Source organism: Marmota flaviventris, chromosome 8, assembly GCF_047511675.1.
Source record: "Marmota flaviventris isolate mMarFla1 chromosome 8, mMarFla1.hap1, whole genome shotgun sequence".
NCBI lineage: Eukaryota > Metazoa > Chordata > Mammalia > Rodentia > Sciuridae > Marmota > Marmota flaviventris.
In genome coordinates this window covers 125366048-125510226 of record NC_092505.1, presented here as the reverse complement: position 1 = coordinate 125510226, position 144179 = coordinate 125366048, and the positions used below count along the sequence as shown (strand labels likewise).

Below are 144179 nucleotides of genomic sequence, written 5' to 3'. Positions count from 1 at the left end.
CCAACCCACTTCCGCATTTTGACCATTGCAAATAATGCTACAAATATGGGTGTACAAATATCTGTTTGAATCCCTGACTTTTTTTTCTTTTGGGTGTGTACTCAGAAGTAGAATTTCTGGAAAGTATGGTAATTCTATGGTAATTCTTAATCTTTTAAGGACTCACTACACCTTTTCCTACATTGGTTGCACAATTTTACATGCTCACCAGTAATACTCAAGGGTTCAGTTTATACATATCCTTGATAACCCTTCTTATTTTATGTTTTTATGATAACATTCCTAATGGGTATGAAGTGGCAGCTCATTGTGGTTTCAATTTGCATCGCCAAATGGTTAGTGATGCTGAACATCTTTTCGTGTGCTTATTGACCATTTGTGTCTCTTCTTTAGGGAAAAGCCTATTCAAATCTTTTGCCTATTTTTAATCTGTGTTGTTTGTTATTTTTGTTTTGGAGTTGCAGGAGTTCTTGAAGTATCAGAATAGTAATCCATTATCAGATACACGATTTGCAAATATTTTCTCCCATTCTGTGGTTTGTGTTTCCACTTTGTTAATATTGTCTTTTTTTTTCTCCCCTTGCAGTACTGGGGCTTGAACCCAGGAGTGCTCTACCACTGAGCTACATACCAAGCCCCCCCCCCGTTTTGGGGTGCTGGGGATTGAACTCAGGGCCCTATGTGTGGGAGACAAGCACTCTACCAACTGAGCTATATCCCCAGCCCAGCCCCCCCATTAAAAATTATTTTTAGTTGTAGATGGACACAATACCTTTATATAGTATTTTTTTATATTTATTTTTTAGTTGTACACAATATCTTTATTTTTGTTTACTTATTTTTTTAATGTGGTGCTGGGGATCGAACCCATGCCTCACGTGTGCTAGGCAAGCACTGTATCACTGAGCCACAGCCCTGGCCCTTTTTACTTTTTATTCTGAGACAGAATCTTGCTAAATTACTAAAGCTATCCCTGAACTTGTGATCCTCCTGCTTCAACCTCCACAGTCATTGGGATTACAAGTGTGCGCCACTGTGCCTGGCATTGACATGATCTTTTTTAGGGGTGTTGAGGGGGAAACAGGGATTGAACTCAGGGGCACTTGACCACTGAGCCACATATATCCCCAGCCCTATTTTGTATTTTATTTAGAGACAGGGTCTCACTGAGTTGCTTAGCAGCTTTGCAGTTGCTGAGTCTGGCTTTGAACTTGTGATCCTCCCGTCTCAGCCTCCTGAGCCACTGGGATTATAGGTATGTGCCACTGTACCCGCTTGACATGGTCTTTTTAAAAATTTTTTTGTAGTTGTAGATAGACAGTATGCCTTTATTTTGTTTATTTTTATGTGAGGTTAAGGATCGAATCCAGTGCCTCACACATGCTAGGCAAGCACTCTGCCACTGAGCTACAGCCTCAGCCCTTGATATGGTCTTTTGATCCACACATTTAATTTTTTTGTTGTTGTTGTTTTCACACATTTAATTTTGATGAAGTCAAATTGGTCTATATTTTCTCTTGCTGTGTGTGGGCTTTTGAGTTTTATCTAATAAATCATTGCCAAATCCAATGTAATTAAGCATTTCCCCAAGTTTTCTTATATATAAAAGTCGTTGATAAACCTTTATTTTGTGCTGAGAATCGAGCCCAATGCCTCACACATGCCAGGCAAGCACTTTACCATTGAGCTATAACCCCCTCCAAGTGAGTGCGCTACTGCTAAGCCCCAGCCCCAGCCCCAGCCTTCCCCAAGTTTTCTTCTACCAGTTTTATAGTTCTAGCTTTTACAGTCATGTCTTTAATGATTTTAGCTCTTACATGCAGGTCTTTGATCCATTTTAAGTTAATTCTTACATATGGTATAAAGTCAGGGTCCAGTTTAATTTTTTCTTTATTTTTTTGCATGTGGATATCTGGTTTTCCCAATACCATTTGTTGAAAGGACTGTTCTTTCCCCATTGAAAGGTTTTAGCACCATTCTTGAAAATCATTTGACCATATTTGTAAGAGTTTATTTCTAGATTCTCTATTCTATTCTATTGACCTATATGGTGTTCCATGTTATTTTAACTACTGTAGCTTTGTGTTGGGTTTTTAAATCAGGAAGAGAATTCCAATTGTGTTCTTCTATGTCTTCAAGATTGTTTTGCCTATTCAGGGCCCCTTAAAGTTCCACATGAATTTTAGGATGGATTTTTCTATTTCTTCAAAATGTTTTTGGAATTTGATAGGATTGTATTAAATCTGTAAATCCCTTTAATTTGTACTGACATCTTAATAACATTGTCTTACGATCCATGAACATGGAGTGTCTTTCTATTTGTCTTTAATTTCATTCAGTAATATTTTATAGTTGTTGGTTTACAAGTCTTTTGTTTCTTAATTAAATTTACCCCTAAATATTTTATTCTTTGTGATGTTATTGTAAATGGAATTGTTTTCTTATTTTTCTTTCCTTATTGTTCATCATTATTGTATGGAAATGCAAGTAAATTTTTTCCTTGGTTTTGAATTCCTTTATTAGTTCTAACATGATTTGGGGATATTTGGATATTTAGGTTTTTGGGTTTTTTTTTTTTTTTTTTGGTACTGGGGATTGAACTCGGGGGCACCTGACCACTGAACTATATCCCAAGCCCATTTTTCTATTTTATTTAGAGGCAGGGTCTCACTGAGTTGCTTAGCACCTCACTGTTGCTAAGGCTGGCTTTGAACTCACGATCCTTCTTTCTCAGCCTCCTGAGCTGGCTGGGATTACAGGTGTGTACCACCGCGCCCAGCATATTCAGGGTTTTATACATTCAAGGGCTTGTTGTTTGTAAATAAAGATAACTTCACTTCTTCTTTCAAGTTAGGTGTTTTGCATTTCTTCGTACTTAATTGCTCCGTTTAGGACTTCTAGTACTATACTGAATAGAAATGGCAAATGCAGCCATCCTTCTTTTGTTCCTGAGGAAAGGTTTTCAGTCTTTTACCACTGAGTATATTTGCTGCAGTTTTTCATATATGGCCTATATTACATTGGGATCGTTTTCATCTGTTTGTTAAATGTTTTTTTTTTAAATCACAAATACACTTGTGATTTTGATAATAAGAAGTTTATATAGATTACATAAAAGGTTCATTGACACTAGATTCACATTTTCTTGTAGTTTTGAAGCTGAAGTAATACCTACTCTCTACTGACATGCTTTTTAGAAATTGTCCCCACCTATAATTTTTTTTAGTTGTAGATGGACACAATACCTTTTATTTTATTTGTTTATGTGGTACCAGGGATCGCACCCGGTGCCTCACGCATGCTAGGCAAGCACTCTACCACTGAGCAACAACCCAAGGTCAACCACATCTATTAATTCCTTTAATTCTCATAATGGCTGTGTAGAACAGTCTTGTGCTGCTTAATGATAGGGATATATTTTGGGAAATGAATCATTAATCAATTTTGTGATTGTGTGACTATCACACAGTGTGCTTACACAAAGCTAGATGATATAGCCCGCTACACACCTAGGCTATGTGTTATATACCATTGTATATGCAGTCCATTATTGGCCAAAATGTCACTATGGGTGCATGACTATAGATTGTTATCCTCTTTTTAGTAAGGAATCTGAAGCATAGTACGTGGGTGTTTTGAGCAGAGGTATGGTAGAGTGGTAAGTAGTGATGGAAAAATAATTAATTGGTGGAAAATAGATAATTGTGCTTATTGTTGGTGCAAGTAACTTGAAGACTAAAGCAAGTACTTGACCTTGAATTTTGTAAAAAAAAAAAATTTCCTTCTTATTTCGAAGTTTGTAGTTTTGTGCCTTTTTTTGTGTGTGTTGTTGTTGTTGTTTATACTGGGGATTGAATCCAGGGCACCTAACCACTGAGACACATCCCCAGTCCTTTTTGTTTTTCATTTTGAGATAGTCTCTCTAAGTTGCTTAAGGCCTTGCTAAGTTGCTGAGGCTATCTTTGAACTCAAAATCCTCTTGCCTCAGCCTCCCGGAGCCACTGGGATTACAAGCTCTGCCACCATATCTATCCTTGTGCCAGGTATTTGAGGCTGATAAAAGAGAGTATGAATAGTCCTGAAATGGGGTATCACTGTCTGCCTTCCCATATGGGTGTACAAACCAATTCTTGGTTGGTTAGCCTGGAGTGCTATGAGTACAGAGCTTTGTATTTGATTATGATAGAAAAGTTGGTGATATTGATGGAGGAAACAAATATTTCCACATTAGTAACCAGGAATTCTGGAAACATATCCAGGGCTTTGAGGGATGTGAGTTGTTTGCTGAAATCAGAAAAGGGGCCTTCTTACTTAAATAATAAGCTCTGAGTATGTGGAATTGCAGACTGAAATATATTTAAAGATGTCTTCTGGTTTCTCTTTGTATGGAAACAGCAAAACATCTTGCCTTATTTTTTAGGTTTAAAGAGCATTTCAATGGTTGTGCTGCTCATGTCAACATGATGTCATTTCAAAAGAAACAATAGTTTGACAGGGCATGGTAGAGCATGCCTGGAATCCCAGATACTGAGGAGACTGAAACAAGAGGATCAAAAAAATATTAGAGCAATATAAATCTTAACTGAAAAATTTTGGGAAGGCATCTATAGTGGGCATTTCCTTTTTTTTTTTTTTCATCTGACCATTGCTATATGTTTCTTCTGGAAATAGACCCTTGCTTTTCTTGTGTAGAATGATGCTTCCCCTCACTCTTGGTCTCTAGACTAAGGTATAGGGTGGGGTCTTATGATTCAGAATTTGCCAATGAGACCCAATCCCAAGATTTTATTGGAAATCCTGAGAAATGAATGCCTGTTTCTCCTGGAATGGTTAGCTATGAAGACGTGTTAAGTTGAACACAGGAAAGCTGAGGAGGGCGATGGACATCACTACAGGAGGACAAACTCTTTGAAGTCAACAAACAGGAAAAGAGAGACTCTGCCTCAATGAAATTGTCTGTACCCTGTTACCCATCCACGGATTTTTCAGTTATTAAGCCAAATACATTCATTTTCTTAACTCTGTTTTAGTTTGAGTTTTTGACATGAAAAAGTCCTTAGTATTAGAGCACAAAAGAATTCCATCTATTTACTTATTTATTTTTTTAAATATTTTTTTAGTTGTCAATGGACCTTTATTTATTTATTTTTATTTACTTATACACTGTGCTGAGAATCAAACCTAGTACCCCACATATGCTAGGCAAGTGCTCTTCTACTGAGCTACAACCCCATCCCTATCATCTACTTAATTTTTAAACATATATTTTTAGTTGTAAATGGACACAATACCTTTATTTTTATGTGGTGCTGAGAATCGAAACCAGTGCCTCACACATGCTAGGCAAGCACTCTACCATTGAGCTAGTATCTAAGTGTCACTCAGAATGGCAGTTGTGCTAATCCCTAGTGTTACTCTCTCGAAACTCCCAGAAATCTTTCTCATAAAGTCAGTTTGTACTGTCTTTTTTCTCTTTCACATCCTCATAATGCTTCTTGCTCTCTTCCTCTTCTCCTTCCTTCCTCTAAAAGAAACATAAAATCTAGCTGAGTCTTGCAGATCAGACTCACCTTCTGAGGTTCCTTTTACTTCCTTATTCCTTACTAGATCAGCACAATTAATGCCTGTCTGAACAGTAAATGATCCTTCCTCTTAGAAAGGGTGGAAGTCTGGAAACTTATGTTAAATGTTCAGTTCTGGACTCATTTGTATTCAGAACAAATAGTATACTTGCTTGGACAATAACTATTTGTAAACAACCAAGGCTGGGGGTTCCTTTGGGTAATTTTTTTTTTTTAACCAAGATATTGCCCTTTAAAAAAAAAAATTTAGGGGCTGGGGATGTGGCTCAAGCCGTAGCGCGCTCGCCTGGCATGCGTGTGGCCTGGGTTAGATCCTCAGCACCACATATAAAGATGTTGTGTCTGCCGAAAACTAAAAAATAAATATCAAAAATTTCTCTCTCTCTCTCTTAAAAAAAATTTTATACCTTTATTTTATTTATTTATTTTTATGCGAAGCTGAGGATGGAACCCAAGGTCTCGCATGTGCATGTGCGAGGTGAGCGCTCTGCTGCTGAGCCACAACCCCAGCCTAGCCCTTTTTTTTTTTTTTTTTTTTTAAGGGTGGAGGAATACTCCAACTAGTCAAACCAAGTTTGTTTGCTTATTTTTACAAGGCTGAGAAATAAACAGGGCCTGGATTCAGAGCAAGTTGATATGCTTGTGTCCCAGTGCTAAGGACAACTTAACCAATGATCATTACTCATGTTATTGCCTACTTTTTCCTGTTTGGGAACATTATTTAGGTTTTCTACAGAAACACCTGAAGACTCTCAATCAATAATTGCCTCACTCAACAGCTTCTCCTTAAGCACATTTATTATAAGGTATGCCCCGCCCCTTCCCCCAGACTCTCTTAAGTGTCCTAAGACTATTAGCTCATTCAAAAGTGGCCCAGCTGCAGTTAGGAGAGCACCAGAACTTGCTCCTTAATGATCTTGATGTCTCCTGGCATCAAGAGGCATACAGAATTCTCTTATGCTCCATACTCAGAGGATCTCCAGCCCTTTTGTAAACACATTGGTTTACAAGTGGTCTGAATTCTATTCTTGGGTCTGTTCACTGTCTTTGGCACCCTTGAGTTAGGGGACGCAGTGGAAAACCACCTAACATGATGGCTGCTTAGAGCTAGAGAAACTGTCAAGATGGTTCTAGAAGACATCTCACCTTAAAAAAAAAAAAAAAAGAAATAGTTGAGGAAAGTTTAATAAAGGAACTATTTTAAAAAGCGTGGACAGGACAAGTTCATGGGTGCATGCGTGTAATCCCTGCAACTGTGGAGGCAGAGGAAGGAAGATTGCAAGTTTGATGCTAGCCTGGGCAATTCAATGAGACTATATCTCAAAATAGAAAATAAAAAGGGTTGGGGATGCAACCCAGAGGTTCAATCCCCAGGTCCAGGAAAAAAAAAAAAAAGGAGGATGAAGAGAAATAGTAGTGGAGTAGTGGTGGTGGTGGACAGAATGAAAGGAAACCTCTGGGAGCCATTACCAGCCCCAGTCCTGAAGGAGAGGACTCTAGGAGAGATCACAGGACTGAAGTACTGTCCTTCAAATGAACAACAGAGCACTGCTAGCAGAGTGGCCCACTGGTGGTGAAGGGACTGACCTGAATAATATCCTGCCTTTTGATCTCCTGCAAGTGCCTCCCACTTTCCAAAACCCACTGAAAGTCAGAGGACAGTTGATGTAGACCATAAAGGTGAGTCCTGAGTCACAGAGCAAGGGTGGAGGGTAGATCTGAAAGGACAGAGGAAAAATCAGCAGGAGCTATTTGTTTTTTCCCACAGCTAGCATGGTTGTTCAGGCCTCGTACTGTCTGTCTGGCCTACAGTTATAGCCTTCCTGCCTATCCCTTTGACGCATCTAATCCATTGCTTCGATGACCAGGTCTGTTTCCAATAGGCTGTATTCATTTGGCCTGGTACTGGGATATACAGACCTGGCTTGAGGAATTTGCTCTACTCAGGGATGCTGGAAGATCTTTCAGGAATACTATTTACCGTTGCTGGACACATTTTTAAATATCAAGGAGTCGTATTTAAAACACAAACTGTTGGATGGAAATGAACGAAGACTGCCTCCTCGGCTCCTTCTAGACGACGTCGCCCCTGCTGACAGGCTTGCTCCAAACTCGCTCTCTCCCAGGGTGTTGGTTACCTGTCTTAGACTCTCCACGGCACAAGTAAAAGTCCCCCACAGTTTAGGCACCAATCCCGGGCGCCCCCCGCGGTCTCCGACTCCCGCAACGGCCAGGGTGGGGGGTGGGGGCAGTGGAGAGCGCAGGCGCAGTGTCCGTGCCGGCGGCGCCCCTCTCCTCCCTGCGCCTCCTGGCAGCCCCAGCCGCGGTTTTCCCTGGCAAGTGCGCGGCAGCCTCAGTGGCTCCGAGGCTGCACCAGGCAAGCCGCACCCGGCAGACCGGGCTAGAGCTCAGGACGCACCTTCCTCGCCGCGACAAGCAGGTAATCGGGCTCCTGCAGCCCGTCGGCAGCAGCGAACTGACTGGGACCTTTGCCCTGTCTGCTGGGCAGCCCCACCGCGAGGGACTGGGCACGGACCCCGAACCTCACAACTCGCCTTTATCCCTGACAGCTAAGAGGCAGAGCTCTTTTTTGGAGGGGTAAAGGCTGGTCTGGGGCCGAAGCGCCCCGCCCCCTTTGTAAACCTTTGCGGGGTCTCTGTACCACGCCTGCGTGGGGTCCCGCAGCCCCAGCTCTCTGGGTTGCTCTCCTGGAGAACCGGAACACCGAGGGGGTAAGAGCAGAATTGGCTCCATCTCTTGCTCCCCATTTCCTGCCACCTTCGCAGGTGTTGGGCCCTCCCCCAGGCTCCATGATAAAGATAAGACACTATTGCTTTCCTTTCCCCCAGGAACCTACCCAAATAAGGGTGAGTCCCTGTGGCGTCACGGGATCAATTTCAAACACAATTTACAAAAAAAAAAAAAAAAAAAAAAAAAAAAGAATGGTTTTGGGAACACGGCCAAGAATTAGTATTTGCCATTTCTCTCTTATCTCATGTTCATAACTCTTGAACGCCACTGTATGTGGGTTGAGATTTTCGAGATAAATAAACAGTTTGTAGAAACCTTTTCCCAAGGAGAGACAAGAGCAAGGGCCCAGCTATGGCCGAGTGTGGAGACGGAGGCCCGGGGCAAGTCCGCTCAGCCTCATCTAGCCTCGGGGAGGAAAACAGGAATCGTTCCTGACGGTCCTCTGGGTGTAAAATCTAACGCCGTGTCACCCATTTGGCTGCATTTGAAAGGAGATGAGAGAAGCTAGGATCCCACCGGCCAGCAGGAAGGAACTCGCGTGGGGAGGAGGGGGCGCTATGCGGACCTGCCTCTGGGTCCAAGCTTTCACCTGGCTCGCAGTGGGGCGAGACGGAAAGAGTCAGTGGGAAAGGATCAGGAAATAGTACTGCACGGGGTGGACAGGGCTGGGGAGCGTGGGGTCGCGGCGGAGGAAGCGGGGGCGGCTCCCGAGCTCTGCCCCCAGTTCCTACTGAAAGGACTTTGACCAGGGTTGCCCGTGTCCGTGGTGCTGAAGTGCCTCAAGCGACCTCTTCGACTGACTTCCTGAGCCGCAGCCTGCCTTGTCTTCTAATCTGCACATTCGCCCAAAATAGTCCATATCCAAGATAGACTGGAGCCAGCCAGGCACTGAAACCCCTTGCAGATGGGTTGATACTGATTTGCTGAAGATAACACTGAAGGCAGATGTGGCTAACCTTAGAGGCTCATATAAAGCATGTACATAGCAAGCTTGATTACCTAGGGGAAAGTATACACGGGGAGCATAAACGCAACCCCCCAATATATACATATGGGCTACAGGTATGCATATATGTGTACATGCTCACAAACATAACACACTTCCCTCTTCAAAGCTATCACGGACCACAAGTCACACATTTTCCAGAACTTTTTGTAATCCATCTTTATTTTTGCTACCAGGTATTAAACCCAGGGGCTGAGCCACACCCCCACCCCTTTTTTGAACTTTATTTAGAGACAGGACCGAGTTGAAACTCTGTCTTGCTAAGTTCCTGAGGCTGGCTTTGAACTCGCGATCCTCCTGCCTCAGCCTTCTGAGCCACTGGGATTACAAGCATGCACCACTGTGCCCAATTCCATCTTTGTTGTTTGACACCTCTAGTGTTTCTGGATTCTGCAGTACCATTAATTTTTCATAATCATCTGTTCAAAATGCATAAAACCTATGGGTTCAAGTGCTTGGTATTTAGATGAGCAATTAAGTATATATACACATTAAAATTCCAGAGCAAAGCTAGTCTAGAGGGGCTCAACGGTAGGGCACCTGCTTAGGACGCAAGGCTCTGTGTTCAATCCTCAGTACCATTGAAAGAAGGGAGCAAGGAGGGAAAAGAGAGAGAGAGAGAAATAAGCAAATAAACCTGGACATGGTGGTGATAGTGCACTTTTCTAATCCCAACAAATTGGGAGATGGAGGAAGGAGGATCCCAAATCCCAGCCTAGTCAACTTAATGAAACGTTGTTTTAAAATAAAATTAAAAGGACTGGGGACATAACTCAGTGGTAGAAAAACCCTGGGTCCAATTCCTAGTATGATGAGTGGGGCTGGGGTTGTGGGCTCAGTTGTAGAGAGTTTGCCTAGTGTGGGGGAGGCTCTGGGTTCAATCCTCAGCACCATATAAAAATAAATAAATAAAATAAAGGTATTGTATCCTAAAAAATAAATATTAAAAAAATTAATACAAAAAATCTCAAAGAGAGCTTAGGCAAAAAGAAATAATGTTCAACCAACAATAAAAATTAATAAAAAAAGAAAAAAAAGAAATAATGTTGATTTTAATATGAAGAACAATATCTACATAATAATCTTAAGGAAATTTATAATATGAAGAAAATTGCTTATATATAATGCTTGTGGCTTCAAATACATTGGTGGTATATGGTTTGTGAAGTTCTTTTTTAAAAAAATATTTCTTAGTCATCAATGGATCTTTATTTTATTTATTTATATGTGGTGCTGAGAATTGAACCCAGTGCCTCACATGCTAGGCAAATGCTCTACCACTGCACTACAACCCCAGCCCATTTGTGAATTTCTTAAAGATTACATTTGTATTTTTCAAAGCATTGATATATATTTTTTTGTCAAAAAATCATGCTCATGTGGAGAAATTTAGGTAATGGAGAAATGCATAAAACCAGAAAAAGAACATTGTAGACAGATTTTCTTTTAGATGAGCACACATGCATTTTAAGTGGATCAGTTTCCTGTTAAATTTTCACTGTATAATTTATCATATTACTTTGTACATTTAAAATTGCAAGGGGGTAGAACCATGCTGAATGTTCTTACTACCATAAAAAACTTTTTTGAAAATTATGGTATTTGTAGAATTGACCAGAATAGCAAAAAATTAGATATGAACATTCATGATTATTGGATTACCTAAATAAATATGTTCTATCCACATATTGAAATATTATGCATTCCTGTAATAAACTAATTATCATAAAATTAATTTGCAATATTATGTGATCCTTATAACAAACTAGTTTTATGATAACTTGTTAATTAAAGGCTTGCATAATATTGCATAAACTAGTTATCATGAAAGAGTTTACTAAAAGGATTGCATAATATTGCATAAACTAGTTATCATAAAACTAATTTGCTACACAGATTGCATTTCACTATGTGAATAGAACATATTTACTTATTTCACTTAGCATAATGTCTCAAGTTTTATTCATATGTCGCTTATTGCAACACATATATACCCATTTTCTGTATGCCTTCATGTGTTGATGGACATTTAGATTGTGTTTTTGTGTAAATAACATCTTTGAACAAATGATTGTGCACTTGTTTGGTTATATTTCTAGATGTGAAATTAATGTTTCAAAGGGAGGTACTTTATTCTTTTTTGATATATTAATTTGTTCAATTCCTTATTTTTTTCTCTTTTGTATTATTTTTCTTAGCATCTACAACAGTGCCACATAAATGAATAGTCAGGGAATATTTATTAGAATAACACTCTTTCTAGATTGTGTTACAGAAAATGTATACCAACATGTACCATGATAAACACCGAATTAGTACTAGTATCCCCATACTCTCACCAAAATTAGGATTTATCAGTCTTCTAAAAGTGTTTCTCAACTGGCCAGACAGAAAATGAACATCCATTCATGCATCTTTTTGGCCATGTTTCTTTCTCTTTTAGCACTGGGAATTTAATCCAGGGGCCCTTTACTATTGAGTTATATCCCCTGCTCTTTTTTTATTTAGAGACAAAAACTTGCTAAATTTCCCAGGTTGAACCTGAATTTGGGATCCTCCTGCCTCAGCCACTCTAGTAGCTGGGATTACAGGCATATACCACTACACCCAACTAGTCATATTTACTTTTTATTTTGTGACTTGCTAACTCATATCTTTATGTTTTTATTGGTGTGCTTATATACTTTTTACTTTATAAGAGCTCTTTATAGTAAGGATTATATTACACTTGTAATATTTCTCATTTAAAAAATTTTAACTTTATATTTAGGTATTTTATACTATATGGAATATTTTGCATTTTACATACTAAATAGCTATATTTTCTTTGGAATTTCAGGCTCATGTATCTGTCTTTTTTTGCTTTTTTATTTTTAAATTTGCTCTAATTAGTTATATATGAACACGTATCTGTGTTGTATCCTCTATAATAAAAACTAATCTACCATATTTTATGGTTTTGTAAAAGAGATTACATTTTAAACTCTAGATTTATTCCTTCATTTCCCTTTTTAGTTAGACTTAGTTCATTGCTAGATATAACTCGATTAGAGATTCCTTCCTAAGAAATACTTATTTTTAGCCCATATATTCATAGTTACAACTTGTATGAGGAATATATATGTTACTTAGTTTGAATACTTTAGTGTGATGTATTTAATTTTTAATTAAATGAAATTTAATTTTTAATTAATGAAAGTATTTTTACTTAAAGTGCTGGTTAGCCTATAGTATTTTAAAATTATTAGTATTCATCCTTTTTCATAAGGAGCTTTTTATTTTTTATTTTTCTGCACTGGGAATTGCAGGGTGCTCTACCATTAAATTATATCCCCAAGTCCCCAGGTTCTTGCAAGATTTCCCAAGCTGGCCTCAAACTTTGATCCTCCTGCCTTAGTCTCACTAGTCGCTGGGATTACAAGCATAAGCCACTGCACGTGGCAGACAAAAGCTATTCTTTTCTTTCTTTCTTTCTTTTTTTTTTTTTTTTGTAGCTGAAAGAAAATGTGGTAATGTCCACTATTTAGCCACATTGGAATTTATGTCATTGAGGTTCTGAAAAAGGAGCCACCTACCCATAAGAATGTGTATATGTAAGTTTGGTCAAATGTCTTAAAAAGAAAACATTATTTTTGGTATCCATTATGAATCAAAATACCACCCCTTTACACTAAAGAATAGTTATTTAGGTATTGATGAACCATGTTATATTTTTTCCTGGGATTTAAAACTATCTTAGAATAGCTAAATAGGAATAATATTGTTGTTTTTATGGGATATGTTAAAAAATATAGCTAATTATAAGGAATGAAAAAAACACCAGAGTAGAAATTTAAAATGCCCTAGTGAGACAGTCTCAGTAGGTAACCACTACAAATATTTGTTTGGAGTAAATACTTCCAGATTATTAAATTCATAAATAATCATACATTTCATTGAATCTAAGATGTTATCAACATCTTAGATTATGTGATAATGTGCATCTTAAATTTAATATATCATATATAGGATCTTGATACATACTTTTTCTGTTATTTCTCACATAAGATATGTCAGTTCACTGGAATGTTACTAGAAGTTTTGAACTAATCAATACCCCACTTATGCACGTTTAGATTATAAATGGCTTTGGGTTAATAAAAACATTAATGTCTTGAACATTCTTTCAGTATACTTCATCCAATGATGTTTTTCCTTTGATGAATTATTTTAAAAATTTTTATAGTTGTAGATGAACAGCATGCCTTTATTTTGATTATGTTTATATGATGTTAAGGATGGAACCCAGTGCCTCACACATACTAGGTAAGCGTTCTGCCACTGAGCTTATGATGAATTATTATATGAAAATAATGAATTAAGGAGTATGCATATTTTACATTTTTATAAAAATTATCCTTTAGTTGTAAGTGGACACAATACCTTTATTTAGCTTTTATGTGGTGCTGAGGATAGAACCCAGTGCCTCATGCTTGTTAGGTGAGTGCTTTTCCTCTGAGCCACAACCCCAGGCCTCATTTTACATTTTTGTGTACATTAATTTCCCAAGAATTTTGTAACAATTTGTTTTGCAACCAATAGTACATGATTTTCTAGCTACTTTGCTTATTTGTGTTAGAAATAATCAGCCCTTTTCATTTCTCTCATCCAAGAAGCAAAACAGATAACTCATTTTTCTTTTATTTCTTATGTCTGTGTCTTTTACAGAAATTGTGTGTCTTTCTAGGTGTTTACATGTCATGTATGTTTTTTCTTTTGTGATTACCTATTCAGGGTAATCATATTGTATCTATCTAGTCACCAGTTCTGTTTCTGAACAGTCTCTAATAGGCTTTATCCGTTTGTGTTAGTAGACCTGTCCGACAGCTTGTCAGGAGTGGCTAGTATCAAGTGGAAGATCCCAACTGAAGAGAGCCCAACAATCACACTGATTTCATTTAATTAATGTGGCTGATACTTCTGTTTTAGCTATTAAAAGTGGGAGTTAGTGGATTCATTCACATGAGAAAATAAGACTTGGGGAGTGTTTTAGTTCATTCAGGCTGCTATAATGGCTGGTTTATACACAACAGAAATTTAGTTCTCACAGTTCTGGAGGCTAAGAAGTCCAAGATTAAGACAGCAGCATATTAGGTATCTGGTGAGGATCTGATTCCTAGTTCATAGATGTCGTCCTTTTGCTGCATCCTTGGGAGATAGAAAAGGTGAGAGCTCTGCCCTTGAGACCAGATCAGTTCCCCCTTCCAAATGCTTTCACATTAGGGATTAGGTTTTAACATATAAATTTACAGGGGAGGGGAACATAAACTTAAGAGTGGCAGGGAGGTTAGCCAATGAACAGATCATACATTATGTATTTGTTTTTTGCTTTTCTGCCATGCTGGGGGTTGAACCCAGGACCTCAGCCCTGCTAGTCACTCAACCACTGAGTTATACCCTCACACCCAAAATCATGAATTCGTAAAATGTCTTAACATAATTTTGAGTCTTTTCAAAGCAATAGATTTAGTAAAGTCATGACAATATGTACAGACACAATTATATTCAATAATCAAATGTCATTTAAATTGGAACTTACAAAGTTATGCAAGTTATTATGCAAATGATTGGCTGGATTTTTCACTATCTTTTAGCTTACCATTGATATTTACCTTCAGATCTCTCAACTCATCTCTGTAGTTATTGTATTAGTGTTAGCTTTTCTCACTGTGACCAAAACACCTGACAAAAACAATTTAGAGGAGGAAAAGTTTATTTGGGTCTTATGACTTCAGAGGTTTCAGGTGGCCAACTCCATTGCTCTTGTCCCAAGATGAGGCAGAACATTGTGACCAAAGGATGGAGCAGAGGAAAGCTGCTCACCTCGTTGTGGCCAGGAAGCAGAGATAGAAAGGGGAAGGAGCTGCAGGGAAAATTAAGGGCATGACCCATGCCCCGCTCACTTGCCTTGCCTACAGTTAGCACCCAGTCAGTCTATTCAAATTAGAATGGACTGATTAGGTTTCATCTTTCATGATCTAATCACTTCACCTTTGACTATTAACATTAATACAGGAGCAATCGAGGGACACCTCATATCCAAACCATAATATCTAAAAATCTAATGGTTTGTGGTTATAACAATGAGGATTAATTCCTCCCAAATATTAGGTGCTAAAAATGTCTGTGCTAGGGTTGGGGTTGTGGGTCAGTGGTAAAGCTCTTGCCTGGCATGTGTGAGGCACTGGGTTTGATTCTAAGCACCACATATAAATAAATAAACAAACAAAACAAAGGTTCATCAGCTACTAACATATATATACATATATATACATACATACATACATATATATATATATGTATGTATGTGTGTATATATATATATATATATATATATATATATATATATATATATTTTAAGTCTGGGTTTCCTGGCAACATGACTAGAAATATAATTTTCCACTTTGGGATTCGAATTTGTTGATGAGGGAAAAGGTGATAGCACTAATCATTCTAACTGAGCACTTTTTTTTTTTTTTTTGCTATGAAATAAGATTTTTATTTTTTTTTTAATTTTTTTTTTTTAGAAAGTAGAATTGAAATATTTATTTATCAAAATAACATGGTTAAAAATAGTCACTCATTCAACAAATTTGTTGAGTACCTAATATGTGCTAGACTCTGTTTAGGTACTAGCAGTTCAGCGGGAAGAAGACAGTTTAACATTTTCCATTCTTTTTTTTTTTTAATTTTTTATTGTTGGCTGTTCAAAATATTACATAGTTCTTGATATATCATATTTCACAATTTGATCTAACTGAGCACTTTTTTCCTGAACATTTTCAAAATCTGTATTGGTGATAGGAAGTGATCTGGTCACAAGGACAGAGCTCTCACTCTTTTCTTGCCTCAGACTATCTTGTGCCTTAGAACTTAAACACTGGTAAATTGCTATTCAGGTTGTTTTGGACCACAGCTTTATCTTCCTTTTTGTTTAATGTTCCTGCATATCTTGGCTATAAAATCAGGCAATATCTCCTTTCCCAACACTACTTTTTTTTTCCCTTTCTGCCATTCACCTCTTAGCAGTAGATTCTCCAAGTAGCAAAGTTATTGCCTTGATACTACTGGTCTCCTGGCCATTGAATGTGGGAAGGAGAATGATAACCACTTCAGTCCCTCTCCTTCTTCAGGTTTCATCCATTTACTTTCTGTTCTGTACCTGAGAAATACCCTGTACTTGGTAGGGAAATGTCAGAGATGAGCTGAGATCACAGAGCTTTTTTTCTTTTTCTGGACCAAAACTTAATTTGGCCTTTTAAATGTTATGTGTATGTATGAATGCATACACACACACATTTTAAGTTTTGAGCACTTACATAGCATGTTAAATTGTTTACTGTAACTTCCCTTAAAATCACTGCTGTAGTCACACATGCACACATACACACATATACATAGTGATCACACATACACTGCTGTATGTGTGACCACTATGCATATGTAGTATAAAACTTTATGTGCAAAAAAAACTTAATACTATTTCACATGTATAACTATATATGAACTCAACCACAAGCCACATCTTTACTAAAGTGTATTTAATTTTTTTAGAGAGGAGAGAGAGAATTTTAAAAAATATTTATTTTTCAGTTTTCAGTGGACACAACATCTTTATTTTATTTTTTTTATATGGTGCTGAGGATTGAACCCAGTGCCCCGCGCATGCCAGGCGAGTGCGTTACCACTTGAGCCACATCCCCAGCCCTATTTAATTGTTTTTTGACTATATAAATTTACTTATTTTGTATTTCTCTTTAAGACACCAAAGTATCAGCATCTTTGCTGGACTTTTAAAGAACTTGATGAAGGAAAGAAGAAATGTTTGGTGATCTTATTTTTCCATTTTTTAAAACTTTGGTTTCTTGGGGCTGGGGCTGGGGCTCAGTGGTAGAGCGCTTGCCTCACACAGGTGAGGCACTGGGTTCGATCCTCAGCACCACATAAAAATAAATAAATAAATAAATATATTGTGTCTATCTACAACTAAAAATAAATTTTTAAAAAAAGGAACTCTGGTTTCTGTGTAATTCTGGCTGAGCCTCTGTTGTAAGCAGGGGTGAAGATGTCCAAGATGAATGAATCTATTGAGGATGATGATGGACAACAGCCAGATTCTCATGATACTTTGTTAATTCTTGGATTCCTTTAATTTAGAGTTAGGAGATGCACAATGGATTTGGGCTGCAGAATTGTGACAACCAAACCTCTGCAGCAAAATTAATTAGATTCAAAACGGGAAGTCTCCATATAGGAGGGTGATGTTCTTCAAAGTAGGCCAGCATTTATTGGGTCTAGTATTGAGCTAAGACCTGGAGATACTAAGAAATGAGACAGATATAATCCCTGTTCTTGGAATGGTAACAGTCTATCAGGGGTTACCATTATATACACAATACCTAGAGATAGAGTATGTCAAGGACAGTAACAGAGCTCAAAAAAAAAAAAGTGTTTCAGAGCTCAGAGGAGGAACAGATCATTTAGTGAGAACCTTCTCCAAGTAGGTCACCAGGAAGGTTATAAACATGAGTGGGAGTTTGCTGGAAATTGCTTTGTTGGGTACTAAGTAGTTGATAGTCTCAAATTGCAAATGAATTGCCTTGTAACTTCCTTTTCTTTTTTTAAATATTTTTTAGTTGTTGATAGACCTTTATTTAATTAATTTCTTTATATGTAGTACTGAGAATCAAACACAGTGCCTCACACATGCTAGGCAAGTGCTCTACCACTGAGCCACTATCCCAGCCCCATAACTTCCTTTTCTGATGGTAAGAATCTGGCTCCCATTATGCTCAATATATTTTTTGTTCATCTTCCCTTTATGTAACTCTCTCCTGACCTACCAGCCACTTCCTTGGTCCCAATTCCTTCTCAGATTCACTCTGACTGCTCCCATCAGCCTTCTCATAGCCTTAAACTAAACAACTAGAAAGTTGTGGAGCAGGTATTCAAATCTTGAAGCAGTTAATTACTCAGTAGAGGGTCCTTTATTGGGTCTTCAAGCCCAAAGGGCATCTATTTATGAAATTGCTTCTGTGAAGATTCTCATGGATAAGAGGCCTTGGGCTGATGAGATGAAGGTTTAACCAAGCAGTGATGTGTCTTTCCTTAGAAGCCTAGTGGATCAAGGGTAGAGGCAGCCAAACACTGCCAAGAACCACATTGAGAGGATTCTCAAAATTGGTAAGGTTCAAGAACCAGACAATTAGCATTCATGTGCGACAAATGTTCTACTATGGTTTATTATATCAAGGGCACATTCCATTAAGATATAAACATATCACTGTACTCTGTTTCTAAAGAGGGAAATGTTGCTTTTGTTATCATCTTCTTAAATTGAAATTCTAGAAGTTGGGTGATGGTAGTGCTGACTTCATTTCCTGGTCCCGAAGATTAGAAATCTGTGCATGTTTTTGAGAACAGCATGAAGTCCATCTGTTCAGGTCATATTTTTCCACATTAACATGAAGATTTATGGGGTGGTAACTTATGTAAGAAAAGCCAATGATAATTATATTATATTCTTTGCTGCCATTTGGAATCTACATTATATTTTGGTTAGTCATGAAAATATAGTAACATATATACACACATTGAAGTCTTTCAAACACAACAATAAAGGCAACCTCTTTAGTTTGTGAAGTCTTTCACCTCTGTTTTGGTTTGGGTTCCATTCATTCAAATTTTCTCTTGTAACGTGGTCTGTTTATCCACAGTTTTCTTTCCCACAGAAGGCACAGAAATAAGAGCTACAGTTGGCTTCCTGGGTGACTATTCTATTCTGACTAGAATCCAGTGTAGTGATTTATTTTTTTCCTTTGGTGAAAATAGTTTTTTTTTTTCCTGACTTTAAATATGCTTATATGTAGAGAAAGTAAATACATGCTTTATATAGAAAAAAATAAAAAGAAGAAAATACTGAATAATGCATATACTTCCAGAAGTATACGTATACACACACAAATTGTTTTATATAAATAAAACCATACCATGACCACTCTTTTATACCTTTTGTTTTATTCATCAATATTCCATCAAAAGTTTCTTATGTAAATATATACTTACTCATGTATTATCTTTTTGGATATCTATATAAAATTACATTGATGGTTTTATTTAACTGCTCCCCCATTGATAGATAATTAGGTTATTTCCAATTTTTCATGTGTAAAGGAAACCATAATAGCCTTTCATGTACCCTTCCTGTACTTTACAATGACCTCCTTAGAAGCTGTTCCTGGAAGTGGCATGACTGGGTCAGAGAGTTCACAATTTAAAATTTTGATACATGTTGCTAGCAAAGTTAACCTTTGATGACATTACGCTTGTCCTTTATATACAATGTCCTTAAAAATGAAAGAACGTGGTAAAGTCTCTTTCAACTTTGCAGTAGCATTTACACACACACACACACACACACACAAACAAAAACTTATTAGTCCTATTAGACCACGTACTACATCTGTGTGTATATGTGTATTGTCCTATAGACATTACAGGAGTGGAGTAATTTTAATAAATCTAGGTATATTAGTTAACCAACCAAATATTATCATTTCATTCAAAATTTGACTTGTGGTTTGTTCTGAAAGAAGAGGGAATCTGATAACCATTTCTTAATGGCCTATCCTAAATAATTTTTTAAAAATATTTTTTAGTTGTCAATGGACCTTTATTTTTTACTTATTTATATGCAGTGCTGAGAATCGAATTTAGTGCCTCACACATGCTAGGCAAGCACTCTACCACTGAGCTAAAATCCCAGTCCCTCCTAAGTGATTTTTAATGAAATATGGCATATGGCAAGAGGTGACTGAGTTGTAATTTTAGTGATGTGTGTGAAGAATCAGTTATCACCAAACCAAACTAAATTTGTAAAATTTTGAACTAATTAATTGGGCATTTCCATAAATCTTGACCCCCAAGGAGGATTTCAGGCTTGACTTTCATATAGATAAACAGCAGCAAGAACAGGGTAAATGTGAGCAGGTGGAATATGTAGTGTTTGAGGGATTTTAGAACAGATTCTGTTGATCCTGGGGTGTTCCTTTTTTGTTCAGGGGTTGTGGAGGGTTGGAAATCTTTGAACTCAGCTGGGCTGTTTGATGCTCTCTCATAAGAGGTAAATGATAAACAACCAAGAAGTACAACTTTAACAAGCATATTGAAACAGCCCAGCAATTTCTTTTACATTTAATTAGTATCTAACCAAATTGGTTACATACATTCAAAAAAGATCATGAAAATAGAAAAAGGCATATTTTTTCCTGCCTCTCCCCTTTCTAGTGATGGCTTCTTCTCACCCTGAACAGATTCACCCAGCATAGCTGAATTTGAAGGTGCTGATTGACTGCAAACTGATTCTGCTTTTAAAAAACAACTTTATTTTAAAGATAGTAGGAAAGTGATATATTGTAAGTATGTGTTCATTGAGAATGGCATATTTTATGCAAATTGGTAAATCTACTACTTAAGAGATTAGAAAACCTCTTTTCTGGAAGGGGAAATGTCAATTATAAATGGTTAAAAACTTGCATTCCAGCAAGTTCTTAGCTGCCAGCTGACACATTCAGCAGTGTGCCAGGATGGATTTTAAAGCATCACAACATAAATTGCTCTGTTCCAAATCAGGCATCATCACCTTTACACAAGCCAAATCAACTGAGTTGTTTGAAAACTGCCACATAAGTCCTTTTTAACCTTTTCCTTTCCTGGTAATACAAGGTTTATGGTCTACTGAAGTCACTAACCACTGAGAACTGAGGATCCAGGCTTTGTATCTCAATGAGCAGGTTCAATTGCTTTCAGGATGATGGGAAATTGAATATGTAGCTTAGCTCTAACCAGATTGATAATTCATTTCTACCTCTCCTTTTCAATAGCTTCTGTTCTTCTTTTCTTTTTTTGAATCTTTTTCCTTATAGAGCTAGCTGTTGACTCTTTGCAGCTCCTGCACAGTTGATAGACAGCTCCTGGCTGTCCCTTCCCTAACTTACTGCTCTAGAACTGCCACCTGAGTCTCTAGCTCAAACTTGGGCTAGCCCTCCTATTTGGTGCATCTCGTCTCACTTCTTCTCCTTGCTCAATCCCATTGGGCCTCTCTCCTTACTTCATCTCATCTCCAAGTCCCTTAGGTATGATATTTTTTCCCCTCCTACAACCCAGCTAAACCCATTCTCCTATAGCTCAGCTCAGCCCAACTCTTCTTAGCCCCTTAGACCACATACTACTTACTCCTCCCAGTGTCCTCCACTCTGGAGTCCAGTATCACCTTTCCTAGTTCAACTAATATGCAGCCTTTGTCCCCAACTCAGCTGGTGACACCCTCAGCATAAAGCTAGCTCAGCTCCCTCAAAACATCCTTGACCCACACCCTCTGGGGGAAGCTTCTGTTTTTCAGTCCAGAATGAGTGTTCTCTCTCACCCAGATGACCCTTGTTTAAGCTGATTTTAGCTGAATGTGAAAAACTTCTTCAGCCTTGTGTGCCCTGAATTTTTTCTAACCTAGATCAAGTGAGCTGTCATCTAGTTCTGGTATTGTTGTACATCTGTTAAGCCCTGCAGGGAGCTATCCTCATAGAGGATGTCACCACAGACCTGTCACCAGCAAGGTACAGTGTTGATAGATTTGGATTAATTCATTCATGTTCCTCCCCCACTTCTTCTAAGCAAGAAAATGTATTTGCAATATGATTATCAAGGTCAGGAGGTCTGTCAGTGACTATGGAAACAAAAGTTAGCAATTGCTTCAGTAATACAGAGCTGCATCCTATCTAAAAACTGGACTATCAGGGTCAGAAAGCCAAAGCCAGATTGCAAAATGCAACAAGCTTATCATTTCTGACCCAGTAATTTTTTCTCAAGAACAGGAAGCTCATAGATAAAGTAAAAGACTTCATATTCCACTAATTTTTATTTTTCAGTGCTAGGAATCAAATCTAGGACTTCATGCATGCTAAGCAAGTGTTCATCCACTGAGCTACATCCAAAGCCCTTTCCCACTACTTTTTCAAAAAGACAGAGTCTTGCTATGCTGCCCAGGCTGGTCTCCAACTGGGACTACAGGCATAGGCTACCACTCCTGGTCTAATATCCTGCCCAATTTTTGAACCAAATATCAGTTTTCTATTGTCAATAATGTTTATATAAAGGTCAGAATTTGCTGGGCAAGGTGACTTTAATTCCACCTACTCAGGAGGCTGAGGCAGGAGGACTGAAATTTCAAGATTAGCCTCAGCAATTTAGCAAGACCCTGTCCTCAAGTAAGAAATAAAAGGGCAGGGGCTGTTGTTAAGCAGTTAAGTACCCCAGGTTCAATCCCTGATTGTGTGGGAAAACTCCTAGTTTATAGCCAATTTAAAATCCAATCTAAAATTATATCTTTTTCACTCTGAAAAATCTAAAATGTGTAATATAATCACTTCTGGCTATTATAAATAAAGTACTAAGTAATTAAGCAGATACTTCTGAGGTTTTTTTGAGGGGTACCAGGAATTGAACTCAGGGGCACTCAGCCACTGAGCCACATTGCAAGACCTATCTTGTATTTTGTTTAGAGACAAGGTGTCACTGAGTTGCTTAACACCTTGCTTTTGCTGAGGCTGGCTTTGAACTTGGCAATTCTCCTGCCTCAGCTTCCTGAGCTGCTGGGATTACAGGTATGCACCACTGCACCAGGCCAAGCAATCACTTTTAATATGGGACTTAATAAAATGTCATAATATTTCTGGTAAATAATCAGAAGACTTATCTTGAAGTATTTTGAAATAGACACTTTCCATATTTCATAAAACTACTTCAAATATGCTTACATTTATTGCTCTTAAGTGAATTCCAAGAATGCCTAACTCTAGCCACAAAAACATTTTGAAAATAGAAAAAAAGTAGTACAAGCGAATAACTTATCTTTAATATTCCAGATATACCCAACCTTTCATCCAACCTTACTCAAGTAATTTGATCCAATTCCATTGCTATTTCCTTATTTCTTCCTTGCTGAGTGGTTTGGGATCTGCTTCACATGACAAGGAGGTGTGAGTAATGGGGTTCAAAGCCTGTTTTCAGATTGAAAGTTTTTAAATTATTGTTATCCTTTATGAGGTGTCCCTCAAAAACTCCTGAGTTAATCCAGGATTGGTTAAAGGTGAAATCATTGGATTATGAGAATTACAACCTAATCAGCCCAGCCTAGTTTGAATGGACTATCTGGGTGGTAACTGTAGGCAGGTGGGCTGTACTTGGAGGAGATGGTTCACTGAGGGCGTGCCCTGGAAGTGTTCATCTTTCATTTTTTTAATTTTGGGACCAGTATAGAGTCTAGGGCAGGCCTCTGCAGACTGAAGAGTGGTTCCTTAGGGATCTGAAACAGTGTCCCCAGCACAGAATTGCAGTGAAGTGGCAAAGCTAACACTGTCAGGACAATAACAGAGGTGAGGATGGAAATAGGAGAATGAGTAGAGAGCCTCTGATAGCTGATAGCAGGATGGAACAAAGTTCAAGAAGCAGAGGTGGATTGCTGCAGTTCATGACTGAGTATTTTTGCTCAATCAATGATTATTAAATGTGCTTTGTGTGCCGCAAATACAAATACAAATGAAATTTCTGTTGGCTTCTTTAACACACAGGCTACAAAGGGGGCTGTGGTTTGGCCTATTCCCTTTAGATAGGCCTAAAGATATACTTACAGATCCTATACCTGAATCTGTTGAAGAGTGGACATGACTGATTAAAGGAGCCATCTTGGGCCTTGTACAACCCAGAAGTCTGGAGATATGCTTATAAATCCTGCTTAGCCTGGTTGTGGGAAGAAGTGGAATCAACTGTGATAGTTCTTGACTTCCTTGTGGTTCTCAGTCTTCTCAGAAGGAGCATGTGAAAAAGCAGAGGTCTGAGTAAATTTTAGTACTTGCTCCCTGTTCCTTCCCTCTTCCCCCTAGGCTAGATGGACCTACATGAAGATTTGAGTAGAAGTGATTGGGAGGTGGATAGGATGTGCAAGAGAGTTATAAGAAAATAAATTTTTCTTGACAACTGCATTTCCAGAGAATTATATAAATGATCACATAAGTTTTAAAAGGTTCCCTACTAAAAGATTGCTTGGAGGGCTGGGGCTATGGCTCAGTGGTAGAGCATTCAACTAGCATGCATCCGGCATTGGGTTCGATCCTCATCATCCCCTAAAAATAAAATAAAGATAATGTGTCCATCTACAACTAAAATATAAACATATATATATATATATATATATATATATATATATGAATCTTTTTTGTAGATGGACACAACACAATGTCTTTATTTTTATGTGGTGCTGAGAATCAAACCCGGGTCCCGCCAGTCCTAGGCAAGTGCTCTACTGCTGAGCCATAATTCCAGCCCCATACTTTGAAATTTATGAGAGAATATTGATTCATATATAATGCCTATCTAATGAATCAAACTGACCATAATACCACTGATCTTTTTTTTTTCCAGGTACCACATACTCAACTACTGAGCCACATCCCTAGCTTTGTGTGTGTGTGTATATATATATATATATATATATATATATATATATATATATATACATACACATACATACACAAAGCTAGGGATGTGGCTCAGTATATATATATATATATATATATATATATATATATATATATATATACACAAAGCTAGGGATCCTTTATATATATAACGATTGCTTGGAGGAATTATTCAGACTCTCAAATGGTGACCCTAAATCCTAATTTGTCACAGTTGATGTGTATTGTTTCAGTATACTGAGCTAAAAATGCCATCCATTCATCTTTAAGGAAATCCTATGTTACCAAAGTATGGTTACCAACCAAACCTGGCTGATTCTTTAAAAAAATCCATTCTAGTTTTCTTTTTATTTTTTGAATTTTACTATACTTTATTTTTTTAATGGATACAATACTTTTATTTTATTTATTTATCTTTATGTGATGCTTAGGATTGAACTCAGGGTGTCACATGTGCTAGACAAGCACTCTACCACTGAGCTACAACCCCAACCATCGTTCTAGAGTTCTTGATATAATATAGACTATTTTTTCCAAAACAATAACTACATCAGAACAAAATATAGGAAAATTGTTTACTATGAATTACTGTTATACACTATCCTATCAAGAAAATACTTAATAACTAACTCTAAAGCCATTAAGGATCACTGGAGTTGAGTGCTGTGGTGCATACCTGTAATCCCAGTGGCTCAGTAGGCTGAGGCAGGAGGTTCGAAAGTTCAAAGGCAGCCTCAGCAGCAATGGCGAGGTACTAAGCAACTCAGTGAGATCCTGTCTCTAGATAAAATACAAGAAAGGGCTAGGGATGTGGCTCAGTGGTTGAGTGTATGGTACCTGAAAAAAAACAAGATCAGTGGTATTATGGTCAGTCTGATTCATTAGACAGGCATTATATATGAATCAATATTCTTTCATAAATTTCAAAGTATGGGGCTGGAATTGTGGCTCAGCAGTAGAGCACTTGCCTAGGACTGGCGGGACCCGGGTTCGATTCTCAGCACCACATAAAAATAAAGACATTATGTTGTGTCCATCTACAAAAAAGATTCATTCATTCTCTCTCTCTCTCTCTCAAAGTATGAATGCTTTATTAACATTTGTATTAAAATAGTATTGTTAAGAAGTAGGAGAGGTTTATTGATTGATGAGTTTCATTTTTAAATGTTACATGGTATGCCAGTGTATCTGATGAAGTTTAGTTGTGGTAACAAAAATCCTTTAGCCTTTTGGATCAGAGATAGAATATAAGGAACCAAAAGTTACTAAAATCACAGGAAAATCTGGATTAGGACATTTCCAGTTTGACCTCCATGCATACTTTCTAGAATGCATGATTTTATTCTTTAAAATTTTTTTTTTAGTTGTAGATGGACACAATGCCTTTATTTATTTTTATGTGGTGCTGAGAATTGAACCCAGTGCCTCATGTGTGCTAGGCAAGCACTCTACCACTGAGCCACAACCCCAGGCCCACATTATTTTATTCTTTATTTCTAATCTAAATTATTGGTAGCATTTTATAAACTGTATGCAAGCTTCTTGTTATAGAAAGAGAACTGAGAGAAAAATCAGCATTTCTTCAATGCTAGTGACAAAGTCTGCACAGTATTTAACTAATGGAAAGGAATAATGTTAGTATTTATTGAGCACCTACTCTGTGCTAGGCATTAATCAGTGCTCTTGACCATCATATCATTAAATCTTTATTGACCATATTTTAACATAGTAATTTCAGCCTATCCTACAGATTAAGAAATTGAAGTTTTGGGGCTGGGGATGTGGCTCAAGCCGTTGCATGCTCGCCTGGCATGCGTGCGGCCCGGGTTCGATCCTCGGCACCACATACAAACAAAGATGTTGTATCCACTGAAAACTAAAAAATAAATATTAAAATTCTCTCTCTCTTTAAAAAAAAAAGAAATTGAAGTTTAGAAAAATTATGTAACTCAGTTTTAAAGTGCTGTCTGGTATGTGTGAGGCTCTGGGTTCAATCCCCAGAACCACATACAAAAAAAAAAAAAAATAGAAAACAAATATTATGTCATGTATGCACAAACAGAAATGATAGAGGCAAAATTCAAATTTGGTAACATCCAACCAAAGTTCTTTCTTCAATAACTACATCCAGCAAGCCAGTTCCTTCAGGTATTGAAACATATTTTACAATTCACTTTTTTCCTAGATGATACTTGAGGATGTAATTTTTAAAAACAAATGTTTTAGGCATAGGGGTGTAGCTCAGTGGGAGAACACTTGGCTAACATACATAAGGCCCTGGATTGAATTCCCAGGACTGCAAACTATAAAAACAAAAACCTCAGAAGTTTCACAAGGTCACAGGGGACTAGCAAGCCAGCAAATCATTTATTTCCCTGCAGGCTAAAATCATCTTGTCGATGTCACTTGACCCACATCTTTGTGATCCTATTTATAGATACTTCAGAAAATAAGAAAATTCAGGACTGGGGTTGTAGTCCAGTGGTAAAGTGCTTTCCTAGTATGTGCAAGGCACTGGATTCAATCCCCAGCACCAATAAAATAAAATAAATAAAAAATAAAATAAGGAAAATCATGGGTTTACCTGCAGGCAGTTGTTTTGTCTACACCTGTACTACGCTGCGGCTCTTCTGTCTGGTTTTCAGACATTGACAGAATGATGATATATAATTACCACAAACATGGTGAATTGAAACAGCATAAATTATCCTGTAGCTCTGTAGGTCAGAAGTCCAACATGGGTATCACTGGGCCAAAACCCACGTGTCAGCCAGCTCTAGGGAAGAATCCATTTTCTCCCCTTTTCCAGTTACTAGCTGCTGCCCTCAGTCCTTGGCTCACGGCTCCCTTCTACCTTCAGCGCTGGCAGCGGCAGGCTGAGTCTTCAGGTTGTATCCCTCTACCCTGGCTTCTGTTGTGCTCTGACTTTTCTATCTTTCACCTTTAAGGACCCTTATGATTATACTGGGTCAAACCAGATCATCCAGGATAGTCTCCCTGTTTTAAGGTCAACTAGTTTAGCAGCCTTCATTTCATCTGCTACCTCAATTCCCTTTGCCACACAAGGCAACATAGTCACAAGTTCTGGGAATGTAAAGGTAGACATGTTGGTTGGGTGTGGGCGTTATTCTGCCCACCAGGGATGGCTACTTTTCGGTATGGTATAGAAGAGCCCAGGCTTTAAAATAAGGCTGATCTGAACATTGGCTCTGCCATCAATTGGATGTCACCCACTGCCAAGTCACTAAACCTATTTCCTTGCCTTTAAAACAGGTGATTTCAGAGCTGGGAGTGTAGCTCAGTGGTAGAGCGCTTGCCTAGCACAGGAGGCACTGTGTTTGATCCTCAGCACCACGTAAAAATAAATAAAGATATTGTGTCCATCCACAACTAAAAAAAAAAAAAAAATAGGTGATTACAGGGCTAGGGATGTAGCTCAGTGATAGAGTCCTTGCCTTGCATTTGCATGACCCTGGGTTCAATCTCCAGAACTGGCTGGGGGTGAGGGGTGGGGAGCAGATTATAACTGTATACTCCATAGAGTTGTTTTGACCTTTAATTCTTTTTATTTTTTAAATATTTTTTTAGTTGTTGATGGACCTTTATTTTATTTATTTATGAACCCACTGCTTCACACATGCTAGGCAATTACTTTACCACTGAATCACAATCTTGACCCCTCTTTTGACCATTAAATGAGAAAATAAAGTTCTTAGCACATGTGTGGCCCAGAAAAGGTGCTAAATAACCTTAGCTATTATAATTAGACCCATAGTCAGTACTACCAATCCACATCCCAGGTGACTGGGAGCATCTGTGCTTGATATTTCTTGTGGTTTAATTTTTCCTTTAATTGAATGGTTGCCTTAAATCCTTCCCAAACCAAACAGTGTATTGATCCTAAATAAACACATAAAATATGAATGAAGATACTTTAGTTCACTTTTAGTTACAGCTATTTTTTCCCATTGTTCTCTGTCTAGAGAACAAAGAGGCAAACATGAATATTCTAGATTTCTTCTATTTTAAAATGGAAATCTTCTCCTGATCATAAAAAAATATTCAAATTCAAAGGAAAAACTAAGAAATCATTATCCATTCACTTTCACATATGTGGCTTTTCCTATAGTTGTGGTCTACCCTTGAATAAAGGAGTGGCCATAGTTGGTCATCCCATTTGCCTTTCAGCTTTCAAAAGGATGAAGTTAATGAGTGGTCTGTTGGGTTCAGAGCTCATTGTTACATCCATATTAGCCAGCCCTTGAAAGGGATAGCATAGAGCTGGGGATATAGTTCAGTGGTAAGGACTTACCTAGCATATGCAAGGTCCTGGGTTTAATCCTGGCACAATACACACACACACAAACAATATTATAAAATATTTAATGACATAGAAAAATGTGTATAAATAAGAAGTTATGAAATAGTATACCTTGTTCCATATCAATTTTGAAAAACAAATCCCTGAAAGAGTCAGTAGTTTTCTCCAAGAGGTAGGGATTATGAGTGATTTTTATATTCTTTGCTTTCTCATATTTATGATTTTTTATAATAATTATATATTGCTTTTGTAGTAGGAATAAGCAAAATGTCTTTTTCTTATTTAGAAATATGATGGTGGTAAACTACTCCTGAATCAGATGCTTGTTCTAAGCAAACCCAGATGTTGAACCTCTGGGAAGTCCTGATGCAGAGCCACTGTGGATTTCTGGTGTTGGGATTCACTTGACTGGGCCAAACTGTGAGGTGTACACTGGGAAGCAGGGAACTAGCAACTGAAATTCAGCCTGGAGATGCTGAAGGATGTGGATCACCAGTGTGCTTCATAATTGATTGCAGATGCTTCAATTTTATGTATTTATTTTTAATGCTGTATTTTATTTATTCTATTAATGATGAATATTTAAAAACATTTACAATATTCATTAAAATTTACTTGGGAAGAACAACTTCCAATTTTTTACATTTCAATATTGAGCAATAATAAGAGAAAATAGATAACTGTGATCAAAATTATTCTGTCAAAACATCATGCTTGATATTAGCATCTTTACATGCAATTCAGTTTTTGGTGTGAAGTTCTTTGGCTGCAAGAAAGAACATTTAGTTTACTTTACTAATGGGACTCTCTCTTTTTTTTTAATTGTTTTTTTTTCAGTTGTAGATGGACTCAATACCTTTATTTTATTTGTTTATTTATATGTGATACTGAGGATAGAATCCAGGGGCTAATGCATGTGAGGCAAGTGCTCTTCCACTGAGCCACAACCCCAGTCCCTAGGACTCTCTCTTAATGCTGGGAAGGCCTCTGCTTGGTATTTCTTCTGCTGTTGATTTTTAGCATAGTTATCTGTGATTGCATGAATGGAGTTGAGTGGAGAAGTACTCATCATGTTAATTCCAAATAAGAATACATAACCCATTCCTATAATAATAAGGAGGTGAACAGGTAACTCGACTGCCCAATATTTTGATGCCGGTAGGTTAAGCCTAATGAGTTTAGCCAACATTCAGGAATAAAAACCCAGTGATGGGGGTGGATCTCCTAAAAATCAAAGGGAGATCAGTAGAGGAAAGGGACCAAGGGGTGGGAGGTTAGAGGGAGGAGGGAAATTCTGAGAAGTTATATTAGTCAAATTATATTGTTACATTGTGTACATGTATGAATATATAATGACAAATCTCATCAATGTGTACAACTGTAATCCACCAATTTAAAATGTGGGGAAAAAAAGAAGCAGGAAAAATAAAATTGATGGTTTATAGATTGTCGGCTATAAGGTGGGTAGGCACCATCCATCAGTTGAAAAACTAAGTAAAACAAAAGACTGGGCTGGGATGTAGCTCAGTTGTAGAGTGCTTTTTTAACATGTTCAAAGACCTGGGTTTAATCCCCGGTAGGAAACAACAACAAAACCAACCAAACAACCAACCAAAACAGGACAAAAATAAATAAATAAACAAACAAATAAATAAATAACCTCCCCAGCAAGAGGGAATTCTGCAACAGTTTTTGAAATGGAACTGCAACACTGGTTCTTCTCTAGCTCTCTATCCTGATACCTAATATGGAAAATTTGGACTTTCCACTTTCCAAATTTTTAAAAAAATTTTTATTTGTTGATGGACACAATATCCCTATTTTTATGTTGTGCTGGGACCAAACCCAGGGCCCCATGCATGCAAGGCAAGCACTCTACCACTGAGCCACCACCCCAGCCCACTTTCCAAAATTTTATGAGCCCATTCCTCAAAATATATCAATTCTTTCTCCTTGCCTATTTCTTTTTCTTATTTTTTTATTTGTTCTTTTTAGTTATATATGACAGTAGAGTGTATTTTGACATATATACATGGAATATAATTTTCCATTATTGTGGATGTACATGATTTGGAGTTTCACTAGTTGTGAATTCATATATGAACATAGGAAAGTTATATCTGATTCATTCTACTGTCTTTTCTCTTTCCACCTCCCCTCCCTTCCCTTCATTCCCCTTTGTCTAATCCAGTGAACTTCTAATCTACCCACCCCACTATCGTGTGTAAGCATCCATATATCAGAACATCTCGTCTTTGTTTTTTGTCTTGGTTTATTTCACTTCTCCAGTTCCATCCATTTACCAGCAAATGCCATAATTTTATTTTTCTTTATGGCTGAATAATATTCCATTGTGTATATATACCACATTTTGTTTATTCAATCATCTGTTGAAGGGCAGCTAGATTGGTTCCATAGCTTAGCTACTGTGAATTGAATTGTTATGAACATTGATGTCACTGCATCAATGTAGTAATCATGTGGTATGCTGATTTTAAGTCCTTGTTGGTATATACCGAAGAGTAGGGTAACTGAGTCGAATGGTGGTTCCATTCCAAGTGTTCTGAGGAATCTGCTTTGCTTTCCAGAGTGGTTGCACCAATTTGCAGTCCTACCAGCAATGTATGAGTGTGCCTTTTCCCCCCACATCCTTGCCAACATTTGTTGTTACTTGTATTCTTGATAATTGCCATTCTGACTATAGTGAGATGAAATCTCAGTGTAGCTTTAATTTGTATTTCTCTAATTGCTAGAGATGTTGAACATTTTTTCATGTATTTCTTGACCAATCAGACTTCTTCTGTGAAGTGTCTGTTCATTTCATTTACCCATCTATTGACTGGGTTATTGGTGTTTTTTGAATTCCTTATATAATCTGGAGATTAATGCTCTATCTAAGATGTATGTGGCAAAGATTTTCTCCTATTATGTAGACTCTCTTTTCGTGTTCTTGATTGTTTCCTTTGCTATGAAGAAGCTTTTTAGTTTGATTTCATCCCATTTATTGATTCTTGATTTTACTTCTTGTGCTTTAGGAGTCTTGTTGAGGAATTTAGATCCTGAGCTGACATGATAGAGATTTGGGTTTACTTTTTCTTCCAGTAGGCACAGGATTTCTGGTCTAATGCCTAGGTCCTTAGTCCACTTTGAGTTTTGTGTAGGTTGAGAGATAGGGGTTTAATTTCATTTTGCTACATATGGATTTTCAGTTTTCCCAGCACCATTTGATGAAGAGACTATCTTTTCTCCAATGTATGTTTTTGGCGCCTTTGTCTAGTATGAGATAACTGTATTTATGTGGGTTTATCCTTGTGTCTCCTATTCTGTGCCATTGGTCTTCATGTCTATTTTGGTGCCAATACCATGCTGTTTTTGTTATATAGCTCTGTAGTATAACTTAAGGTCCGGTATTGTGATGCCTTCTGCTTCACTTTTCCAACTGAGGATTGCTTTGGCTATTCTGGGCCTCTTATTTTTCCAAATTAATTTCTTGACTGCCTTTTCTATTTCCATGAAGAACGCCATTGGAACCTTAATAGGAATTGCATTAAATCTGTATAGCACTTTTGGTAGTATAGCCATTTTGACAGTATTGATTCTGCCTATCAAGAACATGGGAGATCTTTCCATCTTTTAAGGTCTTCTTCAATTTCTTTATTTAGTGTTCTGTAGTTTTTATTCTAGAGTTCTTTTACCTCTTTTGTTAGATTGATTCCCAAAGGTTTTTTTTTTTTTTGAGGCCATTGTGAATGGGGTAATTTTCCTAATTTCTCTTTCAGTGAATTCATCACTGGATACATAGGAATGCATTTGCTTTATGGGTGTTGATTTTATATCCTGCTACTTTGCTGAATTCATTTATGAGTTCTATAAGTTTTCTGGTGGAGTTTTTGGATCTTCTAAATATAGAATCATGACATCAGCAAACAGTAATAGTTTGAGTTCTTCTTTTCCTACTTGTATCCACTTAATTTCTTTCTTCTAATTCCTCTGTAGAGTTTCCAGGATGATGTTGAATAGAAGTGGTGAAAGAGGACATCGTTGTCCTGTTACAGTTTTTAGAGGGAATGCTTTCATTTTTTCTGCATTTAGAATGATGTTAGCCGTGGGTTTAGCATATATAGCTTTTACAATGTTGAGGTATGTTTATACTATTCCTAGTTTTTCATTGAACTTGAATGGATACTGTATTTTGTCAAATGCCTTTTCTGCATCTATTGAGATAATCATGTGATTCTTGTTTTTAAGTCTATTGATGTGATGAATTATGATGAATTATTGATTTCCATATGTTGAAACCAATTTGCATCCCTGGGATGAACTCCACTTGATCCTGGTGCATTATCTTTTTAATATGTTTTTGTATGCAATTTGTCAGGACTTTATTAAGAATTTTTGCATCTATGTTCATCAGGGATTTGGTCTGAAGTTTTATTTCCTTGATGTGTCTTTGGTTTTGGTATCAGGGTGATACTAGCTTCATAGAAAGAGTTTGGAAGGGTTCCCTCCTTTTTTATTGCATGGAATAATTTGAGGAGGATTGGTGTTAGTTCTTCTTTGAAAGTCTGGTAGAACTTGGCTGAGAATATGTCTGGTCCCGGGCTTTTCTTTATTGGTGGGAGAGAGAGAGAGAGAGAGAGAATTTTTTAATATTTATTTTTCAGTTCTCGGTGGACACAACATCTTTGTTTGCATGTGATGCTGAGGATCGAACCCAAGCCGCACGCATGCCAGGTGAGCGCGCTACCGCTTGAGCCACATCCCCAGCCCCCTCATGATACAATTTAGATAGGTCATATGTCTCTAGAAATTTTTTTGATGTCTTCATTTTATGGGAGTATAAATTTTCAAAATAGTTTGTTCAGTAGTGTCCATTGTGATATTTCCCTTTTCATCATGAATTTTAGAAATTTGAGTTTTCTATTTCTGTTTAATAGCTTGGGTAAGGGTTTATTGATTTTATTTATTTTTTCAAAGAACCAATTCTTTGTTTCTTCAGTTTTTGGATTTTTTGTTTAAATTTCAGCTCTGATTTTAATTATTTCCTGTCTTCTACTGCTTTTGTTGTTGCTTTGTTCTTTTTCTAAGGATTTAGATGTCATGTTAGGTTATTTAATTGTTGACTTTCTTTTTTTTTTTGATACCGGAGATTGAACTCAGGGGCACTCAACCATGAGCCATATCCCTAGCTTAGCTGAGGCTGGCTTTGAACTTCCGATCCTCGTGTCTCAGCCCCCTGAGCTGCTGGGATTATAGGCATGCGCCTCCGCACCTGGATTAACTGTTCACTTCTATTCTTTTAATGAATGAGCTCAATGCAATGAACTTTCCTCAGCACTGCCTTTTAGTGTCCCAGATATTTTGGCATGTTGTGTTGCTATTCTTATTCACCTCTAAGTATTTTTTTAATCTCATTCCTGATTTATTCTGCTATCCATTGGTCATTCAATAGCATATTATTTAGTCTCCAGGTGTTGGGGTAGCTTGTATCTTTTATTTTATTGTTGATTTCTAATTTCATTCCATTATGATCTGATAGAATGCAAAGTATTATCTCTATTTATTGTATTTACTAAGAGCTGCTTTGTGGCCTAAGATATGGTCTATTTTATAGAAGGATCCATGTACTACTGAGAAGAAAGGGTATTCAGTCATTGATGGATGAAATGTTTTATATATGTCTGTGAAGTATAAATTATTAATGGTATTTTTTAAAGTTCTATAGCTTCTCTATTTAGTTTTTGTTTGGAGAATCTATCCAGTGGTGAGAGAGGGGTGTTAAAGTCACCCAGTATTATTATGTTGTGGTCTATTTGATTCTTGAAATTAAGAAGGGTTTGTTTTAATATATGTAGATGCTTCATTGTTTGGGGTATAAATATTTACAATTGTTATGTCTTCCTGATGTATAATTCACTTAAGCAGTATGAAATGCCCTCTTTGTCCCTTCTGATTAACTTTGGCTTAAAGTCCACTTTATCTGATATGAATACAGAAACCTCTGCTTGTTTAGGAGATTCATATGAATGATATGTTTTCCCCATCCTTTTACCTTCAGTCTGTTGATGTCTTTGCCTATGAAGTGAGCCTCTTAGAGATAGCGTATTGTTGGGTTCTGCTTTTTAATCCAATCTGCCAGTCTATATCTTTGATTGATGAGATTAAGTAATTTACATTCAATGTTATTATTGGAAAATTATTTTTATTTTACCATAAACACAATAAATTTTCAAAAAGTGTTCACAATTTCAAATGGTGGACAGGGAAAGAACAGAAGTGCTATAGGATGTGATGATTATCAGGGAGAGGAGTAAAGATAGAAGTAAAAAATTAAAGGAAGAGTGAATGTAAGAATCATAGAGATTGGGCTGTTAGCAGAAGACAAGAGAGAAAGAAGGGAAACAGAGAAGTGAGAGAATATATATATATATATATATATATATATATATATATATATATACATATATATACATATATATGTGTGTATATATATAGACACACACATTTAAAAAATTAAAAATAAAAGAATAAAAAAACTGAAATATAATAATTGAATTTCCTAGTCCTCAAAAAACTGATCAATGAAAAATAACTTACATCAAAAATTCAGTTTGGTCAGGCATGGATTGTGAGTTCAAAGCCAGCCTCAGCAAAAGCAAGGAGGTAAGCAATTCAGTGAGACCATATCTCTAAATAAAATGCAAAGTAGGGCTGGGGAAGTGGCTCAGTGGTATAGTGCCACTGAGTTCAATCCCTGGTACCCTCCCCTGAAATGCATTCTACTCTCATGTATAACTAATTAGAACAAATGAAAAAAATAATTAAAAATTCTAGAAATGAGAAACAGTACCAAATATGAATGTATGAATGTCCATGAACCATTAAGATCACAATTGAACATAGAAAAGGAAAAAAAAAAAAAGATCTTGATGAAAAGTTACGGAGTTGTTTCTGTTGGAGTTCAAAATATTCTCAGCTTCCCTTCTCAGCAGTTTTAGGTGGGTCGTCTGGAGTGTGATGCTTGTTCACTTCAGGGTTAGGTTGCTGGAGTGACAGAGGTAATCCCATAGGCAGAATTCCTAGAGTCAGGGTTTAGGCTTTGGTAGGCTCCATGTTCTTCACTGTGCCATTTGGTCTGGAGATTTTAAATCAGCACACCTCTAGGGCCCAGCTATTGCCAGTCGACGGTGGAGGACTGTACCCCAAAGATCTCCCCTGGCTTCCATGTGGTGGAGGAGCCAATTCTTAGTCACTACATCATCTGTGGACCCATGTTTCCTGGTCTCTGATTTAGTCTCCAAAATCAATATCTCTCACCCCTACTCTTTTGAAATCCCAGCCAGGTGAGTCTTTCTCAGCCAGTCCTGTAAGCAGATGGTTTGGAGGGGGAGAGCCAGGTGCATTTCCTTGACCTGTTATCCCCTGTGTAAGTCTCTATCCACATTTGATTTTCTCCTTAGGCACATTCCATGTTGTGCAGTGTGGGTTTCCCAGGCCTGTATTTTGAACCAAACTCAGATTTGCCAGAAATCAGCTTCAGCTGCAAAATGGTTTCTTCCTCTGTCCTCCACATGCAGTCAAGATATATTTGGCTTCTTTCTGGCACAAGGAAAAGTTTAGTTGGGCAGTTTCTTTCAGTTTAGTGGGGAGTGTCTTTGATTGCTAAACTCTCCATACCCAGACACACCTCAGGGCTTATCCCTCCGCTTTGCTCACAGATAGACCACTCTGGCTGGTGCCTCCAACTGTGGCAGCAGCTGTGGCTCTGGGAATTTATTTCTTATTTTATTATATCTAGTCTCCTGAGTCCCCTGCTTTGAATATTAAATATTAAATTCCAGTAAAGAATGCCCCCTCTCCCCTTTTTTGTTCACCCACCTTGCTGAGAAGCTGCCTATCTGCTTTCTAGGTTTCATGCCATGGAGCAGTCAGGAAAGTGACCTTCTCTATTCCACTATCTTGAAAACCCTCCTCAACTCTTTCTCTACCTCCCTACTTCCCTCTTTCCCCCCTCCATATATACCCCCCACACTTATTCGTTCCCATCTACTTCCGGCATTACAAGAGGATTGTCCTAAGGATTCAAACCAAGATAGTGGGAAAAATTATTGGTTTTAGGCTTTCCATACTGAATTATGCCCATTGTTCAAGTGGATGCCAAACAATTTACCCTTTTAATCCATTAGTTTCTAGCATTTCAGGTTGATACATTTGTACCTAGGCATGCTGCTCCTTTGGTTCTATTTCATGTTATCTCTACATGGCTGAGTTGATCTGTATAGCCCAAATGGACCCCTATGCCTTGGAAGGTCCTCCCTGTGTAAACCCCTATTAGAGGAACCCTGTGAGAAAGGTGGCACATTGGTCCGAGTACTTTAAGCAGGTGCTCATAAAGTTATGGTCACTCAACTACACAGTAGTCTTGCATGGGAGGGAGAGGTATCAAAATACTCATTTAAAAGACAAACTGTGGGCTGGAAATACACCTTATTGGTAGAGCACTTGCCTAGCATGTGTGAGCCCTGGGTTCAATCCCTAGCACTGCAAAAAAAAAAAAAAAGAGAGACAGACAAATTATGAAGAGTTGAGTCAAAAGATCCTACAAGTTATCATCCCAAACTCTCTTAAAATAGATATAATTATTATTTATACTCTTGTTGGGAGCAGAGTCAGAACTAAAAGCCAACATTTCTCACTCTCAAGTAGTTTACCTTTCTGGCTCCTTCTTTTTACCTGACTGCTTGTAACATGTGCTGAAGGTTCTAATTCAGGTGCCTTTTCTACCTAGAAAACAGTTCTTTTCTATGCTCCAACAGCTTCCTGTACTTCCCTGGCTTTCTTTATTTACTTCCTAAAATACTAAATTTAAATTTACATCTCATCTCCCCTATTCTATAAGATCTATGAGGACAGAGACTATCTCTTTTATTTATTTTCATATTTCTAGCACCTACCATGGTGCTGAGCATATGTACCTCAATTGGTTTTATTAATTGAGTTGAAAGACTCAAAGATGTGCAAAATATAAGAGCCAATCAGGATTCCAGGTTCTCTTCAAGAACTTAGTCATGAAATTCTGGAATTAGATGAATATTTGAGAGACTGATGAAGATTCATATCTATCTCTTTAGTTTAGATGACTTTTGCATCAATGGGATACAATATAATATTAGCATCATTGAGAAATGCTGGAATCTGTTGTAGACTAATTTACTGAGAGAAATGAACAAAAATTATGCAATACAAATGACAGTTTAATATGTGCTACTAGACTAACAAAGAAACTAAGGAATGCCTAAGAGGATGTTGAATATGACTTTCCTCTTGCCTCAGAAATCACATCTAGAATCCCACAACAGAAGGACAAAATATTCCACTTTCCAAAGCCAATCAGTTTGGGCCAGATGATACTTCCTAAGAGATCTTCCAATTTTAACTATCACTGGAGAATATCCACCTTCCTTCCCATTCTTTAATATATTGGGGAGAGGGCTGGCAATATAGCTCAATTGGTAGAGCACTAGTCTAGCATGTGTGAGGCCCTGAGGCCCTAGGTTCAAATCCCAGTAAAGAAAAACATAAAACAAAACTCTGTGAGGGAAGTGAATGTTTCAGTTATCTATTGCAGGTACTTTATTATCTGTCATGATTTCTGCTGATCAGGGATTTGGAAAGGGTGTGGGTGAGTGATTCTGACTCTGAGCGTCTCATATACTTGTATTCAGGTAGGTGGCTGGAATAGCAGGGGGCTGTAGCAAGTGGGGCTGACCGGGCATTTCTTTCTTTGCCTCAAAACCTCTTCATGTGGTTTCTCTACATGGGTGAGTTTGAGCTTCCTCACAGCAGTCAGACTGCTTATCTGGCAGCTCAGGGTTACATGCAGGAGTATTCCAGCCAGGAAGGCACAGTTCTGGGACCAAGACTCAGTGTGCCACTTTTACCATACTGTGTTGCCTGAAATAGTCATGAAAGCCTGTCTACTTTCAATGAGAGGGGACATAGACCCTCCCCTCCTCTCTATCTAAATATGTCAAACATTAAAAAAAAAAAAAAACCAAACATGGGCTGGGATTGTGGCTCAGTGATAGAGCACTTGCCTAGCATGTGTGAGATACTGGGTGTGATTCTCAGCACCACATATAAATAAATAAACAAACAAGTAAATACAAAGGTCCATTGACAACTAAAAATATCTGTCTGTCTATCTATCTATCTATCTATTTTTTTAAACCCAAACATATAATATGGGAGATACTAGATACGAGATTACTGATTATCTTCAGAAGGTACATCTGGTCACAGGGATCATATTAACAGTCATGGGGCTTTGTTCTAAGAAGAATATGCTTTTTCCGTGTAGGGAAAGGTCACCAGATCATTATTTGTAACTGTTGGGTGTGCCTTCCCATTCCCCGCTTGGAAATCTGCCTAGACAGCACATTTTAATTGTCCTTTGCTTTCCTGAGCACAGAGAATGTAGGAGAGGAGTCCTGTGATAAGTGATCCTTATCAACTCTGTTTAGAGTGGCAAGGAGAGGTGAGTTTCCTGGGGCCAAGAAAGTACTGTTAGTTTCTTCCCAGGAGAGCTTCTGAGCAGGCAAGGAGGCCAAACAACAAAAATCTGTGGACTATAAGCCTCAGGATACGGTTTTCCCATAAGGGGGATGTGTGCATTGAGGAGAGCCTAGAGAATTTACATGAGATAAACTGCATTTGCATACTTGCAACCTAGAGGATATCTCAATAAAGACATGAGCTGAGGGAGAATTCCAATAAGTATCTAGGTCAGGGCTCAATCTGAGGTGCAGAACCAGCAGGAGATTCAATATAATGAATTGGCATATGCTCTTGTGGGCCTGGATAAGTAAGTCTGAAGTCTGTGGCAGGCAGGTGGGCAGGGAGGGGAGATTAAGAGCTAGTTGATGCTGGGCATGCTGGAGGCCCTGGGTTCAATTCTCCATAAGGCAGGAAGCAAGTTGAAAACCCATAAGCATGGCTGAAGTCTGTTGTCCACAAGCAGTAAGAAAAGATATATCATGAGCAGGTTAGAACTCAAATATTTTGAAATCTCTGAATTTAAGAAAGGACTAGCTCCCTTTTAAAGGACTGACCTAATTAAGTCAGGCCTATTCTCACTTTAGTCTATTTTTCATAAAGTTAACTGATAGGGGACTTGTATCACATCTGCAAAATCCCTTCACAGTATTATTTAGATTAGTGTCGTTTTGTTTTTTTGTAAGCGCTAGGCAAGGGCTTTACTTCTGAGCAACTTCAGCCCTAGATTTGTGTCTGCTTAAGTAACTGGGGACTGTAGTTCAGTCTAGCCACGTTTACAGATCAAAAATTCATTATATGACAGCAGCCAACTTATGAGACATGTGTCTCTTTCCTTTTCCTTCCTCCCTGTGCCAGTACACTAAGGGAGATAGAGCCTAGAAGAATGAGACAGAAGCTTTTGAGAGAAATCTGTCTCCTTTCTGTGGCCTTCAAAGGGAGGAACTAGGAGGAATGAAATAGCAACCACAGCTCCTCCTTCTTCATGTTCCTGGACCTATAGATCTGACTTGCAGTTGGAAAGGGAAAGCTTTGAATGGATATAAAATAAAACTTCAACAATGAACAGTGAATGGAAAGTTATGGAATCTGACTAAGATAGGATGAAGATCATTTTTGTCCATCAAGGAAGGGAAATGTGACGTAGCATATTTGGTTATAGTAACTGGAAACAAAATTACACTGAGTTGAATCAACTAGATAACAAAATTATTAGATTATGAAAATTAGATGGGATGAACAACTGCAGATGTTTAAACATGAAGAAGGAGGAGGAGGGGGCTGGGGTTGGAGCTCAGTGGTAGAGCACTCACCTAGCACGTGTGAGGCCCTGGGTTTGATCCTCAGCACCACAAATAAATAAATAAATAAAATAAAGGCATTGTGTTCAACTATACCTAAAAAATTAAAAAAAAAAAAGCAGGAGGAGGAAGAAAAGGAAGAGGAGGAAGAGGAGGAAACAAATGGCTGGAGAAGTCAGGAAAAGCTTGTTTCTAAAGACAGAATTTGTATTGGACCTTAAAAGATGAGCAGTGTTTAAAAAGTTTGAGCAAAAGGGAGTCAGTGAGAATAAAGGCTTAGGAAATGATATGTGCACATATGGAATGAGGTCAGGGATTGCTGGATTAATTGCTGGACTAATTGCTCAGAGCAAAGTGTGTTAAGGAACTAATTATTGATAGGTGCTATATTAGGCAGAGTATTGAGATAGAGGCAGAGGAGTTGAAATTTGATAAGGTAGAGAGTAGGTCTATAATGAACTCTAGGTTCTTGAATGGGAAAGCCTTGAGGAAAGTTTTTGTTTCGTTTGAATCTTTTAAAAACAGAGTAATGTGACAGTGGAAAAATATAGATGGGTTTTAGAGAAAGATTGGGATTCAAAGAGAGTAGTTAGGATGTCTTTTAGTTATTTTTTCATTACTGTGACCAAAATACTTAATGAGAACAACTTAGAGAAGGAAAGGTTTATTTTGGGCTCATGGTTTTTGAGATTCAACCTACGATTGGCCACTCCATTGCTCTGGGCCAAAGATGAGGCAAGAACATTATGGTGGAAGTGTGTGATAGAGGAGAGCTGCCCAATTCATGACAGCCAGGAAACAGAAGGAGCAACTTGACCCAGGATAAGAAATAATCCCGAAAGATACACTCCCAGTGATCTACTTCCTTCAGCCTCATCCCACCTGCCTATAGTTACTACCCAGTAGTCCATTTAAATTATTAATTCATCAAATGGATTAATCCACTATGAGGCTAAAGCTCTCATAATCTAATCATTTCATCTCTGAACATTGTTACATTGGATATCATATTTCTGACACATGAGCTTTTGAGGGAACACTTCATATCCAACCCATAATATTTTGCCCCAGACCCCTAAAATCTCATGTTTATCTCACAGTACAAAATGCATTCAGTCCATCTCCAAGAGTCCTCATAGTGTTACCAGTTCCAGCATTGCCTCCAAATTCTAAGTCCAAAGTCTCCTTCAAGACTCAAAGCAGGGGCTGGGGATGTGGCTCAAGCGGTAACGCGCTCGCCTGGCATGCATGCGGCCCGGGTTCGGTCCTCAGCCCCACATACAAACAAAGATGTTGTGTCTGCCGAAAACTAAAAAAAAAAAATTAAAATAAATATTGAAAAATTCTCTCTCTCTCTCTCTCTCTCTCTCTCTCTCTCTCTCTCTCCTCTCTCACTCTCTCTTTTTTTTTAAAAAAAAAAGACTCAAAGCAAACTCTTGGCTGTGAGACCCTAAAAAAATCAAAAGCCAGTTACATGCATCCAATATATAGTGGCAAAGAATAAGAATTCCCATTCCAAAAGGAAGGAATAAGTGCTTAAAAAGAAGGGATGGAACCAGCGCAAGACCAAAACTCAGCCAAGTAAACATTAGGTTCTGTAATTCCCTGTTTGGCATCCTGTGTACATGGTGATGAGATGTGAACTCCAAAGGGCTTGGGCTGTCCCACCTTTATGGCCTTGTTGGTAAGGCCCAGATGCAGCCAAGATGGCCTTCCTCCTAGGCTGGCTGTCTCTGCAGCCAACAGCTTTTCTTTGCAGATGTTCCACATTACTGGCATCTCTTAATCCTTGGGGGTCTTCACTACAGTTTCAGCTTAATTCTCACAGTTTCATGCATTGCCCTCTTGTGGGCTGCTCACAGAGATTTAGACCTTGTCACATTTTGCTTGGCCTCCCAGGTCTTCCTTTGTGAATCTAAACCTCTAGCATCCTGCATTCCTGCAGAACCAACAAGATATACTACCAGATAAAGCAGTGGCCAGGTCTTTTTGGACCATGGATGCAGTGGTGTCTGAGTGCCTGGGCAGCTGAATGCAGTAAAATTAATCCTGGGGAGACAACGTTCTAGGCACCACTGTGTGAGCAGGTGACCCCATCCACGGTCTTTTATCAAAGAAAGAGATTTTACCCTTGAGCCTGCTGTGGGTGTGATCTTGCGATTGCTGAGGTTCCCTCAAGGCATATTTTCTATTTTCTTTGTGGAAGGTACTTGGCTTCTTTTTAGTGGAGGTACTTTCTTCAACAACCACACCTTCCTTGTATCCAGTTTTTCACATGCCTTTATGGTCAAACTGCAAGTTTTAAAACTCTTTCTTGTCTGCTTTCTGCTGGTTATTCTCATAGTAAACCTGATAACAAACATCCAACAATATCAGTGCCAGTTCCTGAATGTTGTGCTGCCTTGAAATTTCCTCTACCAGATTAACAAATCCATCACCTTTAATTTTGGCCTCACATACAAAGTCTCAAGACATGGGCAAAATATAGATGAGTTATTTGCCAGAAAGTAACATATGTGGCCTCTAGTCCAATTCCCAATAGAGTCCTCATTCCCTTTATTACCTCATGAGCACAGTCTTTACTGTTCACATTCCTATATATATTGTGGTCTTCTGAGTTCTCATCAGAATTGCTCATTAAGCTTTGCTTACAAGATTCTAAGGTTTTTCCAGCCTGTGTCTCTGAACTTTTCCGAACTACTTCCATAAATCAGTTCCAAAGGCTTCTGAACCAAATGGTCAGGTTAGCCACAGCAATGATCCCACTCTCAATATCAATTTCTGTGTTAGTCCACTTTTCATCACTGCGACTAAAATACCTAATAAGAGCAACTCGGAGGAGGAAAAGTTTATTTCAGCCCACAGTTTCAGAGATGCACTTCATGGTCAGCTTGATTCATGGTGTGTGTTTTTTTTTTTCCCCCATGCTCTGGGTCTGAAATGAGGAAGGGCATGGTGGAAGAAAGCTGCTGAGCTCATAGCAGCTGGGAAGGAGAAAGAGAGCAAAGATCTAGGGACAGGATATAATCCCCAAGGGCATACACCTAGTGGTCTGCTTCCTTCAGCATTGCCCCACCTTCCTACAGTTACCACCTATTAGACCATTCAAATTCATAATCCATCAAATGGATCAATCCACTGATGAGGTTACAACCATCATAATTTAATCAGTTCACCTATTAATATTGATTGCTACGTTGGACATGTCTCCAGCACATAAGCTTTTCAGTGGTTTCTTTCATATCCAACTGTAATGGGATGTGGTTGCAGTTATTTTAGATAGGAATGGACAATAACTTGACCCAGACTCATAAAAGTAAAATGGAGTTGGAGGAAAAGGCAAAATCTGAGGAATATTTCAAAGACAAAAACAGTAATATTGATGACCAAATGGGAGTGTAATGGCAGAAATGATAATTTAGAGTATTCTTTAATTTCTAGTTTGAGGGTCTAAAAGAATGGTGACATCACAAATATAAGTGAGAAAATAGGAAAGGAAAATCTACTCGGGAGAACAAGGCTATTAATTCAATTTGAGGTTATTAAAGCTGAAACCATGATTTGAGGGGGAATGTTCTAGAAGTTGGAAATAAAGAATAGTCAGATTAGTCTGATAGGGGCATATTGGAAGGGCTGCAAGGGATAGGTCCATGCTAAGAAACTGAAGGACTTGGGGGAATGGATGGTGTTTTTTTCCCATGACTTTCCAGCCAAAGTCAGTCCCTTTTAAAAGAAAAAAAAGTAAATAGAATAGAACAGTTGGCTCTCCAGATGGTGTCAAAGAACAGAATTAGATTTGATTTCTGGGCCATGGCTTAAGATCCTGAAACTGATGAGTTTGGGCAAGGAACCAGGGAGTCATGAGGACAAAAAAAATTTCTTTTTCTTCTCTTTCATTTTCTATTTTTTAGTGGGAAAAAAGGAGTCACTGGAAAGGAATTAGGAAATTTTTCAAAGGAAGAAAGGAAGGAAAGAAAGATAACTGAATGAGCAAATACTGGTCTAAAAAAAAGAATCACCCAGTGTAAAACCACAAATGTTTCATAATTATAGATGAAAGAAAACAAATTTATTGCTGATACTTATTGAGAGTTTATTGTATGCTGGCACTGTGGCTTGTTTTTTATATGCATTATTTCTTTACTCCTTATTTAACCAAATGAAGCTTAATATTTTTCTTTTTTTTTTAAAGATGTTTATTTTGGCTCACACATTTATTTTTTTAATTTTTTAAAATTTTTTTAGAGAGAGAGAGAGAGAGAGAGAGAGAGAGAGGATTTTCATATTTATTTTTTAGTTTTTTCAGCGGACACAACATCTTTGTTTGTATGTGGTGCTGAGGATTGAACCCGGGCGGCACGCATGCCACGCTTGCCAGGCGAGCGCACTACTGCTTGAGCCACATCCCCAGCCCCTTAATATTTTTCTTATTCAACAACATGTCATAGACATCTTTCCATTTCAGTAAAGATCCACATTGTCATTTTTAATGGATCTATAGCATAATAATCCATTGTATAAAGGGTTATCTTTGTTAGCTATAATGATCCTACATACATCTCCTCACACTTTTTGTATGCTCTTTTTTCCTTAAGTAATAGATGAAATTTTACATTAGTTTTTTTTTAAGTATTTTTTTTTAGGTGTAGATGGACACAACACAATGCCTTTATTTATTTATTTATTTTATTTGGTGCTGAAGATTGAACCTGGGTCCTGCCCGTGCTAGGCGAGCCCTCTGCCGCTGAGCCACAATCCCAGCCCCTACATTAGTTTTTAATTTAATTTTTTTAACAATATCATGATTCAAAAATAAAAAAATATGTAAAAGTATGCTACAAAAAGGTTTTCTTCTATTCTTCTTCCCTGTACCACCCCAACCACTATTAGTTTATTTTGTTTATATTCAGCCATAATTTTGTTATATAAGGAAATATAAATAAGTTTTCTTACTTTTTTTTTTTTTTTTTTTTTTTGGTGGTAATTGTGTTTGAACCCAGGGCATCTACAGCCCCACCCATTTTAAAAGTTTTTTTTTTTTTTTTTTTTTTTGTTGTTGTTGTTTTTGAGATAGGATCTCACTAAGTTTCCAGGCTGACTTTGAACTTGCAATCCTCCTACTCCAGCCTCCAAGTAGCTGGGATTATAGGTACACATCATCACAATCAGTTCTTTTCTATTTCCTTCCCTTCTCTTTTTATTCAGAATGTAAAATGCATCTTGTAATCACCTTTTCATGGTGATATTGCTTAATACAGGATCTCAATATATGTTGCAGGGATATTGCTTAATACAGGATCTCAATATATGTTACTCAACTACTTCTCAGAAAAGTTGTACATTTTTTATTCTCACCAACAATTCATATGCTACTAAACTCATTTTATTTTTTAATTTCAGTATATTTTTATATTTGAAATTGTATGACAAATATAGAGTAAAATCACTATAACTGGTAATATAAGGTGGATTCCGGCATTATACCAAATTGATTACACAAAGGACTTTGGACTCATCTACTTATAATTTATAACATAGACAAATGGTCACAATGAAAAAGAAAAGTTTGATTTAAGTTGTTATTGATTTCCTTGTGTTTTTGGATGAGTAGAGAAATGGGTAGGAATGAAAGAATGGAAAAAATATTATGTCATGTAAAGCTGAGAAATAAAGCTGGATCAGACAAGAATAAGCAGGATGAGAAATTGGGACAAATCTAAGATGGGAGGAAAAAAAGGGTAGAAGATTCCATTGTGCTCCACATACATGTGATAAGCATATTTCCAGATCATCTTGTCCTATATTTTTTATAGACTCCTGTTATAATCTCTTTTTGTCATTGAAGTGGTGCATATTATTATAACAGAAATTCTTTTTTCAGTGAAATGAATATGACATTTGTCTCTTTTATTTTTAATAGAATTGATTATCTGAAAAAATGGATACTTCTCCATCCAAAAAGTATCCAGTTAAAAAACGGGTGAAAATACATCCCAACACAGTGATGGTGAAATATACTTCTCATTATCCCCAGCCTGGGGAAGATGGATATGAAGAAATCAATGAAGACTATGGAAATTTTATGGAAGAAAATCCAAAGAAAGGTTTGCTGAGTGAAATGAAAAGAAAAGGAAGAACTTTCTTTGGAACCATGGATACTCAGCCTCCACCAACAGAAGACCCAATGACCAACGAGATCGGACAATTCCAGAGCTTTGCAGAAAAAAATATTTTTCAATCCCGAAAAATGTGGATAGTGTTGTTTGGATCTGCCTTGGCTCATGGATGTGTAGCCCTTATCACTAGGCTTGTTTCTGATCGTTCTAAAGTTCCATCTTTAGAACTGATTTTTATCCGTTCTGTCATGCAAGTCTTATCTGTGTTAGTTGTGTGTTACTACCAGGAACCTCCCTTTGGACCCAGTGGATACAGATTACGACTCTTCTTTTATGGTGTATGCAATGTTATTTCTATCACCTGTGCTTATACATCATTTTCAATAGTTCCTCCCAGCAATGGCACCACTATGTGGCGAGCCACAACCACAGTATTCAGTGCCATTTTGGCATTTTTACTTGTAGATGAGAAAATGGCTTATGTTGACATGGCAACGGTTGTTTGCAGCATCTTAGGTGTTTGTCTTGTCATGATTCCCAACATTGTTGATGAAGACAATTCTTTGTTAAATGCCTGGAAAGAAGCTTTTGGGTACACTATGACTGTGATGGCTGGACTGACCACTGCTCTTTCTATGATAGTATACAGATCCATCAGGGAGAAGATCAGCATGTGGACTGCACTGTTTACCTTTGGTTGGACTGGGACAATCTGGGGAGTGTCTACTATGTTTGTTCTTCAAGAACCCATCATTCCATTAGATGGAGAAACATGGAGTTATCTCATTGCTATATGCATCTGTTCTACTGTGGCATTTTTAGGAGTTTATTATGCCTTGGACAAATTCCATCCAGCTTTGGTCAGCACAGTACAGCATCTGGAGATTGTGGTAGCCATGGTCCTACAGCTTCTAGTGTTACACATATTTCCTAGTGTCTATGATGTCTTTGGAGGGGTGATCATTATGATTAGTGTATTTGTCCTTGCTGGCTATAAACTTTATTGGAGAAATTTAAAAAGGCAAGATTATCAGGAAATACTAGACTCTCCCATTAAATAATACCTGGTTATTGTTATTTTGTTAATGCTCAGTTATTAATATGTACACTGCCAATTTAATGTTTACCTATAAATGTCTTTATGTTATATAATTCAGAGTGCTATATAATATATAATAAATATAATCCGATGCAGAAAAGTTATTATAGTGTAATATATTCAAATATAGATATTAAATATGCAAAATATGTCAAGAACTTGGTGTCTTTACATTTATTAACACAGGGTGATTGTGAAGTAATAATTTCCACTGCAAAGGTCACAAAACTCGAAGAAGTGACTTTTTTTTTAAAGATTATTTTTAAGATGGACACAATATCTTTATTTATTTTTATGTGGTGCTGAGGATTGAACCCAGTGCCTCACATGTGCAAGGCAAGTGCTGTACCACTGAGCTATAACCCCAGCCCAAAGAAGTGACTTTTTCAGGTGAAACTTCTGTGGCCCCACAAGCTCCAAAATTTGAAAAATGCTCACGTCCAATGTTTTACAAATATTCAACAAAACCCTTCAATGTTAAAAATCTTCATTTGTGAAAAGAATACTATAGGGTCAAATGTTGAACTAAGTGCTCTTTTGTCATCTACTTGCACTAGAAAACTAGAGATGACAGAGGTGGGTAAAGTTTGAGTTGAAGCAAGAATGAGAGAACAAAGGAAAGGAGCTGGTTTTCAATGACATGGGTCCAATGTTAGAACAGGAAATTGGTCCTCCCCTTGCTATAGCCATATTAGACAATGCATGGGAAAGGGGTATAGGGATAAGGCTGAATTCTTGCCAGCTTTACATGATTCATGTGCCTGATGGTGGGAGACCTAACATTGGAGCAGGATCTGATTATCCTCAGCTATCTTTCAAAGCTGCCCTTGTGCATGATTTCATGGCAGGTATATAAGTGAGCTCCAGCAAAGTTACTTCTTTTGATGACACCAACAATAATCATAATATAGCAGAAAATTGACATGGTGTCCTAAGATTCTTTTCAAAAGGGCCCAAAGTCTATGAAAGCATTTAGGATGGCATTGACTTTATTTTAGGTCACTTATTAATTCTGCACAAATGTTGAAATGGGCCTGGTTTTTAAACTATTGTCTCTTAGCTGCAAATTCTCTTAGCTCACCTTTCTATACTTTCCTGTAGAATGCCATGGCACAGACCTACAATCTACAAGTTTCCTATGTTAGCTGGTGCTCCTAGGTTCCAGCAATGAAGGACCCTAGAGGGAGACTGGAAGGTGAAAGGGGAGAAGGGACTTCTTCCTCTCCATTTGCTTATAGTTCCTGTCACTGTTATCCAAGCCATTAGCAAGGACTCTTTGCTTCAGCAGGAGGTACTGTATTTAGCCTTGAGCTTCTTTTGGCATTGCCCCTCCTGGCAAACAACTAGCCTTATCAAATCCCTCCCAGAAGTAGCAGGACCAAAAGAAAAAAAAAATAGTAGCATGATAGCCTCTTCTCAGGGGTCTGAGCTGTGGTTCCTCTGGTTCATTCCTCTGAGCTTCTGAGACTTGATAATCCAACTTTGATTACCCTTTTCCCTGGCCATAGGGGAGGTAGCTGCTCCATGTAGTTATCACCTCTGGGTTACTTCATGTTCCCTTTTTTCCTGTCCATCAACAGCCCAAATTAAATTTTCTCTGTTGTAATATCTTGTGATTTTTGTTTTCATGATTAATATGTCTCCAAATCTTCCTCCAAGGAATTCACAGTCACTAATTATAAGGTATCTGTACTTTGGGAAAATGTCAACATTTAGATTTTTCAAGGATTACTAGACATTGGGTCTCAATAGCAATTTTGCAAATTGAAGCACAGACAGAAAAAGATTTAAAGGGAGTAGGCTGAGAACAGAGCCTGAATGACATGAACTAAGAAATCTGGCATAATTGTAACTATAGTCCCAGAAGAAGAAAAGAGAGGGAATGAAGCAGGAAAAAAAATTCAGAGGCAGAAAAAATATTGACTATTCTTTTTCCAAATTTGATAAAAGAAAGAAAGGAGGAAAAAAGCAGAGAAAGAAAGAAAATAAGTTAAACCCACCAACTCAGAGATCCAGGGAACTAAGTAAACCCCAAGCAGCATAAATGCAAAGAGAAAAAATACCTAAAAAAAGTGTAACTGTTGATAACTGTATAACTACTATTATCAGTATGGCTGCTGATAAACAAAGATAAAGAAATAAAATCTTAAAAGCAACCAGAGAAAAACACATGATATAGGAAAATAATGACAAGAATTACAATTAGCTTCTCAGTGGACACATTGGAGGCCAAAAAATAACAAAGTGACTTTTTTTGGTTTTGTTTTTGGTAATACTGGAGATGGAACTGGGGCCTTTTTGCACATGAGACTAGCTCTCTATCAGTGAGCTACATCCTCAGTCCTGAGAAGTTTTAAAGGACTGAAAGAAAGCCCTTCAATGACTTTTCATTGTCCTTAGGATAAACATTAAGGTTCTTGACTTCCATAACCTATTGCTTACTATTCTAATCATCTTCTTCTCCAGCAAATAGTGTTGTTTAGTGCCTTTTATTAAGTAGAAAATCTTTCTTTTTGCCTAGTTAATTGTCTCACTAGCTTGATCACAATTTGTTCTCTTGTGTCTTAATGTCCTCCTTATATACATATATTGTTATTTATTGTTATAATAATGTCTACTTAAATCTCAATTTCTGACACTGGCGTGAGCACTTATAAGGTGCTTTAAGTGTTCTTTAGATATCCAGTACCTACTGTAGTCTCTACTACTGAGTGAACCCTTAACACATTTTTATTATATTAATTCCCATAAAAGCATAACAATCTAAAAATTAAATTTAGTACCAGAAGTCTGTAATTTCTATACCTTATAGTCCAGCCTTGCTAATTGGTATGTAGGACTTTTTTTGTCCTAAATACTTATGTCTGACAGTTATTCTCTCCAATTAGTTTTGACTATAAGCCCTCAATAATTTCCTGGGAAAGGTCTTGAGACATGAAGGTTCACTTTTCACTTCCTTGTTTTCTGTGATACTTTCTTTTGGGATCAATGAAGGAAGCTGTCTGCATGTCTTTATCTTAGACATTTGCTACCTACATCCAGTCCATAGGTCATCAATTTTTTTTTTTTTTGTGTGTGGTACTGGAGATTGAACCCAAACATCCTCTACTACTGAGTTGTATTTTCAGTCACTTTTTGATTTTGAGACAGGGTCTCACACAGTTGCCCAGGCTGGCTTTGAATATATGATCTTCTTGCCTTGGCCTCCTGAATCACTGGGGTCATAGGCATGTACCATCACACCTCGGTAGGTCATTTAGTTTTTTTTTTTTTTTTTTTAAAGAGAGAGAGAGAGAGAGAGAGAGAGAGAGAGAGAGAGAGAGAGAGAGAAATTTTTTTAAATATTTATTTTTTAGTCTTCGGCAGACACAACATCTTTGTTTGTATGTGGTGCTGAGGATCGAACCCTGGCCGCACGCATGCCAGGCGAGCGCGCTACCGCTTGAGCCACATCCCCAGCCCAGGTCATTGAGTTTTGACCCAAGTTTGTTGTTGGTTAATTCTAGTTAGTCTCTGGTCCACTCAGCACTAATTAACAAGGATGATTCTTAAGCCACTTGCCTGTTTGGAAGCTGGGAAGATAAGAGTGTGTGAAACTAAGTCTCTTAGACAACTTCTATCCCATAAGAACACGACTTTATTTCTTCTAAGTGTAATTCAAATAAGACTTTCTATCTATCTTTTTAGTCTATGCTTCTCTCTTTCACTGTTTCCTTTTCTTCAACTCCTCTTGCGCATATATATATATATATATATATATATATATATATATATATGGTGTGTGTGTGTGTGTGTGTATGTGTGCTTGCGCGTGTGTGCACATGCACATCTGTCTTTTTGTTTTTGGCAGTACAGGGAATTGAGGGTCTAGCACATGCTAGGCAAGTGCTGAATCACTGAACTACACCCCCAGTTCTTTTCTTTTTTGGTTCTGGAGATTGAACCCAGAGGTGCTTTACCACTGAGCTACATTCCCAGCCCTCTTTTTAAATTTTGTGACAGGGTCTCGCTAAGTTGCTGAGGCTGGCTTTGAACTTATGATCCTCCTAACTCACCCTCCCAAGCCACTGGGATTACAGTTGTGTACCACTGTGCCCAGCCTCTAGTGTTTTTTAAAACAAAATATTTTATTTTGATAGGATCTCACCAAGTCCTGGTGACTGGCTCATTTGGAGCTGCTTTTTTTTTTTTTTTTCTTTTATGGTGCTGAGGATCAAAACCACACCCTTGTGCAAGCTAGGCAAACACTCTACACTGAGACTCCACCCCATAGCCCCAAACATCTTTTATTGCTTAAATAGATGGCATATAATAGCCAACAGATCTGGATCAAAATCTTGTAAAGGGTCTACTTAGATCATTGGCTCCTTCAAAATACAGATTCTCTTCCAAAATAAAACCTAAATTTATGATTTACACATTTTTTTCTGGGTTAATTAGTGTGAAGTCAAGTATTGTATTTTATTTCTTGTTTTTTTGTATTCATACCTTCTGCTTCCATCACTTGGTGAATCTGTAACTAGAATTGAAATTGACTCACGTTCTGCTATGTTCACTATTTTGGAGAAGTAGTTTTAACTTCTGGACAATGGTTTCTTCAAAATTGATAATAGTATCTCAACCCATAAACTTCATAAAGTGTATCAAGAAAACCATGTGTTAATTTGGGCTGCCATAACAAAATATCACAGGCTAGATGGCTTCAATGATAGGAATTTTATTTTCTCACAGTTAAGGAGGCTTGAAAGTCCAAGATCATGGTTGATTTTGGGTGAGGGCTTTCTTCCAGGCTTCAGAAGTCTGTTTTCTCTCTGTGTTCTCACATGGTGAAGAACATGTCTGGTTCTTTATTTTTTTATTTTTAAAGACAGAAGTCTCTAATCCTATATGATTAGGTTCTCATCCTTATGACCTTATTTAACCTTACTGGGTTTTTTTTGTACTAGAGATGGAACCCAGAGGCGCTTAATCACTGAGCCACAACGCTAGACCCCTGGCTTCCCCTCCTTTTTTTTTTATACCAGGGATTGAACTCAAGAGCATTTGGCTACTGAGCCACATCTTCAGCCCTATTTTGTATTTTTATTTAGAGACAGGTCTGGTTGAGTTGCTTAGGGCCTGGCTAAGTTGCTGAGGCTGGCTTTGAACTCCCTATCTTCCTGCTTCAGCCTACTGAGCCACTGAAATTACAGGCCAATGCCATTATGCCCTGCCCTAACCTTACATATTTTCTAAAGGTCTATAGCCAAATATAGTTTATCTCCAAATACAGTCATATTGGGGGTTAGGGCTTCAGCATATGAATTTTGCAGGGATACAATTCAGTCCATGGTAGATATGATAACCCTCAACTTCAAACCCTTAAATCCAAAATTCACAGGCATTATTCAATTTGGACACTAATGATGGAATGTAGACAGACAGTAGTTGCTTTCCATTTTTATAGTCTACTTGTCTCAGCAAATTTGAGACTAGGTAGGGGCCATAGTTAATCTGTGCTTTTCCTTGTGATCCTACATAAGGCAAGTTAACCACATATATCCATTAGCACGCAAGTGAATAGTTTTAAACACAGAAAACTGTGAACTTTTGAGACTTACAGTCAGGTCCAAGATCAAAAAGAAAAGAAAATATATTAATGCCTTCAACAAAAATATTGACCACGTGTCATGAATTGAGCACTGGGGAAAAGTGAACTGACATTGTTCCTGACTTAATGGAGTTTACAATCTAGGAAGGTCTAAAGTTCAGATGGGGCAATACCTGTTCCTAGAAAGGTTCTTAACCCTGCAGGCTTCCCTGAACAGCGACACCTAAACTAAATCACAAAGATCTTTAGGAAGGAATGAGGCAGGTTTTTTTTTTTTTTTTTTTTGGTGGTAGTGGTGATGGGACTGTAGTGGAGTGTGCGTGTGTCCATGGGGGGCGGGGGCAATTTACTGATGACCCAGCAGGTGGCTGGAGCCAGGCTGTTAAGAATGGGCAGATCACGATCCGAGGGTAACAGTCCTTTTAACGGGGCTGTTAAGCTGAGAGTGGAAAACACGCACAAGGGCGCTTTGAGGACCCTTAGACTCAGTTTATTTTAGTTGTGGCTCAAATTAAGCATAAGTCTTACATTTTTCGCCCCCTCTAGTTTTCCATTTCCAGGAGTTTGTTTTTCTTTGTCGCTCCCTCCCGCTACGAATCTTCAGCTGGGAGGATCCTGTTCAGGTGCACAAATCAGGAGGTAACCATCAAGGCAGTTAGGGCTGAACTCCGGACCGGACGCAGTCGGGTTTTGCTGTGGAGTTTCTGCAGCAGCGCTAAGCAGGAGCATTAAGGTCAGAGCCAGTGGGGTCGGGGAGGCAAACCGCTAGACACCACCAGGCCCAGGACTCCTCAACCTCTGTCTTTACCATAGCGCCGCCTCAGCTCCCTCAACATCCAGCACAGCACTTGATTGACAGGTAGGCTCGCCCAATCCCGGAGCGGCGCAGACCGCTGTCGCGTCGGGGACGGGGAAAGGGTGTACTGAGCGTATCAGATTGGGCCGGGAAATGGTTTCCTGCCTGCGCGGCCCCGCCCTCTCGCCGCGCGGCCCGCCCCTCTCCAGAGAGCTACGCGGCGGCGGAGCGCAGGCCTCGTGCCGTAACGGCCATCCCGGCGGCCGCGGCGGTGTCCCTGTGCCCTCCTCAAGTGACTGGAGCCGGCTGGGCTCGGCAGAGGGAAGGTGAGAGGGCCTTGCGGCGAGCACACACAGTCTCTTCCGTCCCCCGTCGGTCCACACAGCCTGTTCTCGCTGCGTCGCTTCCTCTTCCCCGGCAGAGTTAGCCCCGGGGGCGCCGTCTGCCGGCGCGGAGCGGAGCCGGAGGGGGCGGGGAGGCCGCTCGGCGGAGGCTGGGCGTCTGCGCCGCGGTTCGGGGCGACCCCGCGGCCTCCCTCCTGCTCCCGGAACGCCGCCCCTGCGAGGCTGGAAGGTCGAGCGCGCGGTGCGCTGCCTCGGTGTTCCTCCTGCAAAAGTCTGGCTGCCAGCTGTGGCGTAACCCGAGGCCGGGAAGGTAGGGACGCGGTGGGGAAGCAAGGGCGCTCTCACCTCCAGCCCCGAGCCGGGCAGCCAGCGGTGCCCCGAGCGCGGTGGACGTCCGCGGGGCGCGCCCGCCGCCCCTCCCCCTCGCGTCCCCGGCCGTTATCCCTGTTCTGGTGGAAATCTGGGTGTTAACTTTCACGGGGAGGACCTGCTTTAGCTTTGTACGCGAGTTGCTTGGGCTTTGAGCTTTTGACATGAGTTGTGGCATGTCCGGTTTAAAAAAAACATTTTTTTTTTTCGATAGGTTGGTTTTGTGCCCTCTTATATGTGTTTTCATACACGTTAATTCGCCGTTTGAAGCTGGGGAGGCTGGGTTTTGTTTAAAACTGAGAACCATAAGGTAGGCGCTCCGTTAATGTCGAACTCGTGAACTGAAATCATCTGAAAATAATTCTACCCATTACATTAGGTAAGAATCCTTAAGAGTTAGGAAAGAATGAGGTGAGGTTCAGAGAACTAACCTCATGATGGGAGGGGAGCAATGAAGCCCAATGTCTGGCTAAAAAGAGGGAGTGTTGCAAGAGGTCTTTATTTTTAAAAAATTTTTACTTTGATAACTTTATGACAAACCAACCATAACGATTTCTTAAAAACCTGGAAATCATTGTATCTAAAGTCTCAGCTTTCAGTGAGGTCACAAAGTAAGTGGGGAAATAACCCAAGAAGAAAGTTTTTTGGTAATTGTTAATAATGCTCAGTTCACATCCTGATAGTAACTCAACAATGCGTTGGTTGATTAATACTACATTCATTTCATTTGTGGTGAAATTGATTTTCTTTGGGAAAGTTGGGATCTGGAGAATTTAGCTTAGTATCAATAAACATAGTTTGCTGAGTATTAAAGTCTGTTCTGCCTGTTTTCTCATATTAAATTTTAAAATATTTGCCTTATTTTTCTAGTATTTTCAGGTTCCTGTAAATAAAACTGGAAATATACTTTCATGTTTTGGTACTTTATGCTTTCTGTTTTTCTTTTCTTTTTTTTTTTTTTTAATACAATTGAGAGCTTTTTTATTTTTTATTTTTAGTTGTCAATGGACCTTCTTATTTATTTATATGTGGTGCTGAGAATCGAACTCGGTGCCTCACACATGCTAGGCTAGTGCTCTGCCACTGAGCCACAACCTCAGCCCTGAGAGCTTTCTTTCCAAAGTTTAGGAAGATTTGATGTGATTATTTTTGTAAACAGATCTCTTGTGAGAAAAACTTAATAAATTTAGTTACCTTGATAATATGGAAACATGCCAAAATGTTCTTCAGCAACATTAGAAAATTAAATGATTATTTAGTTGATAAGTAAAATTGAAGAGAATTCTTGAAATAATTGAACATTGAAAAATTTTTTCTTAAGTGCTTCGTGCTGTTTTAGGAAGACAACTGACAGGCTGAATATGGCATTTAAAGATAAATTAAGGCAGCAATTGGTTCTGAAAGATCCTTACTTTAACCTATATCAAAGTTAGATACAGTTTATCTCCAAATACTGACTTAGACATTTTTTCCTTTCAAAACATTCCATATGCTGATTGTTTTAGTGACATTGTATAACAGTATGCTTTTAGTTATCCAGACACACACCTTGGTTTCATCTCTAGCCACATAACTTAATATTCACTTTGCTTTTTCTTCTTCATTTTCTTTATAATATATGTTTGGGTGGGATATGTAGGTTAATGGTAGAACACCTAGACAGCAAGTACAAGACTTAGTCCCCAGCACTGCAAATTTTAAAAAGAAAGATATACTTTTCTTCAACAAAATTTTTGCCCTATTTTAATTTTTGTCTCTGAATTGCGCACCAACTTTAACTGGATTTTCTGTCTGGCTTTTCTCAACTATGTCATGACTGCTGCTAGATCTTAAAAAACAATGCTTTGAACACATCCCTCACTGTTAAGAAACCAGTGATATCTTTCTATTATCTACAGAGCACAGTTCAGAATTCATAGCCTTCTAACAATCTGTTCAAGACCTACTTTTCTAATGCCAGTACTATTTCTCTGTAGGAACTGTCCATTCTAACTAAAGTAATCATTCTGATTTGCTCTTTGTATTTCTCATATCTTTTGAAACTTTGAATATTGATGCATAGACTGCCTATTCTTTAAAAATAAAGATTTCCCCTTAAATTACCCAGGTTGCAAATGAAATAAAATTTTGTTGAAGTTACATTTTTGATATTTCAGTATAGCCTTCCAAGTGTTTCCTGTGATGTTGCTTTTCTTTGAACTCAAAATCCTTTTTTTAAATCATGTTTTTATGTCTATTTGTATGATAGCATTATAGAACATTATTTCAGGAATGTTAGAAACCAACTTTTTGTTTTATAGATAGGGAAATTGAAATCCATATAGAATAACTGCACTAAAATTCATACATCTTGCTATGAGTATAAACTTAATCTCTTTATTCAAGTTTGGTGTATTTATAAAACTGTACTACTACTCATCTTTTGTAATGTTGTTTTGTATTGTTTACTTCACATTATTTTGTGTTGTAGGGCAGGGGAACCTTCATGACTTGCATTGTGAATTCATTATAAATTATTACAACCAATGTTTTCAAATCTACATACAACTTTTTCTTTATTATTTATATATGTGTATATATACATATATATTTTTGGGGGGGTTACTAGAGATTGAACTTGGTGGTCTTTACCGCTGAGCTACATCCCCATCCCTTTTTATTTTTAAGACAAGGTCTCAATAAGTTACTTAGGGCTTTGCATTCCTGAGGCTAGCCTTGAACTTGTGATCCTCCTGTCTTAGCCTCCTGAGTCACTGGGATTACTGGTGAGGGCCAATGCACTTGGCTATATCTGTATTACAGTCTTGTTATCTGTGTTAAGAGCATTAGAGCATCAGCAAAAATAATACCGTCATCTCTGTAGTTGAGTCCTGTGATCCACTAAAAAGGGGATGAAATCTCTTTTTTTTTTTTGTGGTGCTGGAGATTGAACCCAGGGCCTTGTGCATGCGAGTGAGGCAAGTGTTTTACCAGCTGAGCTATGCCCCAGCCCTGAAATTTAGTTTATTTATTTGAATTTCTTGGTAAAGAGAATGAGTCGGGGTCCTCAAAGGTAATACAGAAGGATTGGAATATTGCAGGTTTGGAGAAAACGTGGAGGGTTTATCACACAATTAAAAATGATCTAGGTTAGAGCTAGGTAGTACTAGCATTAGAAAAGCACTCTTCACACTTTGCTACTTTTTGTCATCTTGTTCATCTGTCAGGGACCATAAGTACACCTGTTGGTTGAGCAAAACATTCTAAAAGTCATGTTCCATTTTGGGGAGTTAGCTTTTATGTATTTTTTCCTCATATTTCCCCCTCTCTTAACTTTAGTTTCTGTTAATAGAGGCAGTGAGAGTTGTCTTGGTATTTTGCTTACATCTAAGTAACAAGAGTTGAATGGTGTAAAACCGCATAGAAAACTACTGGGCAAAATCTCTTAGGAGTGAATGTTTCCTCTTTTGGTCTGAGACAAGCTGTTTTTCACTTAGTTTTTGGTTGTTAATAATGATTAAAAAATTTTTTTTTAGTTGTCAGTGGACCTTTATTTAATTAATTAATTTATTTATATGTGATGCTGAGGAATTGAACCCAGGGCCTCACACATGCCAGTGCTCTACTACTGAGCCATAACTCCAACCCTTAATGATTTGTTTTTGTTTAAATAAATTACCACCTAAAATAAACAGTTGAAATACCAATTCTCTTGTTCATTTTTTCTAAGTTATACTTAACGGATTGGCAAACTGGATTTGAGTATGATATGAAGGATTTCTGCTTTTATTTAGAAAGACCAATTGAGTAAAGCAAACAGAATATATGGAAATTTTTCAAAGAACTGTGCTTTTCAAGAACATTTTTTAAAAAAGAGTCAGCCTTTTCTTCCTAAGATTTCAGCAAACATTCCCCAAATCAATATGCTCTGCACTTTTTAAGTATTTCAACTGTAATGCAAAGACATTAGTTTACTAGGATATTGGAAAATATTCCTTGAAAATGGTCGATCAGCTTGGTCTAGTGGCACAAGCCTGTGATCCTAGTGACATGGGCTACCAAGATGGGAAGATGGAAAATTCCAGGCCAGCCTGCACAATGTAGTGAGACATAGTTCAAAATACAAAATTTTAAAAAGGACTGGGGGTGTACACGCTCAATCCTGTGAGGAGAAAACATTTAAAAAAATAATAATAAGGCTTGATCACTTCCAGGTACTACTGTTTTGTTTTTTGTTTTTTTTGGCTGTGCTAGGTATCAAACTCAGGGTCTTATGTATGCTAGACAAGTTCTCTGTCATAGAATTACATCCCAGTTCTGTTATTGAATAAGGGAAAAAAATGGAAACATTTAGACTATTTCTTATACAACCCACCCCCATCCCAATAACTTGACTTGCTGCCCTATAAATAAATTACAACATATTCATCCAACAGAATACTATCATCAGTGAAAAAGAACTGCACCCAACATCATGGCTGAAGGTCATAAACACCATGCTGAGCTTTCTAGTCAGTTACTTTTGCTTTCTGTGTTTGTTTTCATTTCCTTTCCATGTCCTTAGGGAAAGCCCTATAAGGCCTCTCATGATACAGCTTTTGCTGATTTCTAGGTTGTTTCTCTAGCCATTCTCCCTTTTCTTTTTAGGGCCTTGATTAGCCAAGCTCTTTTTTGCCTTGGAGCCAGTGAACATACTTTTCCCTTTGGCCAGATGGTTCTCTTTGGTTAATTGGTATTAAGTTTGGCTGCTAGAAACAGGAATACGCCAAATAACAATTTTGCTTTTATGCCAGAAAAATCCAGGGTTGGCATGACATTAATTTATTGAATTTTATTTCCATGTGCGCGTGTGTGAGTGTGTGTATGCATGTGTGTATGCATGTGTGTATGTATGTTTTGCTATTTTAACTAGTTCTGAAATAAAGATCTTTGGTATAAGGCTTTAAACATTTTTCCTTTTTTAAAAAAAAATATATTCCTATTGTATTCAATTGAAAAATTTAATTTTTTTATTACATGTAAACTTATTTAAATGTATACCTCAATGAATTTTCCTATTTGTAGACAATCATATAACCCATGGTCCAGATCAAGACATAGAGTGTATCTGGTCTCTACGTCCTACCCTCTCCTAATCAGTATTCCTTATCTTTCTCTCAGAGATAATCACTCTTCTGACTTTTATCACTATAAATTATTTTTGCTTGAACTTAATATAAGTAGAACCATACACACACACTCTTGTGGTTGGCTGTTTTTGCCCAACATGGTGTTTATGACTTTCAGCCATGATGTTGGGTGTAACAGTAGTTCTTTTTCACTGATGATAGTATTCTGTTGGATAAATATACTGTAATTAAAAAATATATACCAGTGATGGATATTTGGTTTGTTTCAGGTTTTTAGCTATTGTGAATAATGCTGTTACAAGTTTTTTAGTGGACATACTTCTTTCCGTCCTCCTGTTCTCAGGGCTTCCTGCGTAATCCGCAAGCAAGCCCTCTACCACTGAGGCTTTATTTCTTTTGGGTATGTATACTTGGGAATAGAATTGATCTCTTCTTATGTCCTTATCCAGCAGTTTTTGAACCTACTTGAACCGCCCTTTATGGTTGATACATTGGAGCTTTCTGGAATTTTTCCAATTAACATAAAATTTATTCTTGTCTTTTTTTGTTTAGCTCTTCATTGGTAGAATATATCAAGCAGTAGCAGTAAATTCCTGTGAAAGAGTCAGATCTTATATCACTGAAATCTTTGTTGTTTTTGTATTTCTACTTGATTTGGTTGGATAACAGATTCTGAGTTGAAAATAATTTTCCTTGAGAATTCTGAAGGCATTACTTCATTCTTTTCTAACTCATCATCCATTTGGGAATTCTGAAGACATTCTGATTCTTGATCATAAATTTCTTTTTCCTTTCTGGAATTTTGTATTTCTTGTATTCTGAAATTTCATGAGGTTGTGACTTGGTATACACCTATTTTTTAAGTTTCTTCTAACTAGTTATACACGACAGTAGAATGCATTTTGACACGTCATACACAAATAGAGTATAACTGGTATACATCTATATTTAATGTGTTTTCTTGGATGTTTGTTGTCTCTTCTAAATCTGTGAAATTATGTTCTTTTGCCGCAGTCCGGCTGCAGCAAAATAACTGGGGGGGGGGGGGGGTGATGAACAACTTGTGTACATTGATATAGCAGGAGTGGGAGCCGTTTATTGTAGGACAGGAGGGGTATATATACATTCCACACAGCTTATCTAATTAACATAAACTAGATACAGCAGTCAATCAATAAGGAATCTCCACACTTAATGGCTCGCTGGCGTTACTTCCCTCTCGCAAAATGCCAGGCGCCATCTTGACTTGTTTACAGACTCTAACATTCTTTAGTTCTGACAAAATTTTTTTGAATTATTTCATTGACAGTTATTTATTTTCTCACAGTTTTGGAGGCTAGAAGTCCAAGGTGTAATCAGGATTAGTTTCTGTTGAAGCGTCTCCTTGGTTTTTCTGTGGGGAAAAATCTGGTTTAAGGTTCTTCTCCTTGAGCTCATTTAGTATTAGTTACCTTCTCCTCAAAAGCTCTGTCTCCCCATACAGTCACAGTGGGGGTTAAAGTTGCAACTTAAGAATTTGGAGGAAGACAGGATTGTAACAGTGATTCTGCTTTTGTTTCTTTTTCTGAAATTTGTCATTTATTTGCATCTCTTAGACCAGTTTTCTAATTTTCTTTTTTCTTCTCTGTTTTATCTCCCAGTTTTGGCTGTTTGGAAGATGGCCTTTATTTTCTAAACGTTCTATTGAATTTTTTATTTTTGCTGTCAAGATTTTGATTTCCCAAGATCTATCTCTCTCTCTCTCTCTCTCTTTTTTTTTTTTTTGTTCTCTGAAAAATTCCTTTCAGTATAACAGCCTGTGCTTTTTCATGGATACAGTATCTTCTCTGATTTCAGAGGCTATAAGTGACTATTTATTTTTGGTGTTACTGGAGATAGAGCCCAGGGGCTCTCTACCACTGAGCTACATCCTTAGCCCTTTTTTATTTTTATTTTTCATTCTTCTTTAAATGTTGTTAAATTACCCAGGCTGGCCTCAAACTTTTGCATCCTGCTGCCTCACCCTCCCAAATCACTGGGATTACAACACATCCAGCCATTTTTATTTTTTATTTTGAGACAGGGTTTCACTAAATTGCCCACACACTGGCCTCAAACTTGAGATCTTTCTGCCTCAGCCTCCTGAGTTGCTGGGATTATAGGCCTGAGCTACTACACATGACTTAAACAGCTTATTAAAGAAAATAAACAAACACCCCCTCCCCCCCCCCAATTTTTTTTTTTTACCTCCTTGCAGACTGTTCCTTGTAAATTTTTTTTCTTCCATTTCCTTTTGTCTTTCTTATGTCTAAGGCTTTAGATGTGACTAACTCTTGGGTGATTAGTAACTAAAAAGCCTACTAATTGGAATTTACTGACTTTGAACTTCATGGCATGATATTCTAAAATGAGCAGTTTTTTGGAGGAAAAAACCTGTTGTCTGAGAGGTATTTCCTTTTGGGCCATGCACATGTAGGAAAACTTAAATTTACCTTAGGACTGAAGATTGACTCTCGGGTGTGTGTGTGTGTGGGGGGGGCGGGGGGGGGGGTTTGGTGTGTTTGGTATGTTTGGAGTTAGGGAGTGTATTTCTCTTTCCCCCATATTTGATAAGGTACACAGACATCAAATGTATCTGATGACCTCTTCTTCTGGGATTCTTTTTTTTTTTTCCCCCCTTGGAGCTGGGTACCTGGGATTAAACTCGGGGGCACTCAACCACTGAGCCATATCCTTAGCCCTTTTTTGTATTTTTATTTAAAGATAGGTTCTCCCTATTATTTAGTGTCTTGCTGTTGCTGAGGCTGGCTTTGAACTTGCTGTTTTGCGTCAGCCTCCCAAACTGCTGGGATTACAGGCATGTGCCACTGTGCCAGGTTTACTTCTGGGATTCTTAAATAAGAAATGGAAACACTTTTCAGAGAATAAACCATTAGACTTCTTAGTGAGGTAGGGTAGATAACAGGTAGATTTGAGAAACTTAAGTATTCAACTGCTTCTCAGACTGCTTTTACCCAGTCTTCAAATATTTGGCTCCCTCTTCCATTTTTAGCTGGTGAGGTGGTACACACATGTAATTCCAGCAGTTTAGGAGGCTAAGGCAGGAGGATCTCGAGTTCAAAACCAGCTTCAGCATAAGCTAGGTGCTAAGGTAACTCAGTGAGACCCTGTCTCTAAATAAAATACAAAAACGGGCTGGGGTTGTGACTCAGTGGTCTAGTGCCCCTGAATTAAATCCCTGGTACCAACCCCCCATGGTGGTGGGGAGGAGAGTACTGTGTTCTGCCAGTTCCTGAATCTTTTGAGAATTTTAGGGCATAAATTGGGTTTTCCATTCTTAGTTTAGGTTTCACCTTTCTGAAATTTTCTAAATAATTTAGTTACCAATTGTCCACCTGTCATTTAGCTTCTGAAACTTTGTTGCTTAAAAAAAAAGTTTTAAAGGATTGTTAAAGAAGAATATGTGACAGACTGTGTGGCACCACAGAAAGTTTAAAATATGTACTATCTGGTTGTTTATATAAAAAAGTTTTGCCCACTTTGTGCTTGTTAGACAGTTTCTGTTTTCAAATAAAGCTGTTTCTAGACTGCTACTTTTCTTCCTACAAAGAAACTGAAGTTTATAAACTTAGAATTTCCTGAAGCTATTTAATTTAGGGTATGTCATGAAAATTATGAGTAAGAATTGGTAGGATATTACTACATCATCAAAGAGATGAGATACTTATTTAATGGAAAATTTATTTAAATTTTTTCTTATTTTGCTGCGTATGGTTGTGCACTCCTGTAATCCTGGCTACTCAAACCGAGGCAGGAGGATTGCCTGCTTGAGGCCAGCCAAGGCAATTTAGTGAGACACTGCCTCAAAATTAAAATAAAAAAGAAATATGTAGGGTTGGGATATAGTTTAAAAATATATATATGTATTTTAAAATATTCATTTATTTCTTAGTTGTAGTTGGACATAATACTTTTATTTTATTTATTTTATATGTGGTGCTGAGGATTGAACCCAGGGCTTCGCACATTTTAGATGAGCACTTTAGCACTGAGGGACAACCCCAGTCCTCTTAAAAATATATTTTTAATTTTAATCAACACATAATAATTGTATATATTTATGGAGTACAGTGTGACATTTGAATACTTATGTACAATGTTTAATGATCAAATCAGAGTAATTGGCATATTATCACCTCAACTATATATCATTTCTTTTGTGTTGGGAGCAATGTCCCTCATAGTTACTTTGAAGTATTCAATTAATTATCAACCATAGCATCCTACTGAGCTGTAGAAGTCATTTTTCCTATCCAACTGTACCTCTGTACCTATTAACCACCCTCTGTCTCCCTCCTACTCCCACCCAATACTCTTCTATGACTTTGGTAACCACTATTCTAAGATTATATACTTCTGTGAGATGAACATTTTTAGATTCCACATATAAGTGAAAACGTGATATTTGTCTTTCTGTGCTGACTTATTTCATTTAACATAATGTCTTCCAGTTCCATCTATGTTGCTGCAAATGACAGAATTTCATTTTTCTTTAAATGGCTGAATAAAATTCCATTATGTGTACATACCATACTTTATTTTATCCTTTCATCTGTCAGTGAACATCTAGGTTGAATCCATGTCTTCGCTCGTGTGTGTGTTGCTGTAGTAAACATGTGAGTACAGATGTCTCTTCAACATACTGATTTCAATTGCTTTGGATATATACCCAATAGTGGGGTTGCTGGATCATGTGATAGTTCTATTTCTAGTGTTATGGAGAAAACTCCATATTTTTTTCCCACAGTGGGTGAACTTATTTTTCATTCCTGCCAACAACGTATGAGACCCCTTTCTCTGTATCCTCATCAGCATTTAATATTATTTTAAAAACTCATTTATTTATTTGGTAGGTGTTAAGGACTGAAGCCAGGGCCTTGCATGCTAAGCAAGCACTCTACTAGTGAGCTGCATCCCTAACCCTTTTAATTTTGAGACAGTCTTGCTAAGTTGCCCAGGTTGGCCATGAATTTGCTATCCTTCTGCCTCAGCCTCCCAAGTAGCTGGCTTACAGGTATGTACCACCACATCTGGCTTTTAAAAATCTTCTTGTTACTAGTCACTCTAACTGGGATAAGATATCCTGAGGTTTTGATTTGCATTTCCCTGGTGATTAGTGATGTTGAGTGTTTTTTCATATATTTGTTGAGCATTTATAAATCTTCTTTTGAGAAATATGTATTCAGGTGTTTAGTTCATTCACCCATTGTTAAAGGCTCTCTTTTTTTGCTTGTATTCTTACACATCATGTAAATTAATGTCAGACAAATAGTCTGCTAATATTTCTCCCATTCTGTAGTTTTTCATTTCACTTGTTTTCATTTACTGTACAGAACATTTTTTGTTTTTGTTTTAGTTTTTTTTTTTTTTTTTAACTGACTGAGGATTGAACCCAGGGGCTGTCTGCCACTGAGCTACATTTCTAGACCTTTTTATTTTTGAGACAGGGGCTTGCTAAGTTGCCCAGGCTGCCCTCAAATTTGTGATCCTCCTGTCTCAGCCTCCTAAGTCGCTGGGGTTATAGATGTGCACCACTGAACCTAGCATAGAAGCTTTTTAGTTTGATGTAGACTGTGTATCAGGTTTTGCTTTTGTTACCTGTGCTTTTGGCTAACACAATCTTTGCTTAGATTGATGTCTAGAAGGATTCCCCTATATTTTCTAGTAGTTCATAAGTTGTGGCTTATATTTATTTAAGTCTTTTGATTCATTTTGAGTTAATTATTGTATATGGTAAGAGGGATCTAATTTCTTTCTTCTGAATATGGATATTTGATTTTCCCAGAACTATTAAACATTTTTTTTTTTTTTTTGTACTGCTGATTGAACTTAGGGTCTTGCATGTGCTAGGCAAATGATCTACTACTTACATTTCCACCCCCAAACCATTTCATCAGAGATTTTGGACTATAATTTCCTCTTTTTTGTGTGTGTCCATATCTGATTTTGATATAGGGTAATGCTGGCAATTAATAAGTTTGGAAAGTTTCCCGCCCTTTCAATACTTTAGACTAGTTTGAGAAAAATTGGCATAGTTCTCTAAAAGTAGTGGCACCATCTGGTCTTGGGTTTTTCTTTTTTGGGAGAGTTTTATTGCTAGTCTGTTCAGATTATCCATGTGCTAATGGTTCAACTTTGGTAGGTTATGTGTCCAGAAATTTATTCCATTTTTTTCTAGGTTTTATAGTATTATTTCTGTAGTATCAGTTTTAATGTCTGGTTTTTCATCTATGATTTTATTCATTTGGGTCTACCTTCTCCTGTTTTCCCCTTGTTTAATACAACTAAAGGCTTTTTTTAAAAAATAATCAATTTCATTGATTAAAATTTGTTTTTAGACTTTAATTCTACTTATATCTTTGCTTACTAATTTTCTTCTAGTTTTGGGTTTGATTTGTTCTAGTTCCTTGTGTTGCATCAAGTTATTTGAAATGTTAATGTGGTGGGGTTTTTTGGCACTGGGGATTGAACCCAGGGGTGCTCTACCATTGACCTTCAGCCAAAGCTCCCCTTCCATTTTTTTTTTTTTTTTTTTTCATTTCAAGACAGGGTCTTACTAAGTTGCCCAGCCTGGCCCTGAACTTGTGATCCTTCTTCCTTTACTTCCCAGGTACCTGAGATTACAGATGTGCACCTCAACACCTGGCTTGAAATCTACTTTTTGATATAGGTACTTATTACTATAAATTTCTCATAGTACTGTTCTTTTTCTGAATCCCATAGGTTTTGGGATTCATTTTCATTTGTTTCAAGAAACTTTTAAATTTCCCTTTTGATTTCCTGATAACCCATTGCTTATTCAAGAGGATGTTGTCTAACATTCATGTATTTGTACAACTTCTAAAGTTGATTTCTGCTTTTATACCTTTGTGGTTACAGAAGATACCAGCTATAGTTTCTTTCTTTCTTTTTTTTAATTTGCTAGAACTTATTTAATGGCATAACATATGGCATATCCTGGAGAATGTCACATGTGCTGATGAAAAGAATGTGTATTGCACAGTTGTGTATCATTAGGTAGTGACCTGACTGTGACAGGAGAATTCCCTGAATATTAAATTATCACAAATTAAAGAGAGCCCAGATTTGAGCATATCAGAATGTTCTAATGAAGTTGTCTTGTTTTTGTTGTGCTAGGGAATCAAACCAAGGGCCTCTCACATGCTAGACAAACATTTTACCCTTAAGTCACATCCACAGCTCCTCTGTAAAGTTTTATGACAATGAAATTAATAGAATACATAAGAAATTTGCAGTTGATAGTTGAATTGATGATGTCTCTTATTTGCTTAATTTTTTATATTGGTTTTAGTGCTTCATTTGGGAATTCTTTCTCATGCACTCCCTTAGGTGATACTGTGCCGCAGTCCGGCTGGGCACAATCAGGAGCCACTTGTCAAAAGAAACTAACTTTATTTTTAGAACCACACACGCCAAACAAAACAGCCTCTCAGGAAAAACCCTCAGAGCCCCAACTGCCACCACCGGCTTCCCACAAACCTCTCTCTCCAACACAAGCCTCTCTCCACCTCCCACAATCCTCCTGCTCTTGAGGCCGATTGGCTGGGTCACGTGGGTGGAGCCAAAAAAGTCCCCCAATGAGCAGCTCCGTGGTCTGAAAGGGCAGGGCAACAGCCCAATGAGCATCACCGCAGAGGAGCCAATCAGCTAGATGTTGCTGGGGCCGCTGTGAGCCAATCATCAGCCGGCAGCTGGAAGTTTGCTGGCAGCTGGAAGTTTGCTGGGGCCCCTTCAGCTGTGGCTCTCAACATCTCCCCCTCTCTGTTTAAACAACAAGCATGTGGCTTAGGGACCGTGCCTGCCTTAGGTTGTCCAATAGTACATATGGTCCTTACTCGTTAGGTTGGTACCATTGCAATTGGATCTTACCCGTCACTGACTACCGGTCCAGTTTACAGCCACACCTGTGGAGAGGTCTTTGTACCAGCGGGGGGTGAGGTTCTTTGCCTCACCTCTGTTGGCCCCCAAATTTTAGCTGGACGATCATGACAAGCAGAAGGGAGGAAGATACACCAAGCCAATTGATGGCTCCTTTTGGAAAAATTGTACCACCGATGACATCATCAGTAAAAATACCCCAACACTACCACAAGTCGCTGCACCAACAGATAGTTCACAATGCATACAGGTGAGTTCACAATGTGTCCAGGCAAGTTCTGCAAGCAGTTCAGTGATGGCTATTGCAGAAGCTGTAGATTGGTTTTATCTTTGACTTCACCAGCACTGGGATGAAGATAGGAATTCTGGCAATAATGGCTAAAGAAAAAAATTATGTAACATTACAGAAGGCACTAAAAGAAAACAATTTTCTTAACAATTTACATTGTCTTCACCGGCACTGGGATGAAGATAGGAATTCTGGCAATAATGGCTAAAGAAAAAATTATGTAACATTACAGAAGGCACTAAAAGAAAACAATTTTCTTAACAATTTACATTATCTTTAAGAGAATTATTAAATATAATGAAAAGGAAAGGTGAAAGTAAACAAACAGATCTGTTAACCTCCTTTTTTGTTCACATATCAAAACAATCCTCAACAGTTGTTTACCCAATTTAAATTAAACCATATAAATCACGTGAAAAAAATATTTGGATCCATTTTATCATGAGCGCTCATCATATGTGATATATGGACATACGTACATTCAAACATATAACACAAAACACAAGTGTGCACACATAATATAATACATACAAAACATAACATAATAGTAAAGGCCTTATAACTTTTTACAGGTGAAATCTCCATTGCAATGTTTAAAAACTCTATAGTCAAAAAAATAGAACTGATCAGCAAAACATTAACCTAGGTCTGTATGAGCTCAAAAAACAAAATAAAACTTCATGATATGGCAAAGGGCAATAATAAAATGGATATTGAAAAAAGCATCCTGGTTCTGTCACAGATGTAAGAATAGCCAAACTGGAGTTTTGGATATCAGTTGTTATGGATTTGAGCCAAATCATCATCTTTTTGGTCTGTAGAATTCGCTTTGGTTAGTTTCTCTGGAATCCAAATCGGCTGCTGTTCTCCCTGTGGAAACACATAAACAGACCCCCGACTCCAGACAATCACTGGATCAGGACCTTGGTTAATCTCTCTGGAATCCAAATTGGCTGCTGTTCTCCCTGTGGAAACACACAAACAGACCCCCGACTCCAGACAATTACTGGGTCAGGACCTTTCCATTGTCCTGTTAGAATATCCTTCCAAAGTACCTTGGGCTTATGCACATTTTTTGGACACATATGCCTTTCCGCAGCACTAAGTCCTGATGAATCCAAATTTAAAAAGTTTAGAGTAAAAAGGGTTATTTTAAGTTTATCTTTGGGGAATATATACCCCTTCCCAATTCCTTCTTTTTGCTTTAATAAGTACATTTTAATAGTTTGATGAGCTCTTTCAACTATGCCTTGTCCCTGTGGATTGTATGGGATTCCTGTTATATGAGTAATGCCAAATGTTGAGCAAAATTGTTTAAAAGAGGTAGAAGTATAACCAGGGGCATTATCTGTTTTTAACTGTTTTGGAACACCCACAGTGGCAAAATTTTGTAAGCAATGAGCTATAACATCTTTAGTTTTTTCTCCGGAATGAAGGGAGCCCATCAAAAATCCGGAAGAAGTATCAACTGTAACATGCAAATATTTTAATTTTCCAAATTCTGGCAAGTGTGTGACGTCCATCTGCCAAATATGGTTAGGTATCAATCCTCTAGGATTGACTTCAAGATTAACTTGTGGTAAAAAGGTCACACAATTTTGACATTGTTTTATTATTTGTCTAGCTTGTTCCTTAGTTATTTTAAAACACTTTTGTAAAGTATTAGCATTGACATGGAACTTTTTATGAAAATTTATAGCTTCTTCTAGTGTAGAGAAAATATGTATGTCATGTGTAGTTTTATCTGCTAAATCATTGCCCAAACTAAGGGCTCCAGGCAATCCTGTATGTGCCCTGATATATCCTATAAAGAATGGGTCTTTTCTGTCCCAGATTAGACTTTGTATAGTGTAAAGCAAAGAGAAAACAGTAGAGGAAGGGGAAATCCTACCAGCATCTTCAAGGGATACTACAGCCTTAACTATATACTGACTATCGGAAAATAAATTAAATACAGAATCTTTAAACATCACAAAAGCTTGTAATACTGCATTAAGCTCTACCTTTTGAGCTGATTGTTTGGGTACTAAAAATGTAAAAGTTTGATCAGGTGTAACTATTGCTGCTGTACCATTATTTGATCCATCAGTGAATATATTTGGAGCATTCATGATAGGTGTTTTTCTTGTCATTTTTGGAAAAATTACAGGATGCGAAGACCAAAAAGACAATAAAGGATTAGATGGTAAGTGGTTATCAAATGAAACATTAGATTTGCACATGATTATTGCCCAAGTATTTAACTCATTAGCTAACTCATCAATTTGATTCATAGTATATGGAGTAATAATTTTATTGGGAGAAATTCCAAACACTCCCTTTGCTGCTTTTATTCCTTTGAGTATTAATTGTCCTACAGCCTCAGGATACCTAGTAAGAATAGTGTTAGGAGAATAAGATAAATGTATCCATAATAATGGACCTTCTTGCCAAAATATTCCTGTAGGAATATTTTTGTTGGTAGTACAATAAATAATAAAGGCAAAACTTATATCAATTCTATCCAAATGCATATTTTCCATATATGTTTCAATGATTTTTAATGCCTTTCTTGCTTCAGGCGTTAACATGCGGGGTGAATTTGGATCTGATGGACCTTTTAGGATATCAAATAAAGGTCCCAACTCTCCTGTTGGTATACCTAGATAAGGCCTTATCCAATTTATGTCTCCTAATAACTTTTGAAAGTCATTAAGTGATTTGAGTTGATCTACTCGTATTTGAATTTTTGGTGGATGGACCATGGTTGAGGATAATAGAACTCCTAAATAATTAATTGGAAAATTTAATTGTACTTTATCTATTGCTATCTCTAGATTATAATTTTTTAATAAGTTTGTAAGTGTGGCATAACATTCTAGCAATGTGTTTTTATCTTTGTGTGCTAATAATACATCATCCATATAGTGAAATATTTGTAGTTCAGGATTTTGATTTCTAAGTGGCTGGATTACTTTGTTAACATAAATTTGACGCATAGTTGGGCTGTTAGCCATCCCTTGAGGGAGTACTTTCCATTCATATCTCTGATCAGGACCTTCATGATTCATTGCAGGGATAGTAAATGCAAAACGTGTACTGTCCTCAGGATGAATTGGAATTGAAAAAAAACAATCTTTAATATCTATAACTAAAACATACCAGGTTTTTGGCAAAGCAGACAATTGAGGAATCCCCGATTGAGCAGGTCCCATAATAACCATTTCATTATTAATGGCTCTTAAATCTTGCAGTAATCTCCATTTACCAGATTTCTTTTTGATGACAAAAATGGGAGTATTATGGGGAGATCAGAAGGTTGTATATGTCCTTCCGCTAATTGTTGTTTGACCAGGTCATGGGCTGCTTGTATCTTTTCTTTAGTCAGGGGCCACTGAGGAACCCATACTGGTCTTTCTGATTTCCAAGTAATTTTTATTGTCTCAGTGGCCCTTTCTGAAAATCCAACCCATGTCTGTCTGTTCCTTGATCTATTTGTATTGGTGCTGCTATACCTTGTTCTTGTTTTTCTAATCTTTTTCCTTTCCTAAAACCTTGTCTAGTCATAATAGTGGGTGCATTTTGGTTGATGTTATTTGTTAATGTCAAACCTAATTGATCTAGGACATCTCGTCCCCATAAATTTACGGGAAGATGATCCAATACATATGGCTGTATAGTTCCTTCACATCCTTCAGGATCCTTCCAATCTAATACCATTGCACTTCTATGGGGATTAGTCGCCACTCCTAGGCCTCGAAGCGTTTGAGTGGCTTGTTGTAATGGCCAATGTTTTGGCCATTCTTGACAAGAGATGATGCTAAGGTCTGCGCCTGTATCCAGTAGTCCATTAAATTCATGTCCTTGAATATTTAGTTTTAGCATGGGGCGAGAATCTAAATTTAAAGAAAGCATAGCCCAATCTACACCTGTGGAGCCTAATCCCTTGGAACCTCTTTCTACAGCACGACTGGAAAATTTATCATGTAGGCTGGGTATTATTAGTAACTGTGCTATTCTATCTCCTGGTGAAGTTACTGATATACCCTTTGGAGAACTGGCTATAATTTTTATTTCACCTTCATAATCGGGATCTATTACCCCAGGACTTATCATAAGTCCTTTTAGAGTAGAAGAGCTGCGTCCCAATAATAAGCCTACTGTTCCTTTGGGAAGAGGTCCTTTTACCCCTGTGGGAATGATTTGAACTCCCATTTCTGGAGTTAGTACTGCTCTGGCGGAGGCGCAGATGTCCAACCCTCTGCTCCCTCTGGTTTGTCTGATGAGGGATCTGATGGACAATGTGTCCTGGGCACTACCCTGATGGGGTTGCTGGGTTCCTCCAGTGCTCCGTATATTTGTGGTTTTGGGCCCCGGAGCATTGGGCCCCCCTGTCCATTTTTTGGCAGTAGAGCCCGATGCCTTTCTCCACGATATCGTGGATAAACACCTGGTCCTTGTTCGTTTTTTGATAATGGAGTACCCTCTATGGTGGTTTGAGAATGGCATTCATTAGCCCAATGTCTCCCTCTACGGCATCGTGGGCAAATACCTGGTATTCTACTCCTTTGATACCTAGTTTTGTTAAACCCTCCTCCTATGGGGCAATTCCTTTTAAAATGTCTTGTTTGTTCACAATTGTAGCATGTTCTTGGCCTGGCATCTAAAGCCTGTTTTACTGCAGCTGCCACGACTTGCTCTTGTTCATTAATGTCTCTACATAATTTAATATATGTGTTTAAATCTTCATGTTTCCATGGTCTAATGATATCTCTGCACCAACGATTCGCTTGCTCATAAGCCAGTTGTTTTAGTAATGGCATTGCTTGTTCTGTATTCCCAAAAACTCTGGTAGCTATTTGAATAAGCCTATCTACAAATTCAGCATAAGGTTCGTTAGCTCCTTGTATTACCTTAGATAATTGACCTTGTAAACCTCCATGTCCTTGTAAAGTCTTCCATGCCTTAATTGCATCTACAGCAATTTGTGCGTATACACCAGGATCATATGCAATTTGTTGCTGCTGATCCTCATAAGGTCCCTTTCCTAACAACATATCTAGATTTCTCTGAGGATAACCAGCTGCTGCATTTCGCCTAGCCGTCTCCTTGCAAAATTCCTCATTGGCAACCTTCCATAACAGGTATTGTCCTCCATTTAGCACAGCTTTACACATATTAGCCCAATCTGCTGGCGTCATGTTCAAGTTGTTAATGGATTCTACCATGCTTACAGTGAAGGGTGCTTGAGGACCATAGGTTGTTACAGCCTCTTTTAGCTGCTTCACTGTTTTGAAATTTAAAACATGGTAAACTCGCTGCCCTCCTGCCTCAAATACAGGGCATGTTAATATTTGAGATCTTGTCTCAGGATCCCAACTATCAACTGCGGGGGTTGGGGGCCTCCCAGCATATGGAGGTGGCCTTGTTAGTTGGACACTTACGTCCTCTGGTGATAGAAAGGTATTAGTAGCAGTCTCCTGTAGAGGTGGTGCTGTTGGTTGGACGCTTACACCCTCTGGTGATAGAAAGGTGTTAGTAGCAGTCTCCTGTTGTAACTTTCCCCCGATGGCTTTTTCTGCTTTACACTTTCTTTCTCTGTCTGACTAGCTTGAGAGGCCTTCTCTTTTACTTGAATTTTTTCCTCTGTCTGACTAGTTCGAGAGACCTTCTCTTTTACTTGAATTTTTTCCTCTTTCTGACTAACTTGAGAGACCTTCTCTTTTACTTGAATCAATATGTCTTCTCCTTCCTCTTCCTTTGTCTGAACTGAAGGTTTTGGACTAAGCAAACAAGATACCAACGTCCATAATGGCAATGTGCCAACTGGCAGAGTCCCTGGGCTTTTCTTTTCTATTCTTTTTAAATCTTCACCATGATGGTTCCATTGTGATATATTTAACAACTCCTCCTTAAAAAGCCATGGGCTACATTTTTGTATTGTATCAACGTATGCCCTGACTGTTCTTGATTTTACTGAGATGCCTCCTTCCTCTAACAATTTACTTAACACTCTTTCAGTTTGTTTTTTACTAATTTCTGATCCCATATTTCTACTATAATACAACCCAACAAGATAATGCCTAACAAAACTGAAACAGAGTGAAACAAAATTGGAACAACACAAAATCATTATAATAGCCTCCTGAAATGTCCATCCGTCCTTTCTCCCTATCTGTTCCTCAGATGTGAGCGGTTTTTCTTCCATCTTACACATCTCTAGGGACAGGCAACTTAAAACAAAAGTGAAACAAAATAACAAAAGAAGAATCTTAAAATGGCTACCCATCCTCTCGCCCTGCCTTCAGGGGCGAGCAGTTTACCTTATCACTTACCCTCAGTCGCTCCCCGTGCGAGCCACCAAATGCCGCAGTCTGGCTGGGCACAATCAGGAGCCACTTGTCAAAAGAAACTAACTTTATTTTTAGAACCACACACGCCAAACAAAACAGCCTCTCAGGAAAAACCCTCAGAGCCCCAACTGCCACCACCGGCTTCCCACAAGCCTCTCTTTCCAACACAAGCTTCTCTCCACCTCCCACAATCCTCCTGCTCTTGAGGCCGATTGGCTGGGTCACGTGGGCGGAGCCAAAAAAGTCCCCCAGTGAGCAGCTCCGTGGTCTGAAAGGGCAGGGCAACAGCCCAATGAGCATCACCGCAGAGGAGCCAATCAGCTAGATGTTGCTGGGGCCGCTGTGAGTCAATCATCAGCCGGCAGCTGGAAGTTTGCTGGGGTCCCTTCGGCTGTGGCTCTCAACAATATTGTTCATTCTGATGATTTTTAAAATAGTATTGATGAGTAACCAATTATCAGATTTATGTCTCTAGGTATCTGCACTGAGCTCAGAGTCATATATCAGTTATCTTACTTCTGTTTAAAAGCCACTTTATAACTGAGATTTTGTTGTTGTTATGGTGCTGGGAATGAACCAGAGTCTCTTCCATGCTAGGCAAGTGCTCTGCCATTGAGTTATATCCTCGGCCCCAACTGAGTGGTTGAAACAACTGTAATTTTTTTTTTTTTTTTAACTTATGGGTCTGCAGATTGGGTAGGGCTTAGATGGAGATGGATTTTCTCAGTTCCATGTTATATCATTTGGGTTAGCTCTGTTGCTAGCAGTAGTAATTCACTTTCAAGATGGCTTTCATTGTTATTAGGTTGGTGTTAACAGTTGCCTGGGAGTTCCTTGGTTATGTGTTAGATCTCTACCAGGTCTGCTTGGGCTTCATTATAGCATGGTAACTGGGCTTCAAGAATAAGCAGAAGCTCTAATACCTTTTGTTGCCACAGCCAAGGAAAGGGATAGTGACTTTCTCCCCATTGAGAGGTGGGGGTCTACATCACATAGTAGGAAGAACTTTTAGTATGGCAGTGAAGATGGAAACCATCCTTAGAAAATAAAATTTGTCACATATATCGAGTTGTTTCCTTGATGTTGCCATTTGGATATCTCCCTGGGCATCCTGAACTTAAAATAGCCAAAACAAATTTGATTTCCTCATTCTTAAACTGTACTTGAGTCTTCTCCTTAACCCCACCTGGACATATTTGTTCATTCCTTATTCTTTCCCATTTCATTAAATGGTGTTTCCATCCACTCGTTTGCTAAAAGCAAGATGTTGTACGTGATACCTTTATTTTCCTTACTCTAGCCCTTGATTTTTCAGTCCAGCAGTAATTTTTTTTTTTATGCCTCCAAATGCATCTTGATTTCTTCTCTATCTGCATCAACATACCATTCAAGTTTAAGCTGCCATCATCATTTGGATTGTTGGCCTCTTAACTGATTTTTTTAGAAAATTGTGGTAAACTACATATAGCACAAAATTTACCATGTTAAACCTTTTTAAATGTATAGTTTAGCCCTGCTAATCACATTCACATGTTGGGTAATCAGTCACCAAAACTTTTGCATCTTGCAAAATGGGGAACTTTGTACCCATTAAATAGTTGTTTCTCTCTTTTAGCCCTTGCAGCCACTTACTATTCTGCTTTATTTTTCTGTGATTTTACTTACTCTAAGCACCTCATATAAGCATAATCATATAGTATTTGTCTTTTTATGACTGGCTTATCTCAGCTAATGTCCTCTAGATTGATCCATTGTAGCATGTATCAAAGTTTCTTCCCTCTTTAAATCTCAAAATAAAATTCCATTGTATGTATAGATGGCATTTTATTTATCCATTCATCCATCAATGGACACTTGGATTGCTTCCACATTTGAGCTTTTATGTATAATGTTGCTATGAATGTGGGTGTACAAATATCTAAATATCTATTCCAAGTCCCTGCTTTTAGTTCTTTCGAATATATACCAGAAGTAGATTTGCTAGATCATATAGTAATTCTTTTTTAAATTATTTGAGGAAATTGTGATACCATTTTCCACAGCTGCTGTACAATTTACATTACCATCAACAGTGCACAAAATTTCTAATTTCACTGGATATGATGGTGCATGCCTATAATCCCAGCGACTTGGGAGGCTGTGGCAGGAGAATTGGAAATTGGAGGCCAATATCAGCAATTGAGCAAGATACTGAGCAACTCAGTGAGACCCTGTCTCCAGACAAACAAACAAAACAAAAAAATCACTGGGGATTTAGCTCAGTGGCAAAGCAACTCTGGGTTCAATCCTCAGTACATTAAAAAAAAAAAAAAAAAAAAAAGTTCAGATTTTACCACATCCTTATCAGCTCTTGTTGTTCTGTCCCCCCCCCGCCCCAGCCCTGTAACCATCGAAATAAATAAATAAGTGTGAGGTAATATTTCTTTGTAGGTTTGATTTATATTTTCCAAATAACTCGTGATGATAACCATCATTTCATATACTTATTGGTCATTTGTATATATGTGGAGAAATGTTTAAGTCTTTTGCCCATTTTAAAGTTTGTTTTTATTCTTGAGCCTTATTTTTTTCCTTTCCCACTCTTATCCCCTTCTGAACACAACAGCTAGAGAAATGTTTTTAAGATGTATTAAATATGATATATGGAATGCTAACAACTCTAATAAGAAACAGAGCTTAATGGCTTAACACATTGTAAGTTTGATATTACTTTTAAACATCTTAGTCCATTGTGTGTCTTGGGGACACCTTAGCTCCTTGCAGTCGCCTAGGGACTAAGGCTTCTCTTTCTCTTTATTTTACCACCATAATTATATAATTTTGAGATTTGTTTCAGAGGGTAAGTGTGTATGAAGGAAGACTTTAGGGTCCAGGCTGGAAGTGGCATATATCATTCACCTACATTGTACTGGTCATAGCTAGTCACATGATCCTACTTAACTGCAGGAGGACTGGGAAAAGTAATATAATAGTATTATAATAAAGAAAAGAGCACAGGCATTAATGAGCACCAATAGTCTCTGTCTCAGTGTATATTGAATTGTAATTTTCTTGCTTAAAACCCTCTAGTGACTTCTTAATACATGTAGAATAAAATTGGCCTCTGCCTTTGTTTTATCCTTCTTACATTATACCACCTTTCTCCCTTAATATTTTCTAGCCATTCAACTAGGTCATTTTCCATAACATAAAAAGCTTTTTCCTCCTAGAATACGTGTGCTTTGCAGTTTCTTTTGCCTGGAACACTCTAAATATGTTCATGATTGTTTTCTCTTCCAACCCTAAAATGTCAGCTTAAATTCTGTCTTTAACTAATAGCCCTAACTAAAGTAGCCTTTCTTTTCTCTGTCCTTTATAATATTAAGGTGTTTCTCTCATGGCATATATCACAATCTATCATTATTTTATTTGAAAAAATTAATTTTCTTAAATATGTCCTTTGGTAGAAAAGGATGTCTGTCTTGCTCACGGTTGATTCCTGGCAGCACCCAGCCAGTGCTTAGCATGCACTGGTAATTCAGTGATTATGGTGTAGGAATGAATGAATTTTATGTAGAACACACTGAAGTAGAGAGATTGGAGAGAGAGAATTACAATCAAGGGCTCTCAGGGTAAGTTAGGTGAATTGCTTAAAGGTTGGATTTCAGTGGTGACAGTTTCAATGGAACAGAAAAGGATGGGTGAGAGACATTTCAAAGGAATGATGTGTTGACTTTAAAGGGAGTCTGGGTGAGAAAATAGTAATTTGTAATTTACAGATTGATAAAAATTAGAAGAACTAGAATTTGGAAATGAGAATAATGATGAGCTGCAACTGATGCTTGTTTAGTTTGAGGTGATAAGATAGCATACAAGTAGAAATGTTGAACGATGACTTGGATGAGAGAACACAATCAGAATTACAGATTTGAGAGTCAACCAGTCAAAGGTAATATGAGAAAGCCTTAAACATGGGCAAGCTTTTGAGACAGAGGATATGTATTGAGAAGAGGAAATAACTCAGGAGGAGGGAAAAGAGTAATCAAAAATTGAAACCAGGAGTAAGTGGAAAGGTAAGAAAATCAATTTAATGTAGGCTTAATAAAAGCAAGCATATTGTTTCAAGAAAGAGAGACACTTGACTTGGCTATTCCTTGTGATATGCCTGTAAAGGTTCTGAAATGTTAATCTTTCATGAAGTAGTTTGAGGTTACAGGGTGCCTTGGGTGTTGTTCTGTCTATAAAAAAGTATAGTATGGTGAGAATGTTAAATAGTACAGTTTTCACTTATAAAGTGGAATATGAATAGTTATTTCATATGTTGCTGTGGAGATTAATAATATTCTAGTAAAAGTACTTAGCATACATACTCTGTGCACTGTGTGTCCAATAAACATTTTTGTAGTGCAACACAGTGAGACAATATAGTTAGGCTTCAAGATTAAAGAGTTTGCAGAGGAAGAAAAGATTTTTGGGTTTGTTGTAGCAACTCTTTAAAAAAGAGAAACACAGTAGTACCTTCCTACCCCCATCCATGTTTTTACTATCCATGGCTTTGCCTTTCCCACATATCAAGTTACCTGTGATCAACAGACATTACCCTGGCTTCATGGTCTTCCTTCTGATGTATGTCAGGTCAGTAGTAGCCCAATGCTATATCAGAATACCTATGTCATTGATTTTACTTTATCTCTTTGTGTAGGATGATGTCATCTGACATCATAAGAAAAGTAAGTACAGGACAATAAGATATTTTGGGGCTGGGGTTATGGCTCAGCGGTAAAGTGCTTGCCTTGCACGTGTGAGGCGCTGGGTTCAATCCTCAGCAACCACATAAAAATAAACAAAACAAAAGTTTTAAAAAAAGATATTTTGAAAAAGACCACATTTTTGTAACTTTTCAGTATAATGTTGTAATTGGTTTATCACTATTGTTAATCTCTTACTGTGCCTTATTTATAAGTTAAACTTTATGTATGTATAAGAAAAGATGTAGGGTTTGCTATTCTTCATGTTTCTGGCATCCACTGGGAGTCTTGGAACAAACCACCCTGTGGATAAGGAGGACAGGGTTACAGAATTCTTTGTAGAATGTTCCAGTAAGTAAAAATAAATAAAAAGCTTCTATTGAGATAATATTTATTGATTTACTTGGAAATATTATTAATTGGAATTTTCTGATCTGAAAGTGTACAAAATTCTAGCAGTACAATGGTAGTGCATCTGTTTACGATTCGTAATCACAACACATAATTTTGTTTTAGAATCATTTATAATGCAGATGTCTCTTAGAAATGCATTGTCCTTTAAAATAGTTTCAGAGTAAATTGTAAATTTTTAAAGAAAAATATTTATGTATCTTTAGTTTTAGGTGGAACATTATTTTGTTTTTATGTAGTGCTGAGGATCGAACCGAGTGCCTCATGCATGCATGCTAGGTGAGCGCTCTACCACTGAGCCACAACCCCAGCCCATAAATTCTTTTTTTTAATACATATATATATATATATATATATATTTTGTATTTGTAAGTTTTATTTATTTATTTTTTTTAATATCTGCATATATTTTATTTTTTTAATTTTTTATTGTTGGCTGTTCAAAACATTACATAGTTCTTGATATATCATATTTCACAATTTGATTCAAGTGGGTTATGAGCTCCCATTTTTACCCCATATACAGATTGCAGAATTACATCAGTTGCACATCCATTGATTTACATATTGCCATGCTAGTGTCTGTTGTATTCTGCTGCCTTTCCTATCCTCTACTATCCCCCCTCCCCTCCCCTCCCCTCTTCTCTCTCTGCCCCCTCTACTGACATTCGTTTGTCCCCCTTGTATTATTTTTCCCCTTCCCCTCACTTCCTCTTGTATGTACTTTTGTATAACTCTGAGGGTCTCCTTCCATTTCCATGCATTTTCCCTTCTCTCTCCCTTTCCCTCCCACCTCTCATCCCTGTTTAATGTTAATCTTCTTCTCATGCTCTTCGACCCTACTTCTAGGGTCGAATACATATATTCTAGGGTCGAATACATATATTTTTAAGACATCGATGGACCTTTATTTTGTTCATTTATTTATATGTGGTGATGAGAATTGAACCCCATGCTTCACACATGCTAGGCAAGTGCTCTACCACTGAGCCACAACCCCAGCTCCTGTAAATTCTTGTGTTCAACTACAACTAAAAAATAAATATTTTTAAAAAATGTTACTAACATTCTTAAAGCCCCTTACTCCTTCCTTCCTTTCATTCTTTTTTTTCAGTAGTAAAACTTGGCGGTGGATAGTATACTGAAAGATTCCATTGCCAGCCTATAGATGTTATATGACTTTGTCTCTGATAAACAAGAGAGCCATTAACATTCATTTGCATTCTCATCTTTTTTTTTTTTTTAGGTACTGGAGATTTAGCCCAGGAGTACTTTACCACCAGCCCTTTTTATTTTTTATTTTGCCACAGGGATTTGCTAAATTGCTGAGGCTGGGCTGGAACTTGTGATCCTCCTGCCAAGCTTGGGATTACAGATGTGTGCCACTGTTAGTATGTTCATCTTTCTATTTTGGGATCATTGATGAGTTACCTGGGCAGAATTTGAACTGTCCAATAGCTTGAATAATCATGTTCTTTTCTGTCTTAACATGAAATGGGGGAAAAAAATAAGAATAAGTAGTTAGGAATAAAGGATAAAGTAAAAAGACAGGTAAGTGAGGAAAGAATAATTTAAAAATGAAGGAAGGGGGCTGGGGTTGTGGCTCAATAGTAGAGTGCTCGCCTTGCACATGTGCGGCCCTGGGTTTGATCCTCAGCACCTCATAAAAATAAATAAATAAAATGAAGGCATTGTGGCCAACTACAACTGAAAAATAAATATTTTTGAAAAATGAAGGAAGGGAGGAGAAAAGGGAGTTGAAAAAAATTTGTGAAAAGAATCATCTAAAAGTTATCTTTCCCTTCGCCTTAGGTATCAACTTGTAGTAAATTCATAATTGAAACTTGCTTTTCTAGTACCATATAATTGGTAACTTTAGATTATTTACTACCTGGAACAGATGTAACACAAATTCTTGTGTTCAACTACAACTAAAAGATAAATATTTTTTAAAAATGGAAGCATAATTTAATAAAATCAAACAGTATCCAAATACAACTGTCTGAATTTTTATTTCTGTAAAATTGGTGGTGCGATTTTTAGCCTTAGATAGAAAGATAATGCAGTGGAGGATAACTGTAGCAGGCGCTATACAAGTATTTTATATACTATTTTGTTTTATTCCTATAGCAGCCTTGTAGGTAGGTATTATAGAAGTAGTACAGAAAGGTTAAATAATTGCTCAATGTCACACAGATAATAAGTGGCAGAGCAAGAGTTCAAATTGTAATGTTTCTGTTCTCTTATACTTTTATTCATCCCTGTGCTTCATTTTATGACTTCATTTAGTCATTAGTCTTACTGGCTTAAAAAAGATTTATTAAGATATAAATTACATAGGATATAATTCATTCATTTAAAGTATACATTTCATTGGCTTTTAGTGTATTTATAGAGTTATTTAATCATCACCCAGTTTTAGAAAATTTTTATTATCCCCAAAGGAAACCCTTTGCTTATTAGTTGTATGTACCAGTCATATGCAACCACTAATCTACTTTCTCTCCTTATAGATTTGCTCATTCTAGACAATTCATATAAATGAAGTCATATAGTGTTTGGTGCTTGGTGACTGACTTTTTTTCACTTAGCCTAATGTTTTTAAGGTTTATCCATGTTATAGGATTTATCAATTCTTTACTCTTTTTTATTACTAAATAATAATCCATCTTATGAATATACCATGTTTTATTTACCCATTTATCAGACAATGGGCATTTGAGTTGTTTTCCCTTTTGCATTTGGCTATAATGAATACTACTATGAACATGTTCATGTTTTTTATTATTATTTTTAAATTTTTATTCTGCCATATTTTTATGGCAAAATATACATAACATAAATTTTACCTTTTTAACCATTTTTAGGCATGTTCACATTGTACAAACATCACTGCCTATTTGTAGTACTCAAATTTTTGCAAACAAAAGTCTGTACACACAAACACTAATTTCTGTCTCCCATCCCCCAGCCTCTGGCAACCACCATGCTACTTTTCATCTTTGACTTTGACCACTCCAGAAACTGCATATAAATGGACTCTTATAGTATTTGACTTTTTATGAGTACTTGTTTCACTTAACATAGCATCTTTAAGGTTTATCCATATTGTATGTACCCTGTATCAAAATTTCCTTCCTTTTTAAGGCTGACAGTATTCCAGTGACTCCATATACACATTTTGTTTACCTGTTCAACTGTTGATGACATTTTGCTTGCTTCTATCTTTTGACTATTGTGAACAATACTGTCACAAACATCAATGTAAAAATATTTGAGTCCTCAGTTTTACTTCTTTTGAGTATATACCCAGAAGTGAAAGTGCTGGATCATTCTATTTCAGATTTTTTAAAAAAGTATTTATTTAATTTTTTAGGTGTAGATGGCACAACACAATGCCTTTATTTTTATGTGGTGCTGAGGATCGAACCTGGGTCCCGCCTGTGCGAGGTGAGCGCTCTACCGCTGAGCCACAATCCCAGCCCCCTATTTCAGATTTTTAAATGAACTGCCATAGTGTTTTTCACAGGGGCTTCACCATCTTATATTCTCCACATCTTTACCAAAACTTATTTTTTGTTTTTTGATAATAGCCATTCCAGTAAATACAAGCTAGTAATGTCTTACTTTGTCTTTGATTTCCATTACTAATGGTTAGTGATGTTGAACATCTTTTAAATGTGCTGTGTACCTTCTTTGGAAAATGTCTATTCAAGTCCTTTGTCCATTTTTGGGGGGTGGGCGGGATGGGGGATATTTAATCTTTCTTTATCTCTCCCATTCTCTTTCTTTTATAATCAGGCGTGCTTTACCACTGAGTTTTATCACCATCCCTTTGTTAAAATTTTAAAAATTTTGAGACCGGGTCTTGCCAGATTGCCTAGGCTGGCCTTAAAGTTGGGATCCTTTTGCCTCAGCCTCCCAAATCTCTGGGATTTCAGGTGTGCACTACCATGCCTGGTGTTAATTTTTATTATTATTATTATTATTATTATTATTATCATGCATGAATTTTTTGAAAGTTTGGAAAATTCTTGCCTAGGGACTTGATGCTTGTCTGCTGACCCATAGCCAGCCAATGTTTGCAAAAAGGTTCATTTTCTTTTTGTAGAGGCAAAGCTGTTTTTTAGTCTGTTTCTTTTTAAAATTATTTTTATAGTTATTCAGTCATATTAGTTGTTTTCATTGTGACGTTTCCATACATGCAAACTTTGTACTTTGATTGCATTTTCCCCACTAACTTCTTGCCCTCCTCTTTTCCTGATCCCATTTCCCTTCTCTAATAGTTCATTTTTATCTTCAGGTCATCTTTTTTTTTTTTTTTTTTAAGTTTTCTTATACGAGAGAAAACATGATACTTATTTTTCTGCATCTGGCTATTTTCACTTAACATGGTACTATCCAGTTCCATCCATTTCCTGTAGATGACATGATTTCATTCTTGTTATGGCTGAATAATACTTCACTGTGTATATCATATAATTTTTATCTGATTGATTCCATATCTTGGCTATTGTGAATAGTGCTGCAATAAACATGGGTTTCAGGTGTTGTCTTGTGTGTGCTGACTTCATTTCCTTTGGTTATGTACCCAGGAATGGTATAACTGAATCCTATGGTAGATCTATTTTTAGTTTTTTGAGGAACCTCTATACCGTTTTTCATAGTGGCTGTACTTATTTACGTGTCCACCTACAGTGAGCATATAAGGATTCCTTTTACTCTGCATCCTTGCCAGCATTCATTTCTTTTCATTCATTCTTTCTGTCTTTCTTATTTATTTTTTTCATATGTGTGTGTGTTTGTAGGGGGTGGTATTAGGGATTGAATATCCAGAGCCTCCTGTATATTAGCCAAGTGCTCTGTATTGAGCTACATCTACTCGCAGCCTTTTTTATTTTTATTTTGAGACAGAGTCTTGCTAAGTTTCCCAGGCTGGTCTTGAAATTGCAATCTTGCTGCCTCAGGCTCCCAAGTAGCTGGGTTTATAAGCATGTGCTACCATGTTGGCTGTTTTGTGTTTTGAATAGACATTCTGACTGGGGTGACATGGAATCTCAATGAAGTTTTGATTTGTATTTCTCTGGCTAAATATATTATTTTTTCTTATATTTATTGGCCCTTTATACTTCTTTTGAGAAGTGTTTGTTTAGTTCATTTGCCCATCTGTTGATTGGGTTACTACTTTGGTTCATTTTCTTGAGGTCTTTATATATTCTAGATATTAGTCCTTTCAATACCTGACAAAGATTTTCTTCTATTCTGTAGCTTGTCTCTTTACTCTGTTGTTTCCTTTGCTCTGCAGAAGCTTTAATTTGATGTAATCCCACTTGTCAATTCTTCTATTTCCTGAGCTTTTAGGAAATTGTTGCCTCTTTTTCCTCTAATAATTTCCAAGTTTTAGGTCTTACGTTAAAGTCTATGATATGTTTTTAGTTGTTTTTGTACAGGGTGAAAGATAGTGATCTACTTTAATGTACTATATGTGGTTATCCAGTTTTCCCACTACCATTTGTTGAAGAATGTCTCCAATGTATTTTTTTTTTTTTTGCCTTTGCTCATTTTTGAGTTGGACTGTTGTTGTTGTTGTGTTATAAGTGTTCTTTATATGTTTTGAATATCAGTCCCTTACCAGATATGACTCCAAAATATTTTCCCCTTCCTCTGTTAATAGTATCCTTTGCACAAAAAATTTTAATTTTGCTTAAATTCAGTTTACCTATTTTCTTTTTGCCTGTGCTTTTGGTCCTGGATTATCTGAGTAGACCCAATATAATCATGAGTCTTTATAAAAGAGAGAATTAGGGGACTGGGGATATAGCTCAGTGTAGAGTGCTTGTCTAGTATTCATGAGGCCCTGGGTTTGATCCCCAGTTCCTTCTCCCTTCATCCCCCAAAAAAAGAGAGAGAGAGAATCAGGAATGTTAATCAAAAAAAGAGATGTGGTTATGGAAGCAAAGGTTTTGACGATGTGGCCAGTAGCCAAGCAATGTGAGCAGCTTCTAGGAACTGGAATAGAAGAATGGGTTCTCCCCAGGAATGCAGGCTTTGATGTAACTCTATTAAGATCTTTTTCAGACTTCTGAACTGTAAGAAAAATTTGTGTTATTTTAAGTCACTAAATTTGTGGTAATTCATTGCACAGCCATGGGAAACTAATACAGCTAGAATCAAAAGAGTGTGCAAAAATGACATACAAGAGATTTTTGATAAAATCTACTTTCTCTGCTCAGATTGGTTTGGACCCTGCATTGATTGTAATCCATTACTGTGTCTCTAATTGCAAGTTGCAATCTCTTAGAGATTTAAGGATTAGTGGTGTAAGCCAGGGGTTATGTACTGCAGGAATTAATATTCATTATTTCTCTTTCTCCACCTATTCTGATTTTTCTTACACTAGGCCAGCAGTTGAGCTGTCTTGATTGTTTATTACTCCTAGACTTTCCTCCTTGAGAGAGTTGAGCCCTTGGTTTCCTTGCTCTTTTTGGACCATGGTTGCTGCAATTTCCTATTTACCATAGTACTAAGTTCCAGACTAGATTGCTGCTGCTCTCATTGTGTACAGCAGCGCCTAATGATAATCAGGGTTAGTTATTACTGCTAGTATATTTATTCTTTTCTAGTCCATCAGCACGAGGAGCCCAAGTGTGACCAAGTGATAGATAGTGGTTGTAGCTTTATGTTCAGTGAATTCCTTTACTAGATAGTCTCCATGGCTTCCAATAGAAGCATTCCCCTTAGGACATCTAGTAAAACAGATTTCTAAATTGTGTAAATAGGAAACTGACATTCCATAAATGAATTACTGGAGATAGTGAAAAAAGTCGATCCAGCTTTTACTCTTGGTTTCTGGACTTGTGCATTCTAGGTATCAGGATATAACACCCCACCTGTTGGTTCAGTACAGATATCTTAAAGACCAGCAAGACAACTTTTTATTTGGGTTCTTAATGCATCACTCATTTGGTTAGTCTGGCAGTTTTTAGGTGTTGTAATATGTGGTAGGACCTGTGGAGGCCATGGTCAAATGCTGAATGTTGTTTATCCTTTATCATTTAATAGATCTTTTGATTTGAGATGATGTAAAGGTAAAGCAAATGTTTTGAAGCTGTTGAGATGCTGTAAGTGCTGAGACACACTCAGGGAAGGCAACCTCTTTCTAGAGTGAGTATAAATTCCATACAATGCAAGGGTCCCAACATCATCATGCTTACCTGATCTGTTCTATATCTGACCAGTTGCTATTTGCATTCTGTTTTGATACGAATATTAGAATTTTGTTTCTTCAGGCTTTTTATTATAACACTAAAAAAAATAAGTTGATGTTTCTGATGACAGAATCTGATGGACAGATTTATTAAATTTTAAGATAGCCAATTTATTTGATTCCATTTATATGGATTCAAGAAAAGGCAAACTAATGACAGAAAGCCCATCAGTGCTTGCTAGGGGGGAATGAATTGACTATAAAGGGACACTAGGAAACTTTTTTGGGTGATGGTAGTGTTTTGGATCTTGACTGTGTGGTTTATATGATTGTTTACATTTGTCAAAAGTCATTAAACTCTATACTTAAAATGAGTGAATTGTACGTGAATTACATCTCAAAGTTGATTTTAAAGCAGAGGATTTAATCTATTTATGTATCTGTCTTTTCCTTTCCGGCTTGTGCTTTTGGTGATTTAGTTTCAGAAACTTCCCTATGAGGGAGATATATATGTATGTTTATATACACATAAATATATACATATGATATATATGTATGGTATATGTGTATATACACACACATACATACATAAACATATATATATATACACACGTGTGTGTTTTTATTCTCTACTTCATTGATTTCTGCCCTTTATTTCCCTGTTGTCCTAAAGCAAAGTATAGTAAGACAGGCAGATACCAAAAAGAACATCATGAAGAATTTCTTATGCCCTGTGTCTAGAAACAGGAGGCAAGCTACATTGAGAAGCATCAACGATGATCTGGAGTCAGGAGTGAGGAGGAAGGAATGGGCCAGAATCCATTTGATTTGCCTTGTCTTGCTTTGCCTTGCCTTGCCTTGCCTTGCCTTACCTTACCTTACCTTACCTTACCTTACCTACTGGGAGTTGAACCTGAAGGCCCTCTACCACTGAGCTACATCTCCGGACCTTTATATTTCATATTTTGATATAGGGTCTTGCTAAGTTCTGAGGTTGACTGCAAACTTGTGATCCTTTTGCCTCAGCCTCCCAAGTAGCAGGAGTACAAGTATTCACCATCATGCCTGGTCTTCATTTGGTTTCTGTGGGAAGAAATGGGTGAGCAGGTTAGGCAAACTTGAGCAAATTTAGGATTGGATTGTTTGAATAATTCTGGTAGGTTTTGGCCTGTAGGGGTGGTTCCTAGTTGTTTGGTATCTGGCCCTGGGATGATTTATGGCAGGAGGAATATTGGCTTGATGTGCGAGTTAAAGATGATAGTTTGGGGGTCTGCTTTGGATTGGGTGGTTGAATATCATAGCCAATAACTTGCCTGTGATGTACCTATCTCTAGGAATTCATCTTATTGTTTGTTGACATACATTAGTAAGGCCATAATTTTAGCTGAACTTTACTTTTTTTTTTTTGGTACTTGGGATTTATGCATACTAGACAAATGCTGTACCTTTGAGCTATATCCCCAGCCCTTCTTAAAAATTTTGAGTCGGGGGTCTTGTAGTCCTTTTGTCATAGATAGCCTCCTGAGTAGCTGAGATTACAAGCATGTGCCACCACACCTGGTTCAGTTCTTATTTTTATAATTTCTCTTAGAATTTTCTTTTTAACTTCCTGATTAGATGTCCACTTTTAAGTTTCCAAATATTTTTAAAATGTTTCATTCTTTAAACACTATATTATTGTCATAGAATGTCATTTTTTTTATTGCTCATGACAATACAATGATCTTGACATATCATACATTTGAATCAAATGGGGTATGAATTCTCATTTTTCCAAGTGTACAGGTAGCAGAATCATATTGGTTTTAATACATTCAGCAATACTAGTGTCTATTTTATTCTGCTGCCCTTCCTATCCCCTCCTCCCCTCCCCTCCCCTCTCTCTACCCAATCTAATGTGACACATTTCTCTCCTTTTTCTTCTTCCCCCCTCACATCAACATACGTGTATTTTGTATAACAATGAGGGTCTCCTTCTGTCTTCTGTGCAATTCCCCTTCTCTCTCCAATTCCCTCCCATCTCTCTTCCCTATTTAGTGGTAATCATCTTTTTATGCTCTTCCTCCCCACTCTATTTTGAGTCACCCCCCTTATATCAGAGAAGACATTCGGCATTTGATTTTTAGGGATTGGCTAACTTAGCATAATCTGCTCTAATGCCATCCATTTCCCTGCAAATGCCATGATCTTGTTATTTTTTAGTGCTGAGTAATATTCCATTGTGTATAAATGCCACATTTTTTAAAAATCCATTCATCTATTGAAGGGGCATCTAGGTTGGTTCCACAGTCTAGCTATTGTGAATTGTGCTGCTATAAACATTGATGTGGCTGTGTCCCTGTGGTATGCTGTTTTTGGGTCTTTTGGGCATAGTCCGAGAAGGGGAATAGCTGGATCAAATGGTGGTTCCATTCCCAGCTTTCCAAGGAATCTCCATACTGCTTTCCAAATTGGCTGCACCAATTTGCAGTCCCACCAGCAATGTACGAGTGTACCTTTTTCCCAGCATCCTCACCAGCACTTGTTATTGTTTGACTTCATAATGGCTGCCATTCTTACTGGAGTGAGATAGATGGTATCTTAGAGTAGTTTTAATTTGCATTTCTCTGATTGCTAGAGTTGGTGAGCATTTTTTCATGTATTTGTTGATTGATTGTATATCCTCCTCTGAGAGGTGTCTGTTCAGGTTCTTGGCCCATTTGTTGATTGGGTTATTTATTTTTTTGTTTAACTTTTTGAGTTCTTTGTATGCTCTAGAGATTAGAGCTCTGTCTGAAGTGTGAGGGGTAAATGGGCTTATGTATTAAAACAGAGACTTCTCAAAAAAAGAAATACAAATGGTCAACAAATACATGAAAAAGTAAAGTATCCAATTAGCAATTAGGGAAAACTGAGATTTCATCTCCACACTGGTCAGAGTCACCAAAATACAAATAATAAATGCTGGAGAAGACATACAGAAAAAGAAACACTTTACCCAGCTGGTAGGATTGTAAATTGTGTATATCTTCCAGACTCAATCTGGGCAGATCATATGAATTAAGAAATTTATCGATGCGTTCACTATCTTCTATTTTATTGGAGTATAAGGTTTCAAAATAATTTCTAATTATCTTCTGTATTTCTGTATTTCCTGTTGTGATATTGCCTTTTTCATCCCGTATGCTAGTAATTTGAGTTCTCTTTCTTCTTCTCTTCGTTAGCAATGACTAAGGGTCTGTTGATCTTATTTATTTTTTCAAAGAATCAACTTTGAGTTTTATCAATTTTTTTAAGTTATTTTATTTCGATCTCATTGATTTCAGCTCTGATTCTAATTATTTCTTGCCTTCTACTGCATTTGCTGCTGTTTTGCTCTTCTTTTTCTAGGGCTTTGAGATGAAGTGTGAGATCATTTATTTGTTGGTTTTTTTCTTTTTTTGAGGAATGAACTCCAAGCAATGAATTTTCCTCTTAGTACTGCTTTTCATAGTGTCCCATAGATTCTGATGTGTTGTGTCTGTATTTTCATTTATCTCTAAGAATTTTTTTAATTTCCTCCTTGATGTCTTCTGTAACCCATTGTTCATTCAGTAACATATTGTTCATTCTCCAAGTGACGTAGGAGTTTTTCTTCCTTCTTTTATTGTTGATTTCCAGTTTCATTCCATTATCCTTTCTTATCCTTTATTATGATTGGATAAGATGCATGGTATTATCTCCACTCCTTTATAATTGCTAAGAGTTGCCCTGTGGCATAATGTATGGTCTATTTTTGAGGAGGATCCATGTGCTGCTGAGAAAAAAGTATATCCGCTTGATGATGGTTGATATATTCTATATATGTCAGTTAAGTCTAGGTTATTAATTGTGTTATTGAGTTCTATAGTTTTTTTATTCAACTTTTGTTTGGAAGGTCTGTCCAATGGTGAGAGCGGTGTGTTAAAGTCACTCATAATTATTGTGATGTGGTCTATTTGTCTCTTGAACTTGAGGAGAGTTTGTTTTATGAACATAGCAGCACCATTGTTTGGGGCATATATATTGATGATTGTTATATCTTGTTGGTGAATGGTTCCCTTTCTTGGATTTGTTTATGTAGTTCATTGTCGAGGTGATCTTTCATTGTTTGCATTTGCTGTCTAATGTCCTCTTTAAGACTCCATACCAACTGAATCAAGTATGTCTTGAAATCTTTATCTGACCATCTCTCTGCTGTGTCTAGCATCTCCTGTATTGCAAAGCTGTCCTGCATTGTTTGTGTTCCTTTTCTTCCTTGTTTTTTTATGATGCTTGCATTTCTTTCCAGCTCTGTGTGATTGCTGTGTTATTATTTTCTCCTATAAATTTGTTTTGGTTTTGTATAGCTCTGAGATCTCTCCTTTGTGATGGGAGACAATGTCTAGAGATGTTGGGTTTAATTGTAATTTAAAGTAAATTCATTAGTTTCATAAAAGGCATACAGAATCTGATGGTGTATAGAGAACTGAGGATTGGTCTTAGGACTTTATGTTTAGGTCGAAAGATGTGATGATATGTGGGTTAGTATGTCTTAGCTACTTTGGAGGATAGCTCTAACGAAGGGGGATATTAACAGGAGAATAGACAGGAGTATTTTGGGGTAGCTAAGTACTTAGAAGCACTATAGATAGCCTGGAAACATTCACCTATTTGCATTTAGTAAATTACATGTAGTAGAAGTGGTAATGCTTGGGAGGAAAGGTAGGGGAAAGGAAAGGAAAAAAAAAAGAAAAAAAATGCACTCTTAGAAGTCTATTTTCTTCTCTTCCAGTAGGTGGCGCAGTGCTTTCCAGGCTAAGTCTCTGCCCTCGGGAAGTAGGAAGCAATCCTTGTGAGGCGGCTCTCCCTCCCCAGCCAGGTGTCTCTCTAATCCCGGTCGTTTGTGGTTGCTGCTGGTCTCTAGCTCCTTTGCTTCTTCTGCCTGCCAGGCCCTACTTACTGGAGCACTTCTCCACAGTTCTAGCTACACTCTGGGCATGCAGTTTCCTGGATGCCCTGCTCTCTTTGTTATTCACCCAGTCCTCATGGCTGTGGAGAGGGAGAGGGAGAGCCAGAGCGGGTGTTGGAAACCAGTGATCTTTTCTGTCTGATTCCCTGTGATAGCCACGCCCCCCCTCCCCCCAAGGGCTGGCGAGAAAGGTTTTGGTTTTCGCTGCTGGTGGGAGGGGGAGTTGGAGGTCAGGTGCCTTTTCGGTTTGCTGGGGATCATTCTTTGAGTTATCCTAGCTGTCTGGAGGGGGGATCTGGGGGGGGGTCACACACCTGCTCTGTCACCAAACTCGCTGTAGTGCGATCCGATCTGCTGAAAGCTGATGACGTAAATTCTCCAATATTGTGGCCTCTGGTTTCCGCCTGGGGTGACCAGTGAGGAGGGTGGACCTGGGCCGTTTCTCCACTAAGTCCCAACTTCAGATCTCGGTTGGCAGATCTGGAGGCGCGGTTGGCAGATCTTCACAGGATCCGAAGATCCGTTTCTTTTTGCTGGCAGGTTTCTGCAGTGCTCAATCACCTCCAGCTACAGCGGATTGCTGTTCAGCCGGCCGGTACCTCAGCGCACGGATGGCTCGGGTTCTCTCGTCTGAGCCACGTCCCTGCCCTCAAATGCTCAAACTCTTGCCTTAGGTTTCCATGTAGCCCAACTTCGCTGAATATTCCTGTCAAGACAGCATCCAGCCCTTTTGAACTCACTGCTGGCGCAGCAGCGCAGGTCACGGGGGTGCTCCCTCCCTATCCGCCGCCATCTCTGTCACTCCAGAATGTCGTTTTAGATAAAAGTTTCTTGAAGTTTTTTGTGTTTCCATTATGATCTTAATGAATGATCAAGTTCTTGAGAGTAGTTATATTATTTTTTGTGTGTGATGGAGCGTTCTTTATGTAATCATTAGGTCAAATTTATTAATTTTGCAGGTCAAGTCTTCTGAATAGTTTCTGATATATTGACTTTCTGATCTATCAGTTTCTAATATAAGTGAGTTGGAGGTTAAAGTTTTTTTTTTTTCCCTTGGAATTCTCTTTTTGGCTTTAATTTTGAAATGTATGTATAAGGTTTTGGCTTTTGGGGTTTGTTGTTTTATTACTTTATATATATAAAACATAAAACATCTCTCTCCATACCTATAATGTGGCCTTAAAATTGTTTTATCTGAAGTTACATACCACCATTTTTTGTGACAGTATTTGCCAAAATAGTTTTTCATTCATTGTTAACCTTTTTTCTGTTAGTGTTTTAGTTGATTGATATAAGCAGCTTTAGTTGAATTTTGTGTTTTATTTTTTACATAATTTGTAACCTGTTAGAAATTTTTGTTTATATCTATTTTAATAATGACATAACTAGACTTATTTTTGACTTTTTGTTTTGTTTGCTTTCACTGTGCTTTTTCTTTTTCTTTCTTTCTTTTTTAAAATATATTTTGTTTATTCTGTTTTAAAAGTGGTGCTGAGGATTGAACCCAGGGCCTCACATGTGCTAGGCAAGTACTCTACCACTGAGCCACAATCCCAGCCCCTCACTATGCTTTTTCTTTGCTTCTCCTTTCCTGCTTTTTCATGAATTGATTATTGAGTACTGTCTGTTTATGTGTCATCAGTTTCAGTCTCTAGATCCTTGTGTGCTTAATATGGTAGGAACTGGTGACCCACTGATAAACAAGAGAGACAACGTCTTTGACCAAACATTTTATAATTTGTTCTCTTCAGAAATATTGTTTCTTGGGCTGGGGATGTGGCTCAAGCGGTAGCGCGCTCGCCTGGCATGCGTGCGACCAGCGTTCGATCCTCAGCACCACATACAAACAAAGATGTTGTGTCCGCAGAAAACTAAAAAATAAATATTAAAATTCTCTCTCTCTCTCAAAAAAAAAGAAATATTGTTTCTTAGTAGTATGATGTTCCTGGTAGTCCAATACTTGAAAATATAATGAAGTGCTTACCATTTGGAAATACCCCAAATAAAAAAATGTACAATAGTAAAGAAATAGTTAATGATAAATATGACTCTGAGAACAAAAAAGCATGTAGTTCTTTATAATAGTAAAATGGTTTGCTTACAAAAGTATATATTCTACACAGCCTCATCACTGTCATACACATTCAGCAATATCTGCAGAGACCTTTATAGTTTTAATAATTGATATTGAATCACTTTTTTTTTTTGTGGTTGGTGCCAGGGATTGAGTTTCATCCCAGCCCCCAATCATGAAATACTTTTAAAAATATTAGAATGGGTAATGCATTCCTACTCTAAATTAAAACAATGATAAGTAAAATAAAGTTTTAAAACATAAAGCCTTACTCACAAATGAGGTGCCTTTATCAATAGTAGTGGTAGTTAGTAGATGATTAGAAGCTCAGCTTGTAAGTAGAATTGAAGCCATAATTCTAGGATTTAGATATGTAAATAAGGTTTTGGGTGTTCTGAATTTATTTCCTGCAAGATCATGGGTGCTGAAAGAGTCACATGTGAAACTGGAGATCAGAGTTAGGGACAATTAGTAAAACCAGAGACGGGGATAGATTACCCCACCTGTTAAAGGATACTAACTACAACTGACTGCTGCTTTTATGGTGATATCTGACTCCAAAAAAGCATGCAGATACATTTTTTTTTTAAGCAGATGGGGTTATATTCTGATATACCCATTGAAAGTTTAAAAAGATTGTAAGCTGAACATGCATTTTAATATACCTAACCTACTGAATATCATAGTTCTGCAACACAGAAGTACACTATGAAGTATTGGTTGTTTACTTTTGAAAACATGGTTTACAGTAATGGTTGACTGAGATCTGTGGTTCACTGCCACTGATCAGCATCAGGAGAAGAGTATTAGACTGCATATTTCCACCCTGGAAAGAAATCAGAATTCAAAATTTGAGTACAATTTTTATTGAGTATGTATTAGTTTTTGCATAGTTTTAAGTAAACCATTGTTAAATCAGGGATTGTCCACATTGTGGTTGCTATCTGCTTTACCCAAAAGTGGGTAGTTCTGCTACTTAGGGAGAAGAGAACAGATTCAGAGGTAGATAACTAATGCATAAGTGTAGAAATTATAAGAACAGTACAAGAGAAATTTACATCCAGTGGAAAAACTATAGTAAATGCTATGCTTTGAATGTATTTCCCCCAAAGTTCATGTGTTGAAAGCTTGATCTCCAATTCGGAGTGTTGGGAGGTGGAGCTTAATGTTAGTTGTTTGGGTTAAGGTGCCACCACCCTCATGAATGGATTACATAAGGCATTATTGTGGGAGTAGTCTCACCCTCCCCTCAATGTGATAGCACAATAAAGAAGGCTCTCACCAGATGGTAGTGTCTTGATCTTGGACTTAACAGCTCCTAGATCGGTGAGGAAATTTCTGTTCTTTATTCATTACCCAGTCTCAGGTATTCTGTTGTAGCAGAATGAGATGGATTAGGACAGTAAGAGAGAGGCAAAAGTTAGAATCACAGAGAAGGGAGTGACTAACTTTGCTCAGAGATATCTGGGGAAATGATGTAAAGACGACAAATATGAGTTGAATCTTGAAGAATATTTAGGAGTTAGGTGGTGTGTGCCTAAAATCCCAGTAACTTGGGTCGGCCTGGACAATTTAGCAAGACCCTGTTGCATGTTGGAAAACATTTTCTCTAGTGGCTGTGCTAATTTAAATTCCCACCAAAAATGTACAAAGAGTACATTTTCTCTGCATCCTTACCAACACATGTATTTTTATAAAAAGTATTCTAACAAATGTGCAGTGATATCTCATTGTGATTTTAATTTGTATTTCTATGATGATTAGTGATGCTGAGCAATTTTTTCCATGTACCCATTGGCCATTTGAAGATATGTCTTCTTTTGGGAAATGTCTGCTCAAATGCTTGCCCATTTTTTGATCAGGTGCTTTTCTTGCTGTAATTGTTTGAATTCCTTATGTTTTTTTGTTTTGAAGACATTGATCCCTTATCAATCCTATGGATTGCCTTTTCATTTTTAATTGTTTTCTTTGCTATGCAAAAGCATTTTAGTTAGATCCCATTAGTATTTCTTGCAGAGCAGGTCTAAAGGCAATAAGTTTTATCAGCTTTTGTTTATCTTGGAAAATCTACTTTCTCCCTCATTGTTGAAGAAATTATGCCAGATGCAGGATTATTAGTGGAGAGTCCCCCGCCCCTTTCTTCCCCTCAGCATTTTAAATTTATCAGTATACTACATTCTGGCCTGATTATCTGCTGACAGTCTTGTTGAGGATCCCTTGTATGTGATGAGTTGCCTCTTCAAGATTTTCTCTGCTTTTGACAGAGTGCTTCTGGTGTGAATCTCTTAAGTTCATCCTACCAATTTGGAGTTCTTTGAACTTATTATTAAGATGTGTATATATTCGTGTCATTGATAAATCTGAGAAGTTTTATCAAATAATCTCTTTGCTACTTTTCTCCTTTTGCCATTCCCACATGCATATGTTGGTTCTCTCATACAGATCCCATTGCCTTTGTTCACTTTTCTCAGTTTCTTTTCTTTCTGTTCCTCAGTTTTGATAATTTAAATTGTTCTTGTTTCATATGTACTGGTTCTTTATTCTGCTCAGATCTTCCATTGAATCCCTCCAGTGAATTTTTCTTTTGCTATGATATTTTTTGTTTCTAGAGTTTCCTTTTCAATATTTATCTCCTTACTAATATTTCTATTTTGTTCATCATTTTTTTTTTTTTCTCCATGTCTCCCTTTAGATCTTTGAACACCTTTAAGACAGATTTTTTAAGGTTTTTGTCTAGTAAATAAGTAGATCCATCTTCTTGTCCTTCTCTGGAAAGGTTTCTGTTGGCCTATTTTTTTTTCTTTGTATAGATAATATTTTCCTGTTTCTTGGTATCTTTTGTGCTTTAAAACTGTACATTTGAATCTAATGTGGTAACTCTAGGAATCGGATTCTCCCTCTTCAGGTTTGCTCTTTTATTATTTGCTTGCCTAACTTTCTACCTGTCTTCCTCTTTCTCTTCATCTCTCCCTCCTTTCTTGCTTTTTAAATTTTTTGTTTTTATAGGTGATCTCTGTGCTGGGAATCAGTCAGAGGTATGTATAAACTCAAAGATCTTTTTGTGTCTTTTCTGGGCTTGCAATTTTCCTGGGCAATCATGGTGACTTTCTAAATTTCTTAATTATGCAGTTGCTTTTAAATTTCCTGGTTCTTTAATATCTTAACTCCCAAAGGGGAAAAACAGAAAAATGAAGGAGGAAGGAAAAATAAAAGTTACTGGCCCCTTAAATCTCCTTTAGCCCAAAGGGGAAGGGCTTACAACAATTTGGAGGATGTGAAACAATGGCTGCCTGCCTCTGTGTCAGAGAGGAGAAGCAGCAATCCATTTTATCTGAACACAGATTCCAGATATTTGGAGGACAAGATCTTTATTGCCCACCCTAGCCTTCCACAAACTGTGGAACACATGCATAGCTTCCTGGGTGTTGGGGAATGGTGTAGTCAAGTCAGTCACTGCCCAACTGAGAGCTAAAATTAACAGCAGTTTATTTCCAAGCCTTCTCCTGGAATTTGTCTTGGAATAGACTCCAGATCCAGAGTTCCAAAATAGTTAAATTAGACAGATTATGTTAGTACAATAGTTTTCTGGGTGAAGAGACAGATTTTTGTTGCTTCCTACTGTGCCATCTTTCCAGAGTCCTTTTATGACTTTTTTTAAAAAGATTTTTTTAAATTGTAGATGGGCACACTATCTTTATTTATTTATGTGGTGCTGAGATTCGAGCCTGATGCTCACGTATGCAAGGCAAGTGATTTACCACTGAGCTACAACAACCCCAGTCCCCCTTTTATGACTTTTTAAGCTCCATTAGAGTTAGAACAGCCTTTAGCTCTTCCTCCTTGATTTTGTGGAACCCAAGAATGGTAAGTTTATTGTAACTCACATTATGTTTGAGACCTTTTCTTTAACTTTCAAGTCAGTTAGCAAGTGCTTAAAAAAGAATTCACATGTCAGATTTTCCCCCCCTTTCTTATAAGATAACTAAAAGCTTCCACTAGGAAAGGGTGAGACCAAAAATAGGGAGGTCACATAGAAGAGACTACTTTAAGTAAGCTTGTTATAGTTAATATAGTAGTGAGGTACTTTGATTCATTTATGACCATGTAGCTCATTTTTATTTTTAAGAAGGTAAAGGGCATGATTTGAGATGTGTGGGGATTGACTTAATCCACATCATTGGATTGATGATCCAGTTACAGAACATAAAAACAGAATGTCTGTGGGAAAGGTGAATGGATTATTACTATAGGTAAGAAACACACCTGTCCAAACCCAGAGAATAGACTAAGAGAAAAAAGGTATAGCAAAAAGGCAATCTTGCAAGATCAGGTGTCTGGGGGAAGTGGGCACACCCCAGAGCAGTTAGAATCAGCATTTTATTCCCTGGAGTGCAAGGTCATATAGAGGACCTTGGATCCTCATTGGCTGAGTACTGTGGGATGCCTAGGTTTTACTGTCTCCTATTGAGTTATTTAAAGAAATATGCCCTAGTCATTCTTACTTTCCTTTGTTCTCTTGTGCAGGAAGGACTTTTTGGATTGAGTGCCTTTTGGCACATAGGGAGACCCCTTTACCCTGAACTCCTGTTTGTCAAGAACTGTGAATTTTTCGTACTCCGGTGTTATCTGCTTATAACTTTCCACTCTGCTCTCCCCTTCTGCTGCTTTTCCCCAAGTAATTTTGCATTTAAGGTTAAATACCATATTCTGAAAATGGACCACTGGACTTTCAATTTGTCATACTGTAGAATATACAAAGCACTTTCATAGCCAGGATTTTAAAGTAATAGTTGTGAGAAATAGAAAGTGTGGTGGTTCATTTTCAAAATCTAGTATTCAGACTTAATTGGACCAATTGTGGCCCTTCCCTTTTGTTTGCCCTAATTCTAAAACTAGCCAGTCGCATAGATTGTAACCCCAGCTCCTCCAGTCAGAGTGAAGGGTAGAGCAGCATTAGGTTCAATATAAAAGCAGGTGACTGCCCACCGAAGTTTCATAGTCCGCCTTTCTGCCAGAAGTAAAGGTTTGCCTTGCCCACCCACTTTAGAACATGTGTTTGATGTCTTGTGGCATCCCAGGGCATCTCTAATAGCATACTGGTTCTCTGTAACTCTAATAGATCTGGTGGCATGTATAGGCCAAAAGGATAATGGGGTGCATGATAAACTTTTTTTTTTTTTGTGCTGGTGCTGGGGAGTAAACCCTGGTCCTTGTTCATTGTAAGCATAAGTTCTACCACTTAGCAGTATCCCCAACCCATGATAAACTTTAATAGATCTAACTGGTAAAGCCCTGAAACATTTTTGAATAATACATAAGCATATGGAAGACATGAGGGGAAATTAGAATTAATGACATCAATTAGAAAGAAAAACACTAGTTATGATTAATAACAAGTTAAATATGCCTGGAACTTCAGGTAACCAAAAAATTTGTGTGTATCAGGAGAATTTGGTTGCTAAAAGAGTTGACATAATTTAAACCTTATTTTTTTTTTTACAGGTTATTTATTTTTTTAATTGATTTTATTATTTTTAAATACACAACAGCAGTGGAATGCATTAAAATTCTTTTTACACATATATAGCACAATTTTTCGTACCTCTGTATATAAAATATGTTCATGCCACTTTATGCCTTTATACATGTACTTAGTTTTTCTTTGCATTACAATTCTTAATACACATATATACCACAATTTTTCATATCTCTTTATATAAAGTATGTTGACACCCAATTCAAGTCTTCATACATGTACTTTGTATAATGATGTCCATCACATTTCACTATCCTTGCTAATCCCCTGCCCACTCCTTTTCCTTCCCATCCCTCTTCCCTATAAACCTTATTAGTAGCATAAAGCTTGAAAATGATAGTTTTGTTCTATTAATTGTGTTTGGAAATATGTACAACTTGGAGTGACACTTTTAAGAGATAACAAAATTGAATTTATTTAGAAAATTTAAGGGAAAATTTAGGATATAATTTGGTGCTCAGAAAAAAAGGTTGGGGGTTTTCAAGATGGTGGAATAGAGGAGGTTGTGTTCTGGGCTGCTCCGTGGAATGAAACCAAGAAAACCAACAGGCATCTTCTCAGCAAGGTGGGTGAACAACAACAAAAAAAAAAGGCAGGGAGACTTTACTGGAATTTAAAACTGGACATTCAAAGCAGACTGGAGACACAGGAGGTTGGATATAATAAAATAAGGAATCCCCAGTGGCACAGCTGTTGCCAAGCCTGGCCAGAAACTCCAGCCAGAGAGGTCCCTTCGTGAACATAGTGTAGGGATAAGGGAATTAAAGGAACCCTCATTTTTGGGAGGCCCAAGGTGTGTCTGGGTACAGAGCATTTAGAGATCAAGGACATTGGCCAGTAAACCTGAAACAAACACTGCACAATATCTGTGTGCAGGGAAGGAAGCTGCCATCTCTCTAGGTAGCGTGCAGAGGACGAAGGAACCATTTTGCAGCTGCTTGTGGGAGGACAGCAGCTGAGGGGCGGATTCGTGGCAACTGAGTTTGGCCCAAAATGCAGGCCCAGTAAAAACACTCTACATGACATAGAGTGTGCTTAAGTGACAGGAGAAAATCAGACATGAGAGGTTTACACAGGGGACAACTCATTGTGGAAACCCACCCAGCTCTACCCCTCTCCCTCCTATCAACTGTTACAGGACCATCTGGGAGAGATGCATCTAACTGGGAACTTGGAAGGGCTGGGCCAGAGAAATTGATTGGAGACTGAACCCAAGAATAGGAATTGTGGCGTCTGCAGGTGATGTAGGGGACTAAGAATTGGGTACCTATCCCACCACATGAGTGGGAACCAGGGGAGATCCTTAAGATACAGTCCTTCAGTGTGGACCAGCAAGTACTGGGTGCTGGAAGTACACTGATTTAAAATCTCCAGACCAGTTAGCATTCAGCAAAGAGCCTGGAGTCTTCTTAAGCCTAAACCCTACCTCCAGGAACTCCGCCAATGAGATTAACGCTCTCACTCTAGCAATCCAGGAGAACCCACCTAAACCTATTGAGACGATAAAGTCTCCTTTGTATTTTTTGCCTTCTCTAGTGTTTTTGAAGTCAGTTATTTTTCATGAATTAGTTTTTTCGTGTGTGAAGTAGGATGTTTGGTTAGTAATTTTAGTTTTGTATTTTTGTTTTTAAATTTTTAAAAATTTTTGCTTTATATATTTTTCTCTTGTTTCCCTTGATTCTTTTTTTTCTGCCAACAGCCAATGTCTATTGTTTTCTCACTCTTCCTTTAATCTTTTTCTTCTGTCTTCTCTCCTCCCTCATAATCATCACATCCTGTGTCACTTCTGTTGTCTCCCAGTCCACCATTTGAAAATGTAAATGCTTTTGCAAACTTGCTGTTTTTATTATAGGCAATAACTGATCATATCATTTCTGCTTATTATGATAATTAACATTGCAAATGTCTTAATAGGAAGTATTTGATTTAATGCTGTAAGCTATTTGCATTGGTTATTATTATTTGTGTCCACCTAAGCAGGTGCTGGAAACCTTCAGGGACACTATAATCCACAGAGTAGAAACTGCTGACTTAGGCCCATTCTGTTACATGGGTAGACACACAAACAACATGAAAAAGCAAGGGAACAAATTTCTCGAAGCAAACCAGGATACTCTAGTAACAGAATCCATGGATACCACAGTGGAAGAAATGTTAGAGAAGAGGTTTAGAATGTACATAGTTAAACTGATCTGTGAAGTAAAGGACAATATAAGAGAGTAAATACAGGTAGCAAAAGATCACTTCAATAAAGAGAGATTCTGAAAACAAAAACAACCCCAACAGATCCTTGAATGAAGGAAATAATAAACCAAATTAAAAATTCAATAGAAAGCATCACCAACAGACTAGACCATTTGGAAGACAGAACCTCAAGCAATGCAGACAAAATATATAATCCTGAAAATAGAGTTGACCACAGAGAGAAAAATGTTAAGTAATCATGAAAAGAACTTCCAAGAATTACGGGATAACGGGAAAAGACCCAAATTTAAAGATTCATTGGGATAGATGAAGGCATGGCAGATGAACCAAACGATGCACAATCTCTTTAATGAAATAATATCAGAAAATTCCCCAAATCTAAAGAATGAAGTGGAAAATCAAATATAAAAGGCTTATAGGACCCCAAATATGCAAAGCTACCACAGACCCACATCAAGGCACATTATAATGAAAGTGCCTAGCATACAGAATAAGGATAGAATTTTAAAGCCTTGGAGGGGAAAAAAAATCATATAACATATAGGGGGAAACCAGTATAGATCTCAGCTGATTTCTAAACCCAGATCCTCAAAGCTAGGTGGTCCTGGAATAACATACATATATTAAGCTCTGAAAGAAAATGGATGCCAACCAAGAATCCTATATCCATCAAAGTTAAGCTTTAGATTTGAAGATGAAATAAAAACTTTCCATGATAAATAAAAATTGAAAGTATTTGCAACCAGAAAGCCTGCACTTCAGAATATTCTCAACAAAGCATTCCATGAAGAGGAAATGAAAGGCTGGGTGTGGTGGGGCATACCTGTAATCCCAGCAGCTCCAGAGGCGGAGGCAGGAGGATCTGAGTGCAAAGCCAGCCATAGTAATTTAGTCAGGTGCTACCTGTCTCTTAAAAAAAAAAAAACCAAACAAAACCAACACAAAATAGGGCTGGGGATATGGCTCAGTGGTCAAGTGCCCCTGAGTTCAATCCCCAGGTCTCCTCCCCCAAAAAAAGATGAAATGAAAAAAATAAGTGAAAACCAGTGAAGGGAGGAACTACACTAAAGGAACAGTCAATTAAAGGAGAAACTAAGTCAAATTAATAAGCCAAAATTACCAGGAACACAAATCATATTCAAAAATTTTGAACATTAATGGCTTAAACTTATCAATTAAAGTCATAGACTTGGAAGATTGGATTAAAAAACAGGACCCAACAATATGCTGTTTCCAAGAGATTCACTTCATAGGCAAAGACATCTACAGACTGAAGTTGAAAGGATGAGAAAAAATGTATCATTCACATGCATCATGTAAACAAGCAGGGATTTCTATCCTTAGATAAAGTGGACTTCAAGCCAAAGTTAATCAGAAGGGACAAAGAAGGACATTTCATACTGCTTAAGGGAATTAAACATCAATAAGTCATATAACAATCATATTGATGCTCTAAACAATGAAGCATCTATGTATATTAAACAAACCCTTCTCAACTTCAGTTATCAAATAGACCACAACACAATAATACTGGGTGACTTTAACTCACCTCTCTCACTACTGGATAGATCTTCCAAACAAAAACTTAAACAAAGAAACTATAGAACTAATTAATATAATCAGTAATTTAGACTTAACAGACGAAATATATCACTGACTGAAATATATTTCTCAGCAGTACACAGATCCTTCTCTAATAGACCATGTTATGTAAGCTGTTACACATGTTGGCATACAATTAATATATTTTTAGTATCTGCAGGATTATTTTGATAGCTCCCTTTCCACTGATACTAATTTTTTTGTGTTCTTTTTTATCTGGATTAGACCTGTTTGATTTTTATCAAATTTTACCTATATTCTCTATTTCATATATTTCTTTAATGAAATAATATCAGAAAATTCCCCAAATCTAATTTTTTTCTTCCTTATTTTTTTCTTCCTACTACTTAATTTGAAAATAATTTGATGGTTATTCTAGCTTCTTTCTGATATAAGTACTTTAAGTTCTAAATGTTCATCTGAGTACTCTTTCATCCCAGAGATCCTGATATTTTAAGCTTTTATAATCAATTATTTCAAAGTGCTTTTTATTTACTTTTCTTGTGCTTTCTTCCTTGACCTCAGAGATATTTATAAGTGTGCTACTTAATTTTGAAATAGTTTTCGTGGGGGTGGAATTCTATATATCTTAAGGTGATTGATTTCTAATATAATAAGTCATGAAGGAATCATGGACTGCATGATTTCAAGTTAAAAACTAATGGGAATGCTTTTTATATTGATTGTATTGGTTACATACATGTTGAAACTGATCAAATTAGATACTTCAAATATGTGCATTTTATTGTACTTTAGTTTTACCTCAGTAAAGCTATGGGAAAAACAGTTATCAGAAACGAAACTAAAAATAAAAGATAAAAAGGCTTTTGATATTTAATTTTGCAGATAAGGAAATAAGAGTGTCAGGGAGGTTGATGTGACGTGCCCTGAATCATAGCTACTGGCAAAACAGTGACTAAAAACTAAGTATTTCGTGAGAAAGCAAATTGAATATGTCTAGACTAGTTTTAGTAATATTGTCTATATTATATTTTCATTAAGTTTACACATTTTCTGATTTTCTCTTAAGATAAATGAAGATATTCATTAAAAAAATACTTTCTTAGCCCTATTGTCTTCATGAAATAACATGTCCAGATTTGATGTTTTCATTACTGTGACCATGTGTTATACAGCTGATCTACCTCTTGTGATTAAATTTCCTTCCTTTTGTAATCTAATTTTTCTTAAAACTTATGAAATTCTCATTGTAAAAAATTTTTTCGCTTTCTTTGAACTTAAAGCTGTCTTATATCTTTCAGCAGTTCTGTAAATTTACATTTCTATAATTTTTCACATGTTCATTTTTGTCACATGATTTATTCACTTTTTCTTTTTTTCTGGAATCTTACTCTGATTTGACCTATTTCTTCTAGGTCTGCTTCATAGCTAGATTTCCTTTTACTCGCATCTTGAGATTTCCTTTTACTCGCATCTTGGAAATTCTCTCCGCTTTTCTTCATTAGGTCACCTCTCATTTCTTCATTAGGTCACCTCTAGTTGTTCCCTGAGTAAACATACGTTGGAATTAAATTTTTGAAAAGGCATGTTTTAAAAATGATTTCATTCTTTTTTCACACTTGATTGTTAGTTTGACTATATATAAAAAAGTTACCCTCTAATAATTACAGAGATTGAGCTTTGCAAGATAAAAAGTATTCTGAGGATGGTGGAAATGGTTACATGACAGCATGCATGTGTTTAATGCCATGGAACTATACACTTAAAAGTGGTTCATGGGGGTCCGGGGTTGTGATTCAGTGCTTGCCTGCATGCGTGAGGCACTGGGTTTGATCCCTGACACCACATAAAAATAAACAAATAAAATTAAGGTATTGTGTCCATCTACAACTAAAATAAATAAATAAATAAAAGTGGTTCAGGGACTGGGGCTGTAGCTCAGAATTGAAGCACTTGCCTAGAGGCACTTAGCACCACATAAAAATAAAATAAAGGCATTCTATCCATCTACAACTACAAAAACCGTTTTCTTTAATTGATTCAAAAAATAGTTCACATGGTAATTTTCATGTGTATTTTATTGATTTGTCAGGGTTGCTATTAATGAAGTACCACAGACTGGGTGACTTAAACAATAGAAATTACTTTTCTATTGAAATTTTCAGTTTAGGGAGGCTTGGAAATCTGAGAGCAAGGTGTGTCATCAGGGTTGGTTTCTTCTGAGAGCCTCCTTCTCTTCTGGGTTTTGGCTTATTTTCCTCTTCTGGTCTTTTAGATGGCTGTCTTCTCCCTGTGTCTTTTGGTGTCTTGATGTCTTAAAAGAACACTAGACATAATGGATTAAAGCCCACTTATGACCTTGTTTTACCTTAGTGCAGTGGTTTGAATATGAGGTGTCCCCCCAAATCTCATGTTTGGAAAATACAAGAAGGTTCAGAGGAGAAATGAGTGGGTTAAGAGAGTCTTAACCCAGTCAGTGAATTGATCCCCTGATAAGGATTAACTGAGTGGAAGCACTAGAGTGTGGCTGGAGGAGGTGGGAATTGGGGCATAGCTTTAGAGTATCTATCTGGCAAGTGGAGTCTGTCTGTTTTCTTATCATGTGAGCTGGTTCCCTCTGCTACAGTCTTCCACCATGATGTCCTGCCTCACCTTGAGCCTGGAGGAAAGGAGCCAGCCACTTATGGACTAAGACCTTTGAAATCATGAGCCCCCAAATAAACTGTTCCTGCCCTAAAATTGTTCTTGTGAGGTCCTTTAGTTACAGCAGTGAAAAAGCTTTAGCAGTTACCTCTTAAAGATCCTGTATTCAAATGCCTTAATGTGAAAGGAGGGAAGATTCAGTCCATAACATTTATTTCACCACAATTAACAAAATTAAAAATATGGGGGCTGGGATTGTGGCTCAGCGGTAGAGCGCTCGCTTAGCATGGGTGGGACCTGGGTTCAATCCTCAGCACCACATAAAAATAAAGGCATTGTGTTGTGTCCATCTACACCTAAAAAATAAATATTAAAAATATGATTACAGTCAATTATGAGCGTATTTATATCTAATTGCTATAGTACAATAAAGGTTAGAACAGTTAATGTACTCATGTATTAATTATGACATTCTTCAAAGTGTTAGACTTTTTCAAAGTTGGTGGTTAATACCTGTCTACTCATCATATATTAACAAGATTATTTGCTTTTTTTTGGTAGTAATATAATGGCTTTTAAAAATTGTAATATGAAATGTAATATTCTCTTTGTTATAAAATGGTGATATGCTTTTAATGTGATCTTTATTGTAATTCAGAGAGGATAATAAGTAAAATTTTGTGATGCCTGGCAAAGTAATCATATAGGGAGTAATGCCTTGTATATATAAGACATTAATAAGTTTGTTGAAGAAATAAGATTATAGTTGAGATTTTTGTTTGTTTTGAGAGTAAGAAGATTTTTGGCTTGATATACCTTTCTTTATTCCCATTCCTTAGCTCAGTCTCCTCAAGTGTATAATAACTATTCAGTAAACATTTGTTGAATGAATAAGTAAATGAATTTTAATATGCACAGTACTTTTGTGTTTGTCATAATTTTTTCCTTTCTCTTGGAGATGTTTTCAAAATGTTATTTCCCAAAGTGAATAGAATAAGGTGGCATTTTATTTGACCCGTATCTTAAAAACATCGATTTTAAGTTGCTTTCATTTATAACTGACCTGTGATTTTTTTCCCTAATGGTTGGAATTTGCTTTATTAGTTATGAATGGTTAATAGTAAAAATTACTTTACAAGATATTGGGGCTTAAAAATTGAACAGAATAAGAATCATCTTATTATGAATTGTCCTTCTGCTTTACTTATAACATATCAAAGTTAGTTATTTGGGTTTTTTCTCCCTTCATTGTTTACTGAGAGATTTGTAACCCTACCAAACTTCCGGACTTAGTCACTTGGGTATTGTTACTTAGCTGATTCTTAACAGAAACAGGAAATTGTCAAGACATGTGTTAAAGTACAGCAGATTCTAAAATTGCATTTGTAGCAGCATGACAGATTTCCCTCTAGAAATTTTCCTACTAGTTGATTCCTTGCCTTTTCCTCGGAAAATAAAAACTGTTATGCCAAAAAGGTTTATCTATCATGACCTATATACAATAGCGAACAGTATCTTTCCTCATCATTTATAAGTCATATATAATATGATTGATTAAATGATTTGACAGACTTACTATTATTAATACATAGCTATGAGAAAGAACATGTTTTTAAAAGTCTTCGGTTTTGTATTATTCATATATTTAGATTGGTAGTTTTCTAAAGTGAACCTTTTAGAGCGTCTGAAAACCAAAATTATTTTCATAATACTAGGTATATTAATTTTCTTTTTTCCTGGAGGTTCTAGAGGCTGCATGAAATTCAGTGGTAATTGTCAACATTTGAAAGACCTGCAAACTCAGTGAATATATATTAAACAATGATATAATATTATGCATGGATCAGAACAGGCCCATTAAACTAAAAGACCAACACATGTTTTTTGTTTAATTGACATAGTATAAAATTCACACTTTTTGGTGTGAATAAGTTTTAATACATTTAGAACTCACGTATTCCCTACCACAATCTAAATACAGAACAGTTCTACCATTCTCTCTTTAAAATAAAAAATTCTTTGTGTTTTGTAATCAATCCCTCTGCACACCATTAGCTATGATAATCATTAGTCTGTCTGTGCAGCTTTTGCCTTTTCTAAAATGTTATATGTAGCCTTTGAATCTGGCTTTTTCATTTAGCGTGATACATTTGTGATTCATCCCTGTTATATAGTAGTCCATTTTGCGGAGCAATCCATAACTGGTTTGTCCATTACCCGTTAAAGGGCGTTGAGTTGTTTCCCCTTTTGGTGCTTGTGACTAGAACTGTTATAAACATTCAGTACAGGTTTTTGTGTGAAAATAGGTGTTTTATCTCCCTTGGGTAAATATCCATAGTGCTGAACTATTTTGCATTCCCACCATCAGTTCCCATTGTTAAGCATCCCCTTTGGCACCTGGTACTGTCAGTTCCTTTTATTCTTTTTGTCTCCTCATCTATTCTGTAAGATATTTAGTTGCTATGTAGTAGTTATCATTTTGTGGTTTAAAATTTGCATTTCTGTAATTAGTAAGTGTGTTGAATCTTTTCATGTGCTCATTTGCTATCGGTATATCTTCTTTGGTGAAGTATGTTACTTTGCTCATTTTTAAGTTGGGTTGCTTATTTTCTTATTGGCAACTTTTGAGAATTCTTTATATATTCTGAATATAAGTTCTACATCAAATTTATGACTTGCAAAATTTTTCTCCCATTCTATGACTTTTTATTCTCTTATCAGTGTCTCAGGGCAAAGTTTTACATTTTTTTAGTTGTACACAATAAATACCTTTACTTTGTTTATTTTTATGTGGTGCTGAGGATTGAAGCCAAGGGCTTCACAGTTGCTAGGCGAGCGCTCTACTGCTGAGCCACAGTCCCAGCCCAAAAGTTTTACGTTTTTATAGAGCACAACTTTTTTTTTTTTTCCTTAACCTTTTAAGTCTGTTACTGTTTTGAGTTAAAATTTTGTATAAAATAAGAGTTTTATGTCCAGGATCACTTTTTTGGAAATATGGATAGCCAATTGTTCCAGCACCATTTGTTGAAAGGACTATTGACCATTTAAATGTTATTGTACCATAGTCAAAAATCAACTGGTCATACTGGGGGTCCTGTGTTTAGACTCTGTTACTTCCCATTGATCTCTGAATCTAGCCAGAAGCTACTGTCTCTAATGTAGTATAGTTAATTGAGATCAGGTGATGAGAGCTTCAGTGTTCTTCTATTTTAAAATTATGTTAATAATTATAGTTCCTTTGCTTTTCTATATAAATTTTAAGAGTTGTTGATTTTTACAGATATTTCTTCTGGATTCTCCCTCAAATTGAATGTCTTGATCCATGAGCACAAATTTTCTGTCATTCCCTTTATGTGGTTCTTTTTCTTTACATATTTTGTTAGGTATATCCTGAAATATTTGATTTTTCAGTGCTATTATAAATGGTACTGAGAAACAAATTTTTGATTTCTACAGTTTTTGTATATTAAACTTGTATCCTGCCATGCAGTTAAACTTATTTGTTAGTTTTAAAAACATTAGTAGATTCCTTGGAGTTTTCTTCCTAGACAGTCATGTCATCTGTGAATAAAGTTAGCTTAATTTTTTTTTTCCAATTTGTATTTTTTTTTATTTTTCTGCCTTTATCACAGTGATTATGACTTCTGGTATGAAATTAAATAGGAATAGAGCTGACATCTTATTTCTGATTGTAGTGGGAATGCACTCATTCTTTCATCATTATGTTTGATATTAGCTGTAAGTTTTTTTGTATGTTATAGTTGTCTGGTTAAAGAATTTCTTTATCTAGTTTGTTGAGAGTCTTTATTGTACATAGATTATAGGTTATGTATTTTATTTTTATGGTACTAGAGATTGACCTCAGGGTGCTCTACCACTGAGCTGCTTGTTATTTTGAGACAAGTTATTGTGAAGTTGCCCAGGCTGGCCTGGAAATTAGGATCCTCCTGCCTCTGTCTCCTAAGAAGCCGGGATTACAGGTGTGTATCACTGTATCCAGCTATGTACATTTGATCTTGAGTGAGGTTTGGTAGTGTGTGTCTTGTAAGAAAATTTCCTGTTTCATGTGAGTTGTTGAATTTATAAAAATTTTTCATAGTATAATTTTGTTATTTTTATATCTTTAGGTCTGTAATTATATCTTGTCTTTCAGATATTAGTAATTTGTCATCTTGATCATTCTTGCTAGAGGGTTCTTAATTTTCTTGATTTTTTTCAAAGAATATCTTTTGTTTTCCTTGATTTTTCTCTAATCTGTTTTCAGTGTCTCTGATTTTTCATCTTTATGATGTCCTTTCCTCAGATTTAATATGCCCTTCTTTTACTAGACTTAAGGCAGACATTTATACTATTGATACAGAACCTTCTTTTCTAACATTTATCACATTTTAATGCAATAATTTTTCTTTTAAACACTGCTGTAGCTGCCTCTAACAGGTTTTTTATGTGTACAAAGTATTTTCTATTTTCCTCTTTGAATCATTAATTATTTAGAAGTTATGTTTAATTTCCAAATGCTAGGAGATTTTCGTAGCTTTTGATTAACACATTCCATGTGTACTTGAAAATATATTTTGCTTTTGTTTGACTACAGTGCTATATAAAAATAGTCAAATGGTTGAGGATGTTGTTTAGAACTTCTGTGTCTCTGCTTTTTTGTCTTTAGTTTGATTACTGAGAGTAATAGTGAAGTTTTCAAGATTTATCAGTTTTATAGTTTTTTTTCCTACATGTATTTGGGGGACTCATTTTTTTGATTACATTTTCTGTATAGGACCAAGTTTTCTTCATTTACTTAAACTGAAACAACATATTGCAGCACATTAAACATTAAATACATAAATGGGAAACCCTTTCTGTTTTCTCTGAAGTTAGACATTAAAAAGATTACAAAACTTTTAAATGTCCTTTTCACTAATGATTTTGTTTTGGAAAATATAATGTTTTTATAAAAATGTTAAAATGTGTTGGATTAAATATATTTTATAAAAATCATTAATTTTTTCAACTTTAATTTCTAATAATAACTCATATACACAAAAGCTTTTTGGGGGTCTTTAATAATTTTTAAGTCTTGTGAAGGGATTTTTGAGACCAAAAGGTTTGGGATCAGTAATTTAGTTTAGGTTTCTCTGTGTACTACTTTTCTTTGAGAGGTAGAAGGGTAAGTCAAAGTACATGGGAAAGTTAAAAGTACACACATTTAACTTGCAGTTTCCACCAGTTGTTTTCCAAGTTGGAAAAGCCATTTAACTTCACCTCTGAATCATACTTTCTGAAATGATGATAAAGCTTTCAAGGATTATTGTGAGGAAGTGTTAGGAAATGTCTGGATTATGGACATTCAATAAATATTCTTTGTTAAGGTTGCCATATTTTTGGCAGCCTTTGTGAGGGGATGCAGACATTTGATTTAAACCAATAGGTATTTTTCAACTTAATCTGATGATTCCTGTGCAGTCATAGGGAATGGTATAATTTATGAAGATCTCCAGAACATTAATTTTTTTGTTTTTTGTAGTGACATCTTGAAATAATTTAGTTTTTTATTTTGAATTTGGCTTCTATTCTTCTGATAACCAGATCAGAAAAGGCCAGAAATATGATTGTGCATAGGTCCAGTTAGGGATGATTTGAGGTGAATTTGAAAAAACAAATTGAGGTCAGAAAATAAGTCCAAGTAAGAAAAGGCAGGCAGGACGGTTGTGAGTTCTGTAATTTGGGATTGAGATCAAGTCTGAAGTCCATGATGTTGGTATAATTAGAGCAGGGTAGGGAGTCAGTAGGGATCAAGATAGTAGTTCAGGTTTTGTAGGTGAAATCCAACCCTTGATGGCAAGTAGGAATTGGATAGTAGTATTTGGGGCCCCTGGGTTTAGGTGCTAGGTACATGGATGCAGAGACAGATACAATTTCAGTTCCTGAAAGCATCTAACTGCAAATAATCATCAGTGCAGTTGGAAAAAGGGGACTGAAGCTTTAGTATGAGAATATAGAATATTAATGGACAACCAGTCTGGGCTGGATCAAAGTATAGTAGATCACTTCATATTTAATTTATATAAATTGAACTAGCTTAGCCAAAAGAGAGCAAAAGGAAAAAAAGGCTGTTAAAATAGCATAAACATTCTTCGATCATTCTGCTTTGTTCCAGAGCATGCTTGAGACAGGACACAGTACAGTTGCTGTCCTCACAGTGTAAGCTGTCTTATCTCATTCTGGTTTGTTTGCTTGCTTGCTTTTGGTACCAGGGATTGAACTCAGAGGCACTCAATCACTGAGCCACATCCCCAGCCCTATTTTGTATTTTATTTAGAGACAGGGTCTCACTGAATTGCTTAGTGCCTTGCTTTTGATGAGGCTGGCTTTGAATTTACAGTCCTCCTCCCTCAGCCTCCCAAGCCACTGGGATTACCATCACACCCAGATCACTGTGATTCACTGTGCATTGTTGTCTCCTGCTACCTAGAACTTACATTCAAATTACCTCTTCTATCTGGTGCATGACTAAAGAAATGGCCATCAAAGGAAAGTTAAATTATAAGGGTCTTTTTTTTTTTAATATTTTTTTTTAGTTGTTGATAAACCTTTATTTATTTATATGTGGTGCTGAGAATCAAACCCAGTGCCTCACACATGCCAGGCAAGTGTGCTACCGCTGAGCCCCAGCCCCATCTGCCCCCACTTTTTTCTTTATATGCTGGATTTAAATTATTGTAGTTGCAGTTCTCCTGTAAATGTAGTTTTATACCTGTTTATTTCTGTAACATATTTTTTCCTTCCTCTATTTACCCACTTGTTACCTCATCTTTACCTTATTTTCTGGGTGCCAGTTCTTAATAGCTAGCTTTCAGTTAGTTGGCTTTCTCTCTTTTTACAGTAAATTGTAGAAGAATTAAGTAATATGTACCTATTGTGAAATATTTCCCCCAGTGTAACATCTGGCAAAAGTATAGTTACAGCATCACAACCAGAATATTAATTTTGATACAGTCAAGATACAGAACATTTCCTTTACCACAAAAATCATTCATGTTCTTTTATACTTGCTGTGTTTTGGATAAGTGTCCCTCAAAGGTCTTTATATTAAGGGCTTGGTCGCTTAATATAGTGGCATTATTGGGAGGTGCTGGAGCCTTTAATAGGTAGGATTTACAGTCTTTGAGTCATTGGGAATATGCCTTTGAAGAGGATTATGGACCCCAACCCTTCTTCCTCATTCTTTTTGCTTCCTTACCATGAGGGGAGCAGTTTTACTCTTTATACTCCTGCCATGTTGTGCCTCTTATAGGCTTAAAGCACTGGGGCCCAACTGATCATGTACTGATACCTTCAAAACTATGAGCAGAAGTAAAACTTTTCTATCTATAAGTTGATTATCTCAGGTTTTTGTTAGAGTATCAGAAAGCTAACTAATAGAATAGCTATACCCACTGCCCTCCTTCCCCTATTCTCTAACCCCTGGCAATCATTAATCTATTCACTCTTCCTATAGTTTTGTCATTTCAGGAATGTTATATAAACAAAGCCTATAGTAAGTAATCATTGGGATTGGCTTTTTTCCTTCAGCATAATTCCCCATCAGTTCATTCAGATTGTTTTGTATATTAGCCTTGTTCATTTTTGGTACAGATGTACTATAGTTTGTTTAATCAGTCATCTGTTGAAGGACATCTGGATGATTTATAGTTTTTTGTTAATACACATAAAGTTGCTATAAACATTCATGTAAAAGTTTTTGTTTTTGTCTTCATTTCTTTGGTACCCAGGAGTACAAATGCTGTATTATATGGTAATTGCATATTTAATTTTTTTAAAAAATATTTTTTAGGTATACATGGATGCAGTATCTTTATTTTGTTTATTTACTTTTATGTGGTGCTGAAGATTGAAGCTAGTGCCTCACATGTGGGAGGCAAGCACTTTACTGCTGAGCCACACCCAAGCCCACCTGCATATTTAATTTTATGAGAAACTTCTAAATTATCTTTCAGAGTACCTGTGCCATTTTACTTTTTTAACATGTGATTCAGATTCAGCATATCTTTGTCAACATTTAATATCTTTTATTTTAGCCATTCAGAAATGTTTATGTTGTGATATCTCAATATGATTTTAATTTGCATTTTCTTACTATCTTTTGTATGCTTGTGCTATCTGTACATCTTTTTCAGTGATTGTATCATTTATTTGCTCTTTTTCTAATTAAAATTATTTTTGTGTGTGGTTGAGTTTTTCCTTTTATGAGTATTGCTTTGGGTGAAAGTCTTTGTTTAGCTCTAAATCTTGAAGATTTTCCCTCATCGTTTTCTAAAATTTTCATAGTTTTACATTTGAGACTGTGATCCTCCCCTCCCACCAACTGGGGATTGAAATATCAGGGCCTTGCCTCATATAGTCAAGCACTCTGCCACTGAGCTACATTCTATCTGTCCTTGCCCTCTTTTTAAAATTTTATTTTTGATACAAGAGTTCACTAAATTATCCAGGCTGGCATCTCATGTGCAGTCTTCCTGCCTCAGTCTCTGAAGTAGCTGGAATTATAGGCATAAGCCACAAGCTTGGCTTATGATCCATTTTGAGTTAGTGTTTGTATAAGACCCAAGATTATGTCCGGGTACTTTACTTTTTATCTTTTGTCCTGTTGCTTAATTGCTTTAGCAACCAGTGTTCCTCCATTGAATTACTTGTGCACCTTTGTCAAAATTTAGTTAGGTGTATTTATATGTGGTTTTACTTCTGGGTTCTCTGTTCTATTGATCTGCACATTCATCCTTTTTGCCTATACAACATAATCTTGATTACTGTAGCTACTTAAGAAGTTTTGAAATTTGGGATCCCAATTCTCACTTTAATTTTCCTTTTAAAAATTATTTTAGCTATTCTATATATTTTGCCTTTCCATTTAATTTATAGAATATTAATAGAATTAATATTATATAATATAGTATATTATCTGTTTATACAGAATTTTTGCAGGGATTTTGTTAAGAAGTTCATTAAACTGTGTAAGGGGTGTGTGTGTTTATATGTTTAGTCTTCCAATCTATAAACACTTTTATTTAGCTCTTTTTAGCTCTTCTTTGATGTCTTCGTTATCATTCTATATTTCCAACATACAAAGTTTCATTAATTTACCTTTTAAAAAAATTTTTGAGTGATTTAAATAGTTTTTAATTTTGATGTTTATTGTTAGTACATAGAACTTCATTTGATTTTTGCAGGTTGCTCTTGTGTCCTGTGACCTTGCTGAAATCACACATTAAATTATTGGGTTAAGCTAGGCATGGTGTTCACACCTGTAATCCCAGTAAATCCCTATAATCCCAGTAACTCTGTAGTTTGAGGCAGAAGGATTGAAAGGTTGATGTCAGCCTCTGCAATTTAGCAATATCCTGTCTAAAAATAAAAACAACAAAAAAAGATGGGGGTGTAATTCAGTTGTAGAGTGTCCTGGGTTAAATCTCTAATACCATAATAAAAACAGGTGAACAGATAGGTTAGCCAGGCATGATGGCATATGCTTTTAGTTCCAGCTACTCTGAAGGTTAAGGCAGGAGGATCTCTTGTGCTAAGGAGGTTGAGGCCAAATTTGGCAACCTAGTGAGACCTGACTCCAAAGAAATTTAAAAAATTTGTTTAAGGTTTTTGTAGTTAGCCTTATTTGGACCATCCCAGTGGGAATTTAAAGGTTGGATAGCCCATCCCAGTTGGCTGCCTATGGGTGGCTGAGCTTAAGTTTCATTTTTTTTTTTTTTTAATTCTTGTTAGATTTCTTTTTACTTGCATAGTTTCCCAGGGCTTTAGAGCTACCTCTGTCTTAATTGCCTCCATTTAATAATTTTGAACAGTATTAGGAGTTGGATGTGGGTTTCTAAAAATTTGATTTCTTAGACGCTTCTGTGTTGTCAGTCATATCGTCTGCAAATAAGCATAGTTTTATTTCTTCCTTTCTGATCTAGGTGCCCTTTATTTCCTTTACTTGCCTTACTGAACCAACTAAAACTTCAAAAATCTCTTTTTTGAGTAAAAGTGATGGGAGTGGACATTTTTACCTTTTTTTCTGATATTAGGAGGAAAAAGTATTTGATCTCTTCACTATATTAAGTATGATATTTGCTGTTCCTTTTTTTGAACATGCCATTTATCAAATCAAGGAAGTGCTCTTATTTATTTTATTTTATTTTATCTTAGTTTTAGGTGGACCACAATATCTTAATTTTTATGTGGTGCTGAGAATTGAACCCAGTGCCTCATGCATGCTAGGCGAGCGCGCTACCACTTGAGCCACATCCCCAGCCCCATATTTTTCTGAGAGCTTTTATCATGAATGGGTGTTGAATTTTGTCAGTATTTTGGTACCAGTTAATGTGCTCATATGATTTTTTTCTATATTATCTTGTTAATGTTGTAAATTTACTTATCTATTTTAAAATATTAAACCTGAAGAAAACAACTTGGTCATGGAATGTCAAATCTCTCTACATACTGCTGAATTCCCTTTGCTAATATTTTATCAAGGATTTTTGAATCTAGATTCCTGAAGGATATTGATTGGCGGTTTTCTTATTTATACTGTCTTTATTTACTTTTGACATCTGGGTAATACTAACCTTCAAGATGAACTAGAAAGTGTCTTCCTCATTTTTTAGAAGAGACTATGTAGAATTTGTGATAATTCTTTAAATATTTGGTAGCATTCTTTGGTAAAACTATCTGGACCTGGGAATTTCTTTGGGGGAGGAGTTTTAAAATTATGAATTTAATTTTCTTAACAGTTATAGAACTATTTCAATAATCTAATTCATATTGGATGTGTAACGGTAATTTGTGTTTTTGAGGAATTTGTCATTTTCTTAAGTTGTCAAATTTGTGTAGAGTTGTTTGTAGTATTCTTTTATTATGCATCCTTATTATCCTTGGGGTCCATAGTGATATCACATATTTGATTTTTAGGTAGTTATTTGCTTTTTTAATTTCTTGATAAGTTTGTCAATTTATTGATCTTTTTAAAGAACCAGTTTGTTTCATTGGTTTTTGAATTTTTTGTTTTGATTTTATTGATTTCTGCTCTTAATCATTTTCTTCCTTTTGTTTGCTTTAAATTTATTTTTCTCATGTTTTTCTAGGTTCTTGAGGTATAAGCAGGTGAAATTACTGATTTGAGGATGTTCTTCTATGTGTTTGCCTTTAGTGCCATAAAATTCCCTCCTAGCTCCATTTTAGCTGTGTCCTATAAATGTCTCTAGATTGTATTTTTGTTTTCATTAATTTCTGTTTAATATTTGACTTCCCTGAAGAATTCCTTTTTGACCCATGAATTATTTTAGAAGTTTGTTGTTTACTTCCAAGTGATTATTTTTGTGTATTAGTTATCTTGGTATATTAGTCTGTTTTTTTGTTGTTGTTGTTGCTAAAACAAATACCTGAGGCTTGGTACTTTTATATAAAAAGATTGGTTTAGCTTATCGTTTAGGAAGCTAAAATTTCGAGATTGATAGTCCTGTCAGTTTGTATTCTGGTCCTGTTGACTATGTCACCTTGTGGCAAATGACACCATAACAGGTGTCTGCAAGAGGGAGAGACCACATAGCAAGACATGAAGCCAGAGGGATTCAGGGGCCAGTCTCACTCCTTTTATAACAACCCATCTTTGCTTGAGCTAATCACATTCCAGTGAGAATTACATTAGTATCTTTCAAGGGCAGTACCACTAATGATCTAATCACCCACCATAAGGCCCTGCGTCTTAAAGGTTTCATCACCCCAACACTGTCATATTAGGGACTAAGTCGCCAGCCCATGAATCCTGGGGATAGTAGGGTCCAACCCGTAGCACTTTGTAATACTTATTTCTAGTTTGATTCCATTGTGCTTGGAGAACACACTGTGTGATTTCAATTCATTTAAATTTTGTGGGGTTTTATTTTATGGCCCAAGCTATGATTTCTCTTGGTATTTATTTGGTGGACACTTGATAAAGTGCTATTTTGGGGTAGAGGATTCTATAAACATTAAATAGATCCTTTGGTTGAATATATTGAGGTCTTTGATATCTGCTGATTTTGTCTGGTAGTCAAAAAGGAGGTTGGATTTTTTCATTACAGCCTCTGAAAAGTTGGAAGTCTAGGTTTCCTACGTGGACTTTGCTGGTGTGGGTGGGGCCACATTTTCTCTGTTTTGTTTGTCTGGAGTCAGAGTAATTATTGTCTAAAAGATTTCTGTCTTGCCAGGATCTCTTTTTTGGCCCATTATTTGGAGTGCACAGGTTGCTATTATTTTGTATATGCCAATTTATGTGTCTATTTTACTGACCTTCATCTCAAGTCGGGTAAAAATATAACCTAGGGAGTTTACAACTGTGTCACAATTTCACTTCCCAGAAGTGAAAATCCTCTGTTGTGTGTGTGTGTGTGTGTGTGTGTGTGTGTATGTGTGTTTTATGAAGTAGGAAAGTTCTTCCCAAATAGATAACCAGTTGTCCTAGTATCAGTTAGTGAATAACTTAATTTTCTTGGTGAAATGCCACCTATCATATATAAAATTCTCATGTTTGCATGTACAGAGTAGAAATTTCTTAACTGACTTGCCTGATTAACTCTATCCATTTCTATTGTGAAGCATAATAACTTGATAACATTGGCATATTTTGATTCTCCCCAATTAAATTGAATCTGTTCACCAGGATTCAAATGTAAAGTTTCTTCAAAGGTGCTTCTTGTCAAAACTTTATGTATGATATAAACAAAAAAAAAAATTGTGCTAAAATTAGAGAATTGTTTTTGTGAAAACTAGATTGATTGATTTGAAACAACTTACCAGAGGAAGTCACTGTAAAAAGTTACTTGCTTTGAATTTGGTTTAGGAGAGACATTTAAATATTTGGAGGGATTATACACTGATGTCTTTTTCTATATTCAGATTATACATCACCTGCTTTGAAGTGTACTCTACTTTTAAGAAGCCTAAATAAGAACTCAAAACTTGTATATTAGAGAAGAGGGCTTCTAAAGCCACCTGTGTGTGTATTTTGTAGACCTCAATGAATATTCTGTTGGTCTGTTTCTGTACTAGTATCATCTTTTTTAAGTTACTTCATTTTTAAAAATATTTTATTTTAAAAAATTTATTCTGATTTATTATACATGATGGAAGAATGCAATTCATTTCATATTATACAGCACAATTTTTCAAGACACTGATTTGTACACAGAATATTTTTACGCCGTTCGTGTCTTATACTTAGGGTAATGATGTCTAACTCATTCCACCATCATTCTTACCCCTTTGTCCCCTCCTTTCCCCTCCCTCCCCTTTGCCCTATCTAAGTTCCTCCGATCCTCCCATGCTTCCCCCCTCCCCCACCCAGTTGCCATTATGCTTCTGCATTCTCATATCAAAGACAACATTTGGCTTTTGGTTTTTTGGGACTTCCATTTTTCTTTTTAAAGCACATTTTGATATCTGATTGGGTAACTGTCTTTACTGAGGATAACAGAAAATCCAATTAAAGTTATCTTGGTAAAGAAATTTATTAGCTCAAGTAACTGGAGGTTCAGGGGGCAGCTTTCAGTGCTTATTTTAGCAACTCTGGCTCTACTTCCCAGTAGGTCTCCTGTGATAAGTTCAGGAAGTGATTCTAATATTCAGGTGGGGCTTGAATTAGTCTATAGAGTCACTTTTATAAGTAGAATCAACCTCCCAACTTGCATGACTAAGCTAATGACAGAAGAGGTGCTAGTAGAAGGGTATTTTGGAAAAGAGACATTGTGAAATGCTGGGTACATAATCTGTAATGTTGGCATTCCAATTCTTATTTTTTCCAGAACATTTGTTGCCAGTTTTACATGTTTACTTTTCTTGATAAATTTTCATATCAGTTTGTCAGTTTTCAAAATAGATTCTTTTGGGACTTAGAATTGAATTTCATTAAGCCAATGGATTAAATGGGTGGTGATGGGACACAGAGTTGCTGCCAGGTATTTAAAAAAAAAAAAAAAAAAAAATCCCTGCTTCTAGCTTTTCATTTTCTCAGATAGCCTATTGCTTATTGTTGTAACTTCTTTCCTTAGTGTACCAGTAATTGAAAATTACTTGGTTGAAAATCTTCTGTTTGAAATTACTTCAAAATCAAGTTGCAGTAATACAAATAATTTTTTTCTGATTTCTCTGCTCATCATAGTTTCTTTTTATTTGTTTATTTAGTTGTAGAGATAATACTTCTTTTTTTTTTTAATTTTTATGTGGTGCTGGGGTTCGAACTCAGCCTCACATATGCTAGGTAAGCACTCTACCATTGAGCGACAACTCTAGCCCTCATCATTGTTTCTTGAATATCAAATCATTTTTTTTTTCTTTTTTTGCATTAGTTTTTTACATGCTTAAGAGTAAACAATGTGTGACTCATTTTGAGACTTTGCTTGCCATTTTAATTCTGGATTAAAATGCATTTTTCTAAGGATATTAAAAAAAAAGAAACTTGCTTCAAAGGTTGTTGAAAAGAGATTACTGGTCAATATCCAAATAAAAAGCTGAATTTATTTGCTTGCTAGGCAATTGGTAGCTGTTTATGTAAGATCTCTCAGGCTGGGGATGCAGGTTGGTGGTAGATTGTTTGCCTAGCATGTGTAGACCCTAGGTTCAATCTAAGCACTACCGCTCCCCCCCCCCACCCCCGCCCCCGCAAATAAATCTCTGAAGAAAGCAAAGATCTGATCTGGTTTCAGGAGAGTGAAATTGGCTTGTAATTATTTTTCTTTGTTCTTAAATAGTTTATATAAATTGGAAAGATTTGTTCCTAGAACTTGCCTATAAAATCACCTAGCATTTGCATTGTGGGAAGATTGCTTAATGACTGATTTAGTAGTATTCTTTTTATTTTTCTATAAATTTGTGTTTCACTTGATTTCAGATTTGAATTGCTTATAGTAGTGCTGGATCTTTTGAATGTTTTCAGCATCTATAATTGTGATTCCTTTTTTATTCCTGGTATTTGGGTGTACTTTTTTTAATTGATCAGTTTTGCCTCAGAAATGTTTTCAAATTTTAGTTTTGATAAAGAACTACATTTTCAATTTATTGGGACTTTCTAGTGTATCTTTATTGTCTGTTTCATTAAATTCTGCAATTCTGCTCTTATTCGTATTATTTCCTTCCTATTTTTCTTTAGACCTTATTTTTCCAACTGCTTAGGATAAGTGCTCAGTTCATTAATTTAAATTTTTAGCTCCTTCTTTCTTTTTTGGTGGTGAGGATTGAACCTAAGGCCTCAAGCATACTAAATGTAGGCTCTTACCATTGAACTACACTCTACATTCCTCAGCTCTATGTTTAGCTCTTCTTCTTTTACTATTTTAAAATCTCCCTCTACATAGTCCTTTTGCTGCATCAACAAAGTAGGACTATAGTCTTCATTATCATTTACTTTCTAAGTACTTTCCAAACTCTATATGATTCCCTCTTAAATTCATGTGTTTTTAGACGTTTCCAAACATGTTTCTTAAAAAGCTGTCTTTTGTTTGTTTTTTTATGGTTGCCGGAGAATATGGATGAAGGGGATACTTTTACATGAGAGTTTTTGAGACTTTTTTTTTTTTTTTTTGAGGTACCAGGGATTGAATTCAGGGGCACCCGACCAATGAGCCACATCCCCAGCCCTATTTTGTATTTTATTTAGAGTCAGGGTCTCATTGAGTTGCTTAGTATCTCTCATTTGCTGAGGCTAGTTTTGAACTCGCAATTCTGCTGCCTCAGCCTCCCGAGCTGCTGGGATTATAGGCGTGTGCCACTGTGCCTGGTGAAACATGCTTTATGGCCTGGCATTTGATCTATTTTTGTGGTATGTTCCATATCTGTTCTTCTGTTTAGAAGTATATGTCTATTAGATCAAACTTACTATTGTGATATCAGTTCCTTAATGTTTTTGTCTCTTAGATTGTTTCATTACTGAGGTAAATGTTAAAAATTACCCTCTGTAATTATAGATTTGTCAGTTTCTCCTTATGGTTCTTTCAGTGTATTTATTTTGGTTTTATGCCTTCAAACTATGTGGAAAGAAAAACACTGCCCAGGTTTCTGCTATTTGGTATATAAAAGTTTTGATCTTATTTATATGAATAGAACTTTTTGTCATTTGGTGAACTTCATTGCTAGTAATGGTTTTTGCCTTAATTTAATATCACTGTTAATATAATAACACAAGTTTTTTAAAATTATTATTTACCTGTTGTATTTTTTCTGTAGTTTTACTTTGAGCCTTTCAATATCCTTGATTTCAGTAATCTTGATGTCTTTTTTGAAAAAGCATGTAGACTACCACTATTTGAATTTCATATAAAAATATTTTCTGTTTACAGTGCTAAAGCTGCTAAAAGATGGCAGAAGAAGTAGTAGTAGTAGCCAAATTTGATTATGTGGCTCAGCAAGAACAAGAGTTGGACATCAAGAAGAATGAGAGATTATGGCTTCTGGATGATTCTAAATCCTGGTGGAGAGTTCGAAATTCCATGAATAAAACAGGTTTTGTGCCTTCTAATTATGTGGAAAGAAAAAACAGTGCTCGGAAAGCATCTATTGTAAAAAACCTGAAGGATACTTTAGGTAAGTTGCTTTTGTATTGAAAGAAAAACAAATTCTTTTTAAATGGATTCTGGAACTTGGTTCACTGTACAAAATTGACACCAGTAGGAAAAATTGACTTGAAAAGGCCAGGACTGGAATTTCAGTTAATCATTAGGTAAGTTTGGTTTTATAGCAGGTGTTAGGAGACTTGTGACAGTCATAAGAGTTAGTAGTTTCTATAAATCCAGGTCCAAGTTCAAAGGTCAAGTGGTACTAAAGAGCAGAATTAACTCTGACCTTATAGCTCCTTGATTCAGAGTATCCTGTTGGAGTTTAGACTTAGAGGCAAATTCTGCCTCTAATTGAGGCAGGGAAAAGTAAGTACAACACAGTATAGCCTTCTTGGAAATCAAGGCAATTTATTTTAAATGGCACTTTACTAAATTTTAATATCTAATGACTTGACATTTTGAATTTCACTTTAAAAGACAAACCATTTTATTTTAAAACATTTGTGGATCATTACTGTACATTAGCATCTAAAGGCTGATATCCTTCCTATTTTGATTTCCTTTTTACCCCCTCTATTCTTCCTCTAAGTTTGTTGATTTTACTGGCTTTACGTGAGGCTCAGAGGCAGCAGTAGCTACTTCACGCTGGACTTGGCTAAGCTGATAGGAAGGAAATATGTACGGTTGAAGACTGGCTTTTTTTTTTTTTTTTTTTAAATGTTCTTAATTAAATTCTTCTTAGCTGACAGGAAGGAATTGGGAGGGATAGAAATTAATTTTGTTATTTAGGCAGACATGCTGTTGCTTAACTGTTCTAGAAGAAAAGAAAAATTCCTCCTTGTAAAAAATAGTTTGGGATCATTGTAGCATGATTGACAAATATGCAGTATTATTATTTTTAAATATTTATTTTTAGTTAGATGGACACAGTATCTTTATTTTATTTTTATGTGGTACTGAGGATTGAACCCAGTGCCTCACGCATGGTAGGCGAGTGCTCTATCTCTGAGCCACAACCCCAGTCCCCAAATATGTAAAATTATTTTGACTCACTGCTTTATATTAGTTTTTATTTTTTATTCAACAGTATTGTTATTCTAGGTCTTTTAACTATCAGCAATATAAGACAAATGTTTAATGTTTTTAACTATTGTACAGCAAAAGCTAAAATACAGTACAATTGAAAGTAAGAATTCCGTTAAGTATTTATAATGTCAGTCTCTGAACCAAAGACTTATCTCTATTTTAAGAAATTGTTGTTAACTTTATTATAATATTATAGTTATTGCTACCTGTATTCCAAGGTGTTCAGAAACATGGCTTTACATTAGTGATCTGTAGTTAGCCTGTATATAAGGATATGAATCTTGTTTTGCATCTGTCTGCCTTCTCCTTTTTCTCAAGAGTTTCTGCACCCCTTTTGGCTTTTTTTTTTTGGTGGGGTGGGTACTAGGGATGATCAAACCCCATGACCTCATGCATGCTAGACAAGTGCCCTACCACTTAGCTAACCCTCAGCCCTGCACCCCTTTTTGGTAACTTAAGTGTCCCACATAATTAATTTGTTTCACAGTGATTATACTAGTATAGATACTAGTCTAACTAGTTAGTTAAAATGTTTGGGAGTTAAGGAAAAGGAGGAAACAAAAGGATGAACGTGTGAATATATTTTTAATTATTAAAAAGTATATATGTGTTATAATGTTTCTTCTTCCAAAATAATTGTAAATAATAAGCTCACATTTTTGGCCATGATGATTTACTTGCTTTATAGCTTCTTTTCTACTTTGGGGTTGGGGGAGGGTTTTGGAAAGAGAGAAGCCTCAGAAAAACTTTCTATTGCTTGGGTGTCAGCCAGGTCACATGGATTGGGTGTGGGAAGTTTCAGTGTTGCAGAACAGACCAGGAAGCTGACTGAGAATTATCCTGAGCTGTGTTAACAAACTTACAAAAGAGAACACAGGATTTTTATTCAGATGGATTGGTTAAACGCCTTTAAAGATTTTTTCAGTAAGTTATTCTTTTTTTTTTTTAATCTGTAGTTTTGTTGTTTTTGATTTAGATTTTTCAGTTTTGTGAATTTAAGGGAGACTATGGAAAGAACTTGGGTTTATATAAGTTAGTACTTAGTGTTGTTTATGTAATGTAAGCTAAATGATGGTAATATATCAAGAATTAGTTTTGACTTGCTAAATAAAATAATTTAAAAATGTTTTGGTCTGAAAATTTAACAAATAGGAAAAGGACATCCAGTGTTTTGGATTTGATACAGTTAATTCTAATTCAGTAATTTTCAACTTAGCCACAGACATTTGAAGTGAAATAAATCAATTGTAAACATACTAAAAACATTAGAAAAAGCGATTGAGTGAACAAATTCCTGTATCCTCAACCTTTGAATTAATTAACATGATAGTGTTTTGCTACTTCTAGATTTTGTAGAAACTGTGTAAAGTAACATTTAGTAAAAGCATTAGTAAAATACTAGTACTAACTTTAAAAGTCTAGTCTGTATGTCTGCTGATAATCTTTTTATGATCCTAAGGAGTGAACTTATTTGATCTCCTTGACTATTTGCTTGGTATTTCTAAAAAATGAACAGAGGAGTTGTTGTAGAAGTCTCTTATGCACAAGGAATCTAAGGAAACAAAGGGTAACCTGACGAGAGATTCTGGGGAAAAGGGCAAAACGAAGAGGAGTAAGCACTTTGTTGAAAAAGAATGTTATGATTTTAATATGAGCATTCATTTATTTCTTTGGTTAGCTTTGGTGGCTAGGACATGAGGTATTTTTGTGGAATGTCTCATAACTTCTGTTTACTTTTTGGAGAATTATTACATTTTTTTAGATCTGTACATTTCCAGGTTTGGGACTAGTTTTCTTTTCAGAGGACTTATTTATGAAAACATTTATGCACGTCTACCCAAAGCAGGCAAAAATCACAGAGTGAAATACTAACATTAACTCTTACACAGCTTATTTTCTGATAGGGAGGTAGATGATAGTTGTTATTTATTACCAATACAATGGATTCTATATGTAGGTGTGGTCGTAAGTAATGTTGACCATAAACCAATCAGAAATGGTATAAAAATTATTGTGATACAGTGATTTAGTATTTATCATCTCATTAATAAAATGATAAAATTATTCTCTTGTCTGAGTCTTAGGAAGTTAATTGTTACTCTTAAATGTATTTATAGTCCCAGGGCCAGGATCTAATATTTGTAGCCAAAATATTCCTTTCCTCAATCCCTGTGGCACCTTAAAATTTCTGCTTATTTTGCCACCTTTTCAGAGTAGAGATAGGTTATCCATTCACCTATTCCCTGAATGGACTTAAATAAGTAAAGGAAACAGGATATGTGCTCTCTTTGGGTGGTAACCAGAATACTCGTTAAAACAAAAATTGAACATTGTTTTAGATAAAACAAATAATAATAAACAATAGTTTATTTCATTTAGAGAATAAGTAAAAATACAAGAAAGCCTGTAATGGAAAGAGTATCACATACTTGTATTTAGAATTCCTTAGTTCTGTCCCCAGATAAACTACTGACTAGCCTAGGGTATGTAACTAAATTTTTCTGATTTCCTGTTCTTTGTAAATAGAGTTAGGCAAGACTAGATGATCCTGGAAAGTCCCTTCTAACTCTAAAAGTCTTACAGTTTTGGTAAACAATCTAAGTGGTCTTATGTGTATCATAGGAATCAGGGGAAATCCATGAGGGTGAAATTGGTCTTAAAGAAGTAGCAAAATAAGAACATACAATAGTTTACTGAGGAATTTGAAAAAGCATAAGTGATACTTTCTGTGGACCCATTCTGTTGAACATTTACTTGGAGACTTAGATGTAGAAAAAAATGACATGCTTCAAGCAAGAAAGACCTGATGCTGGAACAGTAAGTATTACAAGATTGGTGAGGCCCTAGCCTGGTAGCAGTTTACATGAGTAAAGACTTAGTAAGAGCTGTTGTGGTAATGTTAAGTGCTAAAATTTCATCATAGTCCATGATACAGATACTCAGGTGAAGGGATGCAATGGTTCCCTTTTATGTGTGCTAGCTAATTAAAGCATGATGTAGTTTATCCACTTGGATAGATACACTTTAACAATGCTATTGAGAAACTGTGATACTACCAAATACTGGCATCCAGTATATCAAGGATTTAGAAACCAGGTACATGGGGAAGAGTTATTGGTACAAAGATTTGCCTCAGAATAGGAATGGTTATTACATAAGGTGAAGCATTCACAGTGCTTATCCAGGTTCTTACAAACTTTTGAGGAACTTATAATGCATTGTTATAGTTAAGAAACATTGCTATAGAAATAGAGAAGTAAGACTAGTAGGTAGTAGGAAAAGATTGGAGGCTATACTAATACTATTTTTTTCAGAAGCAAAGCTAACAATAACCAGGCTGTATATTCAGAAATTTATATCATCAATGTAATAGTGTTAAATGGTGGTGAGAAGGTCATCAGGGCATAGTTGCCATGAATGGTATTAATGACCTTATCAAAGAGGCCCAATGGACCTTGTTTGCTCCTTCTGCCATTTAAAGGAAGGTACCATCCATGAGGAACAGGCTCTCACTAGATATAGTTTTGTCAGTGCCTTGAATTTGGACTTTTGGCTTCTAGAACTGTGAGAAGTAAATCTCACTTGTTTATAAGTTACCCAATTTATGGTATATTTTTGTTACAATAGCCTGAACAAACAAGACAGGGAACGATTTAGAAAAGAGAATATATTGATTGAAGGAAGACCTGTTGTGAAAAGATCTAATTGTTGCTGATTATAACATAATTGAGAAGCTGAGAGATGCTAACACATTTTGTTTGTACAGCTTTGTGAAATACTTTGATGATGAGAGATTGGAAGTTCCATAATTTTCTAGCAATGGAAACAAAGACTGATACACAGACCCTTCTCAAAAATTGCTTACCAGTATGCTTGCATTTGTTCAGTTATTCACATGATAAACATTTAAAGAACATTTAATATGGGTCAGACACAGAGAATAGAGGATAGAAAGATAATTAAATGTTTGACCTCAAGGAAGCAAATAATGGTATAAAGGGGATCTTCCAGTTAAAATACAAAGAATAGTAATGGCACATAGGAATAATATGTGAACTGTTTTGCAGGGGGAGAGAGAAATCTTCAGTGAGTAGGTAATCTAGACTACTTCTTGAAGAATGAGGTTGGGCAGTGTTTTAGGCAGAAAAACATAAATTACAAGCTCCAGACCCTTCAAAGAACATGAGTTTTAAGTAACCCTGAGGAGGTTGACAGCTTCCTGTGGCACATTAGTTGTAGTGTCTTTGTCAGGGAGAAATGGGTCTGAGGTTGAAGACATCACAAAGGGTTTTGTGCTGTATAGAAAACAAATATTCTAAGCTTATGTTCTTCTTTGAAATATTTCTGGCCTCTAAGAGTAAAATAGGCTCTTCCTGATGTTTTCTCACTTAACATTTTAGTTGTTGGATTTGTCCAAAAATTCTTCATTCCTTTCTTGATCATATATAATTCATCTTAGACATTATCTCTTTCAGAATTAAAAATCATTTCTACACTAGTCTTCATTTTCAGAAAAATATTTTTGTATTTGTATACCCATATTCCATTTAACAAACATGTAGTATGAGTGTCTGCTGTGTGCAGACACTGATGGTATAAGAAACGCAAAAGATCAACCAGGCATACAACACTCTTCCTGGAAAGCTTATGTTCTAGTAGATGGACTTAATAGACCAATGTCTCTAATGCAGGTGCCTCAGAAATACAGGGTGCTAGGATATTTGAAAAAAAAGGAGAGCTTAACATGTCATTGGAAGTAGGCATGGAAAATGAAGGATATTGAGAAACATGGAGCAAGAATATTAATAATAAAGTTATTATTTGATATGATGCTTTTAAATGACTATGAGTTGGTTTTTGAGAGACTGGAGTTTTAATGTGGTTTTAGGAAAGAAACTAGCAAACAGGGTAAACTAAGTCATGAAGAATGGAAACATTTTAGGGAATTTAAAGCCAGCCCACTTTCATTAAGATTTAGTGAAGAGCATTATTAGAAATATGCTTTTATTTAACATTTGCTGTATTTACTATACAGTTATTGGGTATTATTTTATTCAACTCTCAACACACTCTTATGTGGTAAGTGGCATTTTCTATATTTCTAAGCTCAGAAAAAGTGGAATGACATGCTCAAGATCCCATAATTAATTAAGTAGTAGAGCTGGAATTAAAACTCAAAGGCTGATTCAACATTTATGCTTTTTGAAAATAGTTTGTACCATAGAACTGGAAAGGAAGGTTGAGAACACTCTACAGAGAGGGCAGTAGACTCTAGGCAGAGTATTTCTCTTATTTACTTACTTAGAGTGTGGGGATAGAACCCGGGCCTCACACATGCTAGGCAAGCACTCTGCCACTGAACTACATCTGTAGCCCTACTGTTGACTTTTGAGCAGTGGTATTAGTGTGATTGTGACTGTATTTATAGAATGATTAGACTGGTTGATGTGGATGCATGATGGGTTGAATTAGGGAGAGATTAGGAAGGAAATTGCTGTCATTTAAAGAGTATTGAAGTTCATGTACTACATAATAGGCCTGAACTAGAATGACAGTAATGGAAACAGTGTTGATAGTAAGGAGATATGATAAGAAAACTCTTAAGGATTTGCTTTAAGACACCTAAAAAATTTTGGTAGGGGTGGGCAATGGGGATATAACTTAGTATTAGAGTACAAGGGTTAAAAAGAGAAGAGGTAAAATTCATGTAACATAAAATTAACCATTTTAAAATATGCAATTCATTGATATCGAGGACAAACATCAACATCCTTTCATTTCTAATTCCAAAACAACATTGAAGAAGGAAACCCTGTACCTGTTAAACGGTCACTCTCCACTTCCCTTCTCTCTTTTAGCCCCTGGGAACCACTAATCTGCCTTCTGTCTCTCTGAATTTACCTGTTCCAGATATTTCATACAAATGGAACCATACAATATATGATCTTGTGCCTTTCACTTAACATAATATTTTCAACGTTAATCCATGTGTCAGTACTTCATTCCTTTTATTGCTGAATAATATTCCATTTTATGGATCGATGTCACATTTTGTTTTTCTACTTATCTGTTGGACAGTATAATATTGTTAAAGTTCTTCAATATCACTGAATTGTATTCTTTAAAAATTCAAGTTCTCGTGTTTTGGTTATTATGATTAATGATGCTGTGAATATTCATATATAAGTATTTGTTTGCATATCTATTTTCAGTTCTTTGATGTTATATTCCTGGGGAAGGAATTGCTGGAATATATGGTAATTGTTTAACTTTTTGAGGAACTGTGAAATTGTCTCCTGTATCATCATTTTACATGCTGCCCAGCACTGTGAGAGGGTTCCAGTCTCTCTATATCGTTTCCAACACTTCTCTTTCTTATCTGTTTGTTTATAGCCATCCTAGTGGGTATGAAGTTATTGCATGGTTTTGATTTGCATTTCTCTAATGGTTGATGCTGTTCAGCAACTTTTTTGTGCTTGTTGACTATTTGTATATTTTCTTTGGAAAAATATTTATTTGTGTATCCTTTTCTAATTGTTTTTATCTTTGGCTTCTAAGAGGTCTTTTTATGCTCTAGACTGTTAATCAGAATTATAATATACAACCTATTTTTGTAGGTTGTGTTTTTTGCAATACTAGGGATTGAACTCAGGTGCACTCTATCAGTGGCCTGCCCACCCAGACCTTTTATTTTTTGAGTCAGGGTCTTGCTAAGTTGCTAAGGCTGGCATCAAACTTGCCATCCTCCTGCCTCAGCCTTCTGAGTAACTGGGATTAAAGGCATGCCCCACAACATCTGGCTTCATTTTCTTGAAAGTATCCTTGTGCATAAATGTTTTTAATTTTCAATGAAGAAAATAATTTTTCTTTCTTTTGAGAGGGAGGGTTCCTTGTGCTTTTGGTGTCAATAACTTAAGAATCCATTGCTAAATCCAAAATCATAAAGATGTACTCATGTATGTTCTTCTAAGAGTTTTATAGTTTTAGCTCTAAAAAAATTGGGTCATTGGTCCATTTTGAGTTTATTTTTATATATGATGTGGAGTCCAGTGTCATTCTTTTAAATATGGATTTTCCCCAGTACTATTCATTGAAAAGATTATTTTTTCTCCTTATCAAATGGTCTTAGTGCCCTTGACAAAAACTACTAGCTGATGAGTCCATAGCTGATGAGTTTCAGGAATTTCAGAATTCAGTTTTGTTCATCTGTCTGCCTTTATCTTAACACAACACTATTTTGATTATTTTGGCTTTGTAGTAAGTTGAGCACAAAACTGATGAGTCTTCCACCTTTTCCATTTTCAAGAGTGTTTTGGCTACTTAAAGTCCCTTGCCAAATCTGAAATTTAGCATCAGGATGTCTATTTATTTAGTTTTCTTTGATTTCTTTCAACAGTATTTTATAATTGTGTAAATTTATACTTCTTAGGCTAAATTTATTTCTATTTTATTTTATTCTTCTAAATACATGAAATTTTCTTAATATTTTGGGGGCTCATGGTTTCAGAGGTCTCAGTCAATAGACAGCTGGCTCCATTCCTCAGGGCTCAAGGTGGGACTGAACATCATGGTAGAAGAGTGTGGTGAAGGGAAGTGGTTCCATCAGAAAGCAGAGAGAGATCTTCACTTGCCAGTTACAACTGTGCACCCAAAGCTACACCCCCAGTGCCCCCACCTCCTCTAAGCCACACCCCCAGTGCTCCACCTCCCCCTAGCCACGCCTCACCTTCCTTCAGTCATCAAGTGATTAATTAAATGATTGGGTTAAGGCTGTCATAACTCAATTATTTCTTCTCTGAACTTTCTTACATTGTCTCACACGTGAGCTTTTGGGGGACACCTCACATCCAAACCATAACATCTGGTATTTACAAGAGCTTTAAAAAAATCCCTTATTATTCTATGTATATTTTTTCCCATCATCTTCCTTTTCAGGCTTTCTGTGATCTGTCCCTTGTTTCAATTGTTGATCCTTGCCGCAGGCTGCTGAATCAATGCAATGATTTAGTTAAAAGCCACCCAGAAAGACACCCTAACCCTGGGAATGCTCCAGTAAGGCAAACCCAAGGCAAACCATTGTGCTAGTTCTTCCGGGAACTGCCAGACAAGTTGAAACCCACAATCACAATTGTTTAAAAATTTGTGTCACTCCCTCAGGCATTGGGAGTGCAGGTTGGTGCCCTTACAGCCTTATACTGACTTGGAGTGTGGGGAATGGTAGGCAGCACACAGCATTAGCTTTCTTAACTAATCCTTGCCTTAGTTTTTATACATTTTTTTAATAAGTTTCAGGGTTTTGTTATGCAAAAGTTAATTCTGATAGTATTTAGTGGGAGCCCTGGACTTCCCTACTGTGATAATTACTTCTGATGTAGAAATTTTTAAGAATGATGAAACTGTTAACCAAAAGTCAGAAAACTAGAGGAGAGAAAATTGATTTATGAGTATAAAAGAGATTATTTTTATGTGGACATAGTACTGGGTTTGAGATACTAATATAACCTGTAGCTATCTAATGACAATTGGAATTCTGGTGCTTGAATTCGAGAAAGAGCTTAGAGCTGCAAATAGATCTAAGCATCTTCTACATAGAAGTTAAAATGAAAGTGTATAATTTCCTTGAAATAGGCCAGGCATGTCATTTTGGAAAACACTTTTAACCCAGGAACAATCATTCACCTACTTATTCAGCAAACATTCACTTTGTTCCTACTACTAATGTGGGTACTACCAAGCATTGGAGATACAAAGGAATAAGATTTAGTTTTCTGTCCTTGAGAATTTCACTTTCATATAAAGGAAAACACACAAGTACATCATAATAGCAAGGTTTAGAGGAGCCCACACAGGCTATACAAGAATATTTAGGGGTAGGGTTGTAGCTCAGTGGTAGAGCATTTGACTAGCACGTGTGAGGCACTGGGTTTGATCCTCAGCACCACATAAAAATAAATTTAAAAAATAAAGGTTAAGAAAAAAAGAATGCTTTTTCCTTTAAAAATAAAAAAAGAATAAGTAGTCAGGAGAGAGAACAGGATACTCAGGAAAGTTCAGAGAAAGAAAACATACTGGAGAGAGAGGTCTGTGATCTTGGTTGCTGCATGAAGATATTGAGAAGACTGGGGACTCTAAAAGATTCAGATTTGGCAGTAAGGTGGTGGCACAATTTTCATGTTTTAATTGGGCAATTTTGATAGCATTGGCAGATATAAAGAATCAGATTCTCAAGAGTTTGTGAGCAGAAGTGACTTTATTTTGGAGTAGAAGATTCTAATATGTTTGTAGACTTAACAAAATTGAATGAGAGGGAAACAAGGATGCCAAAGAGTTTCAAAAGAGGAATGGTTATATTTTTAACTCAAAAGGATCAAAGTTTAGGGACTTGGCTGAAGAAAATGAGTGAGGGTAATGAGAAAGTTTTGAGACAGTAGGAAGGAATTTTAGAAGTTTAAATATCTGCTAGTTTTGGGCTGGGGATATGGCTCAAGCGGTAGCGCACTCGCCTGGCATGCGTGCGGCCCTCATTCGATTCTCAGCACCACATACAAACAAAGATGTTGTGTCCGCCGAAAACTAAAAAAAAAATAAGTAAATAAATAAATTCTCTCTCTCTCTCTCTCTCTCTCTCTCTCTCTCTCTCTCTCTCTCTCTCTCTCAAAATAAATAAATAAATATCTGCTAGTTTTGAGCATTTAATAAGGTCCCTGGAATTATGTCTGTAACCAAAATTCCCTGCCCTTGTGGAGGTTACATGTGAATGGGTGGAGGGAGACAAAACAGTAAATAATACATCATTTTAAAATAAATATGAGATCGAGTTTGCTGGTTCTGGGAACTAAAAAAGCAAATGAGAAGATTACCCACCCAGACATCACTACAATTTTATATTGCATATTAAGTTCTAATTTAAGTTTTTCTTTTGTGTCTATACAGCTAATTATAAAATCCAGGTTAATGAGATTAGTATGAGTTTGGTGGAGCCTTTTTTATGCTTAGATTATAGCTATGAGAAAAAGTAATGTATATTAACATTTAAGAGGAAGTCTATTAATGTATGACAACTTTATAATTATGTGGTTACTTCCAGGTCTTTGACAGGAACCAAGATGAAAAGGTAAACAGTCACATAGCTGAGATTAAATCTGTGATTAGGAAAGGAGAATTAATTAATTAATTAATTTCATGACATTAGCAGAGTGCATTATATTCATAATTATCCATTCACAGCACTATTTTTTGTAACTCCATATATAAAGTATGTTCACACCAAATTATGTCATTGTACATGAGCTCTTTTTTTTGCATTACAATTTTATTTATTTATATTAGCTACACATGACAGTACAATGATCTTGACAATTCATCCATTTGAATCAAATGGGGTATAATTTCTCATTTTTCTGATTGTACAGGTTGCAGAATCACATTGGTCATACAGTCATCTATAAACATACAGCAATAATAATGTCTATTTTATTCTGCCGCTCTTCCTATCCCCCCTTCCCCTCCCTATCCCTCCCATTACTTCTCTCTACCCAATCTAATGTGACACACTTTTTTTTTCTCCTCACAACATCATACATGTATTCTGTATAACGATGAGGGTCTCCTTCCATCTTCCGTGCAATTCCCCTTCTCCCTCCTTTTCCCTCCCACCTCTCTTCCCTATTTAGTGGTGATCTTCTTCTCATGCTCTTTCTCCCTATCCCATTTTGAGTCACTCCCCTTATATCAGAGAAGATATTCAGCATTTGTTTTTTAGGGATTGGCTAACTTCATCTAGCATAATCTGCTCTAATGCCATCCATTTCCCTGCAAATGCCATGATCTTGTTGTTTTTTAGTGCTGAGTAATATTCCATTGTGTATAAATGCCACATTTTTTTTTTTTTTATCCATTCATCTATTGAAGGGCATCTAGGTTGGTTCCACAGTCTAGGTATTGTGAATTGTGCTGCTATAAACATTGATGTGGCTGTGTCCCTGTAGTATGCTCTTTTTAGGTCTTTGGGTATATCCGAGAAGGGGAATAGCTGGGTCAAATGGTGGTTCCATTCCCAGCTTTCCCAGGAATCTCCATACTGCTTTCCAAATTGGCTGCACCAATTTGCAGTCCCACCAGCAGGGTATGAGTGTACCTTTTTCCTCCTGCATCCTCACCAGCACTTATTGTTGTTTGACTTCATAATGGCTGCCATTCTTATTGGAATGAGATGGTATCTTAGAGTAGTTTTAATTTGCATTTCTCTGATTGCTAGAGTTGGTGAGCATTTTTTCATGTATTTGTTGATTGATTGTATATCCTCTTCTGAGAAGTGTCTGTTCAGGTCCTTGGCCCATTTGTTGATTGGGTTGTTTTTTAACTTTTTGAGTTCTTTGTTTACTCTAGAGATTAAAGCTCTATCTGATGTTTGAGGGGTAAAGATTTGTTCCCAGGATGGAGGCTCCCTGTTCACCTCACATATTATTTCTCTTGCTGAGAAAAAACTTTTTAGTTTGAATTAATCCCATTTGTTGATTCTTGGTTTTAACTCTTATACTATAGGTGTCTTATTAAGGAATTTGGGGCCTGCCCCCACGTGATGAAGATTAGGGCCAACCATCTTCTGTTAGACGCAGAGTCTCTGGTTTGATTCCCAGCTCCTTGATCCATTTTGAGTTGATTTTTGGGCATGGTGAGAGAAAGGGATTCAATCATTTTATTGCATATGGATTTCCAGTTCTCCCAGCACCGTTTATTGAATATGCTATCTTTTCTCCAGTGCATAATTTTAGCACCTTTGTCTAATATAAGGTAGTTGTAATTTTGTGGATTTGTCTCTGTGTCCTCTATTCCGTACCATTGGTCTACCAGCCTGTTTTGGTGCTAGGAAAGGAGAATTTTTATCTCATTTCCAAAAAGATGTTTATGCTACACAGACATTTGTTATCTACATGTAAAGGCTTAAAACTAAAAAACAAAACAAACTACATAGAATTGAGGATTATTTTTATATAATGAATAAATTGGTGTTTTTGGTAGTCACTTATATTCTTATTACCTTCTCTTCTTTTAAACAGGCATTGGAAAAGTGAAAAGAAAACCTAGTGTTCCAGATTCTGCATCTCCTGCTGATGATAGCTTTGTTGACCCAGGGGAACGTCTCTATGACCTCAATATGCCTGCCTATGTGAAATTTAACTACATGGCTGAGAGAGAGGATGAATTATCATTGATAAAAGGGACGAAGGTGATCGTCATGGAGAAATGCAGTGATGGGTGGTGGCGGGGTAGCTACAATGGACAAATTGGATGGTTCCCTTCAAACTATGTAACTGAAGAAGGTGACAGTCCCTTGGGTGACCATGTGGGTTCTCTGTCAGAGAAATTAGCAGCAGTTGTCAATAACTTAAATAGTGGGCAAGTGTTGCATGTGGTACAGGCTCTTTACCCATTCAGCTCATCCAATGATGAAGAACTTAATTTTGAGAAAGGTGATGTAATGGATGTTATTGAAAAACCAGAAAATGACCCAGAATGGTGGAAATGCAGGAAGATCAATGGAATGGTTGGTCTGGTACCAAAAAACTATGTTACCATTATGCAGAATAATCCATTAACCTCAGGTTTGGAGCCATCACCTCCACAGTGTGATTACATTAGGCCTTCACTCACTGGAAAGTTTGCTGGCAATCCTTGGTATTATGGCAAAGTCACCAGGCATCAAGCAGAAATGGCATTAAATGAAAGAGGGCATGAAGGGGATTTCCTCATTCGTGATAGTGAATCTTCGGTAAGTTGATTTTCAAAGGTAAATGGAAACAGAGCTGTGGGTATTAAAATAAATAAATAAAGAGAATTTGTATGCTGGGACCTAAGCATAAATGTTCTGAAGGTAAAGTTGCTGTTTTTTCTAACTATATGTATCTTGAATAAAACATAGCTGTAGCAGTGATATTACACTGAATTTATTTGGCCTTGTCCAGTTGTGTTGATTTGGTGTTCCTGGAATGTGTTCTGTTGCATTAAACAGAAAAAGGAAGAAAATTAAACATTGACATCTTCATTTAAAGTAGAATAATGCAGTAGATAAAACCAGGAAAATATTTCTTAAATTGCTATCAGATGCAATATATTAGAAAATAATCACTGTAGTCTTTAAAACATAGAAATTCCCAAAATTTAAAAAATTGATATTTAAGTTTCTTCATATTGGTTGTTTGAAAATCAAAATACACTTTTATTTTATACTTTATAAATCTATTTTAGTGCTGGATGAGGTGGTACACACCTATAATCTCAAGGGCTTGGGAGAGACTGAGGCAGGAGGATCAAAAGTTTGAGGCCAGCCTGAGCAACTTAGGAAGGAAGGCCTTGTTTCAAAGTTAAAAGATTGGTAGAGCAGTTTCTTACCATGTGTGAGGTTCTGGGTTCAATTTCTAGTACAGTAAAACAAAAGCAAAAAAAATTCTATTTTAACACTGTTAGAAATACATTTCCAATAAAAAGTAAATTATATTACAGTACTAATAAAATGAAAAAACTATAAAACCATAAAAATTGAGGAAGAATATAGTTATTTGGTCTCTTTTGGGTATTGTCTTACATATTAAAATTTGATGACACTAATTTTCCTTAAAAATTACCTCTCTTTTCCTTTGGTAATTGATAGCACTACTCTTCCACTTAGCAAGTCATGATTAGTATTGACTTTGGTGAGCATAATTTATACAAAAAATGAAGGTATATTTATACAAAAGGTTGAAAGAGAAAAGAAAATTATTTGAACTTCCTTAGGGAAAGTTCCGGGAGATGGGGCTTGTACCTAACCCTTCAGAAGATTAGGTGGTTGATAGTAAGAGTAGTGGCCAGATGTCTGGTCTGGCCCACTGTTTGAAACTTTGGGAATAAAAAGAGGTTTCCAATGTTGATATAGATTTTTCAGAAGATTGTTTGGTTGGTTGGTGTTTGCTTTTGTTTTTAAACCTAACAACAAAAACCCACTAATTAAAAAAGAATGAACTTGAGTATAGAATACTATGTATTTCCTTGTGGGTAGAGCTAGATATAAGGCAAAATATACCATTATTTTGAGCAATATAATTTTTAAGGTTGAGGTCTTGAATAGGTATATTTTGTATAAGAATCCAGACTTCAAAATTTTCTTTTAAGATGATGAGACCTGCCAACATTGAATATTGTTCTACAGGACAACAATCACAGATGACAAGTTTCTGCTTTAGATTGGCCTGTACACTGTCATTCTCTCTGTCCATCCACTTTTGACACCTGTTTACATTACTTTTTTGGCCCTTGTAGGATTTTGAGTTTGTGACCTTCCATTAGACTTTAGACTGATTCTCACTCACTTTGTTTCTTTTATTTTTGAGACTTCAGAGTATTACCTCTTCGTCACCTACTATTAGCTACAAATCGAAAAGAGATGGGGTGGATGTATGAGATTTTTCTCCTGTATTCAGTAGACTGCCTGGAGAGAAGACAGTTATTATGCCTCAGATATTAAACTAAAAGATTTACTGTAGTTATTATGCTGTGGACACCAAGATGTTCAGAAACTCTTGATTGCATGGTTTTGAGTCCTCTTTTGTTAACTAAATGGGTGATATTGGGCAAGTTGGCTTTTCTGCCTCATTTTTCTCATCTGTAAAAAGAGTTTGTTTTAAGAAGTAAAAGAAATAATGTAAAATTTTGCATAATGCCTTGTACTTATTAAGCACTTGGAGTTTAGCAGTTTATTAGTTTAATATGAAAATGCAAATATATGGCTTTCAAAATGTTGACTATTATATATTTTTTTTTTCTCTTTTAGCCAAATGATTTCTCAGTATCACTAAAAGCACAGGGGAAAAACAAGCATTTTAAAGTCCAACTAAAAGAGACTGTCTACTGCATTGGGCAGCGTAAATTCAGCACCATGGAAGAACTTGTAGAACATTACAAAAAGGCACCAATTTTTACAAGTGAACAAGGAGAAAAATTATATCTTGTCAAGCATTTATCATGATATTGCTGATCAAAATGACTGCTCTACAGCTTTAATTCATCATGTAATTGAAGACTGAGGAAGTGTCAGTCCAATCATGCTTGATTGGAAATTGCTGTTTCTAACTCTCAGAATTGACTATAATACATAAGTATTTTTATTATAACTCAGCCCATACATTATATACTACGTATGCAATGCATCTGCATAGAACAGTTCTTATCCTTGGTCTTCTATTTTACTTTTTCCTTCTTTGCTGTTTTTCTCTTTGCTTCTAATATTAAGGTTTTATATTTTGGAGGAAAAAAAGGAGTAATACAGATCAGAAGTCTTTATATGGAAGAATTTCTTTATTCCTATTACTGATTTCCTTGTAAAGGCACCCCATTAGTTCTGCCATGGTTTCTCTTCATATAAAATTATATCTATATATGGCATATGCTCAAATAAATTTCTTGGAGAGTGTTAATCTTTTCTGTGACTAAATAGCAATAATAAATGGAAAATTAGAAATTATTTTCAGGTATGTATTTGTCACAAGCCATTGTAAATACCAAGTATGTTGTGTATGCCGTTATTTTTTAACAGTTCATTCATTATCTTCACTGTACTATGAAACAGATGGGGCATGGGTTAGAAACATCTTAACATAATTTTTAATTACAACTGTTGAAACAAAAAAATCACTCGATTCTTAAGAATTTTCTTTGATTTTTTTTTTTTCTTGTTACTCGAGAACAAAGCAGTCTCTGAGATACTGAGCTTTTAAAAATGTAAATGGCTGCTCTGTGTTACTTTCTTTTTCCTAGTGTTACTTTACCAAAGCATCTTGTATTAGAACATGTTATATTGATGCCCGTGTGAAATAAATTATGAACAAGTTTTGGGGAAATAGGAGACAATAAGATATGTAGGGCGTTTTGGTTTTCTTCCTCTCCAAACATACGTTGTAAGAGACAGTATTTCCTATTTTTACTTCCTTCTTTCAATGTCCACCCCATATCACCCCAATTCCATGCTTGGAATCAAATCCAGGGCCTTCTATACATGTTGGCAAGTGCTATACTACTAAGCTGCTCCCCAAGCACCACCTCTTTTCAGCTTTGAGTTTTATTGACTGAGACACTAAATTTGATATAAACCTGAGGGGGAAATGGAATGTGCTTATGGTTAGATAAAATTACATTATTTTTTAAAGTCTTATTTTTGTTTAACAAGTTGTAGTTTAGGTGAATGGATGACAGGCTTCTGTAAAGTTTTTTTGTTTTTGTTTTTTAATATTTTTTAGTTGTTGACGAACCTTTATTTTATATATTTGTATGTGGTGCTGAGAATCGAACCCAGTGCCTCGTGCATGTTAGGCAAGGGCGCTACCACTGAGCCACAACCCCAGCCCTTCTATAAAAGTATTGAATCCACTGCTGTAAGCCACAGGAAACAACCATTGTATTTTGTGGTCATACTTCTCATTATGCTGAAAATTTAAATTTAAGCAAAGTAACCATCATTTTTTTAATTCAAAATACTTATTAAAAGGAAACATTAAAAAATCATATTTTTCAAAAATTTCTCCTATATTACCTAAAGTATATGAATATTTCCATTTTCTGCTATTATAAACAGATTATACATCAGAGTTATTGATGGTAAAATTTAAGTTGTGAAATGTATATTTAAAAAAATTATTTAAATCTTAAAATCATTTAAAGACTAATGTTGCCACTGGGTGGCAGCCCTGGCTTTTCCCACTAAGCAACAGAAGTCAGCAAATATAATTAAGACAATGGTGTATATCTGTTCTTAAAATCTTATAGTTCATATTTTATTATCTTTCTCAGTGCTTTATTAAATTAATTATTAGATAAGTTTAACGGAAATAAAAGTTATTTATGCTTTTTTGGCTGTAAAATCACATGAATATAAATTGAGGAAAACAGTTTAAGAGAGTAGAATGACTAGGTAGTAAACATCCTTTTTAACATTTAATGATGCTTTCTCTTTTTCTACCAACTCTTCATTATGAAAAATGAAGATGAATGCTTAATTTTTAAAAGGAGCAATTTGTATGAACAAATATCAACTATTTATAGCAAATCCCCCACTGAACTGATATTAATAGAGCATGATTTTGAGGAAGTAGCTAGAAGTGGTGTAGCCCTGGAAGCAAGGTACATGTTCCCATGCCATGTAGAGTTCCCAGGTAACACGTGCCAGTAATAGCTATTGTGTGCTCATTATGGGATAGAAGCTTTACTGGGAAGTACTTTGAACTTCATTGTTAATCTTACGACAATGACTTTTTATAAGCATAAATTTTACTTGAAGCAATTTTTTTAGGAATTGGAACAACCTTATAAAACAGCTGCATAGCTAGGTAATAATAGGATTTGTGTTAGGAACCAAGTTTCCTCATCCCCAGACTGGTGGTGTGTGTATCAGAAAGTGCTCTGCGCTACTTTTAGACTAGGAGGAATGTCCTAGGAAAAGTAGTGAAGTTTTCTATCATATAGGAGGTGATTAGTTATCAAATTTAAATGTACCTAACACACATGTAGCCCTGCCCAGCCCACTTCTACAAATAACTTCTCCAAAATCTAGGAAGGAGCTTAGTAATAAGAAGAATGGCTATTGCTACTGTAACCCTTATTTGTTTGTAGGTCCTTAGGATTCAGCTGGATATATATGTTCACACATGAACCTAGTGGTATTAAAGACTTTTTCGCAGAAAGCAGGAAGGGTGAGTGCAAATCTATTACCATTACCAGAAGGATAGAAAGGCCTAGCAGTTGAGCGACCTGGGTTGTTAGAATAAGGTCATCCTTATAGATAAATGTCATATGAATTATTTCTAGCTGTAATGCTCTGTCATGTTATCCAAAGGTAACAAAGAAGCAAGATTGCCACTGTCTATGTAGTTCCTTTGTGAAAAGTAGGAAAAGGCACCTTTTTCTCCCAACAGGCCCAACCCCTTCCTATAAAGAAATCCAGAATTTTACCCCCTCGTCTTGACAGAGTGCCTTGTTCAGACTTTAACCAAACATAGTGGCCTTATAGGAGTACTAGTTGACCATACAGTGCTTGAAAGAATTAATGAGGGGCTGCGGGTGTAGCTCAGTGGTAGAGTGCTTGCTTTGCATGTGTGAGGCATTGGTTTTGATCCTCACTTAGCACCACATAACAATAAAGGTATATATAAAAAAGAACGAAGCCTGGGAGAGTGGTGCATACCTGTAGCCTCAGCTACTTGGGAGGCTGAGGCAAGAGAACCTGTGAGCCCACCATGGGCAACATACTAAAATCCCATCTCTAAGGAAAAGAAAGAAAATAGCACTTTTTTTTTTTTTTTTTTTAAGTGGGGGGTTTCGGATAAAATTCAACATTTCCTTCTTTAAAATGAGAAGCTGGCAGCACTGTAATTCAATTCCCCTAATAGCAATCAGCTGAAACCAAGTACAGGTGGTCCCCTTATTATTTTTTTAACATATTTTATGTGTTGTTGGACCTTTATTTTGATGTGGTGCTGAGAATCAAACCAGTGCCTCACACATTAGGCAAGTGCTCTACCATTGAGCCACAACTCCAGACCCCCCCCCCCCCCTTATTCTTTTTACTAATATGAATGGTGAAGAAATTCAAATAGTAAAGCCCCTTTCCCTACCTATCTAGTTCAATTTCCAAATTCAGTTACTGTTACTCTTCATTTTTTCTGTTTCTTGAAGAGTTTGAGACTTGGGATCCTGAAATTTTCATTTTTTAGAAACACTTCTGCATTGTCCAATAAATTTGTGTAGCATTACTCATGCTTTGACTTTTTCCATTTTAAATACTTTGCTAGAAGATAAGAGTTCTTTGCATTTTTCTAAATTTAAATATTATATACATAATATTTAAATTTAGAAAAAATATTTTTAATATATATTTCTAAATATTTATTTAGAAAAAAAGTATTTATTATATGGCAGTGCTGGGGAGTGAACCTTGGGCCTTGTGTATGCTGTCATTTTTTTTTTTTTTTATTGGTTGTTCAAAACATTATAAAGCTCTTGACATATCATATTTCGTACATTAGATTCAAGTTGGTTATGAACTCCCAATTTTACCCCAAATACAGATTGCAGAATCACATCAGTTACACATCCACATTTTTACATAATGCCCTATTAGTAACTGTTGTATTCTGCTACCTTTCCTATCCTCTACCATCCCCCCTCCCTCCCCTCCCATCTTCTCTCTCTACCCCATCCACTGTAATTCATTTCTCTCCTTGTTTATTTTCCCATTCCCCTCACAACCTCTTATATGTAATTTTGTATAACAATGAGGGTCTCCCTCCATTACCATGCAATTTCCCTTTTTTCTCCTTTTCCATCCCACCTCATGTATCTGTTTAATGTTAATCTTTTCTTCCTGCTCTTCCTCCCTGCTCTGTTCTTAGTTGCTCTCATTATATCAAAGAAGACATTTGGTATTTGTTTTTTAGGGATTGGCTAGCTTCACTAAGCATAATCTGCTCTAGTGCCATCCATTTCCCTGCAAATTCTATGATTTTGTCATTTTTTAGTGCTGCGTAGTACTCCATGGTGTATAAATGCCACTTTTTTTTTATCCATCTATTGAAGGGCATCTGGGTTGGTTCCACAGTCTAGCAATTGTGAATTGTGCTGCTATGAACATCAATGTGGCAGTATCCCTGTAGTACGCTCTTTTAAGGTCTTCAGGGAATAGTCTAAGAAGGGCAATAGCTGGGTCAAATGGTGGTTCCATTCCCAGCTTTCCCAGGAATCTCCATACTGCTTTCCAGATTGGCCGCACCAGTTTGTAGTCCCACCAGCAATGTACAAGAGTACCCTTTTCCCCACATCCTCTCCAGCACTTGTTGTTTGACTTCAGAATGGCTGCCAATCTTACTGGAGTGAGATGGTATCTTAGGATGGTTTTGATTTGCATTTCTCTGACTGCTAGAGATGGTGAGCATTTTTTCATGTACTTGTTGATTGATTGTATGTCCTCTGAGAAGTGTCTGTTCAGGTCTTTGGCCCATTTGTTGATTGGGTTATTTGTTTTCTTATTGTTTAATTTTTTGAGTTCTTTGTATACTCTGGATATTAGGGCTCTATCTGAAGTGTGAGGAGTAAAAATTTGTTCCCATGATGTAGGCTC

General features: G+C 36.6%; 2 protein-coding genes and 1 pseudogene across 4 annotated transcripts; 2 read left to right on the top strand and 1 right to left on the bottom strand.

Annotated features, from left to right (window-relative positions):
* Positions 1-29969: 29969 nt before the first annotated feature.
* On the bottom strand, positions 29970-42854 carry LOC114091415 (phosphatidylinositol N-acetylglucosaminyltransferase subunit P pseudogene; annotated as a pseudogene).
* A 4168-nt stretch (positions 42855-47022) lies between these two features.
* Slc35g2 (solute carrier family 35 member G2) lies at positions 47023-48261 on the top strand. Its single transcript, XM_027934015.2, has one exon. It carries the CDS (start codon positions 47023-47025, stop codon positions 48259-48261), a length of 1239 nt encoding a protein of 412 aa, XP_027789816.1.
* A 6624-nt stretch (positions 48262-54885) lies between these two features.
* On the top strand, positions 54886-139535 carry Nck1 (NCK adaptor protein 1). 3 transcript variants are annotated; one of them, XM_027933965.2, is made up of 4 exons: positions 54886-55011; positions 122735-122978; positions 136096-136808; positions 138846-139535. In XM_027933965.2, the coding sequence occupies exons 2-4, from the start codon at positions 122753-122755 to the stop codon at positions 139038-139040; spliced, it is 1134 nt and encodes a 377-aa protein (XP_027789766.1). In that variant the 5' UTR covers positions 54886-55011; positions 122735-122752; the 3' UTR covers positions 139041-139535. The 3 variants fall into 3 exon arrangements, with proteins under 3 accessions (XP_027789766.1, XP_027789767.1, XP_071471731.1); XM_027933966.3 differs by lacking the exon at positions 54886-55011 and adding an exon at positions 55249-55339; XM_071615630.1 differs by lacking the exons at positions 54886-55011; positions 122735-122978 and adding an exon at positions 124852-124960.
* The last annotated feature ends 4644 nt before the right edge of the window (positions 139536-144179 follow it).

Excerpts from the sequence above, each read along its gene's own strand:
- Slc35g2 (XM_027934015.2), top strand. The coding sequence starts at position 47,023 with ATGGATACTTCTCCATCCAAAAAGTATCCAGTTAAAAAACGGGTGAAA.
- Nck1 (XM_027933965.2), top strand. The coding sequence starts at position 122,753 with ATGGCAGAAGAAGTAGTAGTAGTAGCCAAATTTGATTATGTGGCTCAG. Across the intron at positions 122,979-136,095 it reads AAACCTGAAGGATACTTTAG|GCATTGGAAAAGTGAAAAGA; the intron begins GTAAGTTGCTTT and ends TCTTTTAAACAG. Across the intron at positions 136,809-138,845 it reads TTCGTGATAGTGAATCTTCG|CCAAATGATTTCTCAGTATC; the intron begins GTAAGTTGATTT and ends TTTCTCTTTTAG.